The sequence below is a fragment of the Rana temporaria genome, chromosome 9 (assembly GCF_905171775.1).
Source record: "Rana temporaria chromosome 9, aRanTem1.1, whole genome shotgun sequence".
Taxonomy (NCBI): domain Eukaryota; kingdom Metazoa; phylum Chordata; class Amphibia; order Anura; family Ranidae; genus Rana; species Rana temporaria.
In genome coordinates this window covers 59,192,716-59,336,894 of record NC_053497.1, presented here as the reverse complement: position 1 = coordinate 59,336,894, position 144,179 = coordinate 59,192,716, and the positions used below count along the sequence as shown (strand labels likewise).

The following is a 144,179-nucleotide window of genomic DNA, read 5'->3' as shown; positions in this document are numbered from 1 at the left end:
CAAACCCTAAACAATTTTGCATCCATATCAGGCCTCACAGTCAACGTCTCAAAATCAATAGGCATGCCCATCAACATCCCCCCACTAGAATTAGATTCCATACGCTCCTCCTTCGAATTTTCTTACACCCCAGATTCTCTCCCATACCTAGGTATTTATCTCACCCCTAATCTAGATGACCTTGCAAGAAAAAATTACATCCCGATGTTTCAAAAATTAAGGGCGACACTTAAAATGTGGAAATCTTTCAAGATCTCTTTCCTCGGTAAAATCACAGCGATTAAAATGACACTCCTCCCAAAATTACTTTATCTATTTAGAGCACTCCCCATTAGAATTAATAAATCCCTTATCACCAAATTCCAATCTGATATTAACAAATTTGTTTGGTCTGACTCCCACCCCCATTCTCCTAGACAAGTCTTGCACAAATCTCAGAGATCTGGCGGCCTCGGCCTCCCAGACCTTTGGCTATACTACCTTTCAGCAAGATGGACCCAAACAGCACAATGGCACATCCCGCATTCCAAGATCCCATGGATAGCTTTCGAGAAATCCTCAATATCCCCATTCACCATCTCAGGTATTCTCTGGGGAAATAAAATCTCAATTCCATCCCTAAATTCCCTTAACCAAATTGTAGCACATTCTTATCACTTATGGAAGCTCCATAATGGAAAATATAACCTCGTCTCTAAATCCCCACCGTTTGCTACATTCATAGGAGACCCAAAATTCATACAAAACTCCCCAATAGACCTTTCATGGTGGAAGACTAAAAACCTCACTACACTTAACAAATTTATTATAGGTACAAACTTCATCCCCTTCTCCACCCTGAAAGCTAAATATCAGATTCCGGACTCGGAATTCGATAATTTCATCCTTATCAAACAATTTTTCGAAACTCACTTCAAAACCACAAACACCCAATCCCCCTCTCATTTTGAAAAACTCTGTCGCGATTCCCCCAGGATGAAAGATTTCATCTCAGAACTTTATTTCATCATGTCTAACAACACAGAGCCCAATAAATTATCATATATGCTAAAATGGGAACAAGACCTTAACTTTACGTACTCCCCAGTAAACTGGGACAACTGTATAACCAATTTACACAAATGCACCAGATCTATTGCAATCAAGGAAACAGCCCTTAAAGTGTTTATCAGATGGTATTATACCCCGACCAAACTCCACGCCATTTTTCCCTCAATCCCCTCCTCATGCTTTAGAGGTTGCGATGATTCGGGTTCTTTCCCCCACATTTTTTGGTCTTGCGATAAGGTCAAGAATGTTTGGTCACAGCTTGAAAGTTTTGCCTCTAAAATTTCAGACAAACCAATCACCCTCACAATACATAACTGTTTACTTTTCTCCCCCATCACGGACCTTTCCACATGCCATATGAGACTCATCCATACATTATGTGTAGCCATACACTGGCTGATTGCATCTCAATGGAAATCTCCAATAATACTCCTAAATCCACTCAAACACAGGATTAACGAGATAAATTTGATGGAAAAAATCTCCCATACGCTACAAAACACCATGCACATTTTCAACAATAAATGGTCCCCCTGGTCTGAATATTCACCTCTCTTTTTTAATACAAACTAATTTCTTTATTATACCACATTCTTTTTAACATGGCTTCCCTCAATATTCTTTCAAGATCCTCCATGGTTCTTTCCCATCTCTAAGTCAAGCCTGTTAACCCCAATTGCTTTGCTGTGTCATATTATATTTCTGTTTCTGATATGAACTTACCACATCTTTTATAATTATGCTGTATCTTTATATATATCCAACTATGTACCGCTCTCTATCTTTTGCAATAAAAGTTTGTAAACAAAAAAAAAAGATCATTATTAGTTACAAGACTCAAAAAACGAAAATGTTAACAAAAAAACCTTGACTGATCATAGTTGTTGTACATGGTACTTACTGTATCAGGGCCAAAGGCCTCACCTATGCTTTACCTTCCAAAGGTATTTGAAACCCATTTGCCTTATATGCCTGGAAATGTTCTACTAACCCTCATTACACTTCCCACAGAACATATTCCCTGTCACCAATGCTGGAGAAAAAATGCACATGCTTCATATTGTGCTGCAGAGTGTTCACTTAAATCCTTTTAAATGCAGAACATAACATCTTGATCATCAAATCCGTAACTCAATTCAACAGTAATAGCACTCCTTAGCTGAAGTATCTTAACCTGCCTGGCGGTCTTCCCGAGTCTGACACGGGGTTAGATTTTCCTGCTGCGAGCGGTAACCCCGTGTCAGTCACGGGCTTGCCTCGCTAGATCCACAGGCACAAGTTACTTACCTTGTCCCTGGATCCAGCGATGCCACCGCGCTGTGTGAGCGAGCGGGACCTCGCTCGATTCACACAGTGCCTCCGTGTGACGCCGATCTCCGTTCCCTGCGACGTTACGACGCACGGGGACGGAGAACGGCGCCAAATTCAAAAAAGTAAACAAACACCTTACATACAGTATACTGTAATCTTATAGATTACAGTACTGTATGTAAAAAAAACACACCCCCCCTGTCCCTAGTGGTCTGTCCTGTGTCATGCATGTCATTTTATATAATAAAAACGTTTCTTTCTCCCTGCAAACTGTAGATTGTCCATAGCAACCAAAAGTGTCCCTTTATGTCAAAAATAGTTTTAGATCAGCTAAAAAACAGCGATAATAAATTATAATCACTTGCAGAATTGTGCGATAGCGATTTGTGGGGAAATTCGTCATAAAAAAAAAAAAATAATGACAGCAACAATTCTGCAACTGAGCAAATTTCAGTGATTTTGATTTGATTACATTATTGAATAATTTTTATTATAATTATATTATTATTTGTTATAATTATTTATAATTATTTATTATATTATAATTTATAATTTTGTTTTTAAAAAAATGTCATACCCGGGATGCCTATTAGAAGCTTGTTTGGTCAGATTTAAGTGAGTTATTTCTAAAAATTACAGACCTACAATATAAAACGCCAAATTTCCTTGCAAATAATGGTACCGCTTTTAGCATGTTTTTTCTGACAGAATCATACCGCCAGGGAGGTTAAGCAAGTCTAATAGCCGGTCCCTACAAGAGTCTCTTTAAGTAGCCCAAGATACAGAGAACCAATATCTAGAGAAACACAGTCCCTGCCCCATGTTCCCCCTAGGAAAGGAGAAACTATATTGAGCGATCACATGGCATACCTGTGCATCTCTCACCATATAGTATATAAGTTATTTGTACTTCAGCCTTTGCAGAACTTACTTTTATTAACAAGCAAACAATGCCCTTCTTCGTAATTAAATGAAGGATTCCTCCAATCACAGAAAGTACAAAAACCTCTGTTGCTAAACTATGGTGGGAGGAAGGGGGACAAACTTTTACAGTGCTGTCTACAAGTGTTTCCTTAAAATGGTATTAAACCCAAAAGCAAACATTTATTATATTACAGCCTACCAGTTCTTAGATGTGGTGGCAGCATTAGTTTTCTTATTTAGGCTTCCTTTCCTTTATTTTCATCTGGTGATCTGGTCATCGGAGTTCCAGCCTGGGGGGGGGAAATAAAAGTCAGCAGCTACAAGTACTGTAGCTGCTGACTTTTAAAATAAAGACACTTACCTGTCCAGGGATACAGTGATATCGGCACCCCAAGCCGATCTGACTATCAGTTTCAAGTGCAGGTGTCGGCATTGCTAGTAAGGGAAACCAGCTGTGAAATCGTGAAAAGTACCTTGCCACAGAGGTGCTAAACAGGAAGAAAACAGATTACCCCATGGAAGCCCAAGAAATACGTCTAATGTGGTTTTAACGTGCTGCTTTGAAGTGGATGGTGCAAACATGGAAATGTTGGTGGAACTTCGCTTTAAGTCTGTTGTTTTTCAACAGAATAAGCTGTTCTGAAGATGTATCATTTAGAGGGTTAAGACAAACCGTTTACTACTGACAGGGGTACTTAAAATGACCAGCTTTTGTTTATGTAAAACCTTTATTGCAAGAGGAAAAAAAATGTTTGCTGTAACTGCTTATAAAGTATTAGCTGGAATTTAGCTTCAATTTATTAGTGTATTTAAATCCTGCTAGTACATCTCCCCAGAGGGAGGGTTTAATCCACAAATTGCATACCTTACTCATTACAATAATATTGGCTTTTGGCTTCCAGCAGACTGTTAGCCCGATCAAGTAAAATGCCTTACTTCAATTGCCGATACTGAGATTTCAAGTAGGGCATGGTTTATTCAAAAGGTGATGACCCGTTCCTGCTAATTCTTGCTCCGCTAAACTTTAGCACAATCACAATTGAAACGATTAAAAGCATTACCCGTAAGAACTTTCACCACGCTTTTATCTCTACCCAGTTTCCTCGGCAAAAAAACTCTCCCACCAAGTTTCTTGATGGATTCTGCCGAGGAAACTGGTCGTGTGTATGAGGCCTTATTCTTGTTCTTGAGCTGAAGGCCAGTATACCCGTATGGAAAATGATCATTCATTTTGAAATTTCTGTATATTTAAATCTAGGTGAAAACATATAATATGTTAACGCTTCTCAGTCCATAAATGTGGTGGTTGTATTTATGTGTTTTAACAAGAATTTTTTTAGCACATATAAAAAAATTACTGTAATGCCCTGTACACATGAGCGGAATTTCCGTCGGAAAGAAGTTGGATGGTTTTTACGACCGAATTCCGCTCAAGCTTGGCTTGCATACACATGGTCACACAAAAGTTCTCGGAATTTTCGAGCGTTAGGAACGCGGTGACGTATAACACTGCGACGAGGCGAGAAAAAGAAGTTCAATGCTTCCGAGAGTCGAATTGCGTCAAATTGTTTCCGAGCATGCGTGTGTTCTTTCCCGTCGGAATTCCATACAGACGAATGGATTTTCCGATAGGAATTTTTTCCGTCTGAAAAATTGAGAACCTGGTCTGAAACTTTTGCTGGCAGAAATTCCGCCAGCAAAAGTCTGATGGAGCATACACACGGTCGGAATTTCCGATGAAAAGCTCACATAAGACTTTTTCTGGCGGAAATTCCGCTCGTGTGTATGGGGCATAAATCTATTAAATAACATCCTAGCTTCATATTACTTTTGGTGCCCAAGTTACCTAACACATGTCTAAGAGATTTCTCCACTCTAATAAACTGCCATGAACATTACAAAGTTAAATACAAATATTTTATGTATGGCTAATATTTCCTTCATAGTGCTAAAGTAACAAAAAAATGGTGAGTGTGGCTGGAATTGAGAGCAGGAATGTTATGGCTTTGTTGTCTCGGATGTAGTGCAACCTATATATGGAGATCTTGCTATTGAGCTAGAGCTTTCTTTATTTTACCATTTATATTTTCGTATATACAGTTAACCAAGGCATGTTTTAAACATCATGATATCTTGTTAGCAGTATGACTGAAACCTAAAATCTAGATAAGACAAAATATTTATTGACAAAAGGAAAAAACACAATTTTCCTGAGTTATTTCTATATATTTTTATTGACTTAAAATCAAATTACTTAATTTCACCTTTTGAACATCATTTGTTTTAATAACTTTTAGGAAATTCTGGCATTTTTTGGTAAGAATAATCTCTAGGACTTTAATATCCAGTTTGTTATATTACTATTTTACCATTTATCATTTATTATTTCTGTTACTGTAATTTCAACCATTGTTTGTTTTGTTACCTTTGCTATAAATGCCATAGATGCAAATATGTAGGGTTTTATGTGTTTATTATTTAGCATCTTCTATGGATTATCTGAGTGTCACTTGTCAATAATAATGATTTAATTCGTCTGACTTAATTAAATTAAAAATGCCCTTTTGCTCTTACTGCTGACGTTACTAATAAACCATACATATTTTTTCTTTGCAGTTCTAAATCAGCATGTGTTTTGAAAAAAAACTAAAACAATTTTTTTTTTTATTTATTCTTGATCATTACAATTATGCTGACACAGTACTTACTTATTAGTCTATCAATATATTGAATGTTCATAATAATATGCTAAAAAAACATTTTAACTGTGTATATTAGTAGCTAAGTATAATGAAAAGACACACAGCATACATTGTATAGTTTTAAAAAACACTAAAATGCTTGCATTATGTAAATATTGGGTAATAAAATAAATCGAAATAAAACCAGTTAAGTTACATAAAAATTTAAGTATCAAAGTCTAGCATTTCTGGCAGTTAAATAAATAAATAGACTTTATGTTTACCACAAATTTTTAATGATGTCATATTTTATATCAGTAATAACATTTTTAGTATGCAACCGATGACAACTAATATAATAATTCAATATAAGTCAATTTTAATTTTACAAATTATTTTAGCAAATTCTAATTTTAATTATTTTAATAAAAATGTGAACTATGAAAACAAAGCAAGTAAATTAGTTGCGGAACAAGACACTATTTATTAAATTATTTAACTCATGATAGTGGCAGAGACTGTCCGAATTATGGCTGATTTTGCTTTAGGCCCCAATTCACAAAACTTTAGATGAGGATAAGTATCCTATTTCAGCCATGTGACTAATACTTTTACCTTAAACTGCGCAGAGGGTTTTTTACTATAAGAGCGGTTGGGATGTGGAATTCTCTTCCACAGGCAGTGGTTTCAGCAGGGAGCATATATAATTTCCAAAAACTATTAGATAGGCACCTGAGCGACATAAAAACACACACACAGGTTGGACTTGATGGACATTGGATTCCATTAACCACTTAAGCCCCGGACCATATTGCTGGTCAAAGACCAGAGCACTTTTTGCGATTCGGCACTGCGTCACTTTAACTGACAATTGCGCGGTCGTGCGACGTGGCTCCCAAACAAAATTGGCGTCCTTTTTTCCCCACAAATAGAGATTTATTTTGGTGGTATTTGATCACCTCTGCGGTTTTTAGTTTTTGCACTATAAACAAAAATAGAGCGACAATTTTGAAAAAAATGAATATTTTTTACTTTTTACCATAATAAATATCCCCCAAAAATATATAAAAAAAATGATTTCCTCAGTTTAGGCCAATACGTATTCTTCTACATATTTTTCGTAAAAAAAATCGCAATAAGCGTTTATTGATTGGTTTGCGCAAAAGTTATAGCGTTTACAAAATAGGGGGTAGTTTTATTGCATTTTTATTAATATTTTTTTTGGTACTGCGACATTATGGCGAACACTTCAGACACGTTTAACACATTTTTGGGACCATTGGCATTTTTATAGCGATCAGTGCTATAAAAATGCATTGATTACTATAAAAATGCCACTGGCAGGGAAGGGGTTAACACTAGGGGTGGGGAAGGGGTTAAGTATGTTCCCTGGGTGTGTTCTAACTGTAGGGGGGGTGGACTCACTAGGGGAAATGACTGATCGCTGTTCATACATTGTATGAACAGACGGTCAGGCATTTCTCCCCTGACAGAACCGGGAGCTGTGTGTGTAAACGAGCGATCACGGGTGCCCGGGTGCACGGGTGGCATGCGCGCGGGTGTGGGGAGCGAGCGGGGGGCCCCTAGTGGCCGCTTCGAGAACCGATGTTATACTATGTGCTCTCGCGCAGGAGAGCCGACCTGCTGCCGTAGAACTGTGGCGGCTGGTCGGCATGTAGTTAAAAAATAATATTTTTCTGAAAAGAAGTATACTTGTCCTGGTGTGTTAGCTTTATGAACTGAACTTTATGATCCTTATAACACAAGCAAACATACATACGTACATGATTAAAAAAAATTTGCAATGTTATGAGAATGATATAGATATATATAGATAAAAATTGCAAGAGCAAACGTTCTACCTTTGCCGTTATTTACTAACATTATGAGATAAAAAATGGCCAAAGTTCCTAGATGTGTCCTGTCCATAAGATTGTAACAAAATAGGTAGATTATGTCTGTGTAAAGCGATAAAGTTCACTTTAAAATGTGTTAATTTTTGGGATAGTTTCAATATATTTTGCCATATTTATTTATACAATTTTCTAAACCATTTTAATAAAGAAATTTATAATTGCGGTCTTCACATCTGAATTCCTGCGTTGTAACTTTTTAGTACATATTGAGAGTGGCTATATACAGCCAGATGTCCTGCTGAAAACACTGGTTGTTAAGACATCGGCCTCTCCTTGACCAAGCTGTGTGCCACAGGGAGTTTCTACAAACCATTTCCCAAACTGAATGACTACTGAATGCAGAGCACACGCGTGAAAGAATTCTATATCTTCCCATCTCTTAAAACATCAAATAAAGAACATTCAATACCCTAAAAAACAGCCAAAAATAATAAGGAAAAGCACACTGAAATAATGAATGTTATGCAATAGTGTATATTACCTACACAGGTCCAAAAACGTATATTCATTTTGCCCAATGATAAATGCATACATTTATGATGTAGACCCAGTCCCTGTTTCTTCAACAGTTTACAGTTATCTAAAACTAACATAGAAACCCATAAGCTCTCACAGTCATGGCAACAAGAATAAAATGAACATTTCCCATTTTGATGCAAGATAAACATTAAAAAAGAAAATTTGTAGAAAAGTTAATTAATATGTCCTGCTCAGGCAGATTAAACAATTATGATTTAATCATCCTTAAGTCTATGTCTAAAAATACTTTGTGAAGCTAAAATGATGAAATATACTGACCTGCAATGAAGAAAATAGAAAGGACCATTAAGTATTTCATTGTGTTTAGATATTGTGGCAAAGATGTGAGGCAATAGTTTTTGGTCTATCTCCTATAGCACCCTACTTTTAAATTTTGCCTCTTCTTTTATTATTTCCTAACATCACAGCAACAAGCTGGCCATAAAAGGATCGAAATCTAGACATTCTAATCCAATCAGCACATTCTATGATTGTAACTTGAAAACACCAACACCTGTTGAGGTAAGGCTGAGTGAACACCGTTGGTTTACTCTAAGGCCTCATACACACGATCGAGTTTCTCGGCAAAAACCAGCAAGAAACTTGCTGGGTTTTTTTTTTTGCCGAGGAAACCGGTCGTGTGTACACTTTGACGAGGAAACTGTCGAGGGTCTCGTCGAGCCAAAAAGAGAGCATGTCTTCTTTTTCCTCGACGGGAATGGGGAAATTTGGCTCGCTGAGATCCTCGACAGCCTAACAAGGAACTCGACGGGCAAAACGATGTGTTTCGCCCGTCGAGTTTCTCGTCGTGTGGACGAGGCTTAAACCTTTTAAAATGTTCAAGGTGCTTCAAAAAAGTGAGAGCATTCTCACTTATTCGAATTTAAAATAACCCTGTTGTGATGAAAGAAAAATAAGAGCTCCCATAACTGACCTTCTGCTGATCCTGTGGCTTAAATTCTTTATTTGTCCAGGCCAGGCCAGTGAGCAAACGTGCAGAATTCTGAGGTTCAGCATGACAGCCAGGCAAATTGCGTATTGCTGCAGAACTAAAGGCAACACTTTTTTTTTCATTTTGAATAGAGTACGGTAGGGTTATAACCCCTATCAGTTTATTTTTTGCCATCTGTGCCCCTTTGGATAGATTTACCTTCTCTTCCTGCCCCATAGCCAAAGCAGAAAGAGAGAGATTATCCCCCCAAAATTAAGTAAATTCCTTGGGGAACACCAGGTTACCAGAACTAGTGTCTTCATTAGAAAATTTCCCCTCTATTACTTTACTGGGGACAACCCAACATTTGTGTTTTTCTTTACTTTGACTTTTGATGATAATGGTAAACAAGACAAATAGATAGAATGAATATCCCTAATGGGGGCACAGACAGCAATAAAACCTGACAGGGGTTTTAATCCCTCTCCACTCTGTCCAAAACTTTAAAAAAGTTTTGCCTTTAGTTATACTTTAACCGGTTCCTGACAGGCTTACTCAGATTTACTGCGGCAGAATGGCTCCCCTGATTTACCCCCCAGAATGGCGAAATTCTGTATGGATACGTCCTTCCCTTTTTCGGCCACCAGAAGCGAATGAACAAAAGTTTTGGCTAGAGCTCTGCGTTAATATAAGATTATATTGTCCTTTCAATGGTTTTCAAATACACATGTAAATTAGCTTGATGTAAAATATTTTATCAGTATGTGTTAAATTTTTAAACACCTAATTGCTGCGTATGATTTGTAATTGTATACTGTATGTACATGAGGACAGCCACATTTGCTTATTATCCATGTTCAGCTTAACTGTGCTACATAGCGGTTATGGTTTACTGTCCCTTCTTACAATGTAGTATATGGGTTTTCTCCTGCATTGCCAACCTGACATACAGGTTTTAGAGGGAGATAACAAGTTACTTCTTCAACAAACATTTGGGGGAATTCAGTAAATCCCTACCAACACTTTTCTGGCACTGTGGCCCTATAAAATGGCCTGCATCACTTTAAAAATGTCCTGCCTCCAGTTTCATTAACTTTACCAAGACATATAGCAGATTCAGGTAGTTCCTAATAGCAGCACTTTTACAAAGTGGTGCTATTAATACACCAAATGCAAAAATAATTACCTCCAGTTTGTAGATAACGAAATTTGAAGTATTGTATTTTGACAGCAATCATTACTGGCTGCCATGATAACTATACAGTGCCTGCAGCTGATTGGATGCAGGCACTGTTTGGTCAACAATTTTCCGACAAGCTATTTAGACAAAAGTTGAACAATTGACATTTGTCTAATTGAGCGCTGATAGCAGGGCTATATATTGCTTGAATTTTGTCCAAGCCAGCATGAATCAACCCATTAATTGTACAAAAAGTCTTTAAGTGTAACAAGAAACCTCTTTAATTCTACAATGAAGTAGCACCAGTTAGATGGCTCAGCTGTTTTTAGCTAACACTTGGTTGTGGTTTACCTTCTGAAGTGTCTTCTTATCACATTCAAACATTCATTGTTATAATCAGATAAGGAAGTGTCTGAACACCGAATATACGGTATTTCGATTCTGCAAGGCAGTTAGCTAAATGGTTATAAAGGTGTTTTCAAGAGAAAATGTTTGTGCATGCTGACAAGAATTTACTTATAAAAATACGTGGATTGAAGAAGGACTGAACTGGAAATTTTTACAGCCAATTGTCCAGTCCTGGTCAATTTCTATGGTCTTCTTTTGCAACAGCACCAAGTAGACTATTAATGGGAATTGAGGCGTGCCAAAGGTTTCTTTCCTGTAATCAAAACCAATGAATTTACAAATATAAATTAAACTAACGTTTATTAATAAATTAGCATAAAAAGTGCTGTACAACATATCTCCCGTATCTGTTCATATAACCTTCTAATAACATCCCATTAGTTAATCACATCAATTCAGCAGCTTGTTGTTCAAATCCAACAATACAAATTACTATTCACAGCTTCAATGATGGGATATTATAAACTCTTCATGTTTTGCAGAACAAGTCCACTTTCTCAGGAGCTATATAGAGTATAGGTTCTAAGTTTATAATCAGAGATTTGTATACATTATATCAATATCATATACTGTACATTACTTCATTGCTGAAACATTTAGATGCCAACTTATATGTTATGTGTACTTACTGGACGAGGTGGAAATGCAGGATGGCAATGTCATTCTCTACACCTCGTGCAATCAAAGAATAATCTGCAGTAATTGAAAAGCAATGTATTCTCTGGGCCAGGTTCCAGTATTCACAATGCAGCAGGGCAGCCATTCGGCATGGGACTCAGGAGCTAGTAGAGATTACTGGAGCAACAATTTTTACTATTGTGATTTCCAGATTCTAGAGGGATCCCACAGGTTTGGTATAAGCATAGTTACATGTAACTATGCAAAAAAATGCCATACCTTGAACTCTTCTTTAATTATAAGAAATAGCTGTTAAAAACCCTAAGGTGTGCTTGAAAGGCCAACTCTACTCTTATACTTCAGTTTGGTTGAGCACTACTGATATAGCTTGGAGATTTCAATGACAAGGTTTTGTGACCATAGTTTTTGCCTTTTAAACTCTACCAAAAAAAAGTCTGCGCTGAAATTGTCATTCTCCCACAAATGGACCTCCTGAATTTTAGTTTTTCTGCAATATAGAAAATCCCTTAGCACGTGACAAATAATATATTGGGCTTTGTAATAACTCTATTATTAGGTTTCAACTTTAACCACTTCCATACTGGGCACTTACGCCCCTTCCTGCCCAAGCCAATTTTCAGCTTTCAGCACTGTCGCACTTTGAATGACAATTGCGCGGTCGTGCTACACTGTACCCAAACAATTTTTTTATCATTTTGTTCCCACAAATAGAGCTTTCTTTTGGTGGTATTTGATCACCTCTGCGGTTTTTATTTTTTGCGCTATAAACAAAAGAAGAGTGACAATTTAAAAAAAAAACACTATTTTTTACTTTTTTATTTAATAAATATCACAATTTAAAAAAAAAAAAACGTTTTTTTTCCTCAGTTTAGGCCGATATGTATTCGTCTACATATTTTTGGTAAAAAAAAATCGCAATGATCATATATTGATTGGTTTGCGCAAAAGTTATAGCGTTTACAAAATAGCTGATAGATTTATGGCATTTTTATTTTATTAATTTTTTTACTAGTATTGGCGGCGATTTGCGATTTTTTTACTGTCACCGTGTCATTGCGGCGAACACATCGGACACTTTTGACACGTTTTTGGCGCCATTCACATTTATACAGCGATTAATGCGATAAATATGCACTAATTACTGTATAAATGTGACTGGCATTCAAGGGGTTAACACTAGGGGGTGAGGGAGGGGTTAATATGTATCCCTAAATTGTGTTCTAACTGTGGGGAAAGGGGGGTGACTGGGGGAGGTGACCGATGCTGTGTCCCTATGTACAAGGGACACAGATCGGTCTCCTCTCTCCCCTGACAGGACGTGGAGCTCTGTGTTTACACACAGAGCTCCACGTCTTGTCCCTGTAGCCGCCGATCGCGAGTCCCTGGCGGACATCGCGACCGCCAGGCACGCGCATCGGCATCTCGGGGACGCGCCGGGCGCGCGCGCGCGGCCGCCGGCGCGCTCGCGCGCCCCCCAGTGGCCGCAAGAATACAGGACGCCAAATGACGTCCTGTTGAATTTTCAGAGTAACCGTGGAGCCGTCATTTGACGATGGCCCGGTACTCTAGTGGTTAAATTTCATGATATCTCTCCACTAGCCTCCCAGAGAGATATTAAAAGCCAGCATGTGATTATCCAGCATCTTTACAAAGCTGAATTTAAAATTTTGGATAAAGCTAGTTTGTAATACTATCTGGATTTTGAAGAAAAAAAATAGAATAATCTAGTCTGCGGGGGTTGCCCAGAGTCCATTTTTAATTCATTTTCACAGCTTAAAGTATAACTTTTTAAGTTTTTGTAGCTTTGGATAGAATGCAGAAAGTTTAGAACACCTGTCAATGTTTTCTGCTATTTGGGGCTCCAGTGGAGGGATTACACTCACTTTATGTTCTATGGACAACCTCTTACCAGACAGGAAGTGGGGAGAAAATCTGCAACAGGGAAGAAGCAACAATAAAAAGCATGCATGGGTTCTAGCCTTCCCCTACTTAACATTTAAAAAGTATATGTACTGTCTGTGTTAATGTTAAAGAGATTTCCTCTCACTTCCTGTCATGGGGACAACATTTTAATAAAAATAATAAGACAGGATGTGAAGAAATCTCTTCAATGGAGCCTCAAATGGCAATAAAGCCGATGGGAGTTCTAAGCCTACTGCTCTATCCAAAACTAAGACAACATTGGATGTAGGTAAAATTTTATAAAGTGTTATCCAGTTTCTCTCATGAACATAGTCTCAACACCCCACAATAACCTACCTTTCCACACAAGTTCTTAGATGGCACCACTGAGACAGAATTCACACCACATTTAATAAGACTAAAACATGTTTAAATAAAACATTGCTTCAAAAAATGGGTTAACACTGAATTATGTCTAACAATAAAATTGTTTTAGATAGCTTCTTTTTGTAAAGTTGTAAAGTGTGAAGAATGAAGTGGTGAGCCTCATGAATTCTCTCAATTCCACTAAAAAGTTTAGACCATGTCACACAAGCGATCCTGTAGCGTTAACTAATTATAAAAATTATATATAAAACCACTACACCCCCTTTTAAAGCTGAGCTTCAGGCCAATATGAAAAATACCAACCATTCCAGGCATGTATTCATTTAAAGTGGTTGTCAACCTCTTTCCTGAAAAAGGAACAGAGCATAACCCTCTGTAGTGTTTACTAGCTTCAAACCAAAGCACCTAGAGTGATTTATGTTTCTCTCTTCCCTCTGCTATCTGACAGGTTATGTTGACAGAATCCCAGGAGATGCCCCCTCTAGCACAGAGAAGGTGATTGTGTTCATTCCCTAAACTCTCAGGTCTTAGATTACACTCAGCTCCCTGCTCTATGCTGTGTCATATATGATGCCAGATCTCCACCCCTGCCTCCTGGAGATCAGAAATAGTGTACTTTAAATGGCTGTAGAGGAGAAAGAGCAGCAGATAAATGGGTACAACTTATTAAGGAGGATTGTTTTTTTCATCTCTGTGCATCACCTGAGGTGTGCCACATCAGTGGGTATATGTACATGTTTACAACCGCTTTAAATAAATAATTTAGTGAATGTTTTTGAATACAGTTTATGAAAATGTCAGAAACCATAAACTAGATGAAGACAGAAAGTGCAGTTTAAATCACACCTTTAATGAAATGGCAAAAATAACAGTTCAGGAACGCAACCAAAAAAAAGCCAGGGTTTGGATGCCAGAGTGGGTAATCAGATAAGTCGTGGTCAGGAAATCAGAAGTCAGCATAGTCAAGAGCTAAAAAAACGTAAAAGGAATAGGAGGGGAAGTCAACCAGGCTAAGTGGTACACTGGAGTATAGGAAGGAACACTAATGCCCCGTACACACAATCAGAATTTCCGATGGAAAAAGTCCGACTGACTTTTTCAATCGGAAATTCCGACCATGTGTATGCCCCATCTGAGTAATTCCATCGGAAATTCCGATGAATTCCATCGGAGTTTAGATAGAGAACATGTTCTCTTTTACTCCAATGGAATTCCGTCAGAATTCCATGTGATTTTGGTCGGACAAATGTCAGATCGTGATCGAGAGATAATAGACCATGCAAGGGCAAGGAGGAAATGAGCTAAGCTGCTTAAATAGCAACAAGGGGCTGGCTGTAGGCTGGTCTAATGAGGGAGGTTAATGGTAACCAGGTGAGTCACTGTGGTAAGAGTGACTGGTAATTAACTGACAGCTGAGCAGCTTCTGAGCACTGAAAGAAAACAGCTGCTCGTTGAGTAGCAGGAGCCAATCCCTGACAGAAAGTGCCTGAATTCATCTTAATACCAACATCCTCTAATCCCATACACAACATGTTTGTGAGATGGAGGGGCAGCACTGGATGCCAATTATGCTCTGCTGAAATACACATGTGCCAACAGTAAACATGCTGACAGAAGTAAAGCGACAGGAAGTGATGATTCATCAATACGCAACATTACTGTCCACTATTAAGCAGGCTGTGCTCATACTGCACTGGGGGATCTAGAACCTGGTTTGGTTGTCAGTTCTCAATTAAGTGTTTTAACTGTATATTTGGCTGTAGTCCAGCTTGAAAGTGTACCAGCCAATTTACCATACATTTATATTTCTTTTTCATTTAGATTTTTCATTTTTAATAATCAATATATACTAAATGCTAATTACATTTTTAAATGAGCATGCCAAAGTAATTAAAGAGTCATAACATGATGGAGGTAATGGTGCAGTATTGGGGCATTATTTCTCATGAATGGATGAGATACACCAGCTCCACATCTAGGTTTGTGCAGATCTATATAAAACATTGGACTGAACTAAATGTATTTGACGATGCAGGATGTATCTCATAGTCAATCTAATTTAGCATTAACCTTTTAACGTAGCTTGTTTGATATCACTAAGCAGTTCCTAGCACTTCAGGGACACTATCAAGACAGCACTGGTTCAGTCTGACATTTCGGAAGTTGAGAAATATTGTTCTATATGTGGAGATGCTGAAACATTATTTTCTGACTACACAGATACATTACACATTATACAAGAGGCTAAATGAAGATTGAAGCTGATTAAATTGTCAGTTCAGGAAACCACTGCTTTATGAATCAATGCTGCTTTCTTCTCCACCATGTGATAACGCTCACTCATACATTTTTCCTATGAGATTTAATAAAATCTAGATTTCTGCAAGTCAGAACTGCTCTTTGGGTTTTTAGGTTGCCATCTAGTGTCTGGTTGGTTAATTAACAATTTTAGCTTGCATGATTTCTGCATTGACTTTCATATGCTGTTTCACCTTTCTAAACTACGCTCAACACTTAAAGAATACCTAATGTATAAAGTGTTTCTATAGCCAAAACATTTGTTTTAGTATTGGACAGATCAGGGAATAGATAGTTTATCACCTGTGTTCCTGTGGGGAGATTTATTTTAAAGTGGTTGAAAATCTCTGACTTCTATAATTTGTACCGCTTGAGTTATTTCTGACAGGTTGTGTGGACTCCAATGCCCTGTACACACGATCGGTCCATCCGATGAGAACGGTCTGATGGACCGTTTTCATCAGTTAACAGATGAAGCTGACTGATGGTCAGTCGTGCCTACACACCGTCGGTTAAAAAAACAATCGTGTCAGAACGCGGTGACGTAAAACACAACGACGTGCTGAAAAACACGAAGTTCAATGCTTTCAAGCATGCGTCGACTTGATTCTGAGCATGCGTGGATTTTTAACCGATGGTTGTGCCTACTAACGATCGTTTTTTTTTTTCTATCGGTTAGGTATCCATCGGTTAAATTTAAAACAAGATTGCTTTTTTTTAACCTATGGATAAATAACCGATGGTGCCAACACACGATCGGTTTGGTCCGATGAAAACGGTCCATCAGACTGTTCTCATCGGTTTGACCGATCGTGTGTACGCGGCATAAGAGATCTAGGGGGACAAGAGCTCCAGCACACAGCCTGTGTTTGACAGCCTCAGCTGTGAAAATTTCCCTATGAGATTGTGTAGAGGGGTGTGTGTCCATTCCCACAACTCAGCTCCTCTCTGAGCTGTGTCTGATGTCAGATCCCTGCCCTCTGTCTCTGGAAGCTCAGAAACACTGTGTAATTCTGGACTTTGAACTGATGTAGAGGAGAAAGGGCTGTAGGCAGACAGGTAACACTTATGTAGGAGGATTTATTTCATGTCTGTGTATCACCTAAGGCTAGTCACCTCACTAGGTATATGTAAGGGTTTACAACCACTTTAACTATATTGAATTTTTTTTACAAATGCAGTCCTAGTGACAGTAGTCACCAAGACAACTGGAGAGAGTGAATCTCCCTAACAGGGCACAGACAGTCATAAAAACCTGACAGGGCATCCAACCTATCCAAAACTGAAAAAAATACTTTAGATACACTTTGGGGGAGATTTACTAAAACTGAAGAGTGCAAAATCTGGTGCAGCTGTGCAAAGAAACGAATCAAACCAATCAGCTTCCAGTTTTTTTTTCTTTAATATTTATTGAAATTTTCACAGTACAAGAATAAATGCATGTACATACATAGAGCTTAATAGCACTGATTCATAGTGGTGAACAAAATAAATAGCATAATTCTAACGGATAAGGGAAGGTGAATAGGAGGGAGGAGAAGGGAATGGGAAAGGTGAAATATTTACCTGTATACAATGATATGGCATAACATGTAAAGGGTATATCCGCACTAGGAACTAAAGTTAATAAGCAGCTGTGCGCTATAACCCAGACACCAGGCACATATAATATATGTAAAAAGAGTGCAACGCTAAGTGCAAAGTGCATTTGTGCAGATAATCAACAGTATATAAAAAATATTAACTGTGAATAAAACTTGAAGACACGTATGCTAAATTACGGTACATCACATGTGAATAAAGTGCAATTGTGCAAACAAAAAGTTCATATAAAGCTGGATTCCATCAAAGATGAAAGAAAAGTGTTTAGAAATGATGATAATACACTTGACGGCGGGACACCCATCACCATAACAAAAATTGAGGCTTACCAGAAAGCCAGCATCCTGAGTTGCTGTGAACCTCCCGGTCTATACCATCCATGGCCATAGGAGAGGAATGTCCGGATTTCTTTCTCAGTTGATCAGAGATCCAACCAAGCACTGTGTGACCTCTCTGAGTAAGAGGGGTCGTTGGCTTTCCAGTAAGCCTCCATTTGTGTTATATTGATGGGTGTCTCGCCGTCAGGTGTATGGTCGTCATTTCTAAACACTCTTCTTCCATGAGACTTTCTTTGATGGAATCCAGTTTTATATTAACTTTTTGTTTGCACAATTGCACTTTATTCACATGTGATGTAATTTAGCATATGTGTCTTCAAATTTTATTCACAGTTATTATTGTTTATATACTGTTGATTATCTGCACATTAGTATATTTTGATATTTGTCTGTATTCGCACAAATGCACTTTATTGTTTAGCTCTGCACTCTTTTTACATATATGGCATAACATGTCAAAGCAAAATAACATAGTGAACATTAGTACCTTCAGGAGTGGAAGCAATGTTTGATGTAGTGGTGATCTCAGAGAATCTCATAATAACAGTAATACCAACAGAAGAGGCTGCCTATTGTGGAGAAGGGATTTTGGGTCCTTAGAGAGCTTCACGGAAACGTGGCGGCTCTAGGGTGGTAAGAAGATGGAGGGATCAGACAAGTTGGACACTTTAAGTTTACCTAAAGAGTTAGTGAGGTCACAATTGAGGTACGAATCCATGAAGCAAAATGAATGCATGAGATCCAGCATTTCCTTTTGGGTGAACTTGACTTCCATATATTTACGCCATCTGGCAAAAAAACATTGAGTAGAGCAAAATTTCAGTACAAAGGTGACCATCCTCTCAAGGTTGAAGAGCGACAGTAATGCCCGTTTCACAGCCGGGAGGCTGGGTGGGGTTAATTTAATCCAATGGACCGTGATCGTCCTACGAGCAACTGGGAGACATATATGATTCCATTGTGTAAGGTTAGGTGGTCCTGCTGACGTTGATGAAAGTTGGTGGTTCACATCCAAATAAACACAATAGAGGATTTTTGGACAGCTGAGCCTTGTTGATTTTGAAGATGTAAGCTAACACAGAATCCCAGTATGTAGTAAAGCTTCCAGGTTTTAAAGTCAAAGCTTGATTAAACAAACTGAAGTTTTAAGTTGATTAGCTACAATGCACAGCTGCACCATATTCTGAGTGCTCCAGTTTTAGTAAATCTCCACCTTTAAATCATAAGTTAAAAGGGGAGTAATTCTTGTTTAACTAGTTGCAGACTTTGGGCATGCTACACACACCCAAAAAAAATCACCATTGTACACAGGGTGTCTGTAGCATGTCCAGTCTATCCAGGCAATTAGTCGTTTGTAAAATTTCTGCAAACATTTTCTATTTCAGGGCCATGTCTCAGAACTTGGGTGAGCGAGGTTGAGAAATAAAATAGATAACAATTCATTAACTTTATAAAAAATAATAAATTGGAACATCATCCCAGCAGCTAAATACATATACATGTAGTAGTGCTACCCATGTAAGAGCCGCTGGATGAATGGGTCCCTCTGGTCCTCCCAGGAGTCACCCTTTTCTGGATTATTATTATATATTTGCTTAAATTGTATCTTAAAATGAAACATGTAGTGAGAAATATTAATACTGCCACTGCTGAACTCTCCTCTGATAACGCTAGCTCCCTGGCTGTAATATTTATTAATTGGCTTTTGTACTTTCTAAGTTTGGCACCCTTCTAGATGTTGGAAGTACAACAGCATAGTTGCTTATAAGCTGACAATACTGTATTCATTATACCTATCTATGCATCAGGTGGTGCTGTAGTATTATAGTATGTATTCTATGATATAACAGGATGCATTGTCTATGCTCAATGCACACCTTTGTGTTCTCTTCCTGTTCCATGATAAAGACATCCACCATGAAAGTAAAGGTGTTCTTTTGCATACAACAAGCTTCCAGCGTATAATTATTCAATAACCTGTTGATACTAGATAGGTGATAGATTTAGTGTTGGCTCCAGGGCCAGGAGAAGGGATGTTGCAGGAGGGTTGGCTGTAATGGTTTATTGCAGGGATGGGAGCTCCCTGTGCCAGTTACTTCTGTTACAAGGCTCACAGGAGTAGTGACAGCATCATCACTGCTAACCCTAAACCTAAGGGAAGGGGGGCGGAGTTTGTCATCTTCGTCCTGGGCGCTGGATGGCCTTGTACTTGGTTGGCTTACTGTGTTTTGTAAAGCTGTGTTTTTGATGGCTGCATTTAGCTTGTCACACTGTATTCAGTGTGTCTATAATTGCTGTTTTATGTAGTTATTCACTGTATTCAGTGCAGCTGCCATTGACTAGTTAGGTCTGCTCAGTGTTCGCAGCTGCTGCTAGTCTGTTCACTCCCTCTACTTTCCACAAAAGCTGTGAGAACTTTATGGATCATAAATGTGGAGCTATGCAGATGGCAGCATAAATATCTATACAGCCCTGGCTAATCCCAGGGAACTGGGCCCTGAAGGCATGCTGGGAGAATGTATATGTTCTCTGAGCACACTAAGCTCTGGCTTTTTTCCTGGAGAAAACCACTCCAGCCTGGAGGGCTTGCTGCCCTCCAAGGCAATACTGCCATGTGCTTGCTGCCTGTGAGGATGGATGAACTAAGGGCCTGGATGCTGGGACCCCAGAGAGCTGACTAAGGGGCTGTCTACTGAAGATCTGGTCTGGTATCACTGCAGAAAGGTGTCACTTGGAAGTTGGAAGGAGGCAACCAGCTGTCCTTGGGACTTGTGTGAGTACAGATGGTTTTGAGAGATCTTAGAGACGTTCTAATTAAGATGATCCTTCATCAGAGTGCAGCCATCCGTATATCTGTTTGTCTAAACTTCTCTAGCATGTTTTCAGTCTCTGACCATCTCTTGTAGAATATCTGTAGTCTTTGCTGATTTCCTGTTGCATATTTGCAGTCTCTCACAGCTTTCTGTAGCATTACATTCACAAAAATTTATAAACGGCTCATTGGCCTTCTCAGGGACTGCTCTAGAAACCCCCTATATCTGCTGACCAACTCTGGTTTACAACTTTTTAAATCGTTTTTGCAATAGTGGAGTGGAGTTATGTGTACAGGAAATGGTGCAGACTCAGAGAAAAAAACATCAAGAGCCAGAAAAGCAAGTGAAGAAGATACGACTTATGTCAATAGCTGTATTTCTTTTTTTTTTTTTTTTCATTCAAGCCTTTTTAAAAGCAAACAAAACAAATTCATTGTTGTAGTGAATTCTCCTTAAAGGGGTTGTAAAGGTTCGTTTTTTATTTTCTAAATAGGTTCCTTTAGGCTAGTGCATTGTTGGTTCACTTACCTTTTCCTTCGATTTCCCTTCTAATTTTTTTTTCTTTGTCTGAATTTCTCACTTCCTGTTTCTCCTCAGTAAGCTTTCCCCCATCGTCCCAGCTGTTCTGGCTGGGGGTTAGCCAGAACAGCTTACTGAGGAGGAACAGGAAGTGAGATATTCAGACAAAGAAAACAAATAATTTTTTTTTTAGAAGGGAAATCGAAGGAAAAGGTAAGTGAACCAACAATGCACTAGCTTAAAGGAACCTATTTAGAAAATAAAAAACAAACCTTTACAACCCCTTTAAGGTGTTGCTACTATAAAGATGATCAACATTCAATACTGTGCTTTGAAAAAGGAAATTACATAGAAACACACCTAAAAAATACACTAGAATTGGTTGATTTTGTAAAGCACATCCTTGCAGCTGCAAATGCTGGAGTTGGCCCTCAGCACTTACTCAGGCATACTCAGGACATTCAGCAGATGACTTGTGAGTAATACACAGGTGTCTGCTCCAGTGTCAAGTGGATTAGACAACAAGTCAGGACTTTATTCCTGGGTGAAAAAAAAAAAACAATAAAACAGATACTGTCAGCCTTGCTATTGTATAGTGGTTCTAACTCAGAAATCAAAAATACAATGCACATTCTTACAGCTGTTTAACCTAATTTAGCGTACTTTTCACTTATTTCCATATACTTCCTATAACAATATTTATTGTTTGAGTACATGTGTTTGTTAACAGAACATACCATCTGTACGGACCGTGCAGCTGCACAAAAACCTTCTGGGACTTTGAGGGCTGTTTATACTAGATATGGGTCAGATAGGTGCTGGAACCCCCCCCCCCCCTCCTTTGCTGCCACCTAGACATACAGTGGGTAGAGAAAAGAATCACCCCCCTTTAAAAACAAAAACACATTTTGTTGCTGAGCAGCCTTAATTGAGGACAGACACAGTTTTTGTTTTATGCAGCTGTATTTACTAATGCAACGTATAACATCCAAGTGAAAGATAGAAAACCAACATGTCAGAAAATAAATAATTTGAACCACATTTTGCTTTAATTACAGCATTTAGACTGTTGGGATATGTCTCTACTAACTGTGCACATCTAGACTTTGCAATATCTTTCTCTTGGATGTTATGAATTCCAGTAAATATGGATAAAACAAAAACTGTGTCTGTGTTCATCTCAGGCTGCAAAGCAACAAAATGTGATAATTTTAAGGCGGGATGATTCTTTTCTTTATCCACTGTATATTGAACATTATGTGCGGCTCTTTGGTGATGTCAGGGGCCACATTTGAGGCCCTCTATAGCTCATAAGTTGACAACCACTGCTCTAAACTTTCCCTGTAATATCCATGTGATGTTGGCCAGTGAGTATCGCTTTCACTTATTGGCTGAGACATAAAAAATGCTTACAGCTGATGTAAAAGACAAATTAACCCACAACCCTCTTCTGCCCCACCATACTTTATCTAGTCACTAGAAATCATGGTCATGTGACAGGCTGAGGTATCAGTCTTCTTTTTCTGGTCCTTATGCCTCATACACACGACCAGTTTTCCCGTTGGGAAAACTGCCGTGACAGCTATTGGCCGGGAAAACTGGCCGTGTGTATGCTCCATGGCAGTTTTCCCAGCGGGAAAAATTAGAACATGTTTCCTTTTTTCCCGCCGGGATTCCCGGCGTTTTTTAACCCTGCAGCTTTTCTATGGGAAAAGCCTGCGGGGGAGCATACACAGCCGGGTTTCCCGGCCAAAGCTCTCATGGCAGTTTTCCTGCCAGGAAAACCGGTCGTGTGTAGGGGAAAAAGCTGCCGAGGCGGTTCTCGGCTTTCCCCTCGGGTATCCTGGCGGTAAAAAGTCTGCCGGGAAACCCAATCGTGTATACAAGGCATGAGAGTAAAAAAGTGTCAATTTTTTAACTGCCCACCTTGCTGGGTGAGGTGGATACTTCCCATGTCAGAGGGGTCCATTTCAAGGTCCTGAATATATAAGCAATGTCATTATGACATGATGATGTGTGGAACAGCAATAAGATTAGACAGTGGGCCTGGATTGGAGCTTCCAACTTTTCTTTCTCCCAAAGGAAGAAGTAAAGGGGAACATTACTTGAAAAAGTGCTTAGGAAAGTAAAATCTTGTCCTAGAACCCTTTTTAAAACAAAATTGTGAATAGTTAAAAGCGGATGGGTGGGAAGGACTTCTTTTTTTCTTTCTTTTTTTGGTGATAGGTTTTAACCCTCTTCCTTTTGACACAATTTGAAATGGAAGTAAGTGATATGTTTATTGTCTGACCATATTTTCCTTTTGTGAACCATAACAGAGTTTAGGGTATTGCAGACTGAAGATTACTTGTATGTAGGGACATACTGTATATCTATAATGAATAGATGTTTGTTTTGGGCAAAAGTTAGATAGGGGTCCCAAAATTGCACAGGGGTTTTACACACTATTATCAGTCAAGAAAAAAAAAATCATTTTGAGTCTGCTCTCTAAATGTCCAAGGAGTAGGCTGAGGAAGGAATCATTTGCCTTTTTTGTTTTGGGATGATTCTGGTTCAGGTAGTTGTGGTGGTGGAGTCTTAGCTGAAATAGGGAGGCTGTGCTGTTTCTGGGAGTGTTTAAGATAGTTTTTTTTTTCCACATGGATCACGTCCGGTCAGTTCAGCAGGGGATTCATGGGACTTGGAGGTTAGTGGGTGTGAACGGACATATGTTCATCTGCATTCACCTGTCCATACATACATGAAGGTTCTGATCAGATCCACCTGAAAAGGTGACAGCTGGGCCTGATCGCAAAACCCATGTGCACGGACCCTTATGATATAACAATGGTATAAAAAAAGATTTGCTTGTGTACACAGATATGACCACTCTGAATGTTTAGTATCCAATCTGAACTAATAAACCACATGCCTGACGAAGGGGCCCTGCGCGGCTCCGAAACGTTTCACTTACTTCTTCTCAATAAAAGAAACCTTTGGACGGAAGTGTAGATCCATGGTGTGCTGGCGAATGTACACTTGCTTGATGTTTCCAGGACCCAACTGGTAAAAACAATAAGGCCTAGTACACACGAGAGTATTTATCCGCGGATACGGTCCAGCGGACCGTTTCCGCGGATAAATCCTCTCGAGGATTTCAGCGGATTTGGATCCGATGGAGTGTACTCACCATAGGATCGAAATCCGCCCCGAAATCCCCTCGCGATGACGTGTCGCGCCGTCGCCGCTGATGACGCGGCGACGAGCGCGACGCTGTCATATAAGGAATTCCGCATCATTTAAGGAATTTCGAATCATTACGACGCATGCGGGGGATCCCTTCGGACGGATTGATCCGGTGAGTCTGTACAGACCAGCGGATCAATCCGTTGGGATCGATTCAAGCGGATAGATTTGTAGACATGTCTACAAATTTTTATCTGCTGGAATCGTGAAATCGTGAAAAGGAATGTACACACCATAGAATCTATCCGCTGAAACCGATCCGCTGAGATTTTTCAGCGGATGGATTCTATCGTGTGTACGGGGCCTAAAACTTGTGGTGAAGAAGGTAGAATTAAAAGGAGAGGAAGAATAGCAGATTCAGGCTTAGCAAAAGGGAAAACAATCCTGCTCCCACGTGTAACACTTCTTGCGCCACTCCTGCTTGAGTGGGATTAGCGTACCTAGACAGGCCTCTCTCACTGGCCTGGCAGCCAGGGTATCGCTCAAACTTTTAAGGAAAAGTCTCTGCCACAGACCCTCCTGGAATGAACTGAAACCTTTTGGGAAATGTCTCTGCCACAGACCCTCCTGGAATGGATTCAGAGAGAAACCCCTGCCACAGGCCTTCCTGATTGTGGTTACGGAGATGAACCTCCTTGGTAGAATTACGCCTGGATCTCCTTCAAGTTGCTTTCAGGCACCGACTGATCAGCCTCTCAGTGTCTGGATACCTTGATCCCCGGTGGTTTGTCGAGACCCTATTGGATCGCCAGCCTCTCATTGGCTCTCCTCAGATGGACTCCCCACCAAACAGCTACCTCGCTTGGGATCTTCAAGATTGGGAACCCAGTCGACCACTGGGCTCCCTGCCACAGCTCAAATGTTCTGGACCAACATGGTCCCGGAACCAGGAACTCCACGTGGTGCACATGCCCCGGAAGGCCATAACGCTGGGGCGCCGTGGTGCAGACACCCTAAAGGTGGATGCCGCACAGGAAGAAGAAGACCCAGAACTAATGGCGTCTGCCCCATAAATACCCTCCCCCAGCATGCAGAGCGAGTTCCAACCCTCCTGATTCGCTGCTGGGGAAGAGCACCCAAACCTTGACTCCACTGCTGCCACCTACTGTCCTGGGGTGGTAAGAGCACCCCATTAACAACAGAATGAGCCTACAGCACAGCCAAGCTGAGACAGAGACCCAAGTTTGAACACATTAACTAGATCAGAGTTCAATTAACACTCTGATCTCCCTCTAAATTTAAATAGCACCGGTACTTTGAAGTAACCAGGCACTACATACAGTATATATGTTTATGTGTGATTTTTTTTTTGCATCTTCTTGAAGCCATCCGAATTCCTGGCAACATGATCTATTCTCATGACATATATAAACTTCAGCAACAGAAAAAGAATCAGCTTCCTCACTACACAGCAGTAGCTGCCTTGTCACAGCAAAGTGCAAAGCCAATACATAACCTTTTGTATGTACCACATAGCTTCCTGGTGGAGAAAAATTCCAAAAATGAATCATCATTTACACTGTAATATGGGAGCTTGTGTCCCCTTTCTGAGCTAATCACTGAGAACTTCTAGTTATGTTGAAGGCAGATGTCAACCACAGTCTAAAGAGACTTTCTCATGCTCCACATGGGACTCCCATGCCAAATTTTCATCCACTGGGAGAAATACCAAGATGTAGCAGACAGGACAGAACATATAAACATCCCAGCTAAGCTTCCTTCCTTCCACCAGAATATACGCTAAACAGCAAAGAGAAAAAATTAATCATCCCAACCGTGAGAAATTCTCAAACACGGGCACCGTTCTATTAAATATCAGCCAGATAAGAGGACGTGATCAAGGTCCAGATTATTGTCCAACACTTGGAAGAGCGGCACAGATGTCACATGAGGTTTTCATAACAAGAATGTATCTTGGGTACAATTAGCCTTTTTTTTCTGAGCTGTTTGTAAAATGTAATCTTTCAAATGTTTTTTTGGCATAGACATCTGAAATGTGCAGCTGTATCAACAACAGCTAGATGTTGTGATGTCAAAAGCAATTATTAATATTTGTTTGTCCATTAGTATGCATGCAAACATTTTTAGCTTTGTTGGGTGCACTCTAAATGAACCGATGAACTGGCTGCAGAATGGACTCTTTTTCTAAAGAAAAAAAGTAAATTCTAAGAAGATTCAAAGAAAGAAAAGAAAAATGTTGTAAAGTCATAAATAGGAGGTAATCCTAATAGCATAAAATATTCACAAATGTGTATGTAGGATTCAACAACAAATAAGTTTGTGACCACAAGGGAACATATTTTCCTACTAATAAAAGCAGTATTCTGGTTTGTATCTCAGTGTTGATTTGTCATTTTTTGCAGCAGTATTTCTCAACATAAAAAAAGAATCCCTGAAATAACCTTGAGATCTCAAGGATTGCCTATTATTAAATATTATATCTTCAGTTCATGAGACAGAGTGAAGAGTAGGTTGTAGATAGAAAAATAAGTGAAAGATAAAGCAATGTGGTATAATTAGTGTGCTGGACATTCAGGACCTCAATATACCACAGTATTATTTCCAGTAATAGTAATGAATTAAAACAAATAATAATGGTGGTCTCTCACATTCAGTGAGTTCAGTGAAAAAGTGGCTCCTTAAGACATAAACAGTTGGGTTGAACGAAAATAAAAAAAACTCACAGATCCATGTATTTAAACAAGCAAAGTGGATGCAGGGATCTCCCCAGCTCACTATTGTATTCTGACAGCGGGCTCCGCAACCCGTCAGAATACACAGATCAGCAATGAAGCCATGGGCTGAAAGCGCTGATTGAATGTTGGTTTTCCAGCAGGACCATTTGCCAGAAGCTTGTCTGTTAAACATACAGGGAGTACATTTGGCCAATTCCTGATTCGTGTATTTCCAGCTTTACATTGATGGTCAGTGGGGAAATTCCCACTTACGCATTGGTCAGTCAAGGTGGTCATACGGGAAGTATGCCCTCCTTACAGATACCTGAAAAGGTAATTTCTCAGAATGGCTTATCTGAGAGGAATAGATTTCTGAGGCCTCATACACACGACCGAGTTTCTCAGCAAAAACCAGCAAGAAATTTGCTGGGTTTTTTTTTGCAGAGGAAACCGGTCGTGTGTACATTTTTCGACAAGGAAACTGTCAGGGAACTCGTCGAGCCAAAAAGAGAGCATGTTCTCTTTTTCCTCAACGGGAATGGAGAAAATTAAATAAATAAAGGGCTAATTTTAGTTTTTTTGCCCCCATTTTGTTACTGGCCGATTAATCGATTACAATTTTCATAATCGATTAATTTCATAATCAATTAGTTGTCGATTAATCGATTAGTTGTTTCGGGCCTAAGCCCCAGTTTTATCCCACTGGTTAATGATTGATGGAAAAAAAATGCCTTGCAAATTTGGGACCCTTGAAAAAAGCACAACAGTTCCCAGCAGATAACAGATTAATGTGTACAATGCTAGTCTCTTACCAGACCCACAGCACCCTCTTCTGGGTTTTTGGACATTCTTGCTAGCGTTGTAATCTTCTTGTTTTTTCACATTCTGCTGTTGATTTCTGGCATTTTACTTAGACCAAAATGATGTCATAAATCTCATGAGTCCTCGTGGGCAGGGAAGCCATCAGAAGTTTTGGGCCCCTTACACAGCTTTAGGCCTGCCCCCCCCCCCCCCCCCGACTACCAACATTCCTCAGGTCCTGCCCACGGGCTATCCTACCGAATGCGGATGTCAGAAACTGTTAATATAAGTACTCACCGAGGCCGAGATGCCAAGGGCGGCTACCTTTGCGACTCTGTGCACCTCACTCCCTGGAGATGGAGACAGCGAGGAGGGGCACAAGGAGGCACCGGCTACCAGCAGTAGGAGATGGTTTGATGGTAGATCACTGAAGACTTGGTTCGGGAATGACAGCGAGGCTGTGGCAGGTGTTGGCAGTGATATCAGATGCAAACAGAGTCCAAGAGGCTGAGAGCCAGTTCAATGTCAGGACAAAAGCAGATCCAGGAAACAAGCCAAATGGTCAGGGGTAACGGAAGGTAGGAAGTCCAATAAACAAGCCAGAGGTCAAAAAGGGATAAAGACAGCAGTGGCTCTGATGAAACAAGCCAAGGGTCAAGTGCAGGAGAAGGCGTAGAGTAGTCAGGTCCAATCCGGGTCAACAGGTCAAGGTTTCATGTTTCTCAAAGGTTTCTTCAAACAGGATAAGCTGACAACAAACCAGCAACCCACCATAGGTTTGGGGCTGGTTTAAATAGGCCGGGTTACGCCCTGATTGGTGGACATGCGTGTGGATGCGCACGCACGCGCCGTAGAACAGAACCATGCTGGAACGCAGAGGGGCGCATGCACGCGCCGTGCACGGGCACGCGCATGCGTCGTGGCGTGAATCGGCAACTGGAGCTACGGGATCCCTGACCGCGGAAACCCTCACACCTGTACATATGTCATCCCCCCACACACACCTGTATATATGTCAGCCCCCAACACACATCTGTATATATGTCAGCCCCCCTCACACCTGTATATATGTCAGCCCACCCCACACACACCTGTACATATGTCAGCCCCACACACACACACACACACACCTTTATATATGTTAGCCCCCCACACACACACACACACCTGTATATATGTCGGCCCCCTCGCACCTGTATATATGTCAGCCCCCCACACACACACACCTGTAATGGAATCTGGATGGAAGTAGCCACAAATGGAACCGTTGGACCCGACTGCTTACGACTAAGAATCAGTCAGGCATGGATACCCCAATCTGAGGACCAACCAAAGGACACAAGAGATCCAGAAGTAATCCAGAGATATTTTGTGAAGTCTTGATGGTGACAGCCACAAACTGGGGTGATGATGACCAAATGATGACCAAATTGAAGACCAAAAAAAATTACATCCAAAAGAACATGTAATAGTGCAGGTCAAAAAAGGCAGCTTTAAAAAGTGATCACAGATGAATAAAAGCAATATGGGAGTGGTGTACCTGGGCCGACGCGTTTCATCCCAGATGCCCCAGTAGAAGTCCTAGTAGGATGAAATGCGTCAGGCCAGGTACTCTGAGCTCAATGATACGAGAAAAGCAGAAGCTGTGAAATTGTTTCTGTAATGCACAGCACAGCTCTCCTTCACCCATCCTGCCTTCTTCTGACCCAGGTGGGCCCCTCGGGCCCTGGGTTCCCTTAAACTTGTGATGGCTGTACCCCCCTGATGGCAGCCCTGCTTGTGGGCATTGTTTTCTTTCATCTGGAGGAGGGGCTTTCTTGCTTGCATGCTTTGAGCTAAGGGTAGATTGATTGAATGGCAGAAGGAAGTACAATGCTACATGAACCACATACCCTTACTCAAGATTGCCGTGGCTACAAATGCTAGGGGTGTCTTTCAAAGTGATTTGTCAACAAAATAAAGCATTGAAGCATGAATGGATGGGTGAGTTTGCTATGAATATGAAAAATAAAATAAATAGCCTTTTCAGTTTGTGGTGCTCATATGCCATTCCACTTTAATATATCATTGCTCTTTTCTTTGGGAGAAGAGATAATTTCAAGAAAATATTGATTTTTGTCAAATGAAAAAAAAGCAGTTGTTTTGAATTCACTTTAAAAAAAAACTATAAACCAAATGCTTTCGATAAAATTCTTAATATGGGTTATAGCATTTATTTTAATAGTGTCATGAGCTGCCAGTTCTGGTCTGTGACTTAAGCAATGCCAAATTCTTAAGTTATTCTGATTCAGCTTTTTACTAAATAGTTTTGCATACCATGGCACTAGCTCCAACAAGCAGTAAACAGATTAACTATTTTTAAAGCCCAACTGAACTTTCAGTTTAATTCAACTAAATACATTCCAAGTGCATCAAAACAGAAGATGTTCAAAGCCCTACAGTTTGCTTTCATTAAAAAGCAGCTGCAACCTGATTGAGAAAGACTGTTCCCTCCCAGCAAGCTGCAAAGTAGGACCCTTGCTCTTGCCGTTGTCTCTCTGCAGTAGTCAGAGACACCTTATGTGTAACATATTTGTAGCGGATGGTTGCTACTAGTTACTATCATCCACCATGTCACCCTGCTGCCAGACCTCCATACAGGTGAAACTCGAAAAATGTGAATATCGTGCAAAAGTTCATTTATTTCACTAATGCAACTTAAAAGGTGAAACTAATATACGGGATAGACTCATTACATGCAAAGCAAGATAGTTCAAGCCGTGATTTGTAATGAGTCTATATCATATATTAGTTTCACCTTTTAAGTTCCATTAGTGAAATAAATCAACTTTTGCACAATATTATTTTTTTTTTAGTTTAACCTGTATATCACTCTCAGAGATAATGAACAGTCATTTGCTTTTGTTTTTGTTTATTTGGGGGAAAGGGGGTATGTGATGTACTAATTACAATAGTATACCCTTTGCTGAACTTATATAACAATTGCATATATGTATTCATTGTATGTCCCTTTATTAACTAATATACCAGAGTATGCTAGGCCTAATGATATAATGCTAGCTATGAAGACAGATGCATTTGCTTAGTAAACAAGTTACATTTATTTTCTTTAAAATAGGAATATCGTATGCTAACAACAGAAATCTATAAAGTCTATAACAATAATAATAATAATAATAATGAAAGATACTTATCCACTCCTCTAGGTAAACCCTCACTGGCTGTGCTCTGATGGAAAAAGAGCTAGGCCTCTGTAGGCCTCTGTGGGCCACATGTCTTTAGGCCCAAATAGCAGTCAGAGCAAATTCCCAGCACGATAGATATACAGACAACCTCATGGCAGAGGCCCTTGCAGCAAAAAGAGACCGATCTCTCTCAAACATTCCTTTTTACAAAAACTTACACATTCAAACTCCCCCTTGCCAGTCTCATTTGCTTTGTACCAATCAGCATTCACAATCCTAGCACATAAGGTGGGCTGGAGACAAGCCCTGTTGCTATGCTATTGTGATGTGTTCCAAAGCTTTGAATGTCCTTACAACTTGGGGTCATCTGGATGTATGAATTAGAAAGCGAAATCCCAGATTAACTCATGTTGCCTTCCAACATTGGTGGACTACTGATCCCAGCTAGCCTGACTTGCAAATCCTGTGCCCGCAGGCCACATCAATTTGACACATAACCCCACAGTCTCTCCTCTGACCTTGCACCCAGCTCCCCTGGCATGCCTCCTCCAGATATCCACTGTGCCTCACTCACCAACCTTCTCCTGCCCTGAGTCCTTGGTGAAAAATTTACCCGGACATGTCTACCGATTGCTTCGCCAGCTCCTCTGTTCCAGGACACCTCCTCCATGACCGTGTATGGATGAGGCTCCCTCCCAGCTCCCAAGCTCCTCCGCCGAGGCCCGCATCCCCCCCAGATGGGGATGGGCCTCCTACTTCAGTCTAACACTCCATTCATCACTTCAACCAGCCGACAACTCCTATACAGTGGGCTGGACCTCAGCTTATGAAGGAGGCCTGCCCCCTGCCAATTCCAGTTGGGGATTGGTCAGGGCTCCTCACATGAGCTCCCTGTCACTCCAATTCCTAGCCCTGCCCCTTTTCCAGAACATTCTCCCTGGAAGCAGGGGAGGCGCCCAAGAACTGAAGGACAGGTGGTCACACCCACTGCCACACTAACCACTTCCTTCCCCCAGATCAAAAACAAGCAGGCCTAGCATGCATCATAGGCCTGCCTAAATTTACCTGCCTGCCAGCTATCACAAAAATCCTCATCTCTAACACCTACAGTAGAGGGTGCTACATATTTATGTATTTACATGTAATATTATGATTTTTCAGACTTTTATAGACTCTTTTAGAAGTAGAATATTTGTTAGGGTTTTCCAAAGTATAATGTACCATTAGGTAACAACAATAGTACTGGAGCAGAAAAATAGATACATTCTGTATAAACCAAACAATTCAAAGACAGAAATGAAGAAACAATAAAGTACTAGCAAGTAGACATGTGCACTGCCAAAAAATCTGTTAGTTTTCATATTGTTTCATTCGTTTTATGTTATGTTTTGTTTTTTGGGTCATTCGTTATTTCGAATAAAATCGTAACTTCGGAAAAATTAGATCTTGTTATGTTCTATTCGTTTAGATGCGGTATTCGTAAATTAATAAATTCTAAATTTTGTAAATTGCTAAAAAAAAAATCCTAAAATTTTAAAATCCGAAAAAAATACTAACTAATAAAAAAACATTTATCGGTCTACAGTTTATTGTCATGTATGACTTTAACCACCTGTGGCTATAATAACCTTCCAAAAGAGAGTCCTATCTTAACCATGTCTATTCAATTTATTCATAAATGATATAGAGCATGGGATAAATAGCTCAATCTCAGTTTTTGTGGACCACACAAAATTAAGCAGGGAAATAGCTTCACATCAGGATATAGAAATTTTCACAGAAAGACCTGAACAAAATATGGGAGTGGGCAAATACATGGCAATCAAGGTTTAATGTGGAAAAATGTAAGGTAATGCACCTGGGGGCAAAAAACATAGATGCAAACTACTCACTAGGGGGAGAACCGCTGGGATAATCAAGGATGGAGAAAGGTCTGAGGGTCCTAGTAGATGACAGATTGATAACAGCATGCAATGTCAAGCTGCAGCTACCAAAGCCAGCAGAATATTAGCATGCATAAAAAAGGGATATACTTCAGAGATAGAACAATAATCCTACCACTTTATAAAACTCTGGTTAAACCACATCTGGAATATTATGTCCAGTTCTGGTCACCAGTCCTCAGGAGGCTTTCTCCCTGGTGTAGAGTGTTGTGCTCGCACCTTCCCTTGGACTACAGGAGAGTCAGGACGCTCTCTACGTTGCAGATAGAGAAAGGAGCTGTGTGTTAGTGGGCGTCCTGACTATCCTGTAATCCAAGGGAGGGGGCAAGCACAACATTCTACACCAGGGAGAAAGCCTTGCATTACTGTGTGGAGTTACAGACAGAAGAACAGGAAGTGAGGATTTTTCAGAAGAAATATAGGACATTTAAAAGCAAAATCGAAGGATGAGGTAAGTGAAGGAGGACTGCACTAAGGTAAAGGAAGCTATTTAGGAAAACAAATTGTACCTTTACAACCCCATTAATAAATATTTCCAGAACAGACTATCCTCGTATTTGAATCAGGATACTTCCCCAATACTTACCTCCCCCTTCCCTTTAACCAATGCCTCTTATTGTTCACTTGGACCCCATTCCTTTAGAAGAAATGTATTACCTTTTTGTCTGTGGTTAGCATTGTGTCCCCCCAATCACGTTACTTTTCTTACCTTCCTATCTTCTACTACTCATTTATATATCTCCTTTCCTTTAATCTTCTATTCCTATTGATGATAATATGTTCAATATATGTTTGTTTTGGCTTATTGTAACCTGAGGCCTCTGAAGGGCCCTCCTTATTGTCTTGATTTTGTATGTTTTTGTGGAAGGTTACACTTCATTTTCATCCCTTTTTATTCTTTACCCACAACTATTTACCTATATGCTACCAGAAAAGCAGACTTTCCCCTTTTGGGTGAAGTTCCGCTTTAATCTGTTAAAAATATTCCAACAATCTTTTGAGATAAAAAAATAAAAAAATCTATAAAAATGTTGAAAAAAGTATAAAAAAAATGTAATAAAAATATTTAAAATCTTTAAAAAATATGTTGAAATTCTTCTAAGCCATTCTACAAACAGCACAGTGTCTGTTCAGAAGAGTAAAAGTAGTTGAAAGTCAACTTGGCTCCTTGGATTCGGCCTCAGAGCAGAGAGAGAGATAACATTTCTGTCATTATTAACCTCAGCTCTTGGCCGTAGGAAGTTTTCTCCTTCAGTTTTCTTTTCATGTAACTGGAAAGTAGAGGAACGGAAGATACCGGGGTCAGGATCCGGCAGCCGCTGCCAGATGACTTTACCAGCTGCAAGTAAGAAAAAAAATAAAGCATAATAACCATTTCTTAACTGGGCGAACCACAGTATGCAACAAAATGGAGCTTTGCAGTGATGTCCCGGTAACTCAGGAAGTGAAAGGGTAATCCGCACAGCTGCAGGTCTCTAAAGAAGGAATGCTGAATTGCTGATTCTCCATTTATCATTGGCCCATTCATATCCTCTACATAAAAACAGACAGCAATAAGGAAGTCTTCAAACAGCCTGCACAGCCAACCAAGAGTACTGTGATTTAGTGTTCTTTTAACCACTTGCTTACTGGGCACTTAAACACCCCTCCTGCCCAGAGCAATTTTCAGCTTTCAGCGCTGTCACACTTTGAATGACAATTACTCAGTCATGCAACACTGTACCCAAATTATTTTTTTGTCCTTTTTTTCCCACAAATAGAGCTTTCTTTTGGTGGTATTTGATCACCTCTGGGTTTTTTATTTTTTGCGCTATTAATGAAAAAAGACCGAAAATTTGGAAAAAAAATGATTTTTTCTTAGTTTCTGTGATAACATTTTGCAAATTATTAATATTTCTTCATAAATTTTGGCCACAATTTATACTGCTACATGTCTTTGATAAAAATAACCCAAAATTTTTGGAAATTATTTGGTCTGTGTGAAAGTTTTAGAGTCTACAAGCTATAGTGCAAATCATAAAAAATTGTCACATCTGATCACACCTGATGTACTGAAGGCCTATCTCATTTCTTGGGACCCTAACAAGCCAGGAAAGTACAAATGCCCCCAAAATAACCCCTTTTTGGAAAGTAGACATTCCAAGGTATTTATTAAGAGGCATGGTGAGTTATTTGAAGTTGTGTTTTTTTCCCACAATTCTTTGCAAAATTAAGATTTTTATTTTTCATTTAAAAAATTTCTCAAAATTGTCATTGTAATAGCTTATTTCTCTCACATGGCATGTGCATACCACAAATGACACCCCAAAATACATTCTGCTACTCCTCCTGAGTAAAACGATACCCCATGTGTGAGACTTTTTCACTGCCTGGCCACATACGGAGGCCCAACATGCAGGAAGCGCCATCAGGGGTTTTAGGAGCATAAATTGCACATCTAACTAGTTGACTACCTATTACACTTTTGAAGGCCCTGGAACACCAGGACAATGGAATTACCCACAAAGTGACCCCATTTTGGAAAGCTAATACCCCAACGTATAATCTATGAGGCATAATGAGTCTTTTGAACGGTTTATTTTTTTCCAGCAGTTTTTGGAAAATGTGGAAAAAAAATGAAAACGCATTTTTTTTACACAAAGTTGTCCATTGATAAGATATTTCCAACACATAGCATGTACATACCACAAATGACACCCCAAAATACATTCTGCTACTCCTCCTGAGTAAAACGATACCCCATGTGTGAGACTTTTTCACTGCCTGGCCACATACGGAGGCCCAACATGCAGGAAGCGCCATCAGGGGTTTTAGGAGCATAAATTGCACATCTAACTAGTTGACTACCTATTACACTTTTGAAGGCCCTGGAACACCAGGACAATGGAATTACCCACAAAGTGACCCCATTTTGGAAAGCTAATACCCCAACGTATAATCTATGAGGCATAATGAGTCTTTTGAACGGTTTATTTTTTTCCAGCAGTTTTTGGAAAATGTGGAAAAAAAATGAAAACGCATTTTTTTTACACAAAGTTGTCCATTGATAAGATATTTCCAACACATAGCATGTACATACCACAAATGACACCCCAAAATACATTCTGCTACTCCTCCTGAGTAAAACGATACCCCATGTGTGAGACTTTTTCACTGCCTGGCCACATACGGAGGCCCAACATGCAGGAAGCGCCATCAGGGGTTTTAGGAGCATAAATTGCACATCTAACTAGTTGACTACCTATTACACTTTTGAAGGCCCTGGAACACCAGGACAATGGAATTACCCACAAAGTGACCCCATTTTGGAAAGCTAATACCCCAACGTATAATCTATGAGGCATAATGAGTCTTTTGAACGGTTTATTTTTTTCCAGCAGTTTTTGGAAAATGTGGAAAAAAAATGAAAACGCATTTTTTTTACACAAAGTTGTCCATTGATAAGATATTTCCAACACATAGCATGTACATACCACAAATGACACCCCAAAATACATTCTGCTACTCCTCCTGAGTAAAACGATACCCCATGTGTGAGACTTTTTCACTGCCTGGCCACATACGGAGGCCCAACATGCAGGAAGCGCCATCAGGGGTTTTAGGAGCATAAATTGCACATCTAACTAGTTGACTACCTATTACACTTTTGAAGGCCCTGGAACACCAGGACAATGGAATTACCCACAAAGTGACCTCATTTTGGAAAGCTAATACCCCAACGTATAATCTATGAGGCATAATGAGTCTTTTGAACGGTTTATTTTTTTCCAGCAGTTTTTGGAAAATGTGGAAAAAAAATGAAAACGCATTTTTTTTACACAAAGTTGTCCATTGATAAGATATTTCCAACACATAGCATGTACATACCACAAATGACACCCCAAAATACATTCTGCTACTCCTCCTGAGTAAAACGATACCCCATGTGTGAGACTTTTTCACTGCCTGGCCACATACGGAGGCCCAACATGCAGGAAGCGCCATCAGGGGTTTTAGGAGCATAAATTGCACATCTAACTAGTTGACTACCTATTACACTTTTGAAGGCCCTGGAACACCAGGACAATGGAATTACCCACAAAATGACCCCATTTTGGAAAGCGAACACCCCAACGTATAATCTATGAGGCATAATGAGTCTTTTGAATGGTTCATTTTTTTCCAGAAGTTTTTGGAACATGTGGAAGAAAAATGAAAACGCATTTTTTTTACACAAAGTTGTATGTTTCTAAGATATTTCCAACACATAGCATTTAGATAGCAAAAATTACACCCCAAAATACATTCTGCTACTCCTCCTGAGTACAACAATACCACATGTGTGAGACTTCTACATAGCCTGACCACATACAGAGATCCAACATGCAAGGAACACCGTCAGGTGTTCCAGAGACACATAGTATGCACATACCAAGAATTACACCTCAAAATACATTATGCTGAGCAAAGCGTAAACAAAAGATTACCTGTGGTAATAGTAGCGCAGTTCTACAGCAGGATAGCACTGGTTCAGGCAGCAGGCAGGGACTTGGTCAGCAACGTCCAGGCAGGGATACTGTCCCGTCAGGGTTAGTGCAGGTGGTCAGTTCATGCAACAGGCAGAGGCATGATGGCATAGGTCCTACAGGCAGCAGGCAGAAGTAGGGCCTCGTTCAGGACAGAATGGGGACAGGGGTAGAGGCTTCTCCCACCCAAATCTCTTTGAAGCCTCCGGGCAACCAGACCCTAATCTAGGATGAGAAAACAAAAAAGTTTTCTTCATCCAGAAAAACTTTTCTGGCGCCCCTCACATATGTGAGACCCCTGTGTTCCCACTAGTTCAGTAGCAGGGTACAAGATCAGTCCATGAGGCAGGCAAAAACATGGTCAAACAGTCCGAGGTCAGTTCCAGATCAGGCAGAGGCAGTACAGAATCGTTAGGCAGAAGAATGGTCGAAAAAACAGTCCAGGGTCAATTCCAAATCGGGCAGAGGCATTACAAAATCGTTAGGCAGAATCGTGGTCAAAAAACAAGCCGGGGTCAGTTCCATATCGGGCAGAGGTATTACAAAATCATTAGGCAGAATCGTGGTCAAAAAACAAGCCGGGGTCAGTTACAGAGCAGGCGGTGGCATAAGGGGTGTGAAGGTGTGTGAAGGCAGGAACGGAGGATTAATACTTTAGTTTGGTGTGGTAACGGCGAAAACAGTTAATTATACAGAGGCCTGGTTGGGAAGGACAATCCACACAATGGAAAGATGTGTCTCGTCTGACTCCATCACTGGCGCATACCTTGCATTTTTTTTGACGTCGTCGGCCTGTTTCTGTGGGAGGGATTTTATCGGGAAAATGACGTTCGGCGAGACGACTTAAAACATCAGATCGGATGGTTTGGGGTGGGCCGTTCGGGAAAATAAGGGCAGTGATAAGGTCCTCTTGGTAGCCAAGGAACTGTTTGGGGTTTTGGGTGGAGTTGCTGTAAATTACATAAGAATTGTATATGGCCAATTGAAAAAAATAAATGGCAACTTTTTTGTACCAATGGTACGTTCTTCTTGTAGCAAGATAGGGTTCAAGCATCTGGTCGTTGAAGTCGACCCCCCCCATAAACAAATTATAGTCCTGGATGCAAGTGGGCTTTCGGATGGTGGTGCCACGCCTTCTGCGGGTTTCAACGACGGTATCATTATGGATGGAAGATAGCATGTACACGTCTCTTCTGTCCTTCCACTTCACCGCCAGAACCGCATTGTTACGCAGACTTGCTGATTCTCCTCTTTTCAGCGTTGTGTTCACCAGGCTTTGAGGAAAGCCTTTCCTATTGTTTCTGACGGTGCCACAAGCCGGGGTCTGCTTCCGGTGCAGGTTGTGGAACAGGGGAAGAGAGGTGTAGAAATTATCTACGTATAGATGATAGCCTTTTTCCAATAGGGGGTTAATGAGTTCCCAAACAATTTTGCCACTTGATCCCAAGTAGTCTGGGCAATTAGGGGGATTGATCTGGGTGTCCTTGCCTTCGTATACTCTGTAGGCATACAGGTATCCTGTGACTCGGTCACACAATTTGTAGACCTTCACGCCATAGCGGGCTCTTTTGCTGGGCATGAATTGTTTTATTTGGAGTCTGCCACTAAATTTAACAAGCGATTCATCCACACAGATGTGTTGGTCCGGGGTATATAATTGGGGGAATTTTTCCGAAAAATAATTTAGTAAGGGCCGAATTTTGAAAAGTCTGTCATGTTCTGGATGATTTCGGGGATGGCTCTGGGTATTGTCGTTGAAATGTAAGAATCTCATTATGGCAAAGTATCGGGATCTGGGCATTACGCTGGAGAAGATGGGCATGTGGTAGATCGGGTTTTTGGACCAAAAGGCACGGTAAGTGTTTTTTGGGTTGAGTCCCATACAAAATGTTAGGCCTAAAAAAATTTTAAACTCCTCCACCGTAAGGTCTCTCCACTGGAAGGGACGGGCATGGTATGACGTGGGATTATTTGCAATAAATTGCTGTGCAAATCGGTTGCACTGGGCCACAATTTCGGATAGCATGTCTTCTGTGAACATTAGATTGAAATAATCAATTGGGGTGAAATTCTCCGTGTTCACTTGGATTCCTGGCTGGGCCGTGAAAGGGGGAATGTTGGCTTCTCCTGAAGTAGCAGGAAGCCACAAGGGGTTCTGAAGGGCATAGGGAAGGCTGGCATGGGTCCTGGAAGTTTGTTGCCGAGGCACTGCGGTGCTGGCGGATGGCCCTGCAGTGCTGGCGGATGGCCCTGCAGTGCTGGCGGATGGCCCTGCAGTGCTGGCGGATGGCACTGCGGTGCTGGTGGATGGCACTGCCTCCTCACTAGAACGCCTTCGTTTAGCCGGCCGGCTATCTTCCTCCTCTGAGTCACTCAGTGTTCCGCTACTGAGGGCGGGCTCATAATTGACGTCCAACTCAGAATTTGAATTTGAAAGGGACTCTGAAAGAGAGAGCTCCCCGTTGCTCTCGTCGGGGGCAGAAATGATTTGGAATGCCTCCTGAAGGGAATAGGACCTTTTGGACCTTTTGGACATGGTTGCTGATGCAACTGCACAGGTGTGTGCTAAGCCTTCACTGATGGGCACTGATGAGGTGGAGAAGATCGGCACTGATAAGGTGGAGCAGATGGGCACTGATTGGCGGAGCAGATGGGCACTGATGAGACGGCACAGATGTGCACTGATAATGCTGCACAGATGTGCACTTATAATGCTACACAGATGGGCACTGATTGGCACAGGTGGGCACTGAGGTGGCACTGATGTGGCGGCACAGGTGGGCACTGATGTGGCGGCACAGGTGGGCACTGATGTGGCGGAACAGGTGGGCACTGATTGGCAGCACAGGTAGGCACTGATAATGCTGCACAGATGTGCACTAATAATGCTGAACAGATGTGCACTGATAATGCTGCACAAATGGGCACTGATTGGCACAGGTGGGCACTGATGTGGCGGCACAGGTGGGCACTGATGTGGCGGCACAGGTGGGCACTGATGTGGCGGCACAGGTGGGCACTGATGTGGCGGCACAGATGTGCACTAATTGGCGGCACAGATGTGCACTGATTGGCGGCACAGGTAGGAACTGATTTGGCGGCACAGGTGGGCACTGATGTGGCGGCACAGGTGGGCACTGATGTGGCGGCACAGGTGGGCACTGATGTGGCGGCACAGGTGGGCACTGATGTGGCGGCACAGATGGGAACTGATTGGCGGCACAGGTGGGAACTGATTGGCGGCACAGGTAGCAACTGATTGGCGGCACAGGTAGCAACTGATTGGCGGCACAGGTGGGCACTGATTGGCACTGATGAGGTGGCAAAGGGATGGCACTGTATGTTCAACACGGATGGCACTGGGATGGCACTGGGATGGCACAGGGATGGCACTGGGATGGCACTGGGATGGGCACTGGGATGGGCACTGGGATGGGCACTGTAAACGGGCACTTTTTTTCACAGTATTTGACAGTAATCAGACCTTCTCTCTCCTCACACGCGCTGTCTGTGTGAGGAGGGAGAGGCGGCAATGAGAGATGATCTCATATGTTTACATTTGAGATCATCTCTCATTGGCCACACAGATCGCATCGCAAACGGCCACTCTGATTGGCCGTTTGCGGCGATCTGTAATTGGCTGTGTCCAGGGGACACGGCCAACACAGAATTTCCCCGCAGCGCGCTCGGGAGCGCGCGCGGGGAACGAACAAACAGGAGGATGTCAAATGACGTCCTCTTGGATTTTGAGGCCCGCGCTGAAGCCGTCATTCGGCTATAGCGCGGGCCGGAAGTGGTTAAAAGAAGACATTCATTAATAAACTATTCCTGGATTTATATGGAGGTCAAATACTAATACATTTTGCAAAGTCTGCTCATTCTGCAACAAAGCTCTACTTTCTATTTTTACCTTAATTTATGCCCTAGTAAACCCTATTTTCATGTCTGTTTATTGTAAGAAGATTTAGTAAAACAAACATTATGTAAAGGTTTATTATATGTGCTGAAAGGAACTCATATATCATATGTCAAATTTCTGTAAAGACTATCAGTGAATATATAAAATGTAGCATATTAATTAGCATTTTGGATGGAAATGTGTCAGTTATGGTTTAAGCAACCAGTAAGGATTTAATTGTATTTTGTTAAGTGGAATAATAATAAGGAGAAAATTTGTTAACTCAACATCCATGTATGCCAGCACCATATCCCTATAATACTAGTAATTTAAAAAGAGATAGGAATTGGGCTTTTTAAGGTGCGATATTAGAAAAAACAATGATATATAGAAAAATATTTATTTAGAAAAGGTTAAACATACAGAATGTAAAATCCATCCAGTAATATAATACAATATGATAAGTGTGCAATCTGAAAATTTCTCTCTACGTGTTTCATCTGGATTATTGGCTTCTTCAGGAGAATCAAATTTGTCAGGCACTGCTATTTTGAACGAAAAAATACAACATAAATATACACAATACAACAAATATACACATATTTTTGAAATAATACACATTTGTATATTCACAAGTTGGCTGGGACCCGAATGGCAAACTGTAGAAGAAAAGAACAATTACCTGTATTATAGAATATAGATGGATACAAATAAAGGCCAAGAGATCAAAGAAATCCCTACATATTGGATCATCTGGTGTAACCACAGAGGCTGATAAATACTTGAAAAACCCACAACATTCAGATTAATGGCCTATCTGGAACCTAGGGGAAGGAAGGAAAGAAATTCACTAATGAAACTGAATACCAAATCATAATTCATTTGTATATAGGGATTCTAAAGTACCTTGGAGGCCAATGAATATCAATCAATTCCAGGTGCAATAATAATAAAATATTTTGTTATATATCTTAGGCTGCTTAAAAAATATATTGTATATGATGTCAGATGGACTGCCACCTAGACGTAGAGACCAACTACAAGGTTTTAACCAACAAATTTTAAATAATTTTAACTTTGATGGACACTGTACTTGCACCTGATCCTCGCCTCGCTGAATCTACGCTAAGTGACCTTGGCCCCTAAATAAACAATAGTAAAGTCTGGAAAACCGATTCTCTTAATACAGTGGAAACAAAAAATAGGAACACTATGGTGATGATCCCTGCTAAGCTGGATGTGATCCTCCTAGATAGAGTCAAAACATTACATCAAACAATGGCAACCTGGGATACATCACTCCTCCCCACTTTGATGAGACCCTCTTACTTCTGTGATGTAATTACATCTTCATCACCCCTGATACTAAAACCTGAGGATGGTTATCGAGCGGGACTCCAGGACCCCACCACTTTCTGAATCCAAACACTTCCATTCCCACCCACTACCCCCACCCTTCTTTTTTCTTTTCTTACTTCTCATTTCTGCCTTAATACTTTCTAGGCTCCTGAACTTTTACTTTGGTTCATGCATGACATAGAGTTACAGCAAGACTTTGTAGCCTCTTGTGCCCCTCCCTTCTATTGTTAAACCTGCTAATATCCTCTTTGGCCTCAGTTATTTGCTTGTTTTGTCTACTTTATATGATTAGCTAGTGACCCAAGGTGCCTATTAGGAGTTTACCTGTTTTTCATTCCCCTTGTTGTCTTTGTCCCTATGGTACAGGTAATATGTTGTTCTCACTGTTCATGACTTTAATTATTGGTTCACCTTTAATGCAACATCATGCCGTGCGCTCAATGTTCTTCTCCTATGTTAACCATGTTTTGATACTCACTCGGTAGTGTATTATACTCTTTGTTTTCAATAAACAGTTTGAACAAGATATAAAAAAAAGAATACCTGCATGCTACTGGAAAATAACAGTGCTGAAGTGTGTTTGGGTTCTATGAACTCACTTTCAACCTTTTTGGCCATGTGATGTGGCAGTGATTTGAAGAAGGGACATGGATGGATCTTTGCATAGCACAGTTTGGACACTTCACCGGAGATTTGGATGGTGAAAGGCTTAGAGCCACAGATGAGCACAGATAACACCCACAAAGTGGTGATATGCACCTGAATACTGTTTCACCTATACTTTGCTTAGGAAAAACAGGAATGCTGAATGGAGGAGCAACAAAGTAATTCAAATAAAGAGAAAGGGGGTGGGACATTGAGGGAAATAGAAATGAGAACCTGCAGAGACCATGGAGAGTAGCAAGAAAAAGAGAGAGTGATAAAATGTCTGGGACAAGTGCATTACAGCCCCAATCTTATTTTCTTGCCACACAGATCACTTACTAGTCAGGGTCTCAGCATTATAATAATCCAGCTCCTCTGAAACCAATGAAATGCATTGCTTAATTTTGCTGATTGCAACAACTAAATATTAATCTGAACAAACCAATGGGTTGATGTGTTTATCTTTTACACTTTCCTCATGCTTTTACAAAGACTGCCATGGAGGCTCCTGTGAAAATATAAATCTGCCTGTAAACCCACCCATACCAAACAAATACACTTTACTAGTGCTCTAAGTACACCTATAAGTTCATGGTTCCACCCCCTTACCCGCATCATAGATTTTTGTTGTGTGTGGCATTCTCTCTATTTGTTCTGGTGAGTGGTGATCACTTATTCTATAACAGACAACTCAGTACAAAACTTCATTGAGTGACAGCTGTGTCTAAAAGAGAGCTTCTTCTGTGGTGTCTTTTTATCAAACTCACAGTGTTTTGATAGTCTTTTTTTACTAAATCTTTATTTGCACAACAAATATTGTTTTATATATATATATAAATATACATAAGTAGCTTGATATGTATTATATATGTTAATTCAGTTTATTTATTATGCATGGGATGTATAAAACTCCCTATTACCCTATAGCATAGTTCTTTAGGGTAGTCATTTTTGTATTCAATATGGTCAGGCAACTGGCCAATTTTATACCTTATCTTATCTTATCTGGAGATGTAATAAGTTTGTAAGAAATTGGAAATCTGTTCAACATATCATTATTTTTAAAACAAATGTATATATAGTGCTACCCCCGTACCTCCACTGTGCAATTCGTTTTGCACTGAGTGGCCCCGATCCACGTCTTCTGGGGTCCCTCGGTGACTGTCTCTGTCCTCCCTGCAAGTACTGACCACAGTCATGCGAGAGCTCGCATGGTGGTGAGTAATTGCGGGTGCGCTCCCCGTGATACAGCGAGTGGCCATAGCCGCTCACTGTATCACTCGGCCCTGCCCCTCGGCGCGCCGCGTCACTGGATGCGCGGCTCTCAATCCATCCGCTCTAGCCAATCAGTGGCCAGGCTGAGCGGCGAAGAGGACCTCGGGACCGCGCGGGACTTTCAAGGGGTCAGGTAAGTATAATGGGGGCTGGGGGGGGGTCGGCAGCATCCGATGTTTTTTCACCTTAATGCATAGATTGCATTAAGGTGAAAAACATTTTTTCTTTACAACTCCTTTAAGCTGCTTGGTCCCCACTGAAACACCTGTGTAATTTAAATGTTAGTAAACTACCACTCGAAAATAATGCACAGAATATAGGCCACAGGGATCTTAGTGGTAGAATAATCAAGTGTATTAGGGCCAAACAATTGAACATGTTTAAAGATGCAGTACTAGATAACGTGAACACTGACCCATAAGATGCCAATCACTATGATTAAGCATTGACACTCAATGCGAAACGCGTCAGCTGTTTATCCCACTGTGTGCTGATATCTGTAGTGCATTTTTTCCTGTACCCAATAAAGGGCACGTCTTTTTCAAGTTACTGGAGTGCGGCTGTCCATATCCTTATTGTTTTTGCACATCCTGTGCATTGCCAGCACCCATCTGCTTCTGAGTGGACATCAATTACCCTAGTGAGCTCACCTGGAGCGGCAGCTCTCTTACCTAAGATGCCAATCAACTGAACTGTAGCAACACAAAAGTCACTTTTAACTGATGCAAACCAGGTTAAACGTATAGGCATTAACTAATCGAATGAAATAAACATCCTCCTGTGCACACTACACATACAACCCCAATAGTGGGTGGGTGTATGCATCCTGACAAAGGGGTACTCCAGGAGGTGACTAAAAGTACCTGGCACCTAATTGTCATTTTTAGCCGGCTATTGTTGGGCCCCTTCTGAAAGGCAGTGAACATAAAGTTGTCCCTTTAGATCTGTACCATAGATGGCTGGTGGGCTGGTAAGCAAGGATCCATCTATTTGGCATTAACTGTATGCACAAAGGAATTAAACTTAGCAGTGATATCCACCACTCCTGATATGCAACTAGTCTGGTCCCATATGCTTGGCAGTCAGTTGTCCCAGAAGTGTCAGACCCTTGAAAGTCACAGTCCCAGCATTAGACTCTCACTGGCTCACTCAGGATCAGTCCTTCTGAAGTTGAACACAGACGGGTGAAAGCAGCAGGTCTGTGCCGCACAGTCCACATCACCAAAGGCTCTCCTTGGCTTAATTCTCAGCCTCTATGGATGCAGCACACAGCTCCGATCCTCACCAGGCTCTCTTTTCCAGAGCAGACATGCACAGCAGCAGGTCCTTGTAGTCTGGTTTTCCCATGCTGTCTGCCCTTACCAAGAAAAGTTCTGGGCTCTCCGCATCTTATTTGCAAGGTAGCCTGGGAGATTCGGCAGCCATTTACTTGCATTGTACTGCACCCCTTTAAGGAATACACATCTAATGATCCTTAGCAACTGTGTGTCATCCAATCTCCAACTCACAGATTCTCCACTGCTGCAGTAAGAATGGAAGGGAGAGAAGCCAGAGTGAGTGAGGGATTTTCCCAGAGCTTGCTCCACTCACAGCCAGCAGGGAAGTGAAAGAAGAGATGGACATGCAGCCGGCAGCACACTCGACTAAATACTGGTGGCAGGGGACAGAGAAGGAGAGTGGGTGCAGATACACAAACAGCTCACTCCTCCAGAAGCCTGCCAAGCACCCGGCTACATGTGAAATCTATATTCTTGAAATTTGGGGTATCTAGAGTTTCCATAAAATACATTTCATTTGAGATTGGAGCTTAGAACATTATTTATTTCTGGAAACTTGGCTCAAAAGAGACATTTAAAACCATCTTCAAGTTGAATGTGAAATTAGCACAGTTGACTTTTAAGCAGAAGGGCATTTTAAACGAATTTCAAACAATTTGGGCAGAATGGCTTTAGGTTCCCAATCTGGTACCAAATTAGTTATAATTTAAAAAAATGATACATACGCAGGAATGTTGAAATAACATTTGTTAACATGGTAAAACTAGAGGGGTGGCATAGATTAGAATGTATAATTTTTTAAATACGTAATATTAGCTTTAGTTGGATAGTTATGTTTTTTATTTGTTGGATGTAATTTTCTTGTATTAAGATGTCTTCATGTGTAAATTGAAAAAATATATGTAAAAAAATATACATAGAAAATGACAGCTTAAACAATCATTATATATTCAAAAATATATAAAAATTAATCAACTATTATTATCATTTATTTTAGATTAGGGAGTTCAGTTTCTTTCAGAAAAGCTTTACTTTAGTCCTTAAAATATAAAATAATATAAAAATTATTCCACTTGCAACAACTTTGTCAAAGTAACCTGACCAAGGGCAAGATGCCCTTGAAAAATAGTACTTCTCAATCTGCCTTTAGTCTGTGAAAACATAACTTTAAAAGGTTTACACTGGAAAATTGTATTTTATACATTTAAGTTAGTTTTCACTGGAAGAAAATGTTTATCCCCTCCAAGCTGAAGTGTAACATCCTGTAAGATGCATCAAGTTAATCAAAGGAAAAAAAAAATCCCCAGGAAACAAGTACATCTGGAATGATTCTGTATATATTGTGGAGAAATGTATAAACAGACTTTTTCTCTGCAGGGAAAACAGATGGATTTTTCTTTCTCAAAACGTAGAAACCAAGTGGCTTTAATGAGAAGCAAATATTTAGGGTCCCATCCTTGCAAGTCACCTCCTATTCACAGCCAAGATAGATACAATGCAAAGAAATCCAGTGGGGGGCGTTATTCATGTTAATGTTGTTGATTTCTTAGTATCGGTCAGCCTGGGGGTTTGTACAGGAACAGATCCAGGCAAGGGGTTGATATAGATCATAAAGATTTTGTGTCTTACATTAGCTGCAATCCTTTTCCACGTTTTTTTTTTAAATACAATGGTATTACATCAGTGTTTCATCACTTTATTACCATTTTAATGGTTACAAGTTTATACGCTAATGTTTTCTATACTTTTTTAAATATTTGTACAATATCTTCGAATTGCAATTTATTTCAGAGTGTATTCATGACAGTTTTAAAGGAATAATGGGCTTTCTCATAAGAAAGTCCTGGAGGGACGTGTCCTTCCCCTGCACAGTTAAGTTTCACAACAGTAGCTGCACGAAAGGAGAAGACATCTTTATTATTTATTGTGCTACCTGATGACTAAAAAGGAGTACATAAGAAATAATAATAATATGAAATTCAAATTTGAATTTGTATTTTTTTACTAGCTAAAATAATATATAAATAAAAGAAAGGTACATTAGATTCCTCTGGGGAAGTAAGGTTACTGTCAGTAAAGAATTAGGAACTGGGCCCCCATTTTCTATTCCCTCTGGTAAATTTAATTGAACCTGGTAGTCATACCTTTGACGAGCGTCCAGAGGCGATTTAGTTCGCATGTGCTGCGCTATATACGTTTTTCACTCACTCACTGGAAACAACCATAGCAATGAAAAAGGTTGATTGACTGGAGACTTTTGAGCAGCTAATAGTGCCTAGATAAGTTCACAGATGCAAACAATAAAATGGCCTCCGTTGCGGCAGTAGTCAGGAAGATTGTTATCCAAGAACAGTAAAAAACAAGCAGTATGGCCTCCTTGGCTCTTGGATTTAACTGCAATTGCAACCGAAGTCACAACACCATCAAAATGATATTGCTTTAAAAGAGAAGTATGGCCAAAGCTTTTTTGGTCCTACTTCTTTGGTGGATCAGAGGAGTGCGCTTGCTTTTGCACTCCTGTGACCCACAGTTAGCAGACAGTGGGCTAAACCCACTGTTTGTTGATGGCACAGAGCCGCTCCAGGCTCTGGAAGGACCCCCACTATATTGCGAGTATCCACCCAGCTGCCTGATTGACAGCTGGCTCTAGCTCTCAGCGCTTGGCTGAGAGACAGTTGACAATGGTATTACATCAGTGTTTCATCACTTTAATACCATTTTAATGTTTGCAAGTTTAGACGCTAATGTTTTCTATACTTTTTTAAATATTTGTAGAATATCTTCAAATTGCAATTGATTTCAGAGTGTGAAAGGTAGAACCCGCGCTACGGACCAATTATTTTCAAGTGCTGCAGTGGTGCTAGTATAAAATGTGTACTGCTTGTTAAGTGGCTGCCCCTATGTGAAATTCCACCGAAATGGAACACAAACAGTAGACGGGAGTGAGGTAGTATGTATTTGCGCCTCTTAATTTGTGTAAAAACCAAAAAATAATAAATGAAAATAAAACTTAAGATGAGGAATAAATCAGTAACCTCCTATGAATCCGTGACTATATAGTTATTCGTGGTGTGTGGGTATATATGGATATATATCAAACCCTTTCTAGATCATAAACAAAGACTATAATGCTAAAAATCAACAACTAAACATTTGAAAAAAACATTTGAAAAAAAGTCCATACAGTTATAAAAAAAATTAAAAATATATAAATAAAAAAAATATATTATTAATGGATGAATTAAATTAAAGTGCTCTGTGCTGTGAATATGTTTATCATATGTTATGTTATGTTTATCATAATATGAGGTGATCCACAGGTCATTGTATATTACCAGGATGTGTTATGTGGGGGAGGGGTGGATTTCTCACTTTTTTTATACTGTGGATCACCTCATATTATGATAAACATAACATAACATATGATAAACATGTCCAAGCTAGATATGTAAATAACCTGTCACTCAAAGCAAGGAGAGAGGAAAGGACTTTGTATTTAGACAGGGTTTTATCTGGAAGTCTGTTAATTTTCACTGAACAATAAAAGAGGATTGCTCAGAGCTGGATTAACTCTGTGTGGCAAGACTGGGCACAGATGATAGGAAATCGTATTCTCTACATTGTGACATAAAAAAAAAAATATTTTTGGGTTTACATCCACTTTAAGGCTTTCTTTCCTAAAGGCCTGAGCACATTTGTTACCTTTGTCTTCACACTGTCCAAGTACAGCAACATGTATGCATTTACTATAGAGGCTCCTATTGAAGGCAATTTACTACAATCATGACATAATACTGCACTAGCTGCCAAACTTTCCTTTACAGACACACCTTATTACTACAATACAACTACAACGTTTTCAGCTTGCCCTGTGTTTTCAGAGTCTAGGCCTCTTCTTTCTTTTTTTTATTATTATTTAAGGTGATTTTAGGACATTCTGGTGCGTGCCTTGCACTTCATTAGATTTATTAATATAATTTTTTTTCTTTCTGCGTTGCCATAGCAAATAATACAATGGCAATGTGTTGTTGATTGTGCTGGAAAATAAATAAATACAATGCAGCAATGCAGAAATCCCCTCTCTAGGGATGCATAGTCTGGCAAAGTAAAGAGAAATACAACATAAGGAAGGAATTTCTGGCTCTCCCAATTGGTTGCTGTGCAGAGGTTATACAAGAACAAATTAATCCCTGAGATTCCTGCATTTCTGTTTTTGACTTTATGGCCTATGTTAGAACTCCCTTGTGAAAATTAGCTCTATTAATTGAATTTCTGAAAATTCCTTTGGTGCTTAGCTTTGCTCCGAGCTCCATTGGGTGAGTTAACTCATAACATAGTGCAAAGTGGAATGATGTGTAGGATCCTATATGGATTATTCAGAGATCAGCTTTCATTGATTGGATCATGATAAACGCTGCTAAACTTATGCAATATTTGATGCATTGTTACTAAAATTTCCAACACACAATCGACAATCTGATTGTTTGATCGATTTACCATTGGGGGCAGTAGATTTTTAAAATGCCTGTAAAGGCTTAGGGAGATGATGAAAGTTTCTGAAATACACATTTTTTATATCACCCTAGAAAAACAAATTGCATTCAAGGTCATTATCTGGAGCGGATTTGCATCTACGGTATCTGGGGAAGATCCACATAGATCTGCACCCGCGCAGCGTATCAGAGATACGCTACGCCGCCGTACCTTACCTGGCGTTCTTTCAAATCCTCAAAGATTTTGCGCCGTAAGTTACGGCGGCGTAGTGTATTTCTGGCGGCGGAATTCAAATCGGCGATTAGGGGGCGTGTTTCACTTAAATGAACTGCGCATGCTCCGTTTCAAAATTTCCCGCCGTGCATTGCGCAAAATGACGTCGCAACAACGTCATTTTTTAAACTTAGACGTGACTTACGTCCATCCCGATTCACGGACGACTTACGCAAAAAAAAATTCAAATTTCGACGCGGGAACGACGGCCATACTTAACATGGCAAGTCTAACTATACGCCGCAAAATACCAGCTTTAACTATACGCCGGAAAAAGCCGACTAGAGACGACGTAAGAGAATGCGACGGCCGCGCGTCTGTCGTGGATCGTCGGAAATAGCTAATTTGCATAACCGACGCGGAAAACGGCGCAAACTCCACCCACCGGACGCCAAAGTATTGCATCTACGATCCGAAGGCGTACGAAGCCGTACGCCTGTCGGATCAAACCCAGATGCCGTCATATCTTGGTTTGAGGATTCAAACTAAAGATACGATGCGGGAAATTTGAAAGTACGCCGGCGTATCAGTAGATACGCCGGCGTACTCTCACTGTGGATCGGGCCCTTTCTTTGCAGTCGGCTTAGATAGACGATCCTTATTACAGGCATTTTAATGAGGCTAAATAATTTAACAGTTTAACAGTAGGGATAAGCCTGGGTTCAGCCCAAACACATGTACAATGGAACCCAGAAGGAAGCTGTCAATGCTGAGCCAATCAGCTGCAGCTAAGGCATTCCCCACCCACAAAAATTGGTGTAGATCCATGCTAGGACAAAAATGTATGCGGCTGCTGTGCATTGTGTTCTGATACAAAACACTTGAAATATGGTAAGAGCTCTAGTGCTCAAACAACACATGCAATTGAACTTTAGTAATCCATAAAGTAACAAATGTGAAAAAAGTGAATATTATACATGTGTTCTTTTTGCCGAATTATTAGATTTCAAATTCAACTGCCATTTAAGCACCTGATCCAGCTTATAATCATTTAGGTCTCTGGCGTATTTTTTCTTTTTTTTTTCTGCTTCACCTCTATATATTTCTGTTCTAAGACCCTGTTTAGTTGGCTTGTTAAAGCTGTGAATTGTGGCGACTCCTTATGACTTTGAAGTTTATCTTTAAATTCTGCTAAATGTTGGTTAATAACTGCCATTGTCCTTTGTTTTCACTTCATAATAAAATGTAAAATTTCCAAACCCTTTTCATTAAAAAATGTATACCACTCAACAACAGACTTTTTATCCAATAGTCCATCATTGATGGGAATATCTACTCTCAGTCTCCTGGGAACGAAATCTTCCTTAATATATTGTTCATGTGAAATAAGGTCCCACCAGAGACTGACCTTTTTCTCCATTAAAGAAAGGCAGATGGAACCAAGCCAAAGTCAATGTTCTGGGATACTAATGACCTTATGCTCTGTATTTGGCTTTGCTGCTTATTGATAGGGGCAGCAACAAGTGTGAGGCCCCGTACACACGACCGAGTTTCTCGGCAGAATTCAGCCAGAAACTCGATCGGAGCTGGATTCTGCCGAGAAACTCGATCGGAGCTGGATTCTGCCGAGAAACTCGATCGGAGCTGGATTCTGCCGAGAAACTCGATCGGAGCTGGATTCTGCCGAGAAACTCGATCGGAGCTGGATTCTGCCGAGAAACTCGATCGGAGCTGGATTCTGCCGAGAAACTCGGTCGTGTGTACACTTTTCAGCGAGGGAGCCAACAAGGAACTCGTCGGGCCAAATAGAGAACATGTTCTCTATTTCCTCGTTGTTCAATGAGGAAAGTTGGCCCGCCGAGATCCTCAGCGGTTTCAACACAGAACTCAACGTGTTTGGCACGTCGAGTTCCTCGGACGTGTGTACGGGGCCTAATAGATTTTTTTTATGGCAAAGTGTCAATGGAGAGAAATGGCTCCTTCGCAAGTTTAGACTAAAGAAAATGTTAACAAGTGGTTGTAGCTGTAAAGTGGGCCAGGGATCTTCTCACCAGATTCCTCTGTGGCAGTCCTCTGAAGGTAGCAAGTGGTCTGTATATTGGGGGGGGCCTTACGCAGCAACACAGCAGATGGCAATTGATGCAATAGAAGTCTGAACAGCTATTCTGGATGCAGATGTCCCTGTTCAGATCAGTCTCCTGGTTCCAGCGCCCAGTACAGCAACCCGCTCCCTGTCTCTGGCACAGTGTGGCTTGACAGAGCTCAGCTCAGCACAGCACAGCTTGACACAGCATGGCTCTCTCACCCCTCTTCCTTATTGCCATGCATCTCCCAACTGCCTGGCTCCTTCCCAGGCTTTTGCTTTTATAGGGTCTCTCCTGCTCCCAGGTGCTTATGGGCCCTGTAGTTGCAGCCCACAAATGTCTGTACTTAGAATCCTTCTTCAAGTCGACATCTCTTAGACTGCTCCTGGCAATCTGTAATCCAGTCTTAACTGCTTGCCGACCAGCCGCCGCAGTTATACGGCGGCAGGTCGGCTCTGCTAGGCGAGGTCACGTAGCTACACGTCATCTCTCCCAGCAGCCAATAGGGGTGCGCGCGCGCCGCCAGAGGCGCGCACCCCACTCGTCCCTGATCCTGGCGCGCGTGCCTGACGGGCGCGATCTCCACCGGGCACCCGCGATCGCTCGTTACAGAGCGAGAACCGGGAGCTGTGTGTGCAAACACAAGGCTCCCGGTCCTGTCAGGGGAGAAATGCCTGACCGTCTGTTCATACAATGTATGAACAGCGATCAGTCATTTCCCCCAGTCAGTTCACCCCCCCCTTCAGTTAGAACACACCCAGGGAACATACTTAACCTGTGTTCTGTCCCTTCTACATACTTAACCCATTCCTTGCCCCCTAGTGTTAACCCCTTCCCTGCCAGTGGCATTTTTTAGAGTAATCAATGCATTTTTATAGCACTGATCGCTATAAAAATGCCAATGGTTCCAAAAATTTGTCAAGTGTCCGAAGTGTCTGCCATAATGTCGCAGTACTGAAAAAAATCGCTGATCGCCGCCATTACTAGTAAAAAAAAAATATTAAGAAAAATGCCATAAAACTATCCCCTATTTTGTAAACGCTATAACTTTTGCGCAAACCAATCAATTGTCGCTCTATTTTTGTTTATAGCGCAAAAACTAAAAACCACAGAGGTGATCAAATACCAACAAAAGAAAGCTCTATTTGTGGGAAAAAATGGACGCCAATTTTGTTTGGGAGCCACGTTGCACGACTGCGCAATTGTCAGTTAAAATGACGCAGTGCCGAATCGCAAAAAGTGGCCTGGTCTTTGACCAGCAATATGGTCCGGGGGTTAAGTGGTTAAAGTGGAACTTCACTCTCTCAATCAACAGTGACTATTTGAAATCCTTATGCTGCTACATTTTACATTTCTCCACTTGGTTTCCATGCCTAGGAAAATGATGGCATACATCTCAGGAGTCTTCAGGAAGAAGGGAGGGGTTTTCTCAACCAAGCACACCCCTCTGCCTGCAAGCCTGAGCTAAGGGCAGAAGGATTACAGGAAGTAAATACCACATGAATCATCTGTCCTTACTCAAGATGGCCATGACCAGAACCGCTAGGGTTTTTTTTTTTAAGTTATTACTCAGCATAATAAAGCATGGAGACATGGATGGATTGGTGATTTTTCTTTAAATAATAAAAATGAAAGTGGTTGTTACCTCAGTACAAAAACATTCTCCCATCCCCTCTAACATAACGATATGTGTCCCTGTGCCTGTGTTATATAAAAAAGCTGCCGATCTGTACCTATATCAGAGCGTCTCCCAGCGCTCATGTGACTCCTCGGCTCCCATCTCTGCCCGGTTGACAGCTATAGCGGGCAGAGCTCACTCGAATTGCACTCCTGTGACCCTTAGGAGAAGCCAGTCGAATGAGCTCAGGCTGGACTTCTCCTTTAAATAGCGTTTTTGGTTTGTGGTGCTCAGATTCTCTGTAGTTCCATGTTAAAGCGGAGTTTCACTCAAAAGTGGAACTTCCACTTATCTGTCTCCTCCCCCCCTCCGGTGCCACATGTGGAACCTTTCAGGGGGGGAACAGGTACCTGTTGTTGATAAGTACCATTTTGCACTTCTGGAAGATCGACTGCGGCATCACCTCCCTCCGCCGGACCAATTAGAAAGCGCAGCGTGCTTCGCGCATGCGCAGTAGGGAACCAGCTGTGAAGCCGAAAAGGTAAGTGCCCATATATTAAAAGTCAGCAGCTGCAGTATTTGTAGCTGCTGACTTTTATTTTTGGGGGGGCTTGACCTCCTCTTTAAAGTGGTTGTATACCCCACTTTATGACTTTTACCTACAGGTAAGCCTATAATAAGGCTTACCTGTAGCTATAAAGAATATCTCCTAAACCTGTACGGTTTAGGAGATATTCCCCCCCGCAATGCGCCGCTGATTGCAGCGGCGCATGCGCAGCGGGGATCCTCGGCTAAAGGACCGGCAGCCGCCGGACCTTGCCGAATTGAAGTCTCCCGCCGCTCCAGCCCATTACAGCGATGGAGCGGCGATACCCGGAAGACACGCCGGAGCAAGATGACATCTCACTCGGCGTGGACAGGTAAGTTCTCTTCACCTCGTTTTAAGGTAAGTATTTCATAATGAGCTAGTATGCGGTGCATTTTAGCTCATTATGGCTTTTCCTTTACAGGTGTAAAAAAAAAAAAAATGTACAGGGTATACAACCGCTTTAAGCAAGGATAATTGGCAATGCCATCTTGTGGATAAATAAGGTTCTGCAATTTAATAACATTGCCCAGTGGTACACCTATGTCCCAGTTTGAGCTGGTGTCATGATAGTAGCCCCAGGTTTCCTGTTTCAAGGTGAATCCTTTCAGGAAGAAGATATATTTTAGAAAAGCAAAAAAAGTTATTTCCAACACTCGTTTTAATAACATTTTAATATGGAAAGCATCTATATACATTGTTGCTTGATAATATTTAAAGAAAAAAAAATCTGGAGTTTACGTCCTCTTAATGTGCAAATGTATTAGACGCGCACCCCTTTTTTGCGCAGCGTACTGCAACACACCCCATCTACATTGGGGTTCGTTGTGGTGCATTGTCCGCTACTTTGCAGTTTATTGGGGTTTTAATTACAATAAATGGCACTGCAATGCCCCACATTGATAAAGCATAAGGTCTGATGTTTAGCCTTTACCCAGCTAGGCAAATAGCCTGTACAGAAAGAGGTACATCTGTCCTGTACTTTGTGTCCATGGAGTGTGTAGATTAATGACGTATGTTCATTGTATGACTAAAAGCTGGGAAAAAAAAAAAAGAGTATTAATGATACCAAGCTTCCTCCATTTATTTTGTTTTGTCCTGGAGTGCCACCTGCAGGTAAAATATCAGTAATGAAGACTTTTTGTCCAGTAAAAAGGATGCGGAAAAAAATTGGCTGCTCAATTTGGGATTTGGGAAAAACAAATCACGAATTGGTGTACATGAGCTGTTGCTCAGTGGTGCATGGGTTAATAAAATCTGAGCCTACTTTTATTCTTCGCTATACACATTACACAGTCCGCAGTCCTTGCAGACACAAAATACTCCTTAATTACTGTGCTATGAGTCAGGCTGCATTCACACCTGAGTGTAACTTTTTTGAGCGCTTTTCCGGCGTGTTTCCACACTTTTTTTGGGTGGTTTTGCCGCATTTGTATGTATAGTATTTGAGCTTTGGCGGTTTTTTATTAGCCAATAGAGAAAACTAATATCTGTTGCATCATTTGCTTCTAGGTATTTCAGCTTTTTTTCGTTTTTCCGTTAGCTTTTATTTCTTTTTTTATTATTATTAATTTATTATAATGTTTTTTCATAGGGTAAGAGTTCAGTTTAGGTCAGGGTTAGGATTAGGAGTTGGGGTTAAGGTTATTTATTAGTATTTTATTTATTTTATGTTATTTATCATTATTATACAAATAATAATACATGAATAAATAAATCTAAAATAAATACACAAATAAAAAAAAATCATAAATAGAAAATAAATAAATAGAATTAATTAAAACTAAGTAAAAAAAAAAAAAAATTAACCCTTAACTTTAACCCTTAGCCTTTAAATAAAATAATAATAAATAACCAAACACCCTAACACACATAATATTATTATTAATTAACAATGTATTGTTTTGTTTAAGTTTGGGTGTTATTTTTTTATTAATATTATTATTAATAAATATAGTTAAAATAATGTATTTAATATGTTTTAAGGTTAGAGGTTAATTATTATTATTATTAACATTTTTAATTTAAGCAGAAAATTGCACAAAAGAGCAGGACAAAATGCGCAAATACACACAAAATGGCGTGTTTCCATTCATCTCTATGGGAACATAAACATGCCAAAAATGGCCAAATCTGCCCGATTCGAGCCGTTTGGCTTCAGGCGTTTTGGAGTGGAGATGTGAACCATCTCCATATAGAATAATAGATTTTTTTCCCCCCAGCGTTTTGGAGCTTCAGGCTTCAAGCTACAAAACGCAGCAGTGTGAATGGGGCCTTAAAGTCTCACACACATAACCTAGACCAGCCCTCAAAATTTAGTGTGGGCTGCATGGGAGCAGGGGGGGCAAGCAAGGAGTGAATATAGGGGAAGAGAGAGGAGAGGAGAGTTGGTCCTGCTGTCGTCGCCCCCGCCACTGCCGCCTGGTTGTTCAGAGCGTGGGGAACATAACAGCTTTCAATTCAATAGCTGTGTTCCCCGCCTCGCGCCGTCATATACAGCTCTTCCCCCTTGTCCGGGCACTTTGAGAGACAGATCACCCATCCCAGGATTGGACGAGTGATCTGTTTATCAAAGTTTCCCAGACAAGGGGGGAGGGGCTGTATATGACAATTGAATTGAAAGCTGTTATGTTTCCCGCGCTTTGAACAACCAGGCGGCGGCAGCTCTCCTCTCCTCTCTCTTACCCAGCACAGGTAGGCTGCACTGGGGACACATGGCTCCACTGGGGACACAGGTTAGAATGGGGACACAGGCTGCAATTAGGCATGTGCATTTCGTTTCGTTCCGAATCGAAATTCGGACACATTTTTCATTATTCGGACATTCGGATGCATACGAATTCCCGAATTGCAATATTAATGAATTTACCGAATCCGAACTAACGTTTTTGATTCTGAATCAAAAACCCGCGGACGAAATTCGATCGTAATTCGAAAAAAAAAAAAAAATCTTTTCGAATCGAATTCGAAAACAAATTATATTCGAAAAGAGACTATTTGTTTTCGAATCCGGTCTAAATATTTTCGAATTCGACCGGATTTTTCGAAATTCGATCGAAAACGAACGAATTTAACACATGTAACGAATCTAACTTAACGAAATTAATTAAATAACGAATTAAAACGTAATTTTCCCTTTTTTTTTTTCTTTAGTGTATTTTGTGCGTGTACTCGAGAGAGGAGCCAGACTGCAGGAGTTGGGAGTAGGCAGGCCTCCCCCAGAGGCAATCTGCCACATTTCTCCATGCCCCGGGTGGCAATGGCGGGTGTGAGGGGGTCCTCCCACACAGCCCGCCCTACCGGCTCCGCTTTGAAGCCCAACGGGGCAGAGGGACTCCCTATAAGGGAGTGAGAGGATCTAGCCCGCTCAACCAGCCCCGTTAGTCCTTCGCCTCTCTTTTTTTTTTAGAGACCGCGTGGTCAAAGTGCGTGCATGTTAACCCAATTTCGAGTGCGTGTAAGTGTGGTGGTTTTTGTGGGAGGGGGGTGGGCGTACTAAGCGCAGGCTTACCTCGCATAGCACACCCACCGGGAGCCGGGCTGAGACCACCAAACTCAATTCACATGTAGCTGAGACCGGGATCCGAACCCCTAGCTGCAGAGGTGAATGGCTTGTCAGCGCAGTGCCAATCGCATTGAGCCACCGCAGCTCCCTTCGAAATTTTCCCTTTTGCACATGCCTAGCTGCAATGGGGACACAGGCTGCAATGGGGACACAGGCTGCAATGGGGACACAGGTTGCAATGGGGACACAGGCTGCAATGGGGACACATGGCTGCAATGGGGACACATGGCTGCAATGGGGACACATGGCTGCAATGGGGACACATGGCTGCACTGGGGACACATGGCTGCACTGGGGACACATGGCTGCACTGGGGACACAGGATGCATTGGGGACACACGGCTGCACTGGGGACACATGGCTGCACTGGGGAAACATGGCTGCATTGGGGACACGTGGCTGCACTGGGGACACATGCTGCATTGGTAGACATGGGCAAGCTACATTTTTGGGCATGGATAAAGTTGTTGTTAATATTTATTTTTATAACCTAATTCTGCATAAAACATTTAAGTGTCATTTCATGAGATAATTTATGAGGGCGTGTCTAGGGGTGGGATTAGGGGTGGGAAATGGTAGGGGTCTGGCGGGGAAACTGGTAGCTCAGGACTTGAAATTTTGAGCCCTGACCTAGACGATCATAAAAATAAAAAATACAGAAAAAGAGCAAATACTTTATCTGAGCCTGCCTCAAAGAAGAAATAAAATGGTTGTAAACTACACAGCAACTGTAAATAAAATAAAAACTTTGGGCAGGGCTATGTAACATGCAACATAGATACAGCGTTCAATATGGCCCTGGGAGTTTTATGACCAGGTCTATGTAACACATGAGTGTATTGAAAATGTCAGGATTATGCAATGCACAGCATAGGGTATAGAGTACAGTGGTCAGAAATATGTATCATAGGGTTCCTTACATTGCTGGTCAGTGGGAGTAAAAAAAAATGCCTGAGGTCAGTGGGAAGGGGAGTCTGCTATCATCAATGGGGTAATAAAAAGCTCTACCATCAGTGGTCCTTGAAAAAAAAATGCCACAGAATTGGTGAGAAGAAAGCATCATAATGTCAGTGATCAGTAAAAGGAAAAATGTCTGTCATCGGTGAAAGGTAAAAATGCCCCATGTCAGTTTTCATAGCAAAGAAAAAAATGCCTAGCATCAGCATTCGGCATTAGAGAAAATGTCTGGTGTGCGGGGTCAGTGGAGGAAAGAAATTCCTACCGGTCAATGACAGTGGGAGAAAAATGCCCTGATGTTGGTGGTCAGAGGGAGCTAGTGGGGGGGGGGGGGGAAACCCTGGTGTTAGAGGGGGCTGGAGGGGTACATTGGTGGTCACTGGGGGCTGAAGGGGTACGTTGATGGTCAGTTGAGACTGGTGGAGTACATTGGTTTTTAGTGGGGTTTGAAGCAGTAGATTGGTGGTCAGTGGGGGTTGGAGAAATATATTGGTGGCGGGGGGATAGGGGGGAGCTGGGTTGGGTACATTGGTGATCAAGGGGGGCTGGGGTTTACACTGGTGGTCAGCGGGGGCTGGAGAGGTACATTGGTGATTAGTGGGGGCTGGAGGGGTAAATTGGTGGCCAGTGGGCGCTGGAGAGGTACATTAGTAGCCAGTGGACACTTACCTTGTAATAGTTTCATCTGCTGATCTCTCCACCTGCCTTCTTTTCTATGTCAGGACTAGACTATGCAAACTCCATCAGACAGGGGATCCCTCTGCCCGCAGTTTCCTTGTTCCTGTGCTTGACTCCAGAACCGCAGGACAATGAGATTGTGTTTAAATCCTGGGAAAGTCCCATTGAATAGCTGAGGCTGTTGGGAGGTATGAGAAGACCCCCCTCTTTCCTGGTTTCCAAAAACATAAGGCGGATGTTCTGTGGTCTAACAGAGGAGAACTCCTCTGAGCCAAAGGCTGACAACATTTCTTTGGATTTCTCACTACAGGAAATTAGGAATTTCAGCAGGTATTTTTCTGTACTTTTTTCAGTGGTTTTAAATGCAGTAGATACAGTTGCAAGAAAAAGTATGTGAGCCCTTTTGGAATGATATGGATTTCTGCACAAATTGGTTATAAAATGTGATCTGATCTTTATCAAAGTCACAACAATAGACAATCACAGTCTGCTTAAACTAATAACACACAAAGAATTAAATGTTACCATGTTTTTTTTTAACACGCCATGTAAACATTCACAGTGCAGTTGGAAAAAGTATGTGAACCTAGACTAATGACATGTCCAAGAGCTAATTGGAGTGAGGTGTCAGCCAACTGGAGTCCAATCAATGAGATGAGATTTGAGGTGTTGGTTACAGCTGCCCCGCCCTATAAAAAACACACACCAGTTCTGGGTTTGCTTTTCACAAGAAGCATTGCCTGATGTGAATGATGCCTCGCACAAAAGAGCTCTCAGAAAACCTACGATTAAGAATTGTTGACTTGCATGAAGCTGAAAAGGGTTATGAAGATCAGATCACATTTTATGACCAATTTGTGCAGAAATCCATATCATTCCAAAAGAGTTCACATACTTTTTCTTGCAACTGTATGTACTGCATATATTTTAATTATGCACAGGTATACACTTTAATTAAAATAATGTTAGCATTCAAAAAACTTGCCGAAATGTGAATGGCAAAACTAATTTCACCTTTTAACGAATCTAGTCGATAATATCATATGGCTGCTCCAAACTACCAGATTTTACCAACAAATGTCTTGTGAGGTTGATCGATCTACTCACTTTAAGCTGCTGTTACCTGTTTTCTGGTTAGGCAACATGGTAAATGCATACCATCTTCCATGTGCCACATGATAAGATAAACCCAGAAGGGTTCATTCTAGGTGCCCATCACCGTGGGAGACAAGCCATCTTACACTATTGTCCTCGTTTTTTACATCTAAAATTAGTTCTGACATCAAAGTGCATATTCTGGCATGTTTCCGATCTCTTTCCTGCCATTTTAATTCCACACAACAGTTCCCGCTGATTATAAATAAATCATTCTGCGGAAAAGTATTTATGTAACCTGTGACACACTTGACGAATATTATTATAATCATTTACCGGCTGAATATGTCTGGAGCAGATAAACAGCGTATTCTTAAAGGGGTTGTAAAGACAAAAATATTTTCCTCTTAAATTAAAGTCTCACAGTAGCTGATAAAGTAAAAAGTAATGTTTTGCATTATAACTAGTTTGATACCTGTTGAAATTGAGCCGTTTTATTCACCTCCAGCACTCCTGAATCGTTATTCTCACTGACTTCCTGGTTTGCGGTGCGCATTCATTCTTGCTACATCACGGCCTAATGGGAACTACAGTTCCCATTAGGCTTAGCCTCCATGCCTGTGAGGAATAAGAGAGCATCTTCACGCAGGGCTGTAGTCATAGGGAGGGGGTGAGCACATTCTGCTTTACACCACGCAAAACGGCTCAGATGCTGGTGGAAAGCAAGAAGAGGAGTGACAGGAAATGGCATTTTCAAACCTGGATTACTGTATTTTGGAGGTCAAAAGGAAAAACGAGGTAAGTGATATTTAAATGCTCTAGCTTACAGCAATCAATTGATCTAATAAAAAATGAACCTTAAATTGCCAGTATGAACGTACTTTAATTTTCTCTTTATTTGTAATAAACTTTGCTATGGGAAAGAAAGCTGATACGCTGTTGTTGGTGTTGTGTATTTCTTTTTGGTGAAATACAGTTATATTTATGGAGACAGTCTACTGAATACCAATATATTTATGAAGTGAAGCTTGTTAGTCTTATATAGCTTGTGTCTTATATAGCTTGGTAATTCCATGAGACCTCCCTGCCAAATGATGATGCTGTTCCTGTCTATCAGGGAATTCCAACTCCTTCTGTTACATTCTCCTTAAAGGGGTTGTAAACCCTCAATTTTTTTCATCTTAATGCATTATGCATTAAGGTGAAACCCTTCTGAGCTGCAGCAGCACCCCAGACCCCCTCCCCCCTTTAACTTACCTGAATCCGTTCATTCCAGCGGTGAGGACAAGCCCAGCAGCTCCAGCCACTGTTTCGGGGTCCTCATTGGATAGATTGATAGCAGCAGGAACCATTGGCTCCCACTGTTGTCAATCAAATCCAGTGACATAGGAGCCAGGGGGGGGGGGGCGGGTACTGTTGTCTTTGTCAATGGATGCAGTGCCGCCATGGAATGCCTCTCTCCGTGGGGGCACTCGATGAGCAAGAAAAGCCAGGAGCACTGCCTGGGCACCCCAGAAAAGGAGGATCAGGGCCACTCTGTGCAAAACCCTTGCACAGAGGAGGCAAGTATCAGGAACGTGCAGTTAGGGGAGGCAGAGCCTCACCTACCATGAACCTTTAAAAAAATATATATATATATATATCGAGCTTTGAGGGTCATAGCTCAGTGACCTGAGGCCTTAGTCCTACCCCACCACTGGTAAATATTTGGGGCTCCTACGACCTATGGTTCTGGAGATACAGGGCTCCTTGCGCAGCCTATCAGAAGCTACATACAGAACGATCAGTTTAAATACAAGCTGGCACAGACTGAGAGGTTGAGCTCACAGTGTCAGAGGTACTGAGCTCAATGGACAGCTTGAAGTCTTGGACTGATGGTAAAGTACCATTAGCCCCAGCTGTCCAATAAAAATGCTGCAGTGGCGGCACGCCTCTCACTGTAGTGCAGTGCTTCTCAATTATTTTCTGTCATGCCCCCCCTAGGAAGAAGAAAACATTTCGGGCCCCCCCCCCCCCCCGCGCGACTGTAAATAGTATCTTTTGTCTATAAAATTGTCTTACCATGACCCAGATGGATGTGTAGGCCTTCAGGCGAACGGACATTCCGTCGGCCGTGGGTGAGAGGACGCTGTCAGTCCCTGTGCACCATGGGCAATCGAGTCGCGCGCTCCACTCAGGCTGTGCAGGACGTCTCACTGACGCTGAGCGGAGGAGCGGTGTCAGGACTCACAGAGTGCTGGTGCGGGATTGGATGGAAGGTTGGAGGCTTGGCCCATGTGGAACAAGATGGGCGGAGTGCCGAGTTGGTAGGCTGGAGCGATAACTCAGAGGATCAGAGCATCTGTGTAGTGAGCGGTGCGGAGGTGCTGCACGGGCTGGAAACGGGGGATAATTGCTGCTATGGGTCTGTTCTCCTCGAAAGGGTCACGTGGTCCTCCGCGTCGGGCTGCGCTGGGACAATCTCAAGTGATCGCGCCGCGCTGCTCCCTCTCTCTGCAGTATGCAGTATTTGCCAGGTCAAACGAGCCCTCCTTTACGGAGCCCCACTATTTGAGAAGCACTGCTGTAGTGTCATGTGTCTAAAAGACCAAACCGATGGTTAGTACAGAAAAGCATCGGTTCAAAACCCGCGCATGCTCATAATCAAGTCGACGCATGCTTGGAAGCATTGAACTTAGTTTTATTCAGCACGTTGTGTGTTTGACGCCACCGCTTTCTGACCCGATCGGATTTTGGACTGATGGTGTGTACACATATCAGGCCGTACAGCCACTTCAGAGGTGAACCGATGAAAACGGTCCGACGGGCCAGTCTCATCGGTTTGGTCCGACCGTGTGTACGGGGCCTTAAGGCTGGCCATACATACATACATACATGAGACAGGGCGGTCCCTGCACAGTGTGCGGGGACCGCCCTATCCGCCGAGAGCTCAGCGGGGATCCCGGCTGAGCCGACGGAGCGGACACAAAAACTGAAAGGACGTCTGAAAGGACCCAAAAAGGAAAATTGTACAGGAAAATGTAATATGTATGACCAGCCTAATTTCTAAATAATTTTCTTTTGAAAATCAGAAAATTTGTGCGTTTTGTGATCGGATGATGCCACCATTGATTTCGGAATTCGACCAACCAAGCCTTCAATTTCACCTCATGTTCCTACAGAAAAGAATTTTCGTGTCTGGGGATCTTCTTTTCTTTCTGGGAATTTTCTTTTCTTGCACATGTGCATTTATTTTTCGATTACATTTCTCGCACAATTCTCCAATCATTCATTAGAAAATCGTTTGTTTTTCAAAAAAATTAACAACATGTCCGATTATTAATATTCAATGGCCGCACGAAAATCGGCTGTTCCTGCAGCCCACTAATGGTGCGAAATACGAACAAAAATTCTTAGGATTTTCGAAGAAAATTCTTTCGAAATTCGACCCATGTATGGCCTGCCTAAGGCTACATTCACAATGTGTTGTTACCCAATAAAAACACAATGTATAAAGCTAAAGCATTCAGAAACAGGTGTGTGATCAGGATTAGAATGACCTATAACACATAAAGATATGCGGGCCTGAGGCCTGTGTATACACAAAAAGGTGAAAACAATGGGGTAGATCCAGGTAGAATGGCTTATTTTTCTGCGGACGTAGCGTATCTCAGATACGCTACGCCGCCGTAACTTAGTGAGGCAGGTTCTATATTCACTAAGAACCTGCGCCCTAAATTACGGCGGCGTAGCGTAAATCTGCCAGCGTAAGCACGCCTAATTCAAATTGTGAAGAGGTGGGCGTGTTTTATGGAAATAAAACATGACCCCACGTAAATGACGTTTTTGACTAACGGCGCATGCGCCGTCCGTGAAAGTAACCCAGTGCGCATGCTCCAAATTTACCCGCAAAAAGCCAATGCTTTCGACGTGAACGTAAATTACGCACAGCCCCATTCACGGACGACTTACGCAAACGACGTCAAATTTTCAAAATTCGACGCGGGAACGACGTCCATACTTAGCATAGGATACGCCTCATATAGCAGGGTTAACTCTACGCCGGAAAAAGCCTAACGTAAACGACGTAAAAAAATGCGCCGGGCGGACGTACGTTTCTAAATCGGCGTATCTACCTAATTTACATATTCCTTGCGTTAATCGACGGAAGCGCCACCTAGCGGCCAGCGTAAATATGCAACTAAGATACGACGGCGTAAGAGACTTACGCTGGTCGTATCTTAGAGAAATTCTGGCGTATCTGATTCTTTGAATCAGGCGCCAGGATACGACGCCTCACACTCAGAGATATGACGGCGTATCTGGAGATACGCTGTCGTATCTCCTACGTGAATCTGGCCCATTATATATAAACACAATGTGTATATGATCTGAATTTTGAAAGCCGCCAAAAGGGTAAAGAGTTATGAACATGTCTCGCTCAGGTTCTGAAAAGAAAATGAAAAAGCAAATCAGATTCAATATGAAAACACCACCGTGATCAAAAATGATAAGATTAGCTGCTTACCAGACCCACAGAGGCCATGGAGTGTGTGTGCTAAACCTCAGCTCATATCGGCATTCCTCTGTCTAACAAATTGTGGGAATTTGCGATGGACAACAGCTCCCAGCAGACCCAGATAAATTGTTAAGTATGGAGGATCATCTGTGGCTGATGGAATGGGTTCCTCTGTACCTCTCTGCAAGAGATTGAGTGGATCCCTGATTAACAGCTCATGGCGGATGATAATAAATTTGGAGGAAGACTAATGCCGCGTACACACGCTCGGAATTTCCGACAACAAATGTTCGATGTGAGCTTGTTGTCAGAAATTCCAGCCGTGTGTATGCTCCATCGGACATTTGCTGTCGGAATTTCCGACAACAAAAATTTGAGAACTGGATCTCAAATTTTTCCGACAACAAAATCCGTTCTCGTAAATTCCGAGCGTGTGTAGACCATTCCAACGCACAAAATTCCATGCATGCTCTGAATGAAGTACGAGACGGAAGGGCTTGGTCTGGTAAAACTAATCTTTTCTCTTCTTCTTTATAATCCTAGAATAATGAAGTTGTTTTGCTGCTGATATTCACACAGAGTTCTGACAAACTGATTTCTCTGAGACTCCGAGAGATCAGGAACAGCAGCAGATGACATATAAGGGCGAATCGTCTCTCACCAAACTTCTACTAACACGAGATTAGAGAAGGAACCCAAAGGGTGGCGCACTTGGTATTGAACTTCCATTTTATAGTGCCGTCGTACGTGTTGTACGTCACTGCGTTCTTGGCGATTGGAATTTCCGACAACATTTGTGCGACCGTGTGTATGCAAGACAAGTTTGAGCCAACATCCATCGGATAAACCCCCCCCCCCCCCCCTTCCTGCCCAGGTACATTTTCAGATTTCCCTGTTTAACTGACAATTGCGCGGTTATGCTACACCGTACCCAAACAAAATTTTTATCATTTCGGTCCCACAAATAGAGATTTCTTTTAATGGTATTTGATCACCTCTGCGGTTTTTATTTTTTTGCTAAACAAGTAAAAAAAAAGACCTATTTTTTTTTTAAAAAATTATGTTTTCTTTGTTTCTGTTATATATTTGTTTGTAAATAAGTATGTTTTCTCCTTCACTGATGGGCACTGATGAGGCTGCACTGATGAGCACAGATGAGGTGGCGCTGATGATAGGCACTGATATGCGACACTCATGGGCGGCACTGATATCCAGCACTGATATGTGACACTGATGGGCACTCATAGGTGGCACAGATGGGCACTCATATGTGGCACTGATTGGTACTGATGAGTACTTATGGGTGGCACTGATAGGTGGGCACTGATGGGCATGGATGGACACTGATTAATGGCACTGATGGGCATCACTGATTAGGAAGCACTGCCAGGTATTGGTGGGCACTGATTGGCATCATGTGTGGGCACACATTGCCACATATGGCCACCAGGGATGGAATACCTGGTGGTCATCAGTGGTGGCCGTCTCTGGTGGCATGCCTGGTGGTCCTGGGTGGGCATCTGCGTGGGGGAGGGGGACTGTGCTGATAAACAATCAGCACAGACCCCCCCTGTCAGGAGAGCAGCTGATCGCCTCTCCTCTACTCGCGTCTGTTACCCTAGCCAAAAGCATATATTTTACAAACAATAACCCAGTACAGAGCTTGCTATGGGGGCACTTGGTGGAGGGGGGGGGGGGGGGAATCCAGGAGCATTGGTGGAAGACTCAAAGGGAAGAGGACCGGGGGCTGCTCTATGCAAAACCACTGCACAGAGCAGGTAAGTATAACATTAGTGTTATTTTAATTAAAAAAAAATATTTTCTTTAATAAGTTTGTAAACTTCCGTAAAAAAAACAAATAAAAAAAAACAAACAAAAAATAAACCTGCAAGACAAAGGCACAATGAACTCTGATGCATCGCATTCTAGATGATTATGAAATACTTTCCTTAGAACGCGATGCCCTATAGTGCCGCCCACACTCCGCTCCCGCGGCCGACATCTTTCACTGGAGTTACTTCTAGGTTCGCATGTTCCAGCGCTGTGATTGGCCAGAGCTATGATGATGTCACTCTCACGCATGCGTGCGGGAGCCACTGGGAGATATTTACACACCTGTCTTACCTGTAGGTACAAGTGGTGCAACAGAGTTTACTACCACTTTCATAGTTGCCAACATTTAAAAAAAAATTCCAGGGACACTTTGCAGCACAGCTATTAATTAATTACCACACTCACTTCCCCGAAGCTCCACCCACTCCGCATAATCTTCGCCTACTTATCAGATTATAGCGGGGGCCTCAAACTCAAATTACCTGAGGGCCACAAGAAAAGTTTTCATATGCCATGGGGGGCCGCATGCAAACTTTCAAACTTCAAAAACAACAGTACTGGTGTCAGCGAACACATTATTAACCCCCAGCACTGGTGTCAGCGAGCGCATTATTACCACCAGCACTGCTGTAAGTGGACGCATTTTTACCCCCAGCACTGGTGTCAGTGGATGCATTATTAACCCTGACCACTACACTGCACACCGACCACTGCACACCGACCACTGCACTACACGATGACCACTACACTGCACACTGACCACTACATACTGACCACTCACCATCAGGGCACAGCACATTAGGTCACAGAGCCCAGCACATTAGGGTACAGGGCACAGCGCACATCAGGGTACAGAGCCTTTCACATCAGGGCACAGGACCCGGCATGACAGGGCACAGGACACGGCACGACAGGGCACAGAGCCCGGCACATCAGGGTACAGAGCCCGGCACATCAGGGTACAGAGCCCGGCACATCAGGGTACAGAGCCCGGCACATCAGGGTACAGAGCCCGGCACATCAGGGTACATGGGGCACATCAGAGCACAATCGGGGCACATTAGGGTACATGGGGCGCATCGGAGCACATCAGGGTACATGGAGCAGATTCAGGGTACAAACAGGGTAGCGCAGTGCTGACTTCCTGGTGGGCTCTGCACATGGGCTGTGTGAAAACGCTGGAACTCATCCTTAGTCAGAGACTGCAGACATGGTACAGGAGATGGTCAGAGAGTGTGCGGACATAATTGGGCTGAAATTGCACAGAATGCACAGCGTGTTCCTGTGTTTTTCAGTGTGAACCTGGACCTGTGACCTGGAACCCACACTTTGCTAACTTGCCTGGAAAGGGGGCATTAGTATGGGCACCTGGAGCAATTTGCCACATCTTTTCTGAGATGCCAAGGGCCACCCCCTCTGTGGCAGACAGCAGCTTTAATTTGGGGGGGGGGGGGGGGGTATGTGCTAAGGGGGTGGATTTCATATCCAAGCCCCCTTGCAGCATACATCATAAAGTGCCCCCTAGAACATATCCTTTCCCCCAAAATGACTCACAGTAAACTGTAACCTGTAGGCATGACCCCCTCCCTCCCCCTCTGGAAAGCTCACTTACTTTGCATTAGGACATGTGTCATCTTGTCAGACGAGCAGCTTTTCTCGGCAGCAGCGTGGTGAGCCTCCTTCTCCTCCCCTCCTCTGTGTATACAGGAAACATCACACAGCAGGAGAAGGAGGGGGGCGGGCTCAGTTCACTCCGTCTCACTCTGCAATGTGTGTGTCAGGAGTCAGGACCAGGCAGCTGGGGACTGCAGGGAGATATATAAACATACTGCCGCACCTGCCTTCCCCACTAGCCGGGACAAGTCCCGGCAGGCTGAATTAGCCGGGACTAGGTCCTATTTCACGGGACTGTCCCTTTAAAAACGGGACAGTTGGCAAGTATGCACTTTAAAGATTACAGAGTCCTATTCATTCATGCCTGGTGTTTATAACACATTGCCAAGTATCACCCCAGTTATGCAGCTTCATAAAAATGTGTCATACACTTTAGTATGGGAAATCCAGAGACACAAAAACAGCTCCCACACAGCCCAGCCCTCAGTCAGAACTTCCCATCCCAATATAAAATAGAAAAGACATGAAACTCTTCGATAAACTACAACTCCCGGCATTCTCCCGCACTGACCAACCACAGGCTAGCAGGACCAACCAATGACTTATTTTCGTCAACACGCGTGCAGCATCCTGGGAGATGTAGTGAGCTCGCCGCTGGTTGTCAATGCAGCAGCTCCTGCATGGCCACAACCCCCCACAATGCACCGCGGGGCGGACTTGAACTGTGCGGTTGAATTGTACAGCCAAGTAAGAATTGCTGGAGGGGCCCCAGACGTGTCAGGTATGTGGGAGGCTGTGTTCTGTTATTTTTATATAGGAATATGGATGGACTATGTATAAAGTGAGGGAGGGAAAGTTTTTTTTATAAAATTGCACATGACTGGTGATTGTGTATGGAGTTAGTTCACTTCTTTCTTTCTTCTTCTTCTATTATCCCGTCAGTGTGAGCCGGAGCAACACTAGAACACATGCATGGAGGAGGGGTCATCTTCTGTAATTCACAAATAAATCTGATTAACTTTCCCTGTATTTCTATATTCCTCCCTGATGGTGACACTGCACCCATCACATGGCACACTGCACACATTACAAGGGACACTGCACCCATCACATGGCACACTGCACCCATCACATGGCACACTGCACACATTACAAGGCACACTGCACCTATCACATGGCACACTGCACACATTACAAGGCACACTGCACCCATCACTAGGGACACTGCACCCATCACAAGGCACACTGCACCCATCACATGGCACACTGCACCCATCACATGGCACACTGCACCCATCACATGGCACACTGCACCCATCACAAGGCACACTGCACCTATCACATGGCACACTGCACCCATCACAAGGCACACTGCACCCATCACAAGGGACACTGCACCCATCGCATGCATTGCCACGCTGCACCCATCACAAGGCACACTGCACCCATCACAAGGCACACTGCACCCATCACATGCATGGCACACTGCACCCATCACAAGGCACACTGCACCCATCACAAGGCACACTGCACCCATCACAAGGCGCACTGCACCCATCACATGGCACACTGCACCCATCACATGGCACACTGCACCCATCACAAGGCACACTGCACCCATCACAAGGGACACTGCACCCATCACATGGCACACTGCACCCATCACATGGCACACTGCACCCATCACAAGGGACACTGCACCCATCACAAGGGACACTGCACCCATCACATGCATGGCACACTGCACCCATCACAAGGCACACTGCACCCATCACAAGGCACACTGCACCCATCACAAGGGACACTGCACCCATCACATGGCACACTGCACCCATCACATGGCACACTGCACCCATCACAAGGGACACTGCACCCATCACAAGGGACACTGCACCCATCACAAGGGACACTGCACCCATCACATGCATGGCACACTGCACCCATCACAAGGCACACTGCACCCATCACATGGCACACTGCACCCATCACATGGCACACTGCACCCATCACAAGGGACACTGCACCCATCACAAGGGACACTGCACCCATCACAAGGGACACTGCACCCATCACATGCATGGCACACTGCACCCATCACAAGGCACACTGCACCCATCACAAGGCACACTGCACCCATCACAAGGCACACTGCACCCATCACAAGGCACACTGCACCCATCACAAGGCACACTGCACCCATCACAAGGCACACTGCACCCATCACAAGGCGCACTGCACCCATCACATGGCACACTGCACCCATCACATGGCACACTGCACCCATCACAAGGCACACTGCACCCATCACAAGGCACACTGCACCCATCACATGGCACACTGCACCCATCACATGGCACACTGCACCCATCACAAGGGACACTGCACCCATCACAAGGGACACTGCACCCATCACAAGGGACACTGCACCCATCACATGCATGGCACACTGCACCCATCACAAGGCACACTGCACCCATCACAAGGCACACTGCACCCATCACAAGGCACACTGCACCCATCACATGGCACACTGCACCCATCACATGGCACACTGCACCCATCACATGGCACACTGCACCCATCACAAGGCACACTGCACCCATCACAAGGGACACTGCACCCATCACATGGCACACTGCACCCATCACAAGGCACACTGCACCCATCACAAGGGACACTGCACCCATCACAAGGGACACTGCACCCATCACAAGGGACACTGCACCCATCACAAGGCACACTGCTCTGATGAGCCTCTATGTGCTCACATGCTTCCCTTTCCTCAGCTCTGTGCAGTATTATCTTTACACAGAGATGTTTGTATTATACCCACAAAACATCGCTTTTATTCTGTTGTTAGAACAAACCTCTTTTTCCACATTCCTCAAAGCTGAACTCCAGGGAAAAGGAACACTCTCCCTTGTAGCAGGGCTGTGCCTGCACTGCAAGGGTTAAATGCCCATGTAGGTCTCATAGTTACATAGTAGGCGAGGTTGAAAAAAGACACAAGTCCATCAAGTCCAACCTGTGTGTGTGATTATATGTCAGCATTACATTGTATATCCCTGTATGTTTTGGTTGTTTTAAGGTGCTTTTCTAATAGTTTTTTTAAATTATCGATGCTCCCCGCTGATACCACAGCCTATGGAAGAGAATTCCACATCCCAACCGCTCTTACAGTTAAACCTCTTTTCTTCTAATTTTAGTGAATGGCCGTGTGTCTTTTTAGGTTCCCTTCCGTGGAAAAGTTGTATCCCTATTTTGGGGTCAACGGTATGGCATTTGTACATTGTATAACAAAAATAATTGCGCTACCCAAAAAGTGAACTAATAACTGCTCAAAAACAGAAATACAATAATGAGTGATTGCCAATAAATCGAAAAAATATTAAATCAAATTTATAAATTCATATAGTCCATAAATTGCTTTGCAGACCAGTGAGACAAACGGCTTGGCAGAAGGTTATGCCTCGTACACACGACAAGTTTTCCCATCGGGAAAACTGCCATGAAAGCTTTTGGCCGGGAAAACTGTCCATGTGTATACTCCATGGCAGTTTTCCCAACAGGAAAACTGCCGGAAATCACGGCAGGAAAAATTAGAACATGTTTTCTTTTTTCCTGCCGCGATTACCGGCGGTCTTTTTCCCGGCAGTTTGCCTATGGGAAACACTGCAGTGGAGCATACTTACATCCGGGATTCCCGGCTAAAGCTCTCACCGCAGTTTTCCCGACGGGAAAACCTCTGGTGTGTACACGGGTAAGTGACCGAGCAGGTTCTTGGTTTTCCCCCCGGGATTCCCAGCGGACTTTTTACCGCCAGGAATCCCGATTGCGCGTACGGGGCATAATTCACATGTTCTGTTCATCAAACAATCAGCACCGCTTACCAGATATGTTGGATCTCGGGTTATAAAGATCAAAAGGGCTTGTGAAAACAGGGATCAGTTAGTCAGGGACAGTGCATCCACGGATTCCTCCGATCATGGGACCTCTCCTCTTACTGCCGCTGTTCCCCTGCTAAGATATTCCTCATGGATTTAGTAATGCAAGGCTCACTCCCAAAGCAGATTAATAGGGATGAAGAAGAGACTTCATGGTGCAGTACTAGGTTTAAAGGCTTTATTTACAAACAACGATACTGACATCCAACAAACAAGGATTTCAAAACACAGCCGCGGCTCAAGCCAGACCAGCTGGTGCGTGGTGATGTCATGGATTGTAGCTCCACCCGACGTGTTTCCCCGTAGAAGGCATCAACTTAGAAAGGAGGCCGTCACAGTCTGCTTTCCCAGTTGATGCTTTCTACGGGGAAACGTGTCAGCACAAACGCAGCGAGGCATCAAGAGGTATGGGCTTCGTCAGGTTGTGGGATCTGCGCTGCATACTTGGGGGAGGGGGGGTAGCATGCAGCACAGGCCCCACAACCTCCCACAACTGTAAGTACTCACAGGGGTGTAAAACTTGCAGTTGAGCTATGGTTTTACCAACCCCTTAAAGATTAACTCCAGGATAAGTAAATATCATCTAAATACATTTTGCATGTGAATTCATCCTAGAATATTGGCGTGCATTGTGCGTTTCTTCCAGATCTGTGCAGTAATACAGTGTGAAACTTGGCCTCTGTGCAGGAGCATCCTGTAATAAAGACCAATCACTGCTGCTCTCTTACCTTGTGCAGGTGACTGGTCTCGTCTCCACCCCTCCTGTAGATTTCTGCAGGTATCCTGTGGTGGGTGGGGCCTGCCGGGTCCCTCCCACAGCTCTGCTCTTTGCAACGGCTATGTACAGCACAGTGAGTGATAATTTCACCACTACTTTAACAAGGCAATATCTTGGTTTGCAAAAGGTACGTGTAGGAGGCATTTTAATTGGCCCGCGCCGACCAATTATAACCTGCCTAGCCCATCCTGTCAGCGCTGGAGAAGAGGAAAGAAAGCCACAGGGATTTCTAATCCCTGGACTGATAAAGCGGCGACTTGCTCTCGCAACCTCTCTTGCATGACAGCTGCAGCTGGCGGGGTCGAGGATCCCCGCTGACGTCATTCAGAAGGGGGAGGGAGAGGGGTGGCCCCGCCCGCTGCAGCTGTCATGCGAGAGAGGAGAAATATGGCGGGTCACGTGATCACAGATATGCGCTCTGTAAACAAGGTATATCGCTGCATTTTTTTTTTATAAAGCACAGTCACATGGGGGACTTTAGATTCATCATCCAAGAGAAAAATGTAAATTGTACACTAATTTGAGCAGCAGGAGGGGAGGGGGCGGGCACAGACGCGGAGCTCACAGACATGGAGGGGAGGGAGGAGGACAGAGGAGACAGAAAGCAGGGCTGCGGATGACAGAGGCAGGTAAACTGACCACAGTGTCAGGGCTCAGCAGCCCGATGAACCGTGGTCAGTTTACAGGGGCAGAAACTGGCAGGATCAGCCAGGTTTTTTAGGTTATACAAGGGGCCAAATGACACAGCACAAGCACTGTGCTGTATAACATGTATAGGAACAGAATCTTTATTACATTTTTTTGGGTTAACAAACACTGGAATTAAACCCTCCCATCCTTTACAGCCTAGGACACTGATATTGTTTAAACTGCAACTGCCGTGATGCTGCACATGTGATCAGTTATGACACCAGCCATTTGAGGGTTTGAAAGTTTGGTTGAGGACTACAGGAATGTAACTGTGTTTTGAAACTGTTAAATCAATTAGTTTTGTTCCGCTTTATGATTTACTGCTCTTTGGGGGAAATGGCAGCCTCCAGCAAGAAGCACATTGTTATGGGTAAAGTTCTGCTTAAAATAAGAGTTTTTATGCCCAGAGTTCAGCTTTAAGCTGCAAGGCAGCAGAATGGGGTTGAACCCATGCCGCAGCCACTGCAAAATGTATACCTTGTTACTTTTGGTGAGCAGTTTGTATATTGCTCCGCTGTAAAAAAAATATTAAAAGCCAGCAGCTACAAATACTGCAGCTGCTGACTTTTAATATATAGACACTTACCCATCCTGGAGTCCAGCGCCGTCCGCAGCAGAAGACAAGCAATCGCTCGTCTCTCGGTTGCCCCCACCGTCATCCTCGGTGAGGGAATCAGGAAGTGAAGCGTCGCGCGTCTTCACTGGTCCCCGTTGTGTTCTGGTAGCCGCGTGTTTCCCAGAACGCAACGGGGGGATCCGGAAATGACGCACTACCCGCAGAATACGCACAGAATAGAGACACAGGAAGCCGAGTGACAGATGCTGTAAACAAAGGTACTGTCACAAAAGAAATATACCGTCCGTTCTGTAATGCATTCGAGTATCCTATTTGATTAAGATAATGTTTAAAAATAGGGTGGAGCTCCGCTTTAAAGATCGATGGTGTGCTGGCGATATGTGAATTGCTGGTCCTTCTCTGTGCTCTGCCGTTCTCACCCCCAGTCCTATGTAACTCCTGTATTGTTGTAAGGGTTGGTTGGGGAACCACAACATGCAGCAGGGGACTAGGAATTTAGTGTACCAGATGCTGAAGGATCTTCAGCTGGGGTATCTCTAGCTGAACAAAGCAGTGCCATGGGCAGTGGAATAAGAAGGTATGCAGCGAATTATTTTCCAGGCAGCATGGTTTTTGATTTCTGTTGTCTGTTTTAAAAGAAGTATCACCAAACCTTAACAATCCAATCCTTGTTGATTCCCTCAGGGATTTTCTGTTTGTCCTGTAGCTCCACCCCAGACTGAAGCCCAATTTATTGGTGTTTCTATGGGGGAGATAGATTACACTGGGCAACAGAGCAGTAGAGACAACCACAAAAGGGCAGACAACAGAGCAGACCTGCTCTCCTATGGAGAGAGTCTAGACCGCCAACTTGCAGCTTGTGTTGCAAATGATGGATGCATGCATGCATGCATCTCATTCACAACTCAAGCTAATACACTGGTCTCTTGTCAACTTCTTTATTTAGTAACTTGGAGTTCCTGTAGAATGACATCAATGGTCTGGATGAATATGGCTCAGCACTATGTACCACATGATTCAGGATCTTATCACCACTGCTGTGTTGCCCCCATCTACTCGCTGTACAAAAGCTCAATGCCACATCTTGGTGGCTTTAAAGGATCACTAAAGGAATTTTTTTTTAGCTAAATAGCTTCTTTTACCTTACTGCAGTCCTGGTTTCATGTCCTCATTGTTCGTTTTTGCTTTGAAGTAGCTGTAATTCTGCTGTGATCTCCACACTTCCTGCTTTTCTGGCTCCTTATAACCATGGTACTGGGAGATTTTCACGGTGGTCTAAGCTGTCATTAGTGTGTGTCTAAAACACCTCAGAACCAATCGGATTCATTTTAAAAACAAAACACTGCCCTGGATTTGTTTGTTTTTGTTCTGTGGGTCTCTTTACTTCACAGAAACATGAAACCAGTTTAAAACCGAAAGTGAAACTAGAGGCACATTATATGATTGAATTTAATCAATTTTTAATCATTTTTTTTTTTTTAACAGTTAAAGTTTTTTTATTTTTGATGACAGACAATAACACATACATGAAAATGGCAGTACAAAGATCACAAGGCTTACTCAGAATGCATAAGTTCATACATAGACATCATAGACAAAAGACTACATTGGTGGGGAATTAGTTCAGCAGCATCCACAATGGGACATACAACACAGACAAAAAACCCGTCACCCGGGGGGAATCGCCAGCCGGCGTCCCCCGGCCGTCGCCCCCCGCCCCGTCACCCCCCCGCCCCCCCCCCGGAGGGGGGGGGGACGAGGGGGGGAAGGGGAGGGGGAGGCACCGCACGCCGAGGCGGGCGGGGAGGGGAGGCAGGGGACGGGGAACCCCGGCCACCCACAGCCCCTCAATATTCAGGACACGGCAGGGGGGGAGTCAACCAAGTCGTCAGGGGACTCAATCCAATTTGACCAGATCTTTTCAAATTTAGCTGGGCAGTTCCTGCTCTCGTACGTCAGCCTATATAGCGGGAGCACTCTGTTGATCGTGGCCAGCCAGGAGGACACAGTGGGAAGATCAGTGCCCCGCCATCGAAGTAGGATCTCCCTTCTAGCATAAAACAGAGCAAAGGTGATGCTCAGTTTGGTGTACCTGTCTCCCTCAATGTCACCCAGGTAGCTTAGGAGGAACAATTTTGGGTCCATGACTAGTTCTATCCCAGAACGATCCGAGAGGACCCCCGCCACTTCTCTCCAATACTGATTCAGCTTAGGGCAGGACCAGACCATATGAATGAAGGAGCCCGTGTCTCCCAGGCACCTGGTGCACTCCGGGGACCTGGAGGGGTAGATCCTAGCCAACCTCTGCGGGGTGTAGTATGCCCTGTGAAGAAATTTAAGTTGAATGAACCTGTCTCTAGAGGCAATCATAGACGGGAGAAAGGAGGAGACACATTCCTCCCAGATCTCTTCGTCCAGATCCGGGATGTCGGCAGTCCATTTGGTCAGTGTCCCCGTCGTGTTCGTGTCGTATGCCACCGTAAATCTCAGATAGAGGGATGAGAGGGGCTTCCCCATGACCCCCGAGATCAGAAGACGCTCTATCGAATCTGACTCGAGCGTCACCGAGTCCGGGAACTGGGCCGTCAATGCATGTCGCAGCTGAGTGTATCTAAAGCCAAATGAGGAGGGGACCTTATAGGTCCGACACAAGTCCTGAAAGGGCATCACCACACCATCCGGCATCACATGCCGGAGGGTGAGGATCCCCCGTCGGGCCCAGACCACCGGGTCTGGGACCGTGTTCAGGTGGGGAAGAAGTGGGTTGCCCCAAAGCGGGGTATGTGGGGAGGCAGTATTTGGTTTCAGCATTCGAGCCCTGGACGATGCCCACACCCTAACCACCGTCGCCATGGGCCTCGTGACAGATGGGTGAGCCCTGCACCCCCGAAACACCAGGTTGGACAGGGCAGCATAGGATCCCAAGACCGCCGCCTCTAGGTTGACTGCCGGATTTTGTCGCGGTTGGGAAAACCACCACCTGACCGTCACTAGCACCGCCGCCCAGTAGTAGGCCAAGAAATTTGGGAGGGCCAGTCCGCCCCCCGAGAGGGGAAGATAAAGAGTTCGTCTAGCAACCCGAGGAGGGCTACCAGCCCAGACGAACGCCATCACTACACTGTCAAGCCGTCGAAAAAAGGACTTTGGTATAGTAACCGGGGTCTGACGAAAAAAGTAAAGCAATTTGGGGAGTATTACCATTTTTATAAGGTTCCCTCGTCCCACCGGTGAGAGGGGAAGGTTACGCCATGTCGCACACCGTTTGGTCAGTTGGTCCAGTATAGGGAGAACATTCTTATCTAGGTAAGACCCCGACTCGAGTCCCACCCTTACCCCCAGATAGGTGAACTCTTCCACCCACCGGAGAGGAGTGTGAGAGTCCGCCCGGGACAGTGACTGGTGGAGCGGGAGGAGGACCGATTTGTCCCAATTGATACATACGCCCGAGAACCGGCCGAACATCTCAAAATGTGACAACGTTTTCCGCAGGGAGGCGGAGGCGTCCGCCAGGTACAACAGGGCGTCGTCAGCATAGAGGGACAGTTTCTCCTCCAGGTTACCCACCCTGATCCCCCGAACCTCCGGGTCGCGCCGAATGTGCGCGGCCAGAGGCTCCAAGGCCAAGGCAAACAATGCAGGCGATAACGGACACCCCTGTCTGGTCCCCCGCTCCAGGGGGAAGGAGGCAGACAGGGACCCGTTGGTACGGATGCGTGCCCTAGGGTGAGCGTACAACATTTGTATCCAGGACATGAAGCGGGGACCGAACCCGAAGCGGGTCAAAACCGCCCAGAGGTAGCCCCACTCGACCGAGTCGAAAGCCTTCTCGGCGTCGAGCGAGGCCACCACCCCGGGGTTGCCAGGGCCAGCCAGTGCCAGGTGAGTATGCAATCGACGAAGGTTAATATCAGTACCGCGGCCTGGCATGAAGCCCGTCTGGTCAGGGTGGACCAGGGCAGTAATTACAGTGTTAAGCCTGTTGGCTAGGATTTTCGCAAAAATTTTTGCATCGACGTTGAGGAGGGATATCGGGCGATACGAAGAACACAGGGTTGGATCCTTCCCAGGCTTGGGGATGACCACAATTATAGCCTCGCTCATCGAGTCCGGGAGAGCTCCCGACTCCGATGCACCCGCAAAAAGCGACCTTAGTCTGGGGGCCAAATCTTCCTCATAGAGTTTATAGAATTCGACCGGGAAACCGTCCGGTCCCGGGGTCTTTCCCCCCTGCATCATTTTCAAAGCTGCCTGTACCTCCTCTATTTTAAACGGGGCGTCTAGTTTGCGCACAGAAGAGGGAGTGAGAACCGGGACGTCCACCTCCTCCAGGTATCTCAACAGGTCGGCCACATCATAAGCCACTCTGGAGCTATACAATTGTTGGTAGTAGTCCGTGAAGCATTTATTAATCTCCTGTGGGGTTGAGTGGAGGTCCCCCTCCCCGTCCCTAATCTGGGCTATAGCAGACGCGCCCGAGTGTTCCTTAGACAGCCACGCCAGAAGCTTCCCCGTCCGTTCTCCCTGCTCGAAAATGCGCTGGGACTGATGAAGAAGCTTCTTCTGTGTCAGGGCTGTTCGCAGGAGAACAGCCTGTTGCGTCAGGGACTGGAGATGGGAGTAGTGATTAGAGTCGCGGGTACTAACATAAAGGGCCTCCTGTCTAGCTGCCTCCCCTTCAACTTTTGTGAGCTCTGCCCTACGCTCCCTCCTCACCCCTGAAATAATAGACTGGTAGTGGCCCCGGGAGGAGGCCTTGAAGGCATCCCAGACCGTGGTCTCCGCAGCCGTACCCGGGTTTTCCGCCCAGTAAGACCGTAGGGAGTCCTTGAACTTGGGATCCACCTCCGGGTCTGAGACCCAAAATCTGGAGAGCCTCCACAGGGTGCTGTTTGGTTCAGTCGTCAAGGTCAATGAAAGGAGTAAAGGGGCATGGTCCGAGATCCCACGGGGAAGAATAGTAATGTCCCTTACCTTAGGTAAAACCGACGCCCCCACGTATGCCAGGTCAATGCGTGAAAAGGATCTATGGGTGGCCGAGTGACAGGTGAAGGCCCGAGTCAACGGGTATCTCCACCGCCAGACGTCCGTGAGGTTGTATGTTTCCGCCCATTCCGCCAGACCTTGGCGAGTAGTACCCGACTGGGTGAACCTGTCCATACCAGTGTCCGGGACCAGGTTGAAGTCACCCATCAGGACCACATTGTCACAGGGGAATTGCGCCAATTTGGCCGCAAGAACCCCCAGGACCCCCAAAGAGGCAGGAGGGGGGAGATACAGCCCCACCAGAACCCACGGGAGGTTGTGAATCAGCGCATGCACCAGCACAAATCTGCCCTCCGGGTCTAGGACCAGGTCAAGAAGCTTGAAAGGGAGTGACTTGAGGACGAGAACACTGACCCCTCTAGCATAATTGGAGTACGTGGAATGGTAGTGGTGCCCCACCCATGGTTTCTTGAGGCTGAGGGTCTTGCTACCCACCAGATGCGTCTCCTGCAACACACAAACATGAGGTGCATGTTTCTTAATGAATTGAAATACCAGGGATCTCTTGACGGGCGAGTTTAAGCCCCGTGTGTTCCAGGAGAGGACTTCAAGGGTTGCCATGGTGACCTGGCGGGAAAGTCAAGTGAGGATAAGGCATAGATATGAACCCCGGACCATTCCCCCAGGCCACAATGCTGCCGGGGGAAGGGCTCCAACCCACCACCAATGTATGTAAGTTAACGAAAGCTATTAGTACTGTCATAAAACACATCACATTAAAACATAACCGGGGGCCAACAGGGCTCCCCAACCCCCCCCCCACCCCGCCACCCCCCCAAACGCGGAGGAGGGCTTGTATCCCATAACAAACCCCAGCCCTCAGGCCGGACATGAGGGCAGTGAACAAGCGGCTATCCGCTCCTGTTAATATGAAACAGTCAAGGAACCTGAGAGTCCATCTTAGGATAAGAATGTGTGGATCACCCGGAGCCCCGGGGGCGCAGTTCTTAGGGAGAAAAACAAAAGGGCAAAAACTGGGGGAGAAAAAACAACCTGGAAAAAAAAAAAAAAAAAAAAAACGGGGAGAAAACACCTAGGGTCACAGCAGGGTGTCTAGGCAGTGTTGCTGTGAATCAGCTCCTGAAGGAATGAGGGGGGGCACCTCCACAGTCAAAGTCAGCTGGAGGAGTAGGTAGAGGGGGGACATGAGGTAAAGGGGGGACGTGGGGGAGAGGGGGGGGGTCCACCCTCAGCAGCATAGTCAGTGGTGAGGGAGACGGAGGGGGGGCCGATCGATGAACGGATCAGGGAAGCAGGGGGGGCAGCCCATCCAATCCCCCCAATCGTCAATAGGGCAGGGTGTGTGTCACGGGTTGTGGTTGCTGCGGAGTTGCTCGGTCTCTGACCCCAGAGGATGAGGCGATGGAACCCACGGCTGCCATATGAGAGATAGTGGCCCCCAGTCATTCTCAGGCAAAGGCAATAGACCCCCAACCCCCCTTGGGGAGCCCCCCCAGCAGCTTACTCACAGTCAGGCGACAAAGGAATTAAAGGGTAAAAGTCCAGGTCTTCATCTCGGGAGGGATTCAGCCCAGGCCGCGGCGTCTCTCGGGGAAGTGAAAAACTGCACTCTCTCGCCGTCTTGAACCCGAAGCCTGGCGGGGAACAGCATGCTATACTTAACCCCTCGATCTCTTAGCATGGCGCGTACGTGGTCAAAGGATTTGCGCTGGCGTTGTGTCTCCACTGAGTAGTCCGGGAAGATCAGCAGTCTGGCGTTCTGGAATTTCAGATCTCCCTGCAGACGAGCTGCCCGGAGAACAGTGTCGCGGTCCCGGTAGTGAAGGAGTTTAAATATAAAAGTGCGCGGCGGCGAACCTACAGGGCCCCTGATCGCGGGAATGCGGTGGGCCCTCTCAATGGAGAAGTAGGGGGAGAACCGGGCTCCGGGAAGGATAGTTGGGAGGACCTGCTCCATGAATGACGCCGGATCCGTGCCCTCTGCTCCCTCGGGGAGCCCCAGGACCCGCAGATTGTTGCGGCGGTTCCTGTTCTCGGCGTCTTCCGCCCTGTGCTCAAGGATCTTCACTCTTGACTTCAGGGCCTGGATGTCGGAGTGATGGTCTCTTTGGATGTCCTCCAGGTCGGAGACCCGCCTCTCAGCCTCCGACACGCGGTCCCGGAATGCATCCAGATCGCGGCGTATCAGCGCCGTTTCCGCCTGCACATGATCGATCTTCACCGTGAGGGTGGATTGGCATGTGGAGATCGCCGCCATCAGGGCCTCAAATGCCTCCGATCCAGCTTGGATCGCGCCGTCCCGCGGGGAGTCCGCGCGATCCGCCATGCGGTTGGTTGGTGCGGGTGGCTTAGGCCCAGTGTTCGGTGGAGTGCCCGCAACGGTGGTTTTACGGCGAGTCTGACTCCCCTTGTTGTTCCGGCGCATTCCCCAGGAGGCAGGGCAAGAAAGGGTGAGGAAATAGCCCGAGTTCCACACAGGATCAAGGTAGGAAGGAGTCTCAGAGCGGGAGCTCGGCAGTTACACGTCCGCTCCCGTCGCCATCTTGGACACGCCCCCTTTAATCATTTTTAAAAGGAATCAGTTAACTTTTATGTCTCTATACCCTGTAAACAGTCATTTCAGCAAGATTTTTTTTTCCTTTAGTGATCCTTTAAGAGGTGGAGTAACGTGTAGGTCTGGATCTGAGGACAGAACTTCTGTGGGGTCTCGTCTGTGTGTGTGTACTGTCTGTTTACGCCCCTTCTCTTTTGTGTACGTTGGCACATAGAGCTTAATATATATACAATGGAACCTCGGTTTACGAGTAACTTAGTTAACAAGCTTTTTAAAAGACACTACACTGTACTGGGTTCAGTTGTGTGTCAGAGACTTTATGTTTCACACCCCAAAGAAAGATGAGTCAGTCTGAGCAGCACCCAGCCATTCATAGGCAGCATTGTATTCTGTAAATAAATTCAAAGCTTCCTCTGATTGGCATGACAACATCAGCTCACCGACTAATTTTTGATGCACATATGGGCAGGCTGGTTGTACGGAAGTCGATCCATTGATCGACTTCCGTACAACCAGCTTATTGGTTTATTTTTCACCTGATCACTGCTATAGCTGCCAGCAGTGATAATTGTATTCTGTCTGTGAAGAAGGCTTTCCCGCCTTCACCCGCCGCAGAACACAATAGTGCTGTGGGATGGATTCCCCAATCAACTGACTGTGTCAATGGGGGAATCGAGAAATTATCCCTGGGTTGAAGGAAAGAAAATTGCATATTGTATACCATGCCTTACTTATTTTGCTGCATCTAGCAAACCTGGTGTCTTCTATTCCACTACAATATAAATATGATCGATGAGCCATCATTTGTTCAGGAGTCTTGCAGACAGATCAGCTTATGCAGGGATCGACAAATCCCGGGCGCCAGGTCGCCATGGCGACTAGAAATAGGGTCCTGGCGACTTGGCTTGGAAGGTGGGCAAAAAAAAAAAAAGGGTTTATTTTTTTTTTTTTTGTGAGCTGGTGCCATCTGGTGGTGAGCCGTTGGTATTACAAGTTATTACCACCAGATGTGAGCTGGCGCCATCTGGTGGTGGCCGTTGGTATTACAAGTTAAGCATTACAAGTTAAACAGCAATTCTAATGTCATTTTTCACTATTTTCACTGCCATCTTCTTCCCTCTAATTAGAACCCCCAAACATTATATATATTTTTTATCCTAACACCCTAGAGAATAAAATGGCGACCGTTGCAATACTTTCTGTCACGCCGTATTTGCGCAGCGATCTTACAAGCGCAATTTTTGGGTAAAAAATTACACTTTTTTTAATAAAAAAATAAGACAACAGTAAAGTTATCCCCATTTTTTTTAATATTATGAAAGATAATGTTACGCCGAGTAAATTCATACCCAACATGTCACGCTTCAAAATTGCGTTTGAACACCGTTTACATATGCGGGCGCTGCTCACGTATGTGTTCGCTTCTGCGCGCAAGCTCGTCGGGACGGGGTGCGTTTTCTGGCTCCTAACTTTTTTAGCTGGCTCCTAGATTCCGAACAAATTTGTCAACCCCTGAGCTTATGTAATAAATGATCTGGATATATTTGTGTTGTGATGCTCATGATGCAATAAAAAAGGTTTACTAGATGCTTTTAAAGTGATACTCCGTAATTTCAGCTTATGAAATTACATTAAAAAAAGCTGATAATTTCCCAATGCTATATATACAAACCTAAACCTCGTATGTTCATCATTTTTATTTCATTCATTTCTTAAAATTGTCTCCATTTCTTGATTTTTTTTATTTTATTTTATTTTTTTGTTTGGTAGGATTAACCACTTCCCGACCTCCTCATGTACATATACGTCAGCAGAATGGCACGGACAGGCACATGTACGTACCTGTACGTCCTCTGCTAGACGTGGGTGGGGGGTCCGATCGGGACCCCCCCGGTACATGCTGAGGTCGGGTCCGCTCGGGGAGCGATCCGGGACGACGGCGCGGCTATTTGTTTATAGCCGCTCCGTCGCGATCGCTCCCCGGAGCTGAAGAACGGGGAGAGCGTGTGTAAACACGGCTTCCCCGTGCTTCACTGTGTCGGCGCATCGATCGCGTCATTCCCTTTATAGGGAAGACACGATCGATGACGCCATTCCTACAGCCACACCCCCCTACACTAGTAAACACACACAAAGTAAACCCTAACTCCTACAGCGCCCCCTGTGGTTAACTCCCAAACTGCAACTGTCATTTTCACAATAAACAATGCAATTTAAATGCATTTTTTGCTGTGAAAATGACAATTGTCCCAAAAATGTGTCAAAATTGTCCGAAGTGTCCGCCATAATGTCGCAGTCACGAAAAAAATCGCTGATCGCCGCCATTAGTAGTAAAAAAAATAAAAATGCAAAAAAACTATCCCCTATTTTGTAAACGCTATAAATTTTGCGCAAACCAACCGATAAACGATTATTGCGATTTTTTTTTACCAAAAATAGGTAGAAGAATACCTATCGGCCTAAACTGAGGAAATTTTTTTTTTTATATATGGTTTTGGGGGATATTTATTACAGCAAAAAGTAAAAAATATTGCATTTTTTTTCAAAATTGTCGCTCTATTTTTGTTTATAGCGCAAAAAATAAAAACCGCAGAGGTGATCAAATACCACCAAAAGAAAGCTCTATTTGTGGGGAAAAAAGGACGCCAATTTTGTTTGGGAGCCACGTCGGACGACCGCGCAATTGTCTGTTAAAGCGACGCAGTCCCGAAATGTAAAAACCCCTTGGGTCTTTAGGCAGCAATATGGTCCGGGGCTTAAGTGGTTAATTTTAAACAGGGTTGTTTTTTTACTTCTATGCATGCACTACTATTCATATGTGGATGCTTTGAGCTGCACCGTGTGGCTTATTCCATCAGGTTAGTGTGATTGCAGCGGCCATTTCTTTGTACTCCTAGGAATGTACAGTAAACAACCATTAAAATGTGATCAGGAAGACACACAGCAAAATGAAGAATCATGAAAACAAGCAAAGAAAGGTATTTAAATATCGTGAAAACAGCAGAGGTGTCTAGTAGAGCTGCACGATTCTGGCCAAAATCAGAATCACGATTTTTTTGCTTAGAATGAAGATCACGATTCTCATGGCGTAAAATCTTTTACCTTTATACAAAAAAAAAAAAAAAATGTGCTAACTTTACTGGCTAGTTTTTTTTTAATTCATTAAAGTAATTTTTTCCAAAAAAAATGCATTTAAAAAGACTGCTGCGCAAATACAGTGCAACATAAAATATTGCACCAACCGCCATTTTATTCTCTAGGGTCTCTACTAAAAAAGTATATAATGTTTGGGGGTTCTAAGTAATTTTCTAGCAAAAAAAATAATGATTTTAACTTGAAAAGAGCTGTCAGAAAAAGGTTTGGTGTTTAAGTGGTTAAACGTTCCTAATTTACATACAGAAGTTTATTCCTTTGATGTACAAGTCAATGTGACAATGTTTAGGCTTCATTTCCATGGACGTTTTTACAGCCACTTTTCTGAGCTTTTTTTGCAGCTTAAAAACGGCTCTCCATGTTAGTCTATGGCCTCATGCCCACCATGACGTTTTTGAGCTGTAGATGCCTGAGCCGTTTTTAAGCTGCAAAAAAAAACCAGGACCAGTGCGTTCTGAAGCTCCAGCCTTAGAGCTGTAAAAACGCCAGACGTTAAACGCTTAAAAACGCTACCGCAGCATGGACTGGCGTTTTTAAGCTGTAAAAAAGGCTAAACAAAGTGGCTGTAAAAACGTCCATGGAAATGAAGCCTTAGGCTGCATTCACACCTGAACGCGGCGTATTTTACCGCCATTTGCAGCGACAAACTGCGGCCTTGGGCTCCATTCACACCTCGGCGTATTGTCGCCTGAAGCGCGACGCCATTGCAGCCTGCAATACGCTGGAGGGGTGATTTTACATTGTCGGCTATGGAGATGGTTCACATCTCCACGCCGAAACGCCTGAAGCTCAAAACAAGTCCCGGACCTTTTTTTCAGGCAGCTTTCGGCGTTCGGCCATAGCCGACAATGTTGATCACCCCTTCTGTGTATGTTACCGCGGCGTATTTTACCGCGTTTTGTCGCGGGACAAAACGCCGCAATTTGTCGCGGCAAATCGCAGTAAAATACGCCGCGTTCAGGTGTGAATGCAGCCTAAGACTTAACTTTCCACTGATAAAGAATGTTTTCAAAACTTGGCAGATTGCCCAGACTTTGACTTTTGGCTGAGAGCAGAGAGGAAATTCTTTGCATACCAAAGTGCAGAGAGAAAATTATTTTCATGTCAAAGATCATGAAACCCTGTGTCAAGAAAAAGATCGCGATAACGATTCTTGAAGATTAATCGTGCAGCTCTAGTGTCTAGTGACATTAACCCTTTTACTGCTACGGACCTAAAAAGTGCCCGCAGGTGGCCAAGTCCGTACGGACCTAATTTCTCAATCGCCTATAAGCTCACGGTCACTTCAATGACTATAGGCTTATATTCCAATTGTTCAGCAGACACTGCTGAACAATTCTATAACTCTAGCGGATTACAACCCACTGATCAGATTTGTTAACCCCTAATGTGACTGCCCCCACCCCTCTTATCTCCTTCACCCCCCAGCAAACCCGCTCCCCGCAGCAACCATCATTAGCTGGCATCCCTCCTCTGCCGCTCCCGCTGGCTTCAGGCGCTACATGGGGCTTGGGGGGGGGGGAGCCAGATGTGTTCCCCCCCAATACCTCTGATCACCCCCTATATTGCACTCACATCCTCGATCCATGGCCGCTCCAAGCGGCATCCCTCCTTCCCTCCCGTCGCTTCTCCCTGCACTGATCTCTGTGATCTGTCAGGCTGTGTATACCAAACCCCCCCTCCTGTACAATGGCTATAGGCAGCGATTGCTGCTATATCCACTGACAGCTGATCATTGTAACAGCAAGTGTTACAATGTATCAGACTGTCATTTTATGAATGAAATCTCTATACAGATTCTACTTATTCATGTAAAGTGCTACAGTGAAAGGATATATCTTCAGTCCCTCTCTCTGTCTCAAAAAAAGAGATATGGGGGACCTCTGATATCTTGCCAAAGACCACCCCAAAAAACAAACTGTCAAAAATGTTAAAAAAAAAAACAACACAAACATAGTAAGACCTGCCAGGTCCACTCGCACTCACCCCTCCATGGTGAGTCTCCCCCGCACTCACCCATCCATGGTGAGTCTCCCCCGCACTCACCCCTCCATGGTGACGGTCCCCCACCCCAATATTACTTTGCTATTGTCACAAGTGGGTTGGTTTGGGGTGCAATGCTCTGCTCTAATCATGCGGCTTAAAATAAAATCGTACAACGCCCCTGCGCCCCTAATGAACCGAACACTCCTGATAAGACACCTTTCAGATGCCTGCTCAGCGGGGGATCTGTCTGCTGAGCAGGCGAATGACATGTCCATGTCCGCTGATGCAGAGCGGACCTGGGCACAGCCCGCTATTCTCAATGGGGTGGTCGGATGGAAACAGACCGTTGACAATACCATCCGATCTGCTTGATGGATAGGGAATGGAATCCTCATCCTTCTGTTTTTAACAGACTGGACTGGATCGGATGCTGGCGGGTGTAAACACATGTCTATTTACATAAGCCTCTCCACAAGAACAATCGGTCTGCTTGTGTGAAAAGGGCCTAAGGCCTTGTTCATACAGGGCATACACAGTGTAGCTTTATGGGGACGCACAGGTGTTCCATGCATCTCTGTGCAGGCAGTCCCATTGATGTCATTTGGGATGTAGCACCTGCATGAACAGAGCCGTTGCTCCCAATTTTACATCCATATCCCTGAGCTCACACTGTCTGCGTTCGGGGTCATGTACCCACACACACAGGGATATCAGATTGGGAACAGCAGCTATGCCTGTGCAGCAGTTGCATCCCAATTGACATAAATAGGACTGCCTGTACAGGGATGCACGAAACACCTGTGCATCCCTGTGCGGGTAAACATGCCCCTCCATGGGCATACACTTTAGTATGCCACCTGTGAACGATGGTTTAGTAGCAATTTAGCAGGAATTTTGTTATGTTGTGTTTATGTACACTATTTATGATTTTAGTGTCTTTTTAGCGAAAATATTGATTCGATAAATATTTGCACAAATATTGCGCTGCCTTAAAAATCAGTAGCACTTTTTTTTTTATCCTACTGGCCATGTGTTAAAATGTATGGTTTGGGGGGTCTTTTTCAAATTCTGAAAGCTGTAAGTGAAAAATGAAAACTTCCAGATTTTTGGAGAAATATTTGGGTACGTTCTATTTTTTTCACCATTTTGCAAAAAGGCACAATTTTAAATTTACAAATATTTGTTAGTTATTAACTCCATACAGGTTAAGCTTTTATATTTAGTAGGGATTTAGAAGGAATTTTGTAAAATGATCTGTGTGTTTATCTGCTAATAATGATTTTAATGTATTTTTTGCAAATATATTGGTTTGATAAACATTTGCGCAATTACAGCGTGGTCTAAAAAATCTGTATCACCTTCTTTTTATTCCAGAGATCATATGGTTTAAGAAAATATATGATTTTGGGGGTCTTTTACAAATCTTGAAAGCTGTAAGGGAAAAATGAAAACCTTCTGATTGTTAAGCCACGCACACACGATCAGTCCATTGAATGAGAACGGACCGATGGACCGTTTTCATAGGTTAACAGATGAAGCTGACTGATGGTCCGTCGCGCCTACACACCATCAGTTAAAAAAACGATCGTGTCAGAACGCAGTGACGTAAAACACAACGACGTGCTGAAAAAAAATGAAGTTCAATGCTTCCAAGCATGCGTCGACTTGATTCTGAGCATGCGTGGATTTTTAACCGATGGTTGTGCCTACTAACGATTGTTTTTTTCCCATCGGTTAGGAATCCATTGGTTAAATTTAAAGCAAGTTGGCTTTTTTTTAACCAAAGGTTAAATAACCTATGGGGCCTACACACGATCGGTTTGGACCGATGAAAACGGTCCATCAGATCGTTATCCTCTGGTTAACCGATCGTGTGTACGAGGCCTTAGAGAAATTTGGATATTTACATTTTTGCGTACGTTCGATTTTCACCATTGTGCAAAAAGACGCAATGCTAAAATACTAATATTTGTTATTTATTAACTCAATACAGGTTAAGCTTTTTTATTTAGTAGGAATTTTGTAAAATTTGCTGTGTATTTATCTGCTAATCATGATTTTAGTGGATTTTTTTTGTAAATATATTGTTTGGTAAACATTTGCGCAAATATTGTGGGACCTTAGAAATCAGTTGCACCTTCTTTTTATTCTACTGGTCATGTGATTTCAGAAAATATATGGTTTGGGGGGGGTCTTTTACAAACTTTGAAAGCTATAAGTGAAAAATAATAAAGCAAAGGAAAAATTGCATAAATGGTCTGGCCACCTGAGGGTAACAATTGAGCACAGGGCCTGGCAGCGAAAGGGTTAAAGTAATACTAGAGTAAGCTGATTATGTTGTGGATGTTTAGGATCATGTATCATATCATTGCCTAAGACATTTAGAATGTCAGATCTCATTTTCTGATGTTTAGGGTGTACTGACATGTACAGTGCTATTTGAAAGTTAATAAGAAAACTTGTAGATAGTCTAGCTTAATCATCAGTTCTGCTTTATGCACCTTTAGCAACCTTTGATACCAGACAAGAAAAGGCAAGGACCATCGAGGAGCTGAACAAAGATCTTCAACTGTCAGCAAGAGCACAGAGTGAGGACAGCTCCAGAAAAGGTGGGATATCAATCTATCTATCTATCAATCTTTTTCAAGAACAATCGGGCTTTGTTCACATCAGCATATTGCAGTAAGGCACCATATACCCATTGAAGCAATATTTTCACATAACAGACTGGCAAAGTGAGAATAGACCCCAAAAACAAAAGTGTAATATATTACAGCTTACTAGTCCTTGGATGCAGTGGCTGCATTAGCGTTCCTTTTTTTGATGCTTCTTTTTTGTTTTATTTTGCCCGCTGATCCTGCTACAAATACATCATCTCTTAAAGTGACAGCGCTCACTTACTGTACTGTGTTTGTGGAGGAACAGCATTGTCACATTTGGACTACAAATACCTCTCACCTTTTTCGCGGTACACCTGAAAAGATTTAACAATTTTTGCGGTCAGCAGTAAATATAATATATACAAAAGCAGCAGTCTTGTGTGATCCCCAATATTATATATCACTGATATATATTATATATTCCTGCTGATATAATATTGAGAAATCAGGATCACACAAGACTGCTGCTTTTTGTATATATTATATATATATTCCTGCTGATATAATATATAGAAATAGGGATCACACAAGACTGCTGCTTATATTATTGCTGATATAATCACACACTGGTCCGTCCATCCGTCCGTCCCCATCTTATCTGGGAGAGCCAGGGACTGCGGGCTCCTCTGCTCTGTTGTGGGTCGGACTGATGGCGGGGGGGGGGGGGGGGTGGGGACATCACGTTGAGGCGCGCCATGCTGAGCACCCTTATTGGCTGGAATTGGCTGTCCTGCCAAGCTGCAGCCTAATGGTATTGGCGATCCGTATTGGCAATTTGCGCACAGGCCAGGCAGAACAGATGACCATGTCTGTGTGAAGCCTGCACACTTGCTCGGTGAGTGACAGTCAGCACTATTCTGGCAGAGTCGCACGGTGTGGCGCCAGTGCAGCCACCACCGGGCCCAGCGAACAACATGAATGATCTCATGGCACACCTGCAGTTCTAGTATGCTGCGACACACAGTTTGAGAAACATCCCTTTAGCTCAAAGGAACAAACTTCGGTCTGTAAATGAGGTTAGTTAAACCACTTAAAGTTTAAAGCCTTTTTCTTTTTTTTTTTTTTAATTATGTTTATTGAATTTTTCAAAATATTAGTGTACAAGCATTTTCAATAAAGCATTACACATCAAACTTTTGCGTTGAGAAACGCCAACTTCTTGTCTTACATAAGTTTAAATGAACTGACATATTATAAACTTTAATAAGTATATATATTTAAAGCAGGACTTAAGTAAATGGGGAGGGGAAATGATAAGAGAGAGGAGAGAAAGGTTTTTCTGTTTACTGAAATGAGTAAATAATATTACGTATCAATAGGCATATTCTATAATTTCATTTTGTTATGTGTTGACTAAAAACTTCCAGAATAAAGGTCAATTTTATCTAGAACAATCCATCAGGACTCCAGTAAGGCATGATAAAGCCTTTTTCTGACACTTGTTGCTTACAAGTTAAAACCAGTCTTTTTTGCTAGAAAATTACTTAGGACCCCCAAGCATTATATATATTTTGTTAGCAGAGACCCTAGAGAATAAAATGGCGGTCATTGCAATATTTTAGGTCAAACTGTATTTGCGCAGTGGTGTAGCATTCCCACTCTTCTACAGGGAAAACTACAGTGATTGGTTAGCACTGGCACAGAGCATTGCTTTGATCTGTCCCCGGAGATGTTGCAGAAAAAAAGAAGAGCAGGGATTTCAAATCTCTGGACTGCTACACTGGCTGTATGGACACTCACTGACAGCCCATAATCCACTGAGGTAATTACAGCAGGGACTGGGGTGGGGGTAGTGGGAAGAGTGTAGGGGGGTTAGTATCTTTAAATTCAAATGATGAGGCTATTTGTGGCTTGAAGAATGTTGGATAGATTGTGCACTGCCCTGTGAGGTATATTCTACCCTGCATATCCCTTTACCACTGTGGAAACCTGCACACCTGCCATGAAGAATTATGCTAGAAGAAACTGAATCAGTGCAGTGAATCATTTAATTGCTATTTAGCCACATAAATGAACACAAGTTTGTTCACTATGTAAGCAGTGCTGAGCTTAATCATGGATTATTATTGTAACGTCAAAGCTTTTGGCTTGAAAGAGCCCATTCTTACTTTTTATAACCTAATGTGGTTGATTTACTAAATGAGAGCAGCAGATTCACTTTGAAAAATGTATTTCCAGTATGCAAGGACATTTTCGCTGAGCTTAGTGAATGAGGTGAAGCTCTTCTGACTTTTTTTTTTTAGTTTACTGTTCACTAAATGAACATCCTTTGCTGCTTAAAGTGGAGTTTCACCCAAAAGTGGAACCTCCGCGTATATGCTGCCTCCCCCCCCCCTCCAGGGCCACATTTTTATCCTTTTAGGGGGGAGGGGGGAACAGGGACCCCACTTTTGACCCCCCCTCCTCCTCCCGCCCCTGCCACCGGCCCAATTAGAAAGTGTTATGCGCAGTAGGAAAGGCTTCACGGCCGGTTTCCCTTAGTGGAGATGGCGGCGTCAGCACCTGACAGCTGATTCGAAAATAGGCTGGGGTGCCAACATCGTGGGCTCCCTGGACAGGTAAGTGCCCATATATTAAAAGTCAGCAACTACAGTATTTGCAGCTGCTGACTTTATTAAATTTATTTTACCCAGGTGGAACTCCTCTTTAAGTAACTCTTTACTTCAGTAACCAGTGGCGGCTGGTACTCGATAATTCGGGGCCCTTCTCCTCCGGCTGTGCTCTCCGCTCTCCTTCTCCTAGGCATCCAATAGGATCGCCTAGCATTTTGGCCAATCGGGAAACTGGTCTCATGACCCGCTTCCTGACTGGCGGGGAGGAGATTCAGTGTGAAATATTAATTCGCTATTGTCCCATAACTGGGTGAGCGCAGTGCTCTGCACACTGAGCCCACTCTTTTTAGCCTCTGGCTCTAATCACGTGCTTAAAACCCCTCCCATTGGAATTCATGCATCCGGCGCTATGTATGTAGATTAGGGGGCCGGACGCATGAATAGGAGGGGGCGGCGCCCGTGTGCCCCTAATGGACAGGCCACCACTGTCAGTAACTTTAGCAAACATTTAAAGTTACTGTAAATGTACTTTTTTTGTTTAAAAAAAAAACATGTTAAACTTACTTGCTCTGTGTAATGCTTTTGCACAGAGCAGCCCCAATCCTCCTTTTCCCCAAGTTGCTTGCTATAGGGGCACTTGTGTGGGGCTCGCTCTGTGTTTCATTTGACACATATACACATGAAGCGTGGCTTAGTCCCACCCCCTGTTCCCTTCTCTCTGGCTGTGATTGACAGAAGCGGGTGCCATTGGCTCCTCCTGCTGTGTCTGAGCCTATGAGGAGGGGGAGAGCCACTGCTTTAGTGCTGGATCAATATTGGGCTCATGCAAGTATAAGGGGGGCTGGGGGCTGCACTCAGAAGGTTTTTGCCTTTAGACCTCTTTCACATTGGGTCGGTTTGCAGGCGCTATAACGCTAAAAATAGCGTGTTCAAACCGACCTGAAACAGCCGCTGCTGTCTCTCCATTGTGAAAGCCCTCGGGCGAAGCGGTGCGTTAGCAGGACGGTAAAAAAAAAGTCCTGCTAGCCGCAACTTTGGAGTGGTGAAGGAGCGGTGTGTATACCGCTCCTCCACCGCTCCTGCCCATTGAAATCAATGGGGCACCACGGCTATACCGCCAGGAAAACACCTCTGCAAAGGCGCTTGGTGGTGGTTTTTAAACCCTTTCACGGCCGATAGCGATGGTAAAAATAACTTATGGCAGTGAGACTGATAAAACTTTATATATATATATATATATATATATATATTTTTTTTTTTTGGTTGCTTTGTACTGTTAAACTTGATTTGCTCTAGGCACCATTCACTCTGGTATCAGATTGGCACTGGATGGATGTTTGCTGATTCAAATAGCTGTAAAAATACAGGGCCAGATTCACAGAGGAAATACGCCGGAGTATCTACTGATACTCCGGCGCATTTTCAAATTTGCCGCGTCGTATCTTTATTTGTAATTCACAAAAAAGATACCATGGCTTTTGGCTAAGATCCGACAGGCGTACGGCTTCGTACGCCTTCGGATCCTTGGTGTAATTTTCCGGCGGCCACTGGGTGGAGTTCGCGTCGTTTTCCAGCGTCGGGTATGCAAATTAGCTGATTACGGCGATCCACGAAGATACGCGCGTTCGTCGCAATCTCTTACGTCGTCGCTAGTCGGTTTTTCCCGTCGCAAACTTAGGCCTGCTTTTTCATGGCTTATATTTAGAACAACCATGTTAAAGTATGGCCGTCGTTCCCGCGTCGAATTTCTAATTTTTTTTTTGTGTAAGACGTCCGGGAATACGAAACGACGTAACGCACGTCGCCGCTCAAAAAAAACGTTGGGGCGCCGTAATTTCGCGCAAAGCACGTCGGGAAATTTTCACACGGAGCATGCGCAGAACGTTCGGCGCGGGAACGCGCCTAATTTAAATGGTGCCTGCCCCATTTGAATTAGGAGGGCTTGCGCCGAGCGGATTTACGTTACACCGCTGCAAGTTTACAGGTAAGAGCTTTGTGAATCAGGCACTTATGCTGTAAACCTGCGGCGGTGTAACGTAAATGGGATACGTTACTCCGCCGCAGCGTAACGTATTTGTACCTGAATCTGGCCCACAGTACTCTATGTAGTGTGTATAGCAATAGTAAGGTGAATGACCTAGAACACTGATTGGAAAGATATCTGCCCCTATACTGCATTTAATGAGCACCAGGAACCCTTACAATTAAATCTAATCCCCGCATTGGCACTTTTGCTGTGTTTTTGATGATTCCTTCTGCTCCATAGTCACGAAAAGTAGCTGGCCTGTTCACAAAGAGATTTTTCAACTAGTTGGGAAATCTCCTTGTAAAATATAGATTTCCTCAGATTGCAGGGGCATAAAGAGTAATAATGCCAAGTAGGCTTGATACTATTAGCAAATATTTGACCCCCTGCTGATTTTGTACGTTTGCCGACTGACAAAGAAATGATCAGTCTATAATTTTAATGGTAGGTTTATTTTAACAGTGAGAGACAGAATAACAAACAAATCCTGAAAAATGCATTTCAAAAAAAGTTATATATTGATTTGCATTTTAATGAGTGAAAGAAGTATTTCACCCTTCACAAAACATGACTTAGTTCTTGGTGGCAAAACCCTTGTTGGCAATCAGTTTCTTGTAGTTGGCCACCATGTTTGCACACATCTCAGGAGGGATTTTGTCCCACTCCTCTTTGCAGATCCTTTACAAGTCATTAAAGTTTTGAGGTTGACGTTTGGTAACTCAAACCTTCAGCTCCCTCCACATATTTTCTATGAGATTAAGATCTGCAGACAGGCTAGGCCACTCCAGGACCTTTTAATGTGCTTCTTCTTGAGCCACTCCTTTGTTGCCTTGGCCATGTGTTTTGGATCATTGTCATGCTGGAATACCCATCCACGACTAATTTTCAATGCCCTGGCTGAGGGAAGGAGGTTCTCAACCAATATTTGATGGTACATGGCCCCATCCATCGTTCCTTTGAGTCGATGAAGTTGTCCTGTCCCTTGATGTGTGTATTCATAAGTCCAGCAGGGCTGATAATACTGCTTGTGCTTGGGATATTATTGTAGCAGAGGCAGCATTGTTAGTTCACTACAAGAAGTCTGGAGCTCGCTGGATTTGTGCCGGGATCAAGAGGCATTGCAGTGATTTTAGGGGGATAGCTGTGCTTGAATATACAATTGTGCTCATAAATTTACATACCCTGGCAGAATTCAGATTTCTTGGCCATTTTTCAGAGAATATGAATGATAACACAAAATTTCTTAATTTCTTAAGTTCTTAATACCGTGTATTGCCCCTTTAACATCAATAACCGCTTATAGTCTTTTGTGGTATTTGTGGATGAGGCTCTTTATCTTCTCAGATGGTAAAGCTGCCCTCTTGGCAAAAAGCCTCCAATTCCTGGAAATTCTTGGTCTGCCTTGCATGAACTGCATGTTTGAGATCTCCCCAGAGTGGCTCAATGATATTGAGGTCAGGAGACTGAGATGGAAACTCCAGAACCTTCACTTTATTCTTCTGTAGCCAATGACAGGTCGACTTGGCCTTGTGTTTTGGATCATTGTCATGTTGGAATGTCCAAGTACATCCCATACGCAGCTTCTTGGCTGATGAATGCAAATGTTCCTCCAGTATTTTTTGATAACATACTGCATTCATCTTGCATCAATTTTGACCACATGTTCTGTGACTTTGTAGTTTACACATCCCCAAAACATCAGCTAACCACCTCCGTGTTTCACAGTAGGAATGGTGTACCGTTCATCATAGGCCTTGTTGACTCCTCTCCAAATGTAGCGTTTATGGTTGTGGCCAAAAAGCTAAATTTTGGTCTCATCACTCCAAATGACTTTGTACTTGAAGGTTTGAGGCTGGTCTCTGTGCTGTTTGGCATATTGTAAGTGGGATACTTTGGGGCCTTTGCATACTAATGGCTTTCTTCTGGTGACTCGACCATGCAGCCCATCTTTCCTTATTTTGCATCATGAAACAGACACACCACGTGTTTTCAGAGTCCTGTGTTTCACCTGAAGTTATTTTGTGTTTTTTTTTCTTTGCGTTCCGAACAATTTTCCTGGCAGTTGTGGCTGAAATTTTAGTTGGTCTACCTGACCGTGGTTTTGTTTCAACAGAAACCTCCTCCCCCCCTTAATTTTCCACTTACTGATAGAGTTTGAACACTGCTGATTGGCATTCTCCATTCCTTGGATACCTTTTTATATCCCTTTCCTCTTTTATACAGTTCAACTACCTGACAATTCTTTTGCTTTCCCCATGACTCAGAATCCAGAAACATCAGTGCAGCACTGGATGAAAGATGCAAGGGTCTGTCAGGAGTCCAGAAACTCATTGACCTTTTATACACACACACACCAATTACAAGCAAACGTATCTCAAGTTAGGATGGTTACCTTTTTAATAGCCATTCAAACCCCTTTTGTGTCTACTTGTGTGCATGTTATCAGGCCAAAAAATCACCAGCGTATGTAAACTTTTAAACAGGGTCATTTGGGTAGTTTCTATTGCTATTATGATTTTAAAAAGAGTAAACACAGTTGGTTTATAATAAATGGCCAAGAAATCATAAATTCTGCCAGGGTATGTAAACTTATGAGCACAACTGCATCTGTTTTTATTTTGTTCAGACGTGCACTTTTTTTTAAATATCTAATTGATTAGCAGAAGCATGAAGGTGCTCTAAATGCTCCTTCTGTCCAAGCAGTCTTTTCCTGCTATTGTATTCCAGTTAATGATTAAATTAACGTGGCTGAGAGAAATGAATGCTCAGCAACATTTGCAAAAGGATTTGGATGGAGTGTTTCAGATTTTTTGTTACAAGCAAAAACTTGGGGTTCATATTGAAACCCCCCCCCCCCAGAATTTAGCACTCCAAGATTTATAGGTAAAGTTGATCCGGGGTAGATCCGATTGCCTTTCAAGGGATCAGGAAGGAATTTTTTCCCCTGCTGTAGCAAATTGGATCATACTCTGCTGGGGTTTTTTGCCTTCCTCTGGATCAACTGTGGGTATGGAATTGGGTGTATGGGATTGTACTATGTAGGGCCGAAACAACTAATCGATTATGAAATTAATCGATTACAATTTTCATAATCGATTAATCGGCCAGTAACATAATGGGGTTAAAAAAACTAAAATTAGCCCTTTTATAGTACAAAAAAGCAAATCGCTACTGTAAATATTACTTTCACTGTCGCACAGTAAAAAAAACAAGGAACCCCTTAGGCCCTGTACACACGAGAGGATCGATCCGCTGAAATTGATCCGTGGATCGGTTTCACCGGATAGATCCGCTGGTGTGTACGATCCAGCGGATACTTAGCATGCTAAGAAATCTATCCGCTGGAATCGGCTCCAGCGGATCAATCCGGTGGTCTGTACAGACTCACCGGATCGATCCGTCCGAACCCATCCCTCGCATGCGTTGTAATGATTCGACGCATGCGTGGAATTCCTTATATGACAGCGTCGCGCACGTCGCCGCGTCATCATCGCGGCGACGGCGCGACACGTCATCGCGATGGGAATTTGGCGCGGATTTCGTTCCGATGGTATGTACACTCCATCGGATCAAAATCCTCAGAGGATTTATCCGCGGAAACGGTCCGGAGGACCGTATCCACAGATAAATCCTCTCGTGTGTACCCGGCATTACAGTAGCGATTATTTGCTCTTTTTGTACTTACTTTTGTTTTTTTAACCCCATTATGTTACTAAACATCTCAGGCCTGGGGTCACACCTCTGTTTTTGGTGCTTTTTGCAGAAACACACTACAGTTCAGTTACATGTTTTCCTATGGGACACGTTCACATCCACGATTTTTTTTTTCAGCTGCCTCGTATTTGGAAAGAGCAAGGACTTTTTAACGCAAAATGGTGCTATTTATTTTTTTTGGTTCAATATACTTCAATGGAGAAGCTGCAGAAAAGTGTGTAATGTGTTTTTGTGGCAATTTGTGTTTTGTAATCTGCCCAACAACAAATTGGCCCAAAAAAAAAAAGGCTATTATCCGATTAATCGAAACATTAATCGGCCAACTAATCGATTATGAAAATAATCGTTAGTTGCAGCCCTAGTACTATGTTTTTTATTTTGTTTCTTTATTTTTTTGTGGTTGAACTGGATGGTCTTTTTTCAACCTAACTATGTAACTATGTACAGACACTGAGCTTTTGGCAAGCCTTATTGGGAATTGTGATATTTACCAGCTGGAGGGCTGTAATCCACATGATGTGCCCTAATAAGCTTGGCATGATTGTGCTGCAGGCTCAGATTCAGCAGTTCGTCTTCATGGGAACACACACTGTATAGCTCTTGGTATTCCCACAAAGAAAATCTAACTTCCTAATTATGTGTTGATGACTACTGCGTACATAAGGTAAAGGTTAGGGCATATTGCTCTGGCACAAAAGATGTTAATGGGTTATGGTTTCTGTCATTCTCATCATTTCAGCTTTATGTTTGTGTATTTTTCCTGTGTTTGTGTGGTTTTTTTTTTTTTTTTGGCAATGTTAATTTTTTTCCTACATTGCATCCTTGTAAATCCTCCTCCTTAGCCTTGTTCCTACCATTCATCATCAGATGCTTTCTCCTCCCTTCTACAGACTTCATCTGGTTTGCACAATCAGATTATCTTGCTTGCCTGGCTCTGATGCCATTTTCCTCTGGAACAGAATGTGGAGTCACAGGCTGGCACGACTCTTTTCAGAGGCTAGGAGACTCGGAACAAAGGCCGCCAAAGGACAGAATTATAGATCAGCCAGGTTCTGCAGATCGACAGGGGTAAGAAATCGCTGGCTCAGCACAGCTCCAGCAACACAAGAGTGCTCCTGGGTCCTACACCAAGATCACTTTGGTAAGTTGATTTAAAAAATGTTGGGAGAGGAAGCTGCGTAATTTCTGATTAAACACAGAACATTTTGCATCCTGTTAAGTTGCAGTGCCCATTATTGACCTTCATTCAGTAAATATTTACATATGATATTTACCGAAGACATGACACATTAAGTGGAACAAGGAAAGACGAGAGATGGTGGCTGAATGTTCGGCATCCATTAGATCAGGGGTGTCAAACTTAAAGGGTCACTAAAGGATTTTTTTTTTAGCTAAATAGCTTCCTTTACCTTACTGCAGTCCTGGTTTCATGTCCTTATTGTTCATTTTTGCTTTGATGTTGCTGTAATTCCTCTCTGTTCTGGACACTTCCTGGTTGTCTGTTTCCTGATCACCACAGTACTGGGAGATTTCTCTCTGTGGTGACTAATCAAGGAGGTGTGATTACTGTGTGTCAGCACCAATCCAGTTTCGTTTTACAAAGCATCACTGCCCTCTATTGGCTCTTTGTCTCTGTACATCAGAGAACCAGGAAACAACAGCAAAAACTATACTAAACTGCAGGCACATTATATGATTGGTTTTTATCTATTTTTAATCATTTTTAAAAGGAATCAGTTAACTATTATGGGCCAGATCCTCAAAAGGGATACGCCGGCGTATCTACTGATACGCCGTCGTATCCCTGTTTCTATCTTTGGAACTGATCCACAGAATCAGTTTCACATAGATAGGCAGGAGATCCGACATGTGTAAGGGACTTACACTGCCGGATCTTAGGATGCAGTACCGCATCCGCCGCTGGGGGCATTTCGAGTCGAAATGCCGCTTCGGGTATGCAAATTAGCACTTACGGAGATCTACGAAGCTTTTACGCTTCGTTTTTTCTCCGTAAGTATTAGTTTGCAATCGTAAATTTAGGGCTGCTTTTACAAGGCCTAAACTGTTTACACCTTGTAAAAGTAGACCCTTCTATCCCGCGTCGCCGTCTTTTTTTTTCACATTTTTTTTTTCCCGCCGCAACTCGTATTTTTTTTTTATGCCCGCCGCGATTCTCAAAACCCGGCGCAACGTAAAACCGCGCAAAGCACGTCGGGAAAATGACGTCGTGAGCATGCGCAGTACGGCCGGCGTGGGAGCGCGCCTAATTTAAATGGGACTCGCCCCATTTGAATAGGAACGCCTTGCGCCGGCCGGATTTAAGTTACACAGCCGAAAATTTCTAGGTAAGTGCTTTGTGGACTATGCACTTAGGTAGAAATTTTCCGTCAGTGTAACTTAAATGGGAATATTTAAGTTACGGCGGCTGGCTGTGGATCTGGCCCTATGTCTCTATACCCTGTAAACAGTCATTTCAGCTAAAACATTTTTTTCCTTTAGTGACCCTTTAATTTCATTGTGGGCCGCATCAGCATTATGATTTCCCTCAAAAGGGCTGGTTGTATCTGTAAGATTAGATGTCCAGCGCATCCCCTCCCCTTACATTAGATGTCACAAACCACCCCACCATCGGAAGTTGAGTCCCTCACTCTCCCTTACATCACAGTGTACCCCCCTTTCCTTATGCTGCTGCTGGGAAGAAGCTGGATGAATTGCTTGAAAGCAGAAAGTAAGGGTCTGGAGGAGGCCAGAGGAGGGCTGGAGCTCTGGGGGGGAGGTGCAAGGGCCACATGAAATGGCCTGGAGGGCCGGATTCGGCCCGCGGGCCTTGTGTTTGACACCTGTGCATTGGACTGTTGAAAACTCTTTACCGCCCCTCCACTGACTTTCACATATACACATGTTTGATATAATTTGTATCTGAAGAGTTTGTGCATTTCATCTATATGTGAGAAATTGCCACCCTGCGTGATTGTTCTCCACTGGAGATACCCTTTGGGTCAGGGCTTAAACAGAACTAGGCCTGTTTGTCTTGCTGGTGGATTGGATACGTTAAAGTATAACTAAAGGCAAAACTTGTTTTTTTAGTTTTGGACCAAGGGAGATGGATTAGAACTAGGGGTGCAGCACATGGACATTTTGGTGCCGAAACCGAAAATGCACTTTGCTGAAAATCGCAGTTTTAGCTTAACCACTTCCATACCAGGCACTTATGCACCTTCCTGCCCAAGCCAATTTTCAGCTTTCAGCGCTGTCACAATTTGAATGACAATTGTGCGGTCATGCTACACTGTACCCAAATGACATTTTTATCATTTTGTTCCCACAAATCGAGCTTTCTTTTGGTGGTATTTGATCACCTCTGCGATTTTTATTTTTTGCGCAACAACTAAAAGAATACCAACATTTTTGAAAAAAATTAAGTTTTTATTTTTTTCTGTTAATTTTTTTGTAAATAAGTAAGTTTTCTTCTTCAATTATGGGCACTGATATGGTGGCACTGATGGGCACCGATGAGGCGGCACTGATGGGCACCGATGAGGTGGCACTGATGGGCAGCACTGGTATTCTGCACTGATGGGCACTCATAGGCGGCACTGATGGGCACTCATAGGCGGCACTGGGCACTCATAGGTGGCACTGATGGGTACTTATGGGTGGCACAGATGGGCACTGATAGGTGGGCACTGGGCATAGATGGGGACTAAGAGGTGGCACTGATGGACACTGGATGGCACTGATGGACACTGAGGGGTGGCACTGATGGCATTGCTGGGCATCATTTCAGTCAGTGCCCATGTTGCCAGTCAGTGCCCATTTGTGGACACTGATTGGCATCGATTGTGTTTTTTTTTTTTTCTTTTTTTTTACATTTGTGTGCTATATTGAGCACGGGGGGGGGGGCACTCCCTGGTGGTCCAGTGTTGGCATCCGATGGGGGGCTGCGCTGATAAACAATCGTCGCTTTCCCCCCGTCAGACGAGCCGCCGATCGCCATGAGCCATGAGAGCTTTGGCCAGGGAATCCACGGGAAAACTGATCGTGTGTACGAGGCTTAAGAAGTTTACTAAAGATTGACGCGTAGGAATTTCTTCATTGTATGATATGTATACCTATGTGTATTTTCACAAACTGCATATTCCATTGTTATGTGGCCGCATGTTTTATATGATTTAATACTTTAATTCTTTGTTTTCTACTTTGTACAATAAATATATATTTTTTTTTAACTTTGTGGTTATATAATCTGTGCCTACAAAGTCCAGCCCTTGAGGGGAAACTTTTTTTCTATATTTAGTTCAGGATGTTTGCCAGTATCGCAACAGAACGTTTTTTTATAAACCATCTCCCTTTATTTTGATATTAAAGATTGACCCACTCGTTCAACACGGCTGTGCTGGAATCAACCTTTATTTGTTTCATACCCTGTTAGATTGCCCCCGGTGAAATGTTTAAATTATTTTTTATTGAGTTTTTACAAGTAAAAAATCTTACATACTTAGCAAAAAAACTATTTGCAAATCATCCAAGATGACACACAACATGCGTAAAATACACATAAGTACAAAAAAACACATAATTACACAAATGGATCTATCCTCTAACATACACTTAAACACAAAAATAAATCTATACCACAGCATAAGCTCCTCTTTGTAACGGGCGATCTCAGCACCGTATTGCGTTTTGTGTTGGAGTGCAAACGGTGCCCGGGCGATGACGTCATCATGACGTGGAGCGCGGAAGTGCGGCTTGATTGAGTGCTTATGCACTACACCTGAGTCCCTCGTATAAACAGAACGGTGTGCAAATGGCACACTGTTCTATTATTGTCGGCGGTAGCCGGCCTGGCTACAGGCAACCCACAGGCACTATCCATCCCTACCTTGGGACTTATCCCACACCTGGAGCTGCGCTGCCAACCTTGCAGGAGTTGTTGCGGACACCCCAAACTATCCCCCACCAGGAGACCCTGCATCAAAGAAAACCCTTGCTGCTATGATACTACAACGCTGATCCTGTGCAAACGGATAAGTACTATTACAACTACCTGCTTTGTATATAGCCTTTACAAGTACTGTATTTAAAATGGGCTTATTTAATGCTATCCTGCTGCCTGGGATTTTTTGGTGTGTTTTAAGCTGACCGCTGAGGAATATCTTAAAGGGACATACACTTTCAATTCAATTACGCCAAAGTTGTCTCTCTAAAGTAAACTGCTATTGCAAACGGTATTCTCATATGCTACGTGCCTGACATACGTTCTTACATGTTAAAGGGCTCATCCCCTAAGTTACTGAACATGTTCGCTCTAAACGTTTCTATATTAAGGGTTGAAGCTATTTCATACTTACTCCCTTAGTGGCCTAATGCATTGCTTTATGTAATAAGTGATATGATGTAGAGAACCCCCAAACTCCTGTTTGTGTGGAGTTACGCCTGGGGTCCAATACTGATAATCACTTCCATACAGCTGTGCATTGGAATCTCCTAGTGAATCGTATCTTTTAACGCTAGGGTCTGGTCGCATGTTGTAGAGATGATGTAGAGAACCCCCAAACTCCTGTTTGTGTGGAGTGACGCCTGGGGCTCAGTACTGAAATCTCACATAAATCCTTGCTATCTGCAGTTGTGGTCCACTCTCGTTCACCAGAGCCGTTACACTCCTTTAGTTTTAGACCATCTAAAATACAAACCAAAGGAGAGAGAGAAAGAAAAAAATGGGGAGCGGCCCATTCCCGATTTCCCCTCCCCCATCTAAAAAAAAAATCGCTTTATGTGAACGGTATTACCCCAACATAAACAAATCTATACTCCCTCTTATCGGTGTCTATTTATCTTTACTTTTGAGGAGAAGAGAGATTCTTATCTCTCTACCCCCTTACTATCCTCCTTCAGGTTGTACAGCGCTAAAAAAAAAAAAAGAGAGAAAATAAGAGAAAAATAAAAAAAAGTAATGTATCTTTATGTGAGTAGTGTTACACCAATATAAACACATCTTTACCCCCTCTTACCCGTGTCTATTTATCTTTACTTTCGAGGAGGAGAGAGATGCTCATCTCTCTAACCCCTTTGCTTCCTCCTTCAAGTTGTGAAAAAAAAGGGGGAATAAGGGGAGGGAGAGAATTTTATTCCCTTCTCTTCGGGGGGGGGGCGGCAGGGGACAAGCTCCTAAGTACTCCCTTCGCTCCCTATAATTTCCAGGTAGATCGAGGACTGTTTAAATTCCAACCATTTCTTCCAGGTACCCTGGAATCTTGTTTCTGTGTCCTTTTGAAAACATATTAATTCTTCCATTATCCTCATTCTATCTATTTCTCAAAACCAATCCCTTATCAGTGTTTCCTTTATTTTCCATTGTTTCTGGATTAATGCTTTCGCTGCATTTAACAGAAATTGAGTAAGTGCTTCTCTGTACTTCTTCCTAGAACCCCTGATCGCGTGGAACAGGCATTTCCAGGGGTCTAATTCTATTTATGTCCCGTCAATCTTTTTAATTAAATCCAATATTTCCACCCAATATGGCTGTATCAAACTACACTGCCACCATATGTGTGCATGGGTTCCTTCCTCCCACTTTCCCTCCAACATAGAGATGATAAATCATGATTTATTTTATGCATTTTAGATGGAACATAGTACCACTTGGTTAATAATTTATAATTAATTTCTTTTATCCTTGTGTCCATTGAGGTGGAGTGAACATAGTCCAGAACCTTTTCTTTCAGCATCTCCGGTACTGATTGGTTTAGTTCTATTTCCCAAATCCCCAAGGGACACACCGACCCATCGTCCATAGAGGTTATCAACATCCTGTAGATTCTAGAAATCCCCTGTCTGTTTGTTCCCCCTTAGTCAATTAACGCCCTCGGTGAAATGACGATGGCACATGTTGTGTAACAAGTCTGACACAGTCAGATTGGTTCGCTAAACGCAAAAGCATGAAAAAAGAACTACTTGCGCAATATTATGTTGTTTTTTAAAAGAGACTACGCATCCTGTGTAACTTCCTTCTGAAAAGTCACTTTTACATTGTATTTATGTCAAAAGAACTCATATCTTCCTTTGTTAGTTCCTTTGTAAAGGTCTGTTACCCACTGCAACCAATCCAGTTATTTCCTTTTTTCAACCACACCCCAAAGGAAAAATCTTATTGATTCCTGTGGGAATCACATTCTATCCTTGCAGATCATTTAGCCTTGTCTGTTTTAAAGTCACTGGTTAACTATTCTACTTTCTGTGTCTGTTTTAAATAGAACTGCTTTACTCTGGAATATGTATGCGTTTTGACTACGTGTGGCTGCGAGATCACTGCCGCTCGGCTTCTTGTTTCAACTCCAAGACCAACCAGCGCAGTTTGGACACAGCCAGCGTAGAACTGCACATCAGACCTGCACAGGTCCGAATAGATGAAACCACCATATATCTAACATGTAAGTTTGGGAATACACATCCTCCGTATAAGAGCCTTGATTGCATGTTGGGAAAGATAAGGATGCAGTTATCTATTGCAAACCTTCTATTAAACTATAGAGTGCACAGGACAGCTCTGAATTTGTAACATGACCAACGGGTGTTTGTGCACCTATTAAACAGATACTTAAAAATACTGTTGGTTGGTAAATTTAACAGACCTAAAGTTAGCAAATAAGAGAAGATCATTGTTAAGGTTTTCGTATACTTTAATATATTGCTTTTTCAATTCTTTATTTAAGGATTCACATGAGGACTCTATAAAACACTAGGTTAAACCTGTGACAGTTTGTAGTATGGAATATGAAATATCATGTATCATTGAGGTGGTAAGACCACAAGTCTGATGGACACCAATTTTTGTAGAATTTGGGGATCAAAATGTGTGTGTGTGTGGGGGGGGGGGGGGATCTTTCAATTAGAGTAGTTATTATTGGGGAAGAAAAGGGGGGGAAGAAAGTGTATGGGGAAAACGTTGTTTTATATTATTATTATTTGAACATGCTTGAATTTTTTGTGTCGTTTTTCAAAACTTCGTTTTTTGTGTCAATTAAAATGATAGTGTGTGGGCAAAACGACGTTTAAAACGACGTTTTTAAACCCGCGCATGCTCAGAAGCTAGTTATGAAGCGAGCTTCAATGGAAAAGAGTGCTGAACGTAACCACGCTTTGCTAGAGCATTTTGAAAAAACGATGGTGTGTAGGCAACGTCGTTTTTGAAAATGAAGTTTCAAAAACGTTGTTTTATTTCATGATTTAAAACGTCGGTTTTTTTTCATCACAAAAAACGACCGTCGTTTTTTTTTCATCACAAAAAACGACCGTCTGTACACGGCATCGGAGTCACCAGAAGTGGACATGGTGACAGGTAGGCCTATTTAGAATTGTAATGCCCTGTACACATGTGCGGGATTTCCCGTCGGAATCCCGAGGGGAAAGCCGAGAAAGCCTACACACGGCCGGTTTTCCCGGCCGTGTGTATGCTCCATTGCAGTTTTTTCCATAGGAAATTGCCAAAAACCGCCGGGCAAAAGTCCGCCGTTTGGGCAGTTTTGCCCGTTTGGGCAGTTTTCCGGTCGGAAAAACTGCGAGGAACATACACACGGCTGGGATTTCCCATCGGGAAAATTGATCGTGTGTACGAGGCATTAGAGTTCAGGGGACAGTCAGAACTGTTCCCAGTGGAACCATCTAGTCATATGTGTTTCAGGTTTGTCTTTAAAGGCTGACGTATGTTTTCTATCCATTCTATATCGCTCACCCTGGCAAACCACTGTGATTCTGAAGGGGGGAGACTGTTGCTCGGAATGCAGGCCCTTGCGGCATTTTAAAAGGTGAATAAGTAATGACTTGCGAAAACATTTTCTACATAGAGGGGTCAGTGGAACTGTTGCAGCATTATCAAAAAGGGATATGTCTGTTTTATGTTGTATTAAACATAAAACTTGTTGCCAGAATGGGTGAGTGGAACGTCAGTCTCAAAACATACTGTATCTATATATGTGTACCCTTATGTGTCTTGCATCACTAGCAAATGTTGCTCTGTAACGGTCATGCTATCATGAGTCGGAATATTTGGCATGTCCATTCTGACATATAGTGTCGAGATCCATTGCATATATTATCTCTACATCTGAGGTATAGTACAGGAGATGAGGGGGTGTATCAGGTACATGTTTTACCATCCGCTAACTACCTATCCCATACTTAACAGTATTTAAGAGGGCAACCCCTATGCATGTATATCAACTTTTTATAGTGGAGAGTATCGTTTACTTCCCTCTTCCATTTCTGAATAGTAGGAGGGAGTGCCTGTATCCAGTTTCAGGCCACTGTCTTCCTGGTCCAGGAAGAGCGTTTCCTGAATGAATACAGCCAGAAATGTATCAGTTTCTGTTAGGGGTGCAACGGATCAAAAAACTCACGGTTCGGATCGTTCCTCGGATCAGGAGTCACGGATCGGATCATTTTTCGGATCAGCAAAAAAAAAATTTGCAGCCTCCATGTGCCTCAAATTGCCGCCTCCCTGTGCCTCAAATTGCCGCCTCCCTGTGCCCCAAATTGCCACCTCACTGTGCCCCAAATTGCCGCCTCACTGTGCCCCAAATTGCCGCCTCACTGTGCCCAAATTGCCGCCTCACTGTGCCCAAATTGCCGCCTCACTGTGCCCCAAATTGCCGCCTCACTGTGCCCCAAATTGCCGCCTCGCCAGGGTGGAAGAAGTGAGAGGGCAGCCAGCAGGGCTGGATTTCCTTTCCCTGCCACCCCAAGGCCAGGTTTTGCAATGCACCCCCTCCCCACCAACCGAACCACCCCCGGAGAATAGCAGTTGGATGGCAGGGGCGGCACGGTTAGTTCAAATATTTTTTTGTTTCTTCTTTTTTTTTTTTATTACATTATCACTTTTTTTTTTTTGTTGTAGCTTGTCGTTTTTCCTTTTTTAATTTTTGTATAATTTTCTTCTTTTTAATATTTTTCTTCTTCTTTACTTTTTAATTACTTATTTTTTTATTAATTGAATTATTTCTTTTTTTTTTTTACATTTAACTTTATTGCTATTACACAAGAGAAAACAATTCCCTGTGTCATAGCAATTGAAGGTGACAGGTTCTCTTTGTTAACCCTGTCAGCTCCAAAAACAGTCCTCACAGTTGAGATGGGAAGAGCATAGCTTACCCATCTCACTGTGTGCTATTTGCAGCAAGGAAAGGAGACTCGTCAGCTGGGGGAGGAGGAACGAACGGACGGAAGGCAGCTGGAGGGGGGGGGGACGGACGGAAGGCAGCTGGAGGGGGGGGGGAACGGACGGAAGGCAGCTGGGGGGGGGGAACGGACGGACGGCAGCTGGGGGGAGGGAGGAGGGGAACGGACGGACGGGAGGGGGGGGGTTATCAGAGCCAGCAGGGAGAAGTGTGTGGGGAACGGATGGACGGCAGCAGAACATTCTCTGCTAGGAACTAACTGAACTCACCGCCCGTATGTTTAAACGTCTCCACTCCTGCTCGTACACAGCCCCACCTCCTCCTAAGCCCACGCTGTAATAGACAAAACACATCAGCGCATTGGACACGCATTCTGTCTATCACAGCGTGGTTAGGAGCAGGCGGGGCTGTGTGCAAACAGCGGAGACAATTTCAATGTGTTTTTTTACCGCTTTGCTCTGCCGTCCCGCGGCACGCCACGGATCACGTGTGTGCCGATCCGAAGTCATTGATCCGTGCGGATCACGGATCAATGACGATCCGTTACACCCCTAGTTTCTGTGTCTGGGAGTAGTCCCAGTAAACACAATTTGTGGTCTAACACAGCTGGTGATGCCATCTAAACATGTAGGAAGCATATTACCTGGGTCCAAAAGGTCTGTATCTCCAGGCAATCCCATATAAAGTAATAAAAGGAGCCAGGTGTAGAAGCACATAGTGGACAAGGGGGAATACGTGTGGGATGGAATTTAGGAATTCTTCGAGGCGTTAAGTATGCTCTAATGTACAATTGTGTGAGGCGGTCCGAAATCGTAGGGGATGCAGCTTTGGTATTTTCCAAGATTTCCACCCAGTTCATTTCCCCAATATCCGTTTATCTCATTTATTTTTCGCAGTATAGGCTATTGTTGTAGCTGCAGAAAGGCGAATAGTGGAGTATAAATTGGAGATTAATTTGGAGGGTTCTGTACCCAATATAATATCCAGTGTGGGAGGGGTGTGGATTGAGACCATACAGCTTGGAAATTGGGTTTGCAAGGCATGGCATAGTTGTAGATACTAGAACAGTAGACAGTGAGGGAGGGAAAAATAATCTTTAAGCATCTGGAATGTTTTGGGTTCTGAAGTGGTCATAACCTGGTGTAAGTAAAGTATACCATTAGAGATCCACACAATGGGGTCTGGGATGGTAAGTAGTTCCGACATATGTTTGTTGAACCATAGGGGGTTGTGGGAATTGATATGTGTTTTTTCCCAAAGTAAGGTCCCAAATGCGTCAGTGGTAGGTAAGCATGCGGTCATTATAGCGAGGTGATCTCATGTGTGTATCGCTGTGTAAGATGGCTTGTATTGGGGTGTACTGTTTTGTCAAAGTAATACAAATGGGATAGTTGGGAAGCCAAGTAGTAGTCTTGGAATGTAGTGGGGATAGTTTAGCAAGGATGGCCGGAGTCCTGTACCAACACGGTATGATTTTGTATGTAATTTCTTGGTACCTGCAACTGATCAAGGCTTTATGTGCAAAGCATAAGAATCCGTCCTTTTGATTATTGGTAAAATAATGTTTTGTTTTTACATTTGATAGGGCCAGATGGGCACATGACCAAATATGGATTAGAATGGTTATCACAGAATAGCTATGAAGGACAAAAACAGCAACTTGTTCAGCCTCGAATTTTATGGAGTGCAAACACTTACAAGGAAGCAAATGTGCCATCTATCAGCTACTCCGAATTCCTTGAAACAAATGAAGGACTTCAAGAATTTCTGAAGAACTTTTTACTGTACGGCATCGCCTTTGTCGATGATGTTCCAGCAACCCGGGAGGATACAGAGAGGACTGCACAGAGAATTAGTCATATCCGGTAACCAGAACAAAGCTTGGGTGCCTGTAAAATCCCACCCATAGTATTTTTCCTCTCAGGGATGTGGCACCACCTTTTTCTTGGCATTTGTGATCTGTCTGAAATACTTCTATAGAACAAAGCTTGCATATATATTTCTGAGATGTGGGTATTCCTGTAACCATCATCTAGACACATTCTATCCAAATGACATTTGTCTGGTCATGAGCTTAGCACAGAAGCTATTCCAATAAAACAGTGCCATTGTACTGAATAAAAAGTATATTTATTTGGGGAAAAGTATAGGAGGCCTTAGAAGGGAGATTCCTGACTGACATGGATGGGCAGTGAGATATTCTAACATTTGTAGAATACCTGGTAGATCTTCATCACAGTTTAAATGCATATACAGTGTCCAAAGGAAAAATAATGATTAAGGAAAAGGAATGGTTAAAGATTGACCACAAAGATTTTTTAAACCTGATTCTGTCTCTCTCTGCTGAAACCCAACTATGCAATGACTGTGTAATCTTGAGCAGTGCTGTGGAGTCGGAGTCGAGGAGTCAGAAGAGATTTTGGGTACCTGGTGTCGGAGTCGGCAAACAATGCACCGACTCCGACTCCTACTAAATTTAGATTGGAATTAAAAAAAAAGCAAGTTTAAATGTCCCAATTCACAAAAAGTTATAATTAATGACTTCTCTACTGTAAGAATAAAGACCAATGCATGCAGTGCCTCACGTAACCGCAAAACGAACACATTAAGTGACCGTGAAGAAGCATGCTTTTCATGTGCTTCGCTATATGAGCGGCAATACTTATACTTTCCATAGTGTTGTGTTCTGCTGTTACAGGGAAAGCAGCGCCCATGGGTAACCTAGCCTCTCACTGATAAGGGATTAAGTAAATATGTTTTTTGCAGGACTAGAGACACTTGTATAAGTGAAGGGAATTGAGGGTCAATAGTTCAAGACTGAAGCTGTAAACCATTGGAAAAACTGCTGTCATTTAGCTAAGGCTATAAAAACTTGTAAACTCCGATTGTTAGCTTAAACTTTAAACATGACTATAGGATTCTACTAGGGAAATCATGTTTTATATTAAATGCCCCTTCCTGGATCCTCCCACTGCCCTATCTTCAGCAGCAGATCAGCACACAAAAAGGAGAAGGCAGCAGCTTCTGCCCAACTACCTCTCTCTGCTAGAAGAGCTTAGAAGAACTTGGTGGAACAGCTTCTGTAATGACATGTATGTTGCCTTTCTTTCCTTCAAGGAATGTATAAATACATTTGCATATTAATACAGAGGAGTCGGAGTCGGAAGTACAAAAAACTGAGGAGTCGGAACATTTATCTACCGACTCCACAGCCCTGATCTTGAGATCTGTGGATCTCAAGTCCCATCAAAGTCAGACCAAAGTAGTGCAGGGACTACTTTGAAGTCACTGTGATTTGAAATCGGACAAATATGAAGGGTGCTCATTGGAAATCATGGGGTATGACTTGTCATGCGACTTTGCAGTCCCAAGTCACACAAGTGTGAAAGGGGCCTAATTCTGATTCTTGCAAGCAGTACCTAAATATATATCCCATCGCATGATTAAATCAAGCCACGATTACATCTTTTAAATTCAAAGCAAAATAATATTTTCCCTAATGGAATAGACAAGACTGTATTCTATTATAATGAATGGCTAACCATACACATTGAAAGCTAAAGCTATTCAATCCATATACCATTTGAAGCATTTAAAGTGTGTCTATGGTCAAAATATAAAATCATATTACTTTGCAAACTGTATTTTAATTTTTTCGAGATTCACTTGTTAAAAGAGAAGTATGGGCTTGTAAAACAAAAAAACTAAAATGTATATACGCCTAGATGGATGCAGCATCTATCCAGTGGTGCATCTGTCCCCCGATGGCTCTAAGACTGATGCCACGTACACACGACCATTTTTAATGGTCTAGAAAAAAACAATGTTTTTTTCAACCCGATTATTGTTAAGCCGGCCTTGCCTACACACGATCGTGAAAAAAAAAATGCTCTAGCAAAGCACAGTGACGAACAACACGTACAACGGCACTATAAAGGGGAAGTTCCATTCGGATGGCGCCACCCTTGGGGCTGCTTTTGCTGATTTCGTGTTAGTAAAGGTTTGGTGAGAGACGATTCGCGCTTTTCAGTCTTCATGCTTTTCTGTCCGTTACAGCGTGATGAATGTGCTATCTCCATTACGAACGCTAGTTTTACCAGAACGAGCACTCCCGTCTCATAACTAGCTTCTGAGCATGCGCGTTATTTTCACGTCGTTAAAGCCCACACACGACCATTTTTTACGACGTTAATGGCCATTTTTAAAGTCGAGAAAAATGCTCTGGAGCCCACACACAATAGTTTTTAATGACATTTCAAAGTCTTTCCTTTATATCTGGCACTACAGTCTTGGTCACATGCTGACTAAGGTTTGTTTTAGCCTTTCAGCCCACTGATTGGATAACGAAGAGGCCGCAACATGCTAATAAGTCATCAACTTGGCTCCCTCTAGTTCTCTGTTAACACATGTGTATAAATAAAGGAAAGTCTTATTGGCTGCTAGTGGTGCCATTTCCTCTCCCAATCTGGGATAAATTATACAAAAAGTAGCTTAAAGGCTGATATCAGGACAAATTTAGATACTTATGATAGTTTTATGTAAAATAGTGTGACAGGAAGTCAGGTAAACCTGGGGGTGTTGTCACAGACGGGAGATACATTTCTGCCTTGTTTAGAAAATTCACCAATTACTATCAGGTGTCGGCTGCAGAGGTAGCCAGAAAGGTTTAAGGATGTTGGATAGCTTCAGCTGTTCAGAATGAGAAAATTAAGGCCTCTATAAGTTGTCCACAGGATTACTACTGATTGCTGCATCCTGTTGAGTTAAGGAGAGCAGTGAGCTGAGGAAGACTTCTGAAGGTGAAGTGGTTGTTGACATTTTTGCTGTGTGATAATAAAATCAAAAAGACTATTGTTTTCTGCTGGAAGACCAGCAGTAGGTTGTGCCAGACTCCATAGATAGGTTCCTGTGTTGTGAAGGTAGACGGCCCAAGTGGCTAGGGTTTATTTTATGTTTTGTTTTGTTAATGTTGTTTGGATGCTTGCACTTGTTTCCAGCAATATGGAAGAATAAACCATAACCCTTGTTTTTTCAACCACCCACGGCTGCCTCTCTGTATAATTCAGTGTGTAGGGAACCCACTCAGGAGGTTACACACCCCCGCTACCGAGCTAACCCCTTACAATAGATAAAAATATATTTTTTTGAAGAAAGACAAAACTCAATGGAATTTCTTTGTTATGTCCTCCTGGAGTTCATCTATAAATTGGCTTGAGAATTTTTTTAAGTGTAGCCTCAAATATTAAAGCCATATGGAAGTGCTATCATCCAAAAATGATATAGGAAAAGAGGGGAAAGATAGGAGTGTGGGGACAGTTGCTGAGGCTCACCAAACATACACTCAGTCCACCAAAAACCTTTGTGGGTCGATCTCGGTACTGATGCACAATAATAAATTTAAAGTAAAAATGATATCATTTATTACATATAAAAAACATACATAGGTCTCAATATAAAAAGTTCAAAACCGTATACAAATACTCAAAGTTTTCCCCAAGAAGTATCTGATGATGGAGTTTTCTCATAGATTAATCAATCATCTACTAGATTCACAGTACATAGACCACTTTGTCAGGAGGAATAATCTATAAAACATAGATTATTCCTACTGACGAAGCGGTATATGTACCGTGAAACTAGTAAAGGACTGGTTAATCTATGAGTAAACTCCATCATCAGATACTTCTTGGGGAAAACTTTGAGTATTTGTATATGGTTTTGAACTTTTTATATTGAGACCTATGTATGTTTTTTATATGTAATAATTTATATAATTTTTTTTATTTAAAAAGGTCAAAATGTTCCTTTATTGAGACAAAAAATCAGAGCATGATACATTTGCCCAGAATGGACCAAATCATAAATATATACAGTGTAGGGAATATTCCATACAGGGAATAACAGACATATCAACTATGCAACATTACATCAGCAAGTGGCCGGGCGCCATCAAGATTCTACTGAACCGGAAACCAAGACAAGCACTACACCCTTACACAGCAGGAACCCCCGGCCAGGGGGATCCTGCCACCCTATGCCGTCCATGGCTGCCAGATTTTATTGAACTTCTTGGGGCAGTTCCTATTCAGATATGTCAATTCGTACAACGGAAGCACAGCATTAATGGATTTCTCCCAGGATCTCACCGAAGGAGGGGAGGAGTCATTCCAGCGTAATACAATTTCTCTCTTAGCATTAAAAAGGGGGTATGTCAATAACAACTTAGTGTAGCAAGGTCTCTGATCGTCGCCCTGGATGCCCAGAAGCGCAAGCTCCGGGAATACAGGAAGCTTCAGCTGGAGGCGGACGTTAATAGATTCCACTACCTCAGCCCAATACCTTGCAATTTTGGGACAGCTCCAAAACATATGAAACTACAATAATTATATAAGTTTTACTTTAAATTTATTATTGTGTATCAGTACTGAGATAGTCCACCAAAAATCTTTGTGGGTCAGAGTGTATTTTGTCAGCCTCAGCAACCACACTCCTATCCTCTTTTCCTATAAATTGGATTGAATATGATCACCTATCAGCATGACTTTGGGTGGCACATGGGTGAGTTCCAGCCTTGTTAATGATACAAATGTCTTTCTTTTTTTTAGGGAAACAATCTATGGTAAAATGTGGGACCTCACATCTGACTTCTCCCGGGGAGACACAGCCTACACAAAATTGGCTCTTGATCGGCACACAGATACCACCTACTTCCAGGAACCTTGTGGGTGAGCATATACAAAACAAGCTAACTGCTTAATAATGCTCCCTGTCATCATGCATGTATTCTGTTCCACATGTCCAGTTGTCCTCTGAAATCTAATGGTTGCAAAACCTATTCAAGAGTCATTAGGTGGAGGTGCAGATATTCAAATACATTTCTTGTAATGGGGAACATTAAAGGATAAGTTCACCTCTTTGGAACATTTTACGTGTTTTACCCATTTTTAGGGTGGAATATGTAACAAGTTCCAGCATCTGCTGCCTCTCTCCCCCACAATCCTTCTTCTCCCTGCAATCACTGTCACAATTTGAGAACAACGTGGCCTTACGGGGCTCCGCCCACTCCATATATTCGCAGTTTCTGTGAATTAAAGCCCACAAGTACCATCAGCCATTAGGGCTGATTGCTTGAAGTTCTCAGTGAGCTGTGAGGCCACTGGTGAGCGCTCTGGTAGTCCATTGATCTTCCTGCTCTCAGGTAACTGCCTGCTTATACCAGGTATGAGCAGACAACTATGCTGAGAACCTGCAGAAGTATGGCATTGCACCCTTAAAGCTTATTAACTTAACCTTATCCCCATCAACTCTATGAACAGATGTGCAAATGAAAAGAAAACTCTTTATTGTGGCACTTCCTGTTCGTCACCCCCGCGGGAGTAGGCGTGTATATTATTTTTCCCCTGAGGCGCACTGTCTTCTGGGAGCTAAGTGTCATGCCGCGTACACACGATCGGTCAAACCGATGAGAACGGTCTGATGGACCGTTTTCATGGGACCAACATGTAAGCCCCATCGGTTATTTATCCATAGGTTAAAAAAAAATCAATCTTGTTTTAAATTTAACCGATGGATACCTAACCAATAGAAAAAACGATCATTGGTAGGCACGTCCATTAAAAATCCACGCATGCTCAGAATCAAGTCGACGCATGCTTGGAAGCATTGAACTTCATTTTTTTCAGCATGTCGTTGTGTTTTACGTCACCGCGTTCTGACACAATCGTTTTTTTAACCGATGGTGTGTAGGCACGACTGACCCATCAGTCAGCTTCATCGGTTAACCGATGAAAACGGTCCATCAGACCGGTTTCATCGGATGGACCGATCGTGTGTACAGGGCATTAGGCTTCCCACAAAATCCCAAGAGATCTTGAAACCGGAAGTGACGTGTGATGGCAACCTTGAAGTTTATGGCACTGTACACAATGAGCATGCACGGGAACGAGAGGTGAATGCTGGGAGCTCAGCATTCACCGCATCCCGGAAATCAATGCTTATGGGCTTCACATGCCCATAAGCAAGATGTAACTGGCCATCATTAGATTTTATACGTTCATTTTTTATTCGAAAACGGACATCGGGGGAATTATTACACCAAACAAGTGAGTGTTATATTGTGTTTAGCAAAGTGTCAGAATGGCTGGGGGAAAAAAATGAATGGTCGGCGGACCTCAGCTTTAACAAATTTGCATATACAATAGTCAAATATGAAATAACAAGAAAGGAAAAATTTAAAAGCCTTAGCAAAAAGCTTTACAAAACAATGTACTGACTGAATATACACAATGGTTTCCATGAACAGATGCCCTTTAAGGCCCCATACACACGACCAAACATGTCTGCTGAAACTGGTCCGCGGGCCAGTTTCAGCATACATGTTCGGTCGTGTGTAGGCGCGAGCGTGCAGGATTCCAGCAAACATTTGCCCGCCGGGCCTTTTCCCAGCGGGCAAATATTCCTGGACTTGTTTTAAAACAGTCCGCTGGAATCCTGCCCGCTCGGACATGTTCGGTCGTCTGTACAGACCTACCGTACATGTCTGAGCGCCCGCCATCCCTCGCATGCGTCGAATAACTTTGACGCATGCGTGGAAGCATTTAACTGGCAGGCCCGCCCACGTCGCCGCGTCATCGACGTGGCGACACCGCGGACACGCCCCGCGTATTGTTTACGCGTGGATTTCTGTCCGATGGTTAGTACAGCCATCGTACAGAAAGCCCCGGCCAGACATGTACGGTGAAAACGGTCCGGCGGACCGCTTTCATCATACTTGTTTGGTCGTCTGTACACGGCCTAAAACATTTTTAACTATATTACCAGTGTTTTACTAATTTTTTGTGTGTCTGTTAATTGCAGCATGCAGCTTTTCCATTGTCTGCGGCATGAAGGCACAGGAGGGCGCACCCTGTTGGTAGATGGCTTTAACGCTGCTGAACAAGTTCGTCAGCGTCACCTTAAAGACTTTGACCTCCTCAGTACTGTACCGCTGAAACATGAATACATTGAAAATGTTGGCTCGAGTCACAACCACATGGTGGGGATTGGACCAGTACTGAATGTTTATCCGTGGAATAAAGAGCTGTATATGATTAGGTGAGTCACCAGTAGAAAACAGGGAGAATTACAGATCACAGACTTTGTGTACATGCTGAGCTCTACTCTGCGGTGTGGAAATCATCAACCTCATTCATCATCATGTCTAAAGATTTACTTAAAATGGAACTAAACACTCCTATCTCTCCTACAGCCACCCCCACCTGTGTTTATGATCATGCTCTCTTCATACTGCTTTGCTACAAAGGGAGGCATGCTGGTACTAGAAGGGGTAATACCTTGGACCGGTTTACAGGTTTTTTGTTTGGTTTGTTTTTTTACCAGTGTCTAGTCCCCCTGTAGATGGCGGTATAACCAAAGGTTTAAGACTTCCTGTGACCAAAATCCATTTTTTTTTATTGCATTTTTGAAAAAAAAAAAAAAAAAACTATTGGGTATATTCAGGTAGGGGCGCGCAAAACTAGGTCGGCGTAGCCTTGCGTGTTTACAGTACGCCGCCTTAAGTAAGAGAGGCAAGTACATGATTCACAAAGTACTTGCCTTCTTACTTAGGCGTAGTGTAAATGCGGCGGGCGTAAGGGCGCCTAATTCAAATGGGTTGGGGGGGGGGCGTGTTTAATGGCAATGAGGCTTGACCTCATGTTTTTGACGTTTTTTTGTCACTGCGCATGCGCCGGGCGACTACATTTCCCAGTGTGCAGTGCGGTTACGTACGCCGCACGGGCCTATTGATTTCGACGTGGACGAAAACTACGTAAATCCCGATTTGCGGACGACTTACGCAAACGACGTTAAAATTTCGAATCTCGCGGTGGGAACGGCGGCCATACTTTAACATTGTTATTCCACCTAATAGGTGGAATAACTTTAGGCCTCCTAAGGCCTTACGGAAACGGTGTAAAACGACTGCGGCGGCCGGGCGTACGTTCGTGAATCGGCGTACAAACTAATTTACATAATCTACGCCGACCGCAATGGAAGCGCCACCTAGCGCCCATCCGAAAAATTGCAATCTAAGATACGACGACGCAAGCCGTTGTATCTTAGATATGTTTAAGCGTATCTCTGTTTGAGCATACGCTTAAACATACGTCGGCGTAGATTCTGAGTTAGGCCGGCTTATCTACTGATAAGTCGGCCTAACTCTTACTGAATCTACCCAATAAACAACATATCAGTTAGTGCTTAACAAACATCTGTATGATTGGCAGGCAAAATGAATAATTCATGACTTAGATATGCGTATTCGGGACAGAGCATGATACCCTGTGTGTTAGACGTCTCCTCAATCTTCGGAACCAACTATTTCGTGATCAGGCACACAATCCTCCATTTTCCCGTTTTTGCAAAGTACCTAGAAACTGACACATAAAAATTGAATCTGTAACTTCTTCACCTGACTATCAAGCCATAGTAGGTTCCGCTAGCCATGTACACCAGATTTTATCATATTTCGTTTACGAGACGCTTCCATTTAGCCAGAAAAATCCAATGTAATGCAAGGCTTTCTCCCTGGTGTGGAGAAAGCCTCTTGAGGGAGGAGGGGCGAGCAGGCAAGTCAGGACACTCTCTACTTTGCAGATAGAGAAAGGAGCTGTGTGTTAGTGGGCATAAATAAGAGGGAGGAGATGATGGACAGCCGCACTCCAATAAAGTATAAAAAATGGTGCCTTTTATTCCAGTAAAACGAAAACTACAACAGCAAAAAAAACTGCAAACAGTGGGGTAACAGAGCTGACGTGTTTCACATCGATAACTCATAGCTCAAATAGCTATACACTAACATAGCTGTGTGTTAGTGGGCGCCCTGACACTCCTGCTCGCCCCCTCAAGAGGCTTTCTCCACACCAGGGAGAAAGCCTTGCATTGCGGTGGTGAGTTACAGACAGAAGAACAGGAAGTGAGCATTTCTCAGAAGAAATAAGGACATTTAAAAGCAAAATGGAAGGATGAGGTAAGTGAAGGAGTACTACACTAAGGTAAAGGAAGCTATTTAGGGGAAAAAATGTTTTCCTTTACAACCCCTTTAAGGCATCTGGGTGAATCCCGACTGTACAGTCGGGATCTTTCCAGAGCCTGGACCGGCTGAGTGATTTCAACAGACAACAGGCACTCCTGTGATCCATAGGAGCAGGGCTGGACTGGGTCAAAAATTCGGCCCTGGACTTCATCCAGACCAGCCCACTTTAATTCAATAAAATGCTGCCCCCACCCCCCGAAAAATCACGCCCACCAAAAGGTCCCTACATCCATTATTGTATATCATTAGAGGGTGAGAGAGAGGGGAATGAGAGAGAGAGAGAGGGAGGGTTGAGGGAAAGGGGGTGAGTGTAAGAAAAAGAGAGTGAGTGTAAAAGAGAGGGGGTGAGTGTAGGACCCCTTTTTACACTGAGGCGTTTTTTAGGCGCTTTTGGGCGCCTGTAAAGCGACTGAAAAACGCTTCCGCTGCAGTCCCAGTGTGAAAGCCTGAGTGCTTTCACACTGGGGCGCTGCCAGGGCGTTAAAAAAAGTCCTCCAAGCAGCATCTCTGTTTTAAAAAACGGCCCACTGAGCCATCGGCCCACCGGGAAACTCCCTGTAGTCCCTATGGCCAGTCCATCCCTGCATAGGAGATGTAGGGCCAAAATAGCTTTGGCCTTCTTTTTGAAGTTTTCTGTTCAGCTATACCAACACAACCCCCCTTGTTAAAGTGATTATAAAGGTAAAACTTTTTTTTTTTTTAAAACAAACATGTTATACTCACTTGCTCTGTGCAATGGATTTGCACAAATCTTTGACCTCTCTCTTTTCAAGTCCACCACTGGCACCCTTGGCTTCTCCCCCCTGCTAAATGCCCCCATAGCAAGCTGCGTGCTAAGGGGGCACTCATGCAGGCTTGCTTCCAAGCTGTGTTCTGTCTATACATTGACACAGATTGAGGCTTGGCCTCACCCCCTGCTCCCTCCTCACTAGCTTTGACAGCAGGGACCAATGGCTCCTGTGTGTCTGAAAAAGTGAGAGGAGAAAGAGAGAGGGCAGCGATGCTGCTCATCACATAGCTGGATCGAGATTGGGCTCAGGTAAGTATAAGTGGGGTTGAGGGGAGCTGCACACAGAAGGTTTGCATTATGGTAAAAATAAAAAAAATTCTGCCTTTAGAACCACTTTAACAGAATTCAAAGGGCCAGATTCACGTATTTTCGCGTAACTTAGCGGCGGCGTAACGTATCACATTTACGTTACACCGCCGCAAGTTTTACGGGCAAGTGCTTGATTCACAAAGCACTTGCCTGTAAAGTTGCGGCGGTGTAGTGTAAATCCGCCCGGCGCAAGCCCGCCTAATTCAAATGGGGCGGGGACCATTTAAATTACGCTCGTTCCCGCGCCGAACGTACTGCGCATGCTCCGTCCCTAAAATTTCCCGACGTGCATTGTGCTAAATGATGTCGCAAGGACGTCATTAGTTTCGACGTTAACGTATATGGCGTCCAGCGCCATTCACGGACGACATACGCAAACGACGTTAAATTTCGATGCGGGAACGACGCCCATACTTAACATTGGCTAGACCACCTAGAGGGCAGCTTTATCTTTACGCCGCGTATCTCTACGGAAACGGCGTACATTTACTGCGACGGGCAAAGCGTACGTTCGTGAATCGGCGTAACTAGTCATTTGCATATTCTACGCCGACCGCAATGGAATCGCCACCTAGCGGCCGGCCTAGAATTGCAGCCTAAGATCCGACGGTGTAAGTCACTTACACCTGTCGGATCTTAGGGCTATCTATGCGTAACCTGATTCTATGAATCAGGCGCATAGATACGACCTTCGTATCTCAGAGATACGACGGCGTATCAGGAGATACGCCGTCGTATCTCTTTTATGAATCTGGCCCAAAGTCTTCACAGTAGTGACTCCTTTCTTAGCAGACTTTGTAGGGAAGTTTTAATCGGGCAAAGGGAGCTGCTGTCTATTTAGCTAACTTATTTTGTTTTGTAAAACAGAGATATAGTATGTACGTATGTATATGCATTATATATTTTTTTTAATTAAAGGATTAAAACAGTTTTTCTAGATTAAAAAAATAAAATAACATTGACCAAAATATTAGATGTATCAGTTTCCCTTCTGAAGAACATGAGAAACTATTTCCTCAGACTGCCAGCAGAGGGCCCCCTCTGACTTTTTTAGTTTACTGGCTATAGGGAACTCCCCTCCAGAAAAAGTCCCCATTGCAGGAGCAACAGAAATCAACTGATGTTAGTTAACTTAAATTGTGCCATGTGCAGTGAAGTTAGCAATACAGCCATCTAACTAGAATCTTTGAAAGGGAGAAAAATTGTAGGAAGCAGGCGGACACAACAAAATCATGAAAACACAAAAGAATGGTAATTAAAGTAGAATTCAATGTACAAAAATCATTTATACTCTCTTCTATTATTGCAGAGACCAAAAATATGTTTGTTTTATTTTATTCTACTTTAGGTGAGCAGGTGGCACTTTTGACATGTTATGTAGTTTATCCCAACCTCCAGTTGTAAAAATCCTGTTGATTATATTGCTCAGTAGCTTAAGCTGACCTATACTGTACAACACAAGTAAAGTCAGTATATAAAGCAGAATTGAGTCAGTTATGAATGTTGAGTCTAAACATCAATATTATCCTTACTCACATGTAATTATGTGAATAGGGATACTAAGGATTTCCTTTACCCCTGTAAGGGGTTGTACTGTGTGGTGATTCACTCTATTGTTTGTTAGAGCAATAAGATATTCCTAGAGTAAGGAACTGTATAGATGTCAGACTAGGAGCAGTTTAAATGTTTTTCACGAGTAGGGCCAAAAGTAAATGCTATTAAGGAGAAGGGGGAGGGTCTGGGAGCTGAAATGTATTCTGCTACGGTACAGTGATGGAAATATGAGCTCTGCAATCTGTTGCTGCTTCTTTAACAGTCCAGCCACATGGGAAGGAGCAAGACCTGTAATTGTTAAAGGATTAGTTAACTTTTTAGAAAAAAATAAATAAATGCACATTTTTTTGCAGGTAAAAAAAATTTGCATTTATTTAATTTAGGAGCCTGTAAAACAATTCACCAGCAATAAGCAGTTTGATGGTGCCATGAAGGTCTCCTGCATGTCTGTCAGTGTATCTGTGTGTCTGTACATCCTGTACAGGCAAACAGATACCATTTGACAGAAAGAGAGAATGAGCACTTGCTGTCGAATCAGGGAGGTACGGGAACCGGTCTGTTCCTAATAGGTTACACCCTGAGTATGGGTGTAACATGTTAGGTATAGTGAACTTATCCCTTAACCACTTACCCCCCGGAACATATTGCTGCCTAAAGACCAGAGTACTTTTTGCGATTCGGGACTGCGTCGCTTTAACAGACAATTGCGCGGTCGTGCGACGTGGCTCCCAAACAAAATTGGCGTCCTTTTTTTCCCACAAATAGAGCTTTCTTTTGGTGGTATTTGATCACCTCTGCGTTTTTTATTTTTTGCGCTATAAACAAAAATAGAGCGACAATTTTGAAAAAAATGAATATTTTTTACTTTTTGCTGTAATAAATATCCCCCAAAAATATATAAAAAAACATTTTTTTTCCTCAGTTTAGGCCGATACGTATTCTTCTACATATTTTTCGTAAAAAAAATCGCAATAAGCGTTTATTGATTGGTTTGCGCAAAAGTTATAGCGTTTACAAAATAGGGGATATTTTTATGGCATTTTTATTAATATTTTTTTTACTAGTAATGGCGGCGATCAGCGATTTTTTTTTTCGGTATTGCGACATTATGGCGGACACTTCGGACATTTTTGACACATTTTTGGGACCATTGGCATTTTTATAGCGATCAGTGCTATAAAAATGCATTAGATTACTATAAAAATGCCACTGGCAGTGAAGGGGTTAACACTAGGGGGCGGGGAAGGGGTTAAGTATGCCTGGGTGTGTTCTTACTGTGGGGGGGGGGTGGCCTCACTAGGGGAAACACTGATTTTCTGTTCATACATTGTATGAACAGAAAATCAGCATTTCCCCTGCTGACAGGAACGAGAGCTGTGTGTTTACACACACAGCTCCCGTTCCCCGCTCTGTACCGAGCGATCGCGTGTGCCCGGCGGCGATCGCGCCCGCCGGGCACACGCACGGGAGTCGGGGGCGAGCGGGGAGCGCGCGCGCCTCCGGCGGCGCGCACGCGCCCCCTAGTGGCGGCTATACGATAGGACGTATAGCTACGGGCTCTCGCCCAGGAGAGCCGACCTGCCGCCGTATAATGACGGTGCGCGGTCGGCTACTAGTTAAAGTGGTTGTAAAGCCACTAAAGTATATTCATACCATCCGCTCTGTTAAATAACTTCCATATTTATCGGCATCTAACACGCACAGGCATATAACACGCACCTTCATTTTAAGAGGGAGATTTCAGGAAAAACTTAAATTTTAAATAGAGAACTTTGAAGCAAAATAAAGGTCAGTGCCCATCAATACATCCTGATCAATGCCCATCTGCAGCCTCAAAATTGCCCATCAATGCAGCTTGATCAATGCCCATCTGCAGCTTCACAATTGCCCATCAATGCAGCTGGATCAATGCCCATCTGCAGCTTCACAATTGCCCATCAATGCAGCTGCAATAATGCCCATCTGCAGCTTCACAATTGCCCATCAATGCTGCTTGATCAATGCCCATCCGTAGCCTCACAATTGCCCATCAATGCAGCTTGATCAATGCCCATCTACAGCCTTCCCATTGTCATGAAAAAGCCTCATCAATGCCCATCTCAGGGAGGGGGGCGGGATGAGCGTTGTCAGATTACATACAGCGAGAATCTCCTGTTCGGTGGCCTCTTTAATACAAAGTCTCGTCTCCTGGACCGGCTTTTATGATAGACAGAACACTGGTCCAATGCCGGCCCAGGAGACGGGACTTCCTATTACAGAGGCCGCTGAGTAAACAGGAGATTCTCGCTGTATGTAATCTGCCGGCACTTGTCCCGCCCCCCTCCCCGCTCTCTCCGAGGCAGCCAAAATTGCAGTATCGGCATTTAACACGCACACACTATTTGCAACCAATTTGCAGGGTGAAAAAGTGAGTGTTATATGCCAATAAATACAGTATATGTGTCCCATAGTCTGTGCTATATAAAAAATGCTGATTTCTACCTTCTATCAGAGCGTCTCCCGGTGCTCGCATGGCTCCTCGCCTCTCTCCTCTCCCAGGTGGACAGCTATAGCAGGAGGGGCCGAGAACTCCCACTGACGTCAGCCGGAGAGGAGAGAGTCAATCGGTCACATGAGGGCTGGGAGATGCTCTGATATAAGGTTGAAATCAAAAAAAAAATTATATAGCACAGACAACGGGACACATATCATTATTTAACAGAGGGAACGGCATGAATATAATATAGTTATTTCAGCATGAGGGAGCAGAGTTGCATTATCATGAGCTGGCGGGGGGGGGGGGGGGTAGAGGAGGGCTGCAGATGACAGAGGCATGTAAACTGACCACTGTTGTCAGGGCTTTGCAGCCATAATAAACCATGGTCAGTTTACAGAGGGGAGGGCAGAACCAGGCAGGATCAGCCAGGTTTTCAGGTGATCCAATGTATCACCTGAAATGGATGGAGAGAAATATAAATCATTTGGCAGGTAAAACATTTCTCATAGTTGCATCATCACACTGACACTGCATTATGGAGGTGAGTATTTTTTTTTTTTTTTACTTATCCCCTACTACTTTAACTTTAGAAAATAAAAACTGCATAGTGCATGTTTAATGCATGTACAAGACCTGTTACTTTAACAAAAAAATAAAATGTTTCCAGATACAACAACTATGATCGTGCTGTCATCAACACAGTGCCCCATGATTTAGTGCACCAATGGTATTCTGCACACCGAATCCTAACCAATGAGCTGAGGAGGCCTGAAAATGAGCTGTGGGTGAAACTGAAACCCGGCAAGGTATGTTAAATGAGATCAAAGAAAAGTTTCCTGTATACAGCAAAACATTTTTACCACTGAACCATTTCCTATTACTAAGCAAGTTAGAAAATACGTATTTTCTGGTGTATTCTTGGAACATTCACTAGGTAACATTTACTATACTTACACATTCACTGGTTAAAAATACATTTGCCAGCACATATTTCCCAGTAGAGAAAGTGGTTTCGGTAACATTGGCACGGATGGATGTTCTATTATCTGTTCTTCTGTTGAAAATTGTTGTATTTTATAATATAAATCTAATGAAATGACTGCCTATGAAGAATGCTAAACTTCTTTGTCCCAACACAAGGATAAACCCACCAGCCAAAACATTTCTATTGGGTTCTAAATTACTTAGTAGCTCCAGTGCCGGAAAAGGTTTTAGCAAGAACAGGCTTATGTTCCCCCTATCTGCCCCCCTTGGAGGCGAACTGATTTTTTTTTTTTTTTTTTTCACTGCATGTGTTTTTCTGTCTAGGATACTACATGTATCTGTACATACTATAAAGAATTATGGGGGAGGCTTCAATTTGTTAAGACTAATGGAAGCCACAGCACTTTGGGATTATACTGCCTATCCACAGATACAAGACATGCATCAGGTGGTCTTAAAGTGAATCTGTAGACAGCCTGTGGATATTCAAGTATTTACATATTCCTAACAAACTCTAGTCCTCATTGACTTCTGTAGCTGCAGGCACTTTGAAGCAATTAATACACAAAGTTCACAGTAGGAGTTCCGTGGACATACAAGCAGTGGCGTATCTAGGGTATGGCAGCCATGGCAAGTGCCATGGGCGCCATATGAAGGGGGTGCTGTTGAGTGGCTGGGCTGCAAGGCACTTACCGGGGTCTGAGGGTCTCTTCTTCCCTCCTTCCGAGCATAGGCAGGATCTCCTTTTCAGCACCTTTGCTAATAGACAATGGCAGCGCTATCCCTGCTGCGTTCAGCCACAGCCCTTGCCTGTTCTCCCAGGCTCTCCCATTCCATCTCGTCGGGTTGGCAGCGCACAAAGAAGAAGGAACATCAGTTTCTCCCTCCCCTCTGCGAAAACTGAGGTCTTAAATGGTGAAGATTTCATCACTTCCGGTATTGGTTCTGCATTTACCTGGCCTTGGAGGGCAGAGGAGGGATCAGGGGTCTAATAAACCCCAGATTTCTCCATAAAGAGGATATGTCACTACCCAAGGTATCACAAGGGATGATAAATATCACTCGTTTTGTTAGCTGTTTTTTTTTTGTTAAGGTTATCTGAAAGATTGGTCTCAAATGTTTCGACAGGGGGCGCAGTTTCAGTGCTTGCCATAGGCACCATTTACACTAGATACGCCTCTGCATACAAGTCATTCTGTCAGCAACTCGGCTCACCCAGTTGCTCCCTTCCAACAATTTTTCATTGACCAAGTTTATCTTGCTCCCCCTTCAGTCAGTGCATTGACAGCCTTCTAATCTCTAATATAAACAAAGAATAGGTGCTCTGAAAAGAACAGGGGAAGGTGAGCTGCAGAGAAAACCCATATGGGCTCTTTTACTGTATGTGCTGAGAATTTTGAGGATCAGTTGCTCCACAGTGCCCACAGCTACACGGGTCAGTGAGGGCTTGGAAGCTCTGGTACAGGCATTGTATGTGGGATAAGGGTTAATGTCTATGATTAATGTCTATTATCAGGAAGTGAAGAATTGTCAGGAAGCTCTGGGCAGCTATGAAGTGAGCGTTTTTGAGACTTGTTTCTGAAAACAAATTAGTGCAGATAGCCGCTAGCTGCTGCTGTTGGCTCTTGTGTTAGTTTTTTTTTTTTTTTTTTTTTTTTTTTTTTGTCAAATTAGTTTATTGGGTTTAAAGTAAAGAGAAAACAGTAGATACAATTGACAATAAAAGATTACAGAAAAATAAAAATGGTATCATGTAATAAGAGAGTATTTGAAACATAGACAAATCCAATAAATATTTGTAGATCCTATGAGGAATATTAAAGGAATAATTAAAGCAGGTTATAGTCAAACCAATCATGTTAGTCTATTGCATTTGAACTCATATAAAATATTATAGAATATTGTGATATAAATGGAACCGGATATAATTATGATATGAACTATAGTTATGGAGCAATTGTAATTTTAGCAATGAATCGGTTCAAAAACTGGCCGAAATAGGGGGGAGAAGGATCTTATTCATGTTAAGTATTAAAACAATAGGAGCAAAATTAGATATCGTATTTACATATTCACATTTACCATTTTATATAATGAGATAGCTTGAGCTATATATTTGAAGAAGTGAGAGATAAAAGAAAGAAAAGGGACAGAATGTGGAGTATAAAAAGTGGAAAGTGATGAAAACAATAGGATAGGAAAGGCAGTACAGGATAGAGGAAAGGCTCCGGGATCGTTACATAATAGAGATAGTAATAATATAGAGGGACTGTATCCAGAATGTTACTGGCTTACAATATCCTACCAAGGTCTCAATAGAGAATCATCTGGGTTAGATGAGATAGTATAGGTCACCCATGGGTTCCATATTGTTTCATATATGTCTATAGAATCATTGGTTATGGCTTCTGATTTTGAGTGGAGCATGGCTTGATGTACTCTATTTCTGGTTTCAGAAACTAGAAGCGTAGCTGTTTTCCAAGCTTTGGAGATGGTTTGCTTTGCGGCTGTGGTGATTTGTAGGAACAGTTTAAATTGAGCATAGGAAATACAATCCGGTTTTAAATTTAGGAGTGCGGTAGTCGGATCAGGAGTAATGGATTTCTTGAAAACTGCTGAAATCATGAGGAATATTTCTTTCCAGTAATTTTTTGTAACAGGGCACTCCCAGAAAATATGTAAATGTGTTCCCGGATCACCACAGCCGCGAAAACAAAGCGGGGAATAACGGGGAGCAAATTTTGCTATTCTAACAGGAACCAAATACCAGTACATGAGAACTTTATAATTTGTTTCCATAGCAAGTATATTTTGGGAGGACGTTTTAGTATTTGACCATACTTTATTCCAGGTAGATATATCTATATTGAAACCAAGGTCGTTCATCCATTTTTCAGCATATGAAGGTAATTTTGCGGTAAGCTTAGTACTTAGTTGGCTATATAGTATTGAAATGAGTCCTCTTGAATGAGGATCTCGTTTACATATTCGTTCAAACTGCGTCATGTCACTCAATTTATTTATACCTTGTAAATATGGTGCAAAGAAATTTTTAATTTGTAAATAGCGAAAAATTTCTGATGCCGGAAGTTTATGACTTTCACGTATTTCTGGAAATGTTTTAAATGAGGCAGGTTTTAAAAAGTCACAACATTGTGTTAGACCCGCTGAAATCCATCTTGTGAAGGTTCTAGGAAATGTGAGGGCTGGGTAAAACTTTGAGTTTCTCATAAAAGATATGAGGGGTACATGTGGGGATTGTAAACCCTGGGTCATTTTAAATCTTTCCCAAATAGTGATTGTATGTTTTGTAATCTTATTGTCGATTATTTTGTGGTTAGAGGAGGTGGACCATATGAGATTTGGTATAGAGATTGGGTCGCTATCAATGGTTTCAATTACTACCCATAGTGGAATTTCGTGGCTTACATGGTATTTGGGAATGTTTGCTATTTGCGCAGCATGAAAATAAGTGGCAAAGTTTGGGAAACCTAAACCTCCTTTAAGTTTAGGGAGGTATAGGGTGTGTGGAGAGATTCGAGATTTTAAAGTGCTCCATATAAATGATTGTGTTTTTCGTTGTAGGTTTCTGAGGAAGTAGGCTGGAATAGGAATGGGTAAGACTCTAAAGAGATATAACATTTTGGGTAATATAGTCATTTTTATAACATTTATTTTACCTAACCAAGATAAGGGGAGAGTGGACCATTGCTTTAAATAATTTGAAATTTTCCGTAACAGTGGGGGGTAGTTGGCGGAGAAAATATCTTTTAGATCAGGGGTAAATACAATACCTAGATATGAGAGATGTGTCGCGGACCATGTAAAAGGGAGGGATATCTTCGCTTGTTGAAGTATATCTGGGGGCAAAGAAACGTTTAAAGCTATAGATTTTTGCATGTTTATTTTTAATCCAGATATATGGGCAAAATGGTCAAGTTTGTTTATAACGTTGGGAGCTGTAATATGGGGGGAGGACATGAAAATTAAAATATCATCAGCAAATAAGCAGAGTTTATGATGGTGGCCAGCCAGTTCTATACCTTTAATTGATGGATTTTTTCGAATAGCTTGAGCTAGGGGTTCGATGAGTAAGGCAAATAACAGTGGGGAGAGGGGGCACCCCTGGCGAGTGCCTCTGTTAATATTGAACATAGCTGATTTATACCCTGCATACTTGATGTATGCCTTTGGGTTATTATATAAAGTTGTGACCCAACTAAGGAAATGTGGGCCAAAGCCCCATCTTTGTAAAGTGAAATGTAGGTAGGGCCACGTTACCGTGTCAAAGGCTTTTTTGATGTCTAGTGACAGTAGACACATAGGGATTCTTCTTTTTTTGGCTGCTTGGATCAGCAACAAGGCCCTACGAACATTATCAGTTGCTTGGCGCATTGGGATAAAACCAACCTGGTCGTTACTTATTAAGGTACCTATTATGCTATTCAATCGGGTTGCAATCACTTTTGCTAATAATTTTATATCTAGATTTAAGAGCGATATAGGTCTAAAATTAGCACAGGAAGAGTCATCAGATTGTGGCTTAGGAATCATAGATATAATTGCTGTTAGAGTTTCAGATCTGAATGATTGGTTATTAATGATGGAGTTGAATGCTTCTAACATCATGGGAGTTAATATATGTGAGAATTTTTTATAGTAAAGGGCTGAAAACCCATCTGGTCCCGGACGCTTATTAGGTTTGAGGCATTTGATTGCTTGTTCAATTTCAATGGGAGTGATGGGGCTTTCAAGGCTTTCATAATGACTTTGGGATAGAGTAGGGAGTTTTATTTGAGAAAAAAAAGTTTCTGCTGAGGATTGGTCGAAAGAGCCTTCTTTTTTATACAAGGAGGTGAGATGTTTGTGGAAGGTATGAAGGATATTGACTGGATTACTTGTATATTTATCATGGGAGATTTTCAGTCGGATTGGTTTGGATGGGTTGTTTAGTTTTTTAAGTGCACGTGCAAGGAGAGTGCCAGGTTTATTGGCTTGGAAGTAGTATTTTTGTTTGGATTTACGAAGAGTTTTATCTACAGATTCGGATAAAAATAGGTCTAGATTTAAGCTAGCTTTCTCGAGTTGTGTTTTATTCTGCGGTGTAGGGCTGGATTGGAATTTATTATGACAATTGTTAAATTCAGTTTCAAGTTTTTGTTGCAGTTTTTTCTTTTCTTTCTTTTGATGTGATGCTTGACGTAAGCAATACCCTCTAAGGACAGGCTTATGCGCTTCCCATAGTGTTAGTGGGGATATATCTGAGGATTTATTATTTTTTAAGTATTCTTTTAGGGCATTTTCTAGGTCTTGAGAGAGTGAAGGGTGTGATAAGAGAGAGTTGTTTATTTGCCACGTTGAGTCTTGTGCTTTTGGAAGTAATGAGTTAAAGGTGGAAATTATAGCGCAATGATCGGTCCATGTATAGGGTTTGATATATGAGGTGAGCAATTCAGGGGACATACAAATAGAAATTAAAATGTGATCAATACGGGAAAAGGATTTGTGAGGGTGAGAATAGAAGGAGTATTGACGTTTGGATGGGTTAATTTCACGCCAAGAATCTATTAATGAATGTTGTTGAAGGAGTCTCTGAAACGATCTAGATTGAGAATTAGATGTAGGGGGTAATGGTGATTTATCTAAATAGGGATAAATTGTTTGATTGGAATCTCCACAAATCAGGAGTGTGCCTACTTTATGTGTATCAATAACTTGAAGAAGGTGGGATAAAAATGATGTTGGTCTTTTGTTGGGTGCGTAATATGAGACTACTGTTATTGGGATATCGCATAGGTTGCCTATAAGTATGAGGTAGCGACCTTCTGGATCCTTGATTTCGGATTCTAGGGAAAAGGGTGTAGTTCGGTGAAATGCTATTAACACTCCTCTGTGTTTGGACTTGGCTGAGGCTGTATAAACCTGGGGGTAGCTTGCACCAAAATATTTAGGGGTGGAGGATTCAGTGAAATGAGTCTCCTGGAGGCAGACTATGTGTGCTTTTGATGCTGAAAGTGACCTGAAAACTTTAGTACGTTTATGAGGTATGTTTAGACCTTGTGTATTTAGGGTAAGTACATTCAATGGAGCCATATAAGAGTTTTTAGAAAAATATAACAGTACATATCAAATGTAAATTGTGGTATTAGACAAAACCCGGAGTAAGGGAGGAAAATGGAGAAAGAATAAGAAAAATAGGATAGAAGAAAAAAAAAGGAGATGATAGACAGTAATCTAATTAGATTGAGATGGTTGAAATCCATAGCAAGAAATAAAAAGTAGGCTTTCTGAGCTCAAAAATGACAGGAGCTCAGAGGCACAAAGTCTGTCTGAGGAGGCCCCCTACACTGTAACTACAGTGAGGGAGAGTCCTAGGACAGAAAAATGAGAGGAGCAGTGACCTCTTCTCGGCTTCTCAACGGTTAAAATGTATTCAAGAATAAGGAAAAAAAAAACATATTAAACTAAGACAACCAAACTTGGCAAGGTAACCAGCTACAAACATGTATTTAACTAGTGACTAGTTATTCCACAATTAAGAACATAAGATAAACAATTAACCTTATACATTTTAAAACTAGAAATGGCATATTTCAATTCTATTATGAACATAGGATTGATACACCTCAGGGCTGCTGTAAGTGTGGAAAATAATTAAGTATTCACTCTGTAGGAAAGAAATAGGGTTAATAACAAGAATATTAGTATAAATACACAAAGCCTTGGAGATACAACTTCTGTCTCTGCATAGTGTATGAAGGGGAGGAAAGGAAAGGGGGAAGGAAGGGGGTGGGGGAGGGGGTAGAGGTAGTTATAGGAGAAGGGGGAGAGACAGGATGTTACAATGAAGAGAGACTTATGAGGGTATAACAAGGCGATTTGGTAGAATGATTTTAAGTGTACTGATACTTATCTTCTTATGGGTAGGAAAAATGTGAATGAATTAAGGCATGGCTAAATTAACCATGGAGTTTGGAGGAGACACAAAGAGAGTTACTCAGTCAAGTCAGTCCATTGTGTCCTGCTGGTCAGAAACTGGAGGATTGAAACGGCCTCTCTTTGGGGTAGCCTGTCTGTTTCCATCAGGTTCAGGGATTGATGAATGTGGAGGAGAGTCAGAAAGGGCCCGGCGTCGCGTATTTGCAGATGACTTATTATAAAGCTGAAGTTTTTGCAGCGTGTTCTTTAGTTCTGTAGTGGTTTTGCTGGAGTATTTGGCTCCTTGATACGTGAACCTAATTGAAAATGGAAACCCCCATTGATATGGGATGTGGTGGAGTTGGAGATTTAGGAGCAAAGGTTTCATCTCACGACGTTTAGCTACTGTTATGGGAGATAAATCAGCAAACATTTGGTAAGTATGTCCTTGGAAAGTAAGAGATTCTTTCAGTCTAGCTGCAGCCATAATTTGATCTTTGGTGCGGAAAAAGTGGAACTTAGCAATTATATCGCGAGGGGGGCCATCAGCTTTGCGTGGCCCTAAAGCTCTGTGGATTCTATCCATTTCCAATCTTTCTATAGGAATTGCTGGTGTTAGTTCTTGAAAGAGGGCTGTCATAGATGATTGGAGGTCAATGATTGACTCCGGTATACCTCTTATACGAAGATTTGAGCGGCGAGCTTGGTTCTCAAAATCCTCCAAACGGGCTTGCATTGCTGCATTTTCTTCTTTTAGCATTTCAAATTCATTGTCATGGGTTGCTATGCTTGTTTCAATATCATCCATCCTGTATTCAAGGTCAGAAGTGCGCTGACCTATGTCTCTGATTTCTTTAGTCAGAGTCTCAGTAATTTGTTCAGAGGACACTTTCAAAGCTTTTTGAAACATTTTCTCTATTTGTTTCAATATTTTGGGTTGTAATGTATCAGTTTGTTTTGACTGGCTTATGGCACTGTGTTCATCATCAGTATCAGAGGAATCCTGTGATAAGTGCTGTTGTTTCTTGTCAGAGCAGGGTTTGACTGCCTGAGGAGAATTTGACAGTGTTATTTTCATATTCCCTTTGAGTGGCTTTTCTTTGAGGGTTTTAGCTGCGGTTTTTCCACGGGTTACTCCAAAAACCATATTGTTTTGATCCCTGGGCTCTAGGGAGTGATATGGTGTATATTATTTTGTAGTTACCCTGCCATTCGAGCGTCTGTGAGAGCCGTTAAGAGCCGAGAAGGACAGAGCTTCAGCAGGACACATCCATCACTGGCCACTCCCCTCAGCTGACTGTGTCTTGTGTTAGTTTTGAACACTCGTTTGCTTTGGGACCTGTGTTAATGGGCCTTTATTCACCAGAACTTACTACTTTCCCCATACAAAGGCAGCACAAAGCAGGATGATGCAGCTTAAAAAAGAGATCAGAATGATGGTCAGATGCACCTGTTAATGAACTTTAAATGATCTCAGATGTGTCCTAACCACTTCAGCCCTGGAAGTATTTTCCCCCTTAATGACCAGGCCATTTGTTGTAATACGGCACTGCTTTACTTAAACTGACAATAGCGCAGTCGCACAACGCGGTACCCAAATAAAATTGATGTCCTTTTTTCCCCAGAAACGGAGCTTTCTTTTGGTGGTATTTTTTATCACTGCTGCGGTTTTTATTTTTTGCGCTATAATCAAAAAAAGAGCAACAATTTTGAAAAAAAAATGAGTTTGCGCAATGGTTAATGCGTCTACAAACTATGGGATAGATTTATGAACTTTTTTTTTTGTAATAGCAGCTATCAGCGATTTTTAGTGGAACTGCGACATTGCGGCAGACAAATTGGAGACTGACACGTTTTGGGGACCAGTGACACCAATGCAGTGATCAGTGCTATAAAAAAAATGCTGACTGTATAAATGACACTGGCAGGAAGGGGTTAACATCAGGGGAAATCAAGGGGTTAAAGGTGTTCCCTCAGTGTGCTTACTAACTGTGTCATTTTCTGTCTGACAGAATGACGATCTGCTTTGTTTTCATCAGCAGATCGCTGTTCTGTCATTCCGGCTATGTATGCAGCTCGGCTGTGTGTGTGCACCGTCTGCAGCATGTGAATACATGGGAATGATCCGGGAATGACCCTTCTCTGAGAATATCTATCGGTCACTGTTGCTGTGAACCATTTGCAGGAAGGAGTGATCGTCTTCCATTTGAGCCAGAGGTTGCAGAAGTGTAGTTTCCAATACATGTGTGTGTTCACCACAAGCCTTGAAGACTCAGGGGGCGTATGCTCTTTTGGGTCCACTTACTCTGGTAAGCCTTCTCATTGCTGGTGGCGGTTATTTCCCATATCTACTTTCCTCACCCGTCCTCCCACTGATGTCTTAGGTCGGGTTCACTCTGATACAACACCGACAGTCATACCACTTTCATCCTACTTTGCTCTGCAACATAAGTCATACATCGGTCCTACATTCATCCGACTTGAATGAACAGGATACTACTTTGATCCGACTTTGTGATCGTATGACTTGTTCTTTGACTAATCAAAAAAATCCCAGTGTGACATGAATTCCTTTTACTGTTGCTGTAATCGCCATGTCGGATGGTTAGGACAAGGATCCTACTTTGATCCGACTTCAATGATATCCAATGGGCTGAAGTTTGATCAAAGTCGGACCAAAGTAGTACAGGGAGCATTTTCAAAGTCAAACCGATTTGTGTCGGACCAGTTAAGACGGCTCTCATAGGAAAACAATAATTTTCCCACGTCATGCGACATGAGCTCCCAATGTCGGAGCGTTTGTCAGACAAGTGTGAACCCAGCCTTAAGGATGTTATCCAACTGTCAGGATTAACTTAACCTCTTGACCACTGGGCACTTAAACCCCCTTCCTCACCAGACCAATTTTCAGCTTTCGGTGCTCTCACAATTTGAATGACAATAACTCAGTCATACAACATTGTGCCCATCTGAAATTTTTGTCCTTTTTTTCCCACAAATAGAGCTTTCTTTTGGTGGTATTTGATCACCTCTGCGGTTTTTATTTTTTGCGCTATAAAAGAAAAAACACTGAAAATTCTGTAAAAATAAAAAATAAAATTCTCGTTTCTGTCATATTAGCAGGTATTGCGGAGTATGGGGGGTATTGCAGAGTATGGGGGGGTATTGCAGAGTATGGGGGGTATTGCAGAGTGTGGGGTGTATTGCAGACTGTGGGGGGTATTGCAGAGTGTGGGGGGTATTGCAGAGTGTGGGTGGTATAGCAGAGTGTGGGTGGTATAGCAGAGTGTGGGGGGTATAGCAGAGTGTGGGGGGTATAGCAGAGTGTGGGGGGTATAGCAGAGTGTGGGGGGTATTGCAGAGTATGGGTGTTATTTATTGCAGAGTATTGCACAGGGAGGGAGGGATGGATCTGTGACTGCATTTGTCACAGATCCATCCCACAGCAGCTGCTGCTGCTGCTGCCGCTCTCCCCCCTCTCCTCTTACACTGTACCGATCGGTACAGAGAAGAGAGGGAGGAACCGGCGTCATTACATGATGCCGGTTTGTTTACAAGTGATCGCTCCGTCATTTGACGGAGCGATCACGTGGTAAACCGCCGCTATCAGCGGCGATTTACCGCGATCTGTGATGCGCCGGGTCTTCTAGACCCGGCGCTCACAGATGCTTCTGGGAGCGCGCCACAGGGGGCGCGCGAGTGAAGCATTCTGGGAGGACGTCCCAGGGACGTCGTCCCGGAATAACTCCACCGCTCTGTAGACGTCTTTTGTCTATGGAGCGGTGGGGAAGTGGTTAAACACCTAGGCCCTGATTCACAAAGCACTTACGTCGACATATCTCGAGATACGCTGCGTAAGTGTAAATATGCGCCGTCGTATCTATGCGCCGTGCCCATAAACTGAGATATGCCTGAAAATAGGCTTCATCCGACCGACGTAACTTTCCTACGCCGGCGTATCGTGGGCGCATATTTAGGCTGGCCGCAAGTGGCGCTCCCATTGATTTCCTATTCAAATATGGAAATGAGGGAGATACGTCAATTCACGAACGTACTTGCGTCCGGCGCATAATGTACACGGTTTGCGTAAGTCGTACATCCGGCGTAAAGTTATTCCCCATATATGAGGCGCAACTCATGCTAAAGTATGAACCAGGGAACACAGCTGTCGTATTTTACGTAGTACGTGAATAGGGCTGGGCGTTGGTTACGTTCACGTCGTAGGCAGTGATCCGTCGTATCTTAGGGAGTAGTTCCGACGTGATTCTGAGCATGCGCACTGGGATACGTCCACGGGACGGCGCATGCGCCGTTCGTTTTAAGTACTTGTATGGCACTTGGCCCATCATTTTCATGGGGTCACGCCTCATTAGCATGGCTCACGCCCACTTCCACCTAAGACGGCTTACGCCGAGGGAACCCAGCGCAGTTTGGGAGGCAAGTGCTTTGTGAATTCGGTGCTTGTCTCTCTTCGCTACGTCGGCGTAGCGTATATTAGATACGCTACGCCGGCATAAATATGCGCCAAAGTATGTGAATCCGGGCCCTAATCTTCACCTGTGGACTTGTATTTTTTATATATACATTTTTATATATTTTCCTCTATATTTATCTTTTATTCATCAAGTTTGTGGACGTACTTCATTGTATATCCATATTCACACATGTGTCATATAATTAGTTTGACTATCACTTAAACGGTCTCTTATTAGCGCTGCACATTTAATTTGTTACTATTTGTTTGCAATTGTGTCTTGCTGTGCTTGCCGCTATTTAGTATCTAGAGCGACAGCGCGGTATTTTGCACTTTCACTTATCAAATGCAGGCAAAATGTACTTGGAAGCAGTTATTTGGCCCTTAGCCTTCTAGTCCCCACAAGCATAACTAAAGCCTCGTACACACGCTCGGTTTTCTCGGCAAGAACCAGCAAGAAAACTGCTGGTAGAGTTTTCTTGCCGAGTAAACCGAGCGTGTGTACGAGGCTTTCAGGTTTCTCGTCTGAAAATCTGGCCAGAATATCAACGAGAAAAATAGAGATCCTGCTCTCTTTTCTCGACGAGATTCTTGTTGGCCTGTCTCCAGACGAGAAACCCGAGAGTGTGTATACTTACCTGTTGCCGTGGAAACCCGCGCAATGACGCATTCGCAGTAGCTTCCACAGCATAGGTAGGGTGAAGCAAGATGGCGGCGACGGCATCGAATGTGACGAGCGCGTGCTCGTCGTACACGATGACGTCACCGCGTTCTTGCCTTTCAAGAGAACTACGGTTCTTTTGAAATCATTGTGTGTACACTCGGGCGGCAAAAGATTCTTGCCAAGAATCTCGTCAGGAAAAACAAAGTTTTTTTCCTGACGAGATTTTTGCCCGTGTGTACGAGGCCTAAGAGTCGTAAAGTGGAACTATACTCAACTTCTTCTCTCCAGTGCTGCAGTGTCCTGGAGCTTCATCTTTGGCCGAATTGGCTTCCGGGTGCAAATCTTCTGCCATTTTTTTGTTGGCCTGGCTGAGATGGCATCACTCATATGCATGCGTGGGAGTTCATTCACCTCATGGTTGTCAAAATTGAACACTGAGCTGTGCATGGTGTATAGGCCGGTAAGGACCTTTAATGCAGGTGAGACATAGTATGTCTCTTCTGCATTCAAATCCTTCCTGTTTGGGGGGGTTAAAGTTCCACTTTAAATCTGATAAAAGTATAAATACATTGCATGACAGGATACCACAAGACTGCCACAGTCACAGGGTGCTCTGTACAAAGCAGGAAGATGTTATAATACTTTGCATTATGTAGGCTTGTTGCAGGTGATTTCCCATAACTAAATGTTATTTTTAAAGTAAACGACTCATAATACTATTCAATTATTTATGGTTTGAGTTTTACCTACCACAGGATGTGAAACCAGATTTATAATCCAGATATCTGTGGAAGAAAGTACAGCCAAATGCTTAACCCCGACAACTTTAGCAGCATGTACAGGTACAGGCATCATCCAGATAGCCGCTGGATTGCTTTTGCAGGCAGCGGGAGGGGATGTCTCCTCCAGTTGCCCATCAGCGCCTCTCCGGATTATCCTGTTCAAACGGGAAGCCGGAGATCCGATACAGTGCCGGGTTATCACAGGGAAAGTAAAGTTTAAAGTGCCCCCATCCCCTCGTGCTCGCATGCAGAAGCGAACGTATACGTAGGTCGCCTCCCCGCATATGTAAACACTGTTTGCACCACACATGTGAGGTATCGCCACAAAAGTTATAGTGAGAGCAATAATTCTCGCATCCTCTGTAACTCTAAACTGGTAACCTGTAAAAGGTTTTAAAGCATCACCTATTGTTAATTTTAAGTACTGTCGTTTGGCGGGAATTCCACGAGTGTGTGCAATTTTAAAGCATGACATGTTGGGTATCTATTTACTTGACATAACACCATCTTTTATATTTTACAAAAATTGAGTTTCTGCATTTAAATTAATTAAAGTGTACTTTTTTCCAAAAGAATTGCGCATGCAAATACAGTGTGACATAACAAATTGCAACGACAACAAAACAAAAACGACAACAAAAAAACATATGTCATGTTTTAGGTTCTGAGTAATTTTCTAGCAAAAAATACACATTTTTACATGTAGGAGAGAAATGTCAGAATTGGCCTGGGTCATAAGTAGTTGTAACACCGATTATTTACTGTATGTGCTAATTGATTTACAGAATTAAGGTCCTCCAAGGGATATTTTAGTTTTAGGTGCATGGTGGTTGGGTAAATTGCACTTGTAGTTCAGGAGCACTATCATGGTACAGCCAGTATTCTTGGCCATGTCCAGTTTATGTCATGTTGTAACTAATTATTCTAATAAATATTCTTTTTCAGGTGCTTTTTGTTGATAACTGGAGGGTCTTACATGGACGGGAGTCTTTCACAGGCTACAGGCAACTTTGTGGCTGTTATCTCACTAGGGATGATGTGCTAAACATTGCTCGCTTACTAGGCCTGAAAGCATGAGAGCCCTAAAGTGCAAGCAGGAACTTCAAGACCAATGAAAAGACTAAGCCATATAACCAAACCACCATACTCAGTAGATCCATCTATTTTGCCTCCGACCAATGGACCACCAAGCTTCTGGAACATCACTTCTCTTTAGCAGAACAATCAATCAATTTTAGCAGAATGCTAACCATTCTTTGGTACTTCACCAACATGAGCATAATTTATTTGATTGACAAGATCAATATTTTAATTTGTGTTTTATGTTATTATTTTATAGTGTAGACTTGGCAGCATTTGTTAATTAGACTCGTGTTATTTAAAATTGAGTTGCTGAATAATAAAAATCCGAGGCAAGTAAAAGTTTAGATGGTACATACAGCAAAGCAGAATAAACAAGTAAATGGAAGTCCAGGAGCAAGAAGATGACTTTGTGGGGAAATATGCATATAGAGTCCCCAAAATATAGACTCTACAGCAGTGGTTCTCAACTCCTGTCCTCAGGACCCACTTAGGCTCCATGCGTTTTTTGGTGCATTTTGCAGAAAAGCAGGGAATTTTTTTAACATTGGTTCCTATGGAACATGTTCACATCAATGCTTTTTTGTGCCTCTGTGTTTTTGGAAAGGGTCAGGCAGATTTTTTCCTGCAAAAAGCAGCGTTTTGCATGTAATATAATTCAATGGACCCGCATCCAAAACGCAAGTACCGCGATTTAGCCGCGATTTACGTTTTTTCTTTTTAACCTGTTTATAGCTGGTTGTTAAAGAAAATGTAAAAAAAATTAAAATTGATGGCTAAAAAAAAAATTGCGGTAAAAACGCACGTCAAAAAACACAGCAAGCACCGCAAAAAGCACTGCAAACACGCTCAAAAGCAACATGCATAGGTGTGAATCGAGCCTAAGGGCTCTTTCACACGGAGCGGATCCGTATTGATCCGTTCCGTTAGCCCGTTTGGCTCAGCGGGGAATTCCTCCTTTAATCCCCGCTGAGCTGTCGGTGGACAGGTCGGTCCCCGCACACAGTGCAGAGACCGCCCTGTCTCTCCTCCGCTCTCCCCTATGGGGAATCGGATGAATACGGACCGTGTGTCCGTATTCATCCGATCCGTTCCGCCGGACGGAAGAAAAATAGGGTTTTCTTCCGTGCGCAAAAGCGGATCTTTGCGGACGCGGATGGTTGCTGACGTTAGCGGATGCAGCATCCGCTAACGTCTGCAATCCCATAGGGATACATTACAAGTCCGTAAACGGACTTGTAATAAACGGACCGTTTGTCCGTACGTCTGAAAGGGCCCTAACAGGCCAGGTTTGCAAGATAACTGAAATACATCACAGGTGATATAATTTGCTGCTCAGTGATTGCAGTATTCTAGTCTGCATCTCCCCAATGTAATACTTAAAATCTGGCCTGTTAATGGGCCCTGATGACAGGAGTTGAGAACCACTGGTCTACAGGAAAGCATTAAATGTAGCTCAGCAATGTAGTGTTCATGTAATCTTGGCAATGTGAACATGGTGGACCACACACTTTCTCAGGTCAATGTGAACATAACAGTGTTATGCATGTAGAATAGTATACTTTTGAAGGGGGGGGGTTTCCAATGTAAATGCACTATTGACCTCCGAATTGTATTTCTCTAGTGCGCCTCACATAGGGTTGCCACATCATCCCTTTAATCCAGGAAACCTATTTAATTACACAGGTTCTGAGGGTAATTTAATGCAGATAAGGCACCAAGTGAGTTTAGTTACCAACCTGTGTAATTAATGTGTGTCCTGGATTAAAGGATTAAATGTGGCAACCCTAGTCTCACACCCTCTGTTTCACTACTAGAAGGCAGTTCAACCCAGACATGTTGAGCCCTACATCATCGCACCACCAGTAAGGATGAGTAGTGCTAATGGTACTTATGACAGTTTGGCATCAGAAAAAGCCATATCTTCTGCTGTCTAGTGTATCCTCTACAATAATATAGTTATATGGAGACTGTGATGAAACTGAAGACAGTAGTAGCGCAAATGAAAAGCTAAATTTTGGCCTATGACCACTGTGCCATTCTTGGAGGGGATTTGCTTGCAAAAAGTCCCCTTTAGTATACGGTTTATCTTTGTTTTAAGTATCCATTGTCAAATGACTGTTGCCATTGGGCAATTATGGACCCTGTTTTAATTTTAGGGGGTCATTTTTTTATTTATTTTTCGAAGTGGAGGTGTTAATAAAGTGATTTGAAAGGTATCCTGCAAAATAAAAATAAATAAAAAGTTAGTCACTGTAAAAAAAAAAAAATCAAAAACAAAAATCCACTTTGGCTCCCATTTTCAGCATTTTAAAGCCAGACGCAATTTTTTTTTTTTTTTTTTAAAGTCAGCAGCTACAAACACTGTAGCTGCTGACTTTTAATAAGGACACTTACCTGTCCTAGGTGCCCACAATGTCGGCCCCCTGAGGCCAATCCGTCCTTCGTGTCATGTCCCGGCACCGCCATCCGCACTAAGGGAAACAGGCTGTGGAGCCTTGCGGCTTCACTACCCAATTCCTACTGCGCATGCACGAGTCGCGCGGCGCTTTGTGAATGGGCGGCTGCCTTCTGGGACACACACATGTCCCAGAAGACAGCGCACCCCATTCCCCAGAAGACAATGCGAGGAGGAAAACTACCGCAGAATAGGAAGTGGAAGATTAGGAAGATATGCCTAGCAACCACCATTTCTGGTCAGTAAAATCCAGAAAAGAAAATGCTGTGCATAGTTAAACATTTTATAGAACATGGTACGCCTTATTACATTTTTTTTTTTTCAAAAGTCCTTTTGAATTAAACTAATATTACGTTAAAGCTCTTAAAGGGTGTAGATAAGGGGGAACAGGACTCTGCTTTCTCATGGCTACTGTGCCTTCCACAAATCACCATGTTACCGATTATCATTGTGGTTGTAGCCTACCTGGTGAGCTGGCATCTGACAGGTGTATTTAACCCCTTAACGCCCGCCGCACGACTATTTACATCCGCAAAATGGCACGGACAGGCAGAAGGGCATGTATATACGTCCTTGCCTTCTAGCTGGTGGGGGGTCCAATCGATACACACACACCCCCCCCCCCCGCTGCGGGCGGATTCCCGCGGCGAGCGATCCGGGACGACGGCGCGGCTATTCGTTTATAGCCGCTCCGTCGCGATCGGTCCCCGGAACTGAAGAACGGGGAGAGTCGTATGTAAACACGGCTTCCCCCTGCTTCACTATGGCGCTGCATCGATCGAGTGATCCTTTTTATAGGGAGACTCGATCGATGACGTCAGTCCTACAGCCACACCCCCCTACAGTTGTAAACACACACTAGGTGAACCCTAACTCCTACAGCGCCCCCTGTGGTTAACTCCCAAACTCCCAAACTGCAACTGTCATTTTCACAATAAACAATGCAATTTAAATGCATTTTTTGCTGTGAAAATGACAATAGTCCCAAAAATGTGTCAAAATTGTCCGAAGTGTCCGCCATAATGTCGCAGTCACGAAAAAAGTCGCCGATCGCCGCCAATAGTAGTAAAAAAAAAAAAATTAATAAGAATGCAAAAAAACTATCCCCTATTTTGTAAACGCTATAAATTTTGCACAAACCAATCGATAAACACTTATTGCGATTTTTTTTTACCAAAAATAGGTAGAAGAATACATATCGGCCTAAACTGAGGAAAAAAAATGTTTTTTCAAAATTGTTGCTCTATTTTTGTTTATAGCGCAAAAAATAAAAACCGCAGAGGTGATCAAATACCACCAAAAGAAAGCTCTATTTGTGGGGAAAAAAGGACGCCAATTTTGTTTGGGAGCCACGTCGCACGA

At 42.9% G+C, this 144,179-nt stretch overlaps 1 protein-coding gene across 3 annotated transcripts; it reads left to right on the top strand.

Annotated features, from left to right (window-relative positions):
- The first annotated feature begins 70,117 nt into the window (after nt 1-70,117).
- LOC120913582 (trimethyllysine dioxygenase, mitochondrial-like) lies at nt 70,118-140,745 on the top strand. Of its 3 annotated transcripts, XM_040323619.1 has the most exons (10): nt 70,129-70,222; nt 85,886-85,966; nt 90,635-90,736; nt 99,970-100,220; nt 106,336-106,512; nt 110,840-111,119; nt 115,860-115,979; nt 118,111-118,347; nt 126,125-126,263; nt 140,225-140,745. In XM_040323619.1, the coding sequence occupies exons 4-10, from the start codon at nt 100,040-100,042 to the stop codon at nt 140,354-140,356; spliced, it is 1,266 nt and encodes a 421-aa protein (XP_040179553.1). In that variant the 5' UTR covers nt 70,129-70,222; nt 85,886-85,966; nt 90,635-90,736; nt 99,970-100,039; the 3' UTR covers nt 140,357-140,745. The 3 variants fall into 3 exon arrangements, with proteins under 3 accessions (XP_040179552.1, XP_040179553.1, XP_040179551.1); XM_040323618.1 differs by lacking the exon at nt 85,886-85,966 and having other exon boundaries at nt 70,118-70,222; XM_040323617.1 differs by lacking the exons at nt 70,129-70,222; nt 85,886-85,966; nt 90,635-90,736 and adding an exon at nt 99,637-99,743.
- The last annotated feature ends 3,434 nt before the right edge of the window (nt 140,746-144,179 follow it).

Coding starts and splice junctions, on each gene's coding strand:
- LOC120913582 (XM_040323617.1), top strand. CDS start 99,724: ATGACTACTGCGTACATAAG. Junction 106,513..110,839: donor AACCACCATATATCTAACAT/GTAAGTTTGGGA, acceptor TACATTTGATAG/GGCCAGATGGGCACATGACC. Junction 115,980..118,110: donor TACTTCCAGGAACCTTGTGG/GTGAGCATATAC, acceptor TGTTAATTGCAG/CATGCAGCTTTTCCATTGTC.